The 144179-nt window shown below is 44.2% G+C and overlaps 3 protein-coding genes across 9 annotated transcripts; 1 reads left to right on the forward strand and 2 right to left on the reverse strand.

Moving 5' to 3' along the window:
- Positions 1–8041: 8041 nt before the first annotated feature.
- LOC146436448 (astacin-like metalloendopeptidase) lies at positions 8042–18956 on the reverse strand. 2 transcript variants are annotated; one of them, XM_085062607.1, is made up of 13 exons: positions 18039–18956; positions 17784–17808; positions 15686–15702; positions 15276–15300; positions 14356–14427; positions 13410–13544; positions 12659–12776; positions 11744–11922; positions 11534–11618; positions 11014–11141; positions 9918–10033; positions 9269–9494; positions 8042–8277 (listed from the first exon to the last, which is right to left on the reverse strand). In XM_085062607.1, exons 1-13 carry the CDS (start codon positions 18105–18107, stop codon positions 8243–8245), a joined length of 1230 nt encoding a protein of 409 aa, XP_084918733.1. In that variant the 5' UTR covers positions 18108–18956; the 3' UTR covers positions 8042–8242. The 2 variants fall into 2 exon arrangements, with proteins under 2 accessions (XP_084918733.1, XP_084918732.1); XM_085062606.1 differs by having other exon boundaries at positions 17784–17847.
- A 17069-nt stretch (positions 18957–36025) lies between these two features.
- SYT13 (synaptotagmin 13) lies at positions 36026–52149 on the forward strand. Of its 2 annotated transcripts, none has more exons than XM_085062604.1 (6): positions 36026–36594; positions 41673–41895; positions 43780–43920; positions 45463–45776; positions 49732–49861; positions 50653–52149. In XM_085062604.1, exons 1-6 carry the CDS (start codon positions 36412–36414, stop codon positions 50955–50957), a joined length of 1296 nt encoding a protein of 431 aa, XP_084918730.1. In that variant the 5' UTR covers positions 36026–36411; the 3' UTR covers positions 50958–52149. The 2 variants fall into 2 exon arrangements, with proteins under 2 accessions (XP_084918730.1, XP_084918731.1); XM_085062605.1 differs by having other exon boundaries at positions 36030–36594; positions 43786–43920.
- An 8559-nt stretch (positions 52150–60708) lies between these two features.
- On the reverse strand, positions 60709–110638 carry PRDM11 (PR/SET domain 11). Of its 5 annotated transcripts, none has more exons than XM_085062599.1 (8): positions 110257–110638; positions 91849–91967; positions 91364–91467; positions 90186–90448; positions 89322–89389; positions 74507–74694; positions 70770–71420; positions 60709–69944 (listed from the first exon to the last, which is right to left on the reverse strand). In XM_085062599.1, exons 2-8 carry the CDS (start codon positions 91962–91964, stop codon positions 67780–67782), a joined length of 3555 nt encoding a protein of 1184 aa, XP_084918725.1. In that variant the 5' UTR covers positions 91965–91967; positions 110257–110638; the 3' UTR covers positions 60709–67779. The 5 variants fall into 5 exon arrangements, with proteins under 5 accessions (XP_084918725.1, XP_084918724.1, XP_084918727.1 ...); XM_085062598.1 differs by lacking the exon at positions 110257–110638 and adding an exon at positions 109745–110114; XM_085062601.1 differs by lacking the exons at positions 70770–71420; positions 110257–110638 and adding an exon at positions 109745–110114.
- Between the last annotated feature and the right edge of the window lie 33541 nt (positions 110639–144179).

Genomic DNA, 144179 nt, shown 5'->3' on the forward strand with positions numbered 1-144179 from the left:
TGTCAGTTCTTCATACATTGTTTTTTTAGCTTCCTTATAATGCTGCTATAAAGAGCACTAGATGTAGGTACTTCAACAAATCTCTGAGGAGAAGTTGTGTGTAAATGATTGTTCCAGAATAGCTCACAATGAAAATCCTGACCCTCAGAAATGGCAGTAAAAATTCTTCCATATCCTTCTGTAAACACAGCTAAATAGTTTCTTTAAAGGGCTATGGAGATCCTCACCAAAAGAAACCCCATCTGTCTATGAGTGTATAGTTTGCTGTGGTGACTTCCATATTTACTATTCTGGGTACAGATGGCAGACCTATGATGAATTTTGTGATTCAATCACTATGGCAGGATTCTGCCCTTTAAAGCTGTCTGCTGTGTGAGACAATTCTCAGAGGCTAGGCTTTTAGACTGAGAGAAAAAGAGAGTGCTTCCTGGAGAACGTGGGTATGTTGGATAGTGTAAGTTCAGTTTTGCCCAAGTTGAGTTTTAGAGAGTTGCTCTTCCTCGCAGAATTGATCATTTTCAGACATTGTACAATCTCAGCAGTAAGATTGGTTCTGTCTCTGGAAAAAGAAGAGGTGGATCTCATCAACAAAAACCAGGATATTCTTACATGTTCAGGAGAAGAATACACAACTTCTGTACTTACAGAATATGTTGCAGAGAGAAATTGCTCCCACAGTCATGGAATAAATAATGAGCCAATTAAAAAAAGTGAAACTATGTACTTGTGTGGAGCTTGGCAACATGCCCAGCTCTGCTGTATAGATGTAAGATTCATAAACAGCTCTTTCATCAAACCGCCATAATCCCCCTAAATGACAAGAGACAGTTAATATGTCAGTTGAGATGTCAGAAGAAGAGATTTTGATCAAGGATTAAAAAAAACCATTCATCTACTCTACAATAGTACTGCTAGTACTCTGTGATATTTTTGCTGCCAAAATTTCCAAAGTGAAGTAATCAATAACTAAATCAAGTAATCAATCTCTCCAAATTGTATTATACAGGAAGAAAATTTATTTTCAGTTACTGGACAGTACTGTGTGTCCCAATATACTGCCTTCTCAACCTCTAATTCTTTCTCCCTCACAGCTGTGCTTTCACTACACCTTTCATTTAAAGTCCAACCACCAGATTCTGTCCCTGGTTCAGCATGCTGCTCCCATGCTGCTCCCATCACAGAAGGGTTGAGGTTGAGAGGAACCTCTGGGGATCATTGAGCCAATCCATCTGCTCAAGCAGACTGTGACTGTGACTAGCAGCCCAGGACTACATTCAGACAGCTCTTCCATATCTCCAAGGGTAGTGACTCCACTACCTCTTTGGGCAGCTTGTTCTCAGTCACCTTCACAGCAAATGAGTTACTGAGTAACCACAAATTCTTTTCTCTGCCTTCCCCAATGACTCTTTTCAGCACTGCCACAAGAACTTCAGGATATTGCTAATATCAGTTTCCCGCATTAAGGAGATGGTTTCTGAATTACATGGAAACAGATTAAAATAGCACTGGTGGCCAGCAATGAGGAATTCAGCCACCTAGGAATCTATATCTATATCTCTGAATCTATATCAGAGCAGTGGAAACCTGCTCTGATTCTGTATTTACTACCTAGAACCGTCAAGAATAAATGTGTTTTCAGACACAGGCAATATCTATATTTAATAGAAGTTTATTAAAACCTGTGAAAATTTATTATTATTCATAGAAATGCACCTGCCCATGGTCAGTATTTACAGAATCTGCTTTACACTTATGTAGCTACCTTTGTCTTGATTATCTCCGAGCATATGCAACTTTATGAACAGTTACTTTAGCCTCACAGCACCTTGTAATGAAAGAAATGTAGACTTTACAGCTAGGGAGAAAAGAAGACACAGTCATCCCGGAACTAAACGCCTAAGTATCACAACTTGAATTTGCATTTAATTTAATAAATGTTAAGTATGTGTGTAACTGTCACTGACTTTCAACTAAAACCAAAAATTTATAGAAATTTGAAAAAATATTTCTATTTTACTGTATAAATCCGTACATGCCTAATTTTAAACAATACATTCCTAGGTTAAGTAGAGGATGACTGTCATCTTTAAAAAGTATAGGGGAAAAGAAATCCTACGTTTTGGGGTACCAAAGGGCTTCACTGAATAAACAGATTTCACTGGAATTAAGATCCCTGCAGTGTACAGTGACAAATCCTTCCTAGCCCATAGGAACTTTTCCGAAGTCTGGAAGATGAAGTGAAGGGAAAAGGCTATACTCAACTGAAACTGCTGAAACTGCAGGGAAAATCTAGGTCAGCAAAATTCAATTACAAGAGCTGGGTAAGCAATGGCAAAAAACACACTAATATTCATTAGAGGAAAAAAAGACTTGCTTTAACTTTCAGAAATCAATTTAAATTTGAAATCTTAAATAGTCACAAAATATATGTTTGAATATGATTATTCACACTTTGAATTCTAAATGGGAAATGTGTTGGTAAGCTGCACAAGTGACAATTACAATGCAGAAACCATACTACTTAGGCACTGAATTAATGCTATAATTTGAATCATGAATATCCACAACAAATTGTTCATAAAATATTCACACAGGGAAAACGTTTACAAAATAAATTTACAAACTCATGCCATAAAGTTATTGTGAGGATTTTTCTGAGCATTTTGTGAACAGAAGAAAGAACATAATGTGCTGAATAACTTATCCTCCAGAAATAGCCTCTTATTTTGTGGTTACTGAGTAGATTGGCAAGAGCAACAAAAACTTTAATGGAACTGAGTATTAACATTTCATTGTACAATTTATTTAAATGGGACAATTTAAGGATTTTAAAACTGATGTAACTTGCAAGTCTATCTTATCTTACACAGTTGATTTGGACACATTACTACCACGCTGGAATAGCCCTGTCCTAAATATTGTTATAAAGAGAGGAATTGTATATTCTGTAAGGAAGGGGATGTTTTCTCTGCTTTGAAAACCACTTGAATGCTATTATCACTATTGGAATAGATTTTCTCACAGGTCAGTTGAGGTAAGGTATTGTGTGAAATCTATTGTGTGAAATAGGCCACCCTATCAGAAACTGGTATAAATAGAAGCAGGTAACAGACTTCAGACCAAAGCAAACTAATACATTTAGTTTTGCAAGGATATTTACTGACAGCTCCATTTCAATATGCAGACTATAACTTAAAAGATTTTGGGGTAATACCAAGATATTTGGGGTGTGAATTTAAGTAAACTGTTACCTTTGTTTCATTTACATTATTTTATAAACATTTATTCTCAAACTAAACAATGCTAGGTATCCATTTCCCATATATCTGTTGTATCATGCACACATCCTACACACACAGATTCTGGAAAGAAACATTACTAGCTGTTAGACTCTGGAACAATTTAAATTAGAGTGTTGTCCATCAGCTGAGGTCTTAGTATTGCTTAGGTACAGGAAACAACTCTGTATTGCTGTTATTTTTTTGGTTAAAAATAATAAAGTTGTCTTCTGGAACCAACACAAAAAGGAGTTTGAATCCTATTGTATCTAACACACGTTGTGTTATATCTGACAAAATATCTTGTAAATACCATGGAAAGAGGCAGGATTAAAACCAGAGCAGATTTGACAGGCTATTTATTTTGTTTCTAGAATAGACAAGTGATTATATTGCCTGTAAAAATTACAACTATGTTTCATTCAGAGAGGAATATTTTAAGCTCTCTTGCACAGCTGCATTCCTATGAACAGCTGGTTTAGTTCCAAGAGATTAAAAGGATTACATTTGGGAGTTTAGGTGTAACCACAGCATCCATTTATTTTTCCCTTTGGGGCATGCAACATTGCACTCCTGTGAATGATTCATCTTTCAGGTTCTAATAATATATCTCAAGCCTAACCTGTAATACATTACATGAATCAGGTTTTGGGGTCTTGTATAGCTTTTCATGTTCCTGTAAACAACCTCTCCTTTTGCTCCTCTCATACAACGTAACTCTGAGTTTGCAGTAAAAACATAGTGTTGATTGTGGGTTTCCACAAGCCAGGTCCATCAGTTGCCCCTAACTTAATACTTCTACTTCACAGTCCTATGGCCTCATGCCATTTTACTTTAAGTGGTGATTAATAAATGTGATAAATTACATCTAAATATATTAGGAAATATGATTAGCAACACTCATATTCATTTGAGATGTAGATCTATAAAAGGTAGTGAAGGCAAAGTGTAGGACAATGAAGAAGCATTGAGATTTAGAAGCTGAGGGCTTTGAGCCAGTTTTGGATTGCTTACTGCAAAAAAAAAATTACTTCATTACTTCAAAATAAGATGATCATGCATCTTCCTAAACTACATAAGATTCTTAGCTCCTTTTGGCTAAATCCAATAGAAAATTTTCTCCAAGCTTGCCATATACAAGAACAATTAGGTATATAGCAAATGAGATCTTAAAAGTCAACTGAAAATAATTGCAAACACGAATCTCCTTGTGTGAATGTTCTCTCTGATTATATTTCTTTCAATTTAAATTGATTATGCACAGACAAGACAACCAAATTCAATCATTACAATCTCATAACACAGTGATGTAAAAGGTAATAGCTTTAGATTAAAAGCATCTGAAAAGATGCTCTAGAAGACAACTATATGATGGAAGTACACATCCTGAAGATACACCAAGACAGAGGACTGGGAAAAAAAAGCAAAATATTCTGCCATCAAGTGGCTTGAGATAAGAGTCAAAACAAATAGGATTGATAGGGGCACAAACTGCCAGCAGGATAAGGCTGGCAGGATAAGCAAGACCATGGAAGAAACAGACATGGTCTATTGATGTTCACATATTAACTCTCAATACAGGTGGAGCACTCAGCTGTCATAAAAAATTACTCCTATCATCTAGTTGCTGCTTAAAACAAGGCCCCACGACCTTCTGCCTCCTCATGGAAAAGCCTCTCATGTTCAAACAACCTGTTTGTCATTGCTGAAAGTATGCATCTTTTTTCCTGCTGCGGCAATGGGAAAAAGGAATAGCACCTAGTAGCTGCAAACTGCTGGCACGTGAGTGCAGGATTTTCCACTAACAAGTCTTCTGTGCTGTTGCTGAATGGGGTATAGACCCTGTGGTCATGCCATAAACACTACATTCCTCCATGATCCTCCTGGGTGCTGTGTCATGGGAATTATGTCCTTTGTTATCAATACAGGCTGTTCTTGTAACCCTTGTTTGTCTGCTTCTTCCAGTGATTTCTCACAAATGCACATTTCCATCCCCACAGCATTCCTGGAAATCTTTGTATTTCATTCCACGAAGACTGGCCTGGCTGGATTGCTATAGATGTAGTTTGGGGGAAGAGATGGTGCCCTAAAAGAGGTGTTCTGCTGCATCCCTGGGAGGCTTTGCATACGTGAAGATTTCCACATTGCCAAAGTGGTTTTGGTTCAGAAGTCTTAGCTTCACATCTCTTGGGTAGCACTCCAGAAATACAAACCTACAGGAGAGATTCATAATGTGCCAGGTGCTCTGTGCTGCCACTATAACTTCCAGACTAGGGCTGTCTGAGGATGATGTCCACTGCTGTCCCAGAGGAGACTGAGCATATGTCTGCATATGGGTCCAGGACAATTCCCATTGTGATTTGTGATGCTGCTCTCCCTGCTGAAGTACTCTCCCACTCAGCAGTTGTTTTCTTCAGCAAGATGGTGTCTCTAAAGATGATGGTGCTGCATTATCTGATGTTTCTTCTGGAGATACTCAAGGACAAGGAAGAGCATGCAGGCAAAACTGTATGTTTGTGTGAGTAACAATGAATGTTTGGAGCGATCTGGACCCATTCAGTAACCAGCCTTGTGAAACCATACCTAGGCTGACACTCAGGTAGTCCTGCAGCCCTGTCTGTGGGGTAGTGCATGTCCCTAGAGCTGGGGAGAGACCCCCACCATTTGCTATAGGGCAATAGGTAGAGATACGATCCCACTGAGCAGGTTGGCTTCTACCCTCAGGTTGAAATTGGAGTGAGGGGCATATATGATCACAGCAAGGGGATGTCAAAGTCCTTAGGACAGAAATTGTTTCCAGGTACAAACAGACAGGCTGCCTAGCAGTGCTGTCCCTGTACACTCCACCTGATGGCCAGACACCCAGGTCAGGTAAAATCAGTGACTGTCCTGGGCTGCTCACAATATCCTGAGCTGCTGGTATCTCTAGAGAGTTGTCCTGGGGCAGCTGAGTGGTCTCATCCCCAGGCTGAACCTTGGCTCTGTCTCTGTGACCAGCATTAGCCCTGCCCTGTACAATAAGGATCAGCCCAACTCCACACACACCTGGACTTTGTTGACTGCCTCTTGGCAGGGAAGTGGCTCTTCCAGTGGACTTAAAAGGAGGAAACTGCAGGTTCTTAATGTCCACTGGGTTTAATTTCTTCTTGACACAGACTGCTTGGTTTCCCTATAAAGAAAACTTCTTAACTATTGTAGCAATTTTAGCAATACACGGATGATCACAACTTTACTAATTTCTCAGCCATTTCCAACAATATTTCAGAACTCTTACTGAAATCATTATTCCTCCTTCAAGAGTAAGTACCTAAATCACCCATTACTACCTTTTCATCACCGTGTGGAACACCTTAATCACACCTGAAATTCCTCTCAAAAAATAGTGCTAAGATGTTGGACCTCACCAACAAGCTTTCAGTATCATTTCCTCCATTTTGTTTTGTAAGGGCTTAGGAATCAATACTGGCAAAAAAATTTTTCTAGAACAGCATTTTTAACAGCATTTTAGAAGGACAACTCCTTTTATGATTTGTTCATAGCAACACTTGATTGCTCAGAGTAACTCAAACAATGCCTCAGAAGCTGAACCTGTCTTGCAATGATGTCTGAAGAGCTGAAGAAATGTCTCTTCTAAAGCAGACTCAAAATTGCTGCATTCAGAGGCATTTGCAGAGCCACTGTGGATAAGGAAGAAATCTTCAATGGAAATAAAACTTCTCTCAAAAGCTGACTGATTCTTCATCATATAGTATAAATACAGACAGGGCTTTGAGGAAATTCAAATTGTCTTTTTGGTGCCTCCTTTAACAAAATAAAAGAAATAAATAATTTTCCATTTTCCATGTAAATTTTACTCTGAGATTCAGATTAATTTCCCATTGTTCTTTTCTAGAAATGTATTTCTATGAGAAAAATTTCAAGGTTTCTAGTGTTGCAGGCTAAGAGGAAAAGCATTCCTTTTTTTCAGACTTAAAAATATAAGTATTAAATACCCAGGTTAGTCATATATTTAACTGTCTGTCTATGCTACAGATTAAAATAGCAGCCTATTTTGCTCTCAGGTCTTCTACAGTCTTGTTTTGGTCAGGAGAATGTAATTTTAAAAGTGTGATTGCAGGCAAAGGCTATAAAATGAACACTCCAGAAGCTGTGACACTCTTGCAGCTCTCTTATGAGATCAGAAGAGCTTAGCTGCCTTCCTGACAAAAAAAAAAATATTTTCTGAATATGTGCATGAACTCCGGCAGCATTATCTAGTCCATCTCTTGTCCCATGACAGGCTTAATCATCTCTGCAGAACCAAAAATTGCTGGTGGCTAAATAAGCACCCTTAGCTCTCCCCTGCCTACTGGAACTGTACATGGAAAACTACAATGGGAAATAACAGTACTTTACTGGTAATACATTTGTCTTGTCCACATTTTTTTGCAATTGAAGGATGTAACAGAATTGGGAAGAGAGTTGGTTTTGGAAGCTCAAGTATTAGGCTGGGGTAGGAATCTATCTAGGACCTTTTAATGCGCAAGACTATGAAGACTATAAAATGATTTTTTAAAGTTTGGAGCTGGTCTCTTCAGCCAGCTAACTAAACCCATGATGATGTCAGACTTAAGAGACATCCCTATGTCTGAATGAAAGGGGCTAAGAAGTCAGACCACATTGATAGTGTGTTTGGCTGGAAGTGACTACTGGAAAAGAGAAATGGAAACTTTTTTTTCTTAATGAAGGTTTTTATTCAATTGTTAAATAGAAAGAGGTAATAACTTAACTGTGCAGACAAAAGGAGGAGCACACCAGATGTATAGAATTTATACATTTTTATGGCTTGGGGAATAAACTTTTTCAGGAAGATGAAAACTTTGATTCTTAATAGAATTGAATTTCATACTGATCCAAGCCAGGATAGGAACAAAGTAGGAAACACATAATTTCAATATTCACAGAATAGGTTTTTCTTCATTTAGTCAGTTCCGGATGCTAGATCTTCTTTGGGTCCTCACTGTAAGTGAAATGAGAGAATACTGAGCTTTCAGAGGTCTCTGAACAAACTGTAGCATCTCTAAAATATGTATATTCTAAGTCATATTTTATCTGGCAGCTAAGGTTGCTTTGTATTTGTGGACACGTTAAGGTGGCACGGGGAGCTTTTTTATTTTTCTTTCCTTCCATAGCAACCATGGACAGAAATAGATACCACATAGAGACAATGGAAAAAATTGCTGGTTTGGTTTGGGTATATAGCCAAGTTAGTGCATTTCAGTGGATTCATACAAACTATGCATGCTTGTTCTTATCCCGTGGCAAACAAAAGGCTGCATGACACAGACAAGCTTCCTTTCACACCAAAACAAGCTGCAACTCTGTGCAGTTGCTGCAGGCTACAGTCACACACACAGATATTCCTTTATTCCAGCTGGTACAAGCTAACTCTCAAGCCTGTGATTGCTTTATTGTTTATTTGTGGCCTTAGTTCTTAATTAAATGGGACTGAAGAAAATGTGTTCTAGCTGGATAGGTTCCAGGAATCCTGATCAGGGAAATGCTGCCTGTCTTCTTGCCATGCGGCTGGGTGACCTCGTTCACCACAGATCTGTCTCACCCTCTGAACTGTGTGCTTAAAAACTGCATCTTTTCCAGTGAAACAATATATTCAAGTGCTGCATTATGATTTATTCCCTTTCTATAGTGTTAGTAACACTAGCAGTATCATTAAGTTGATTGCCCTTATTGGCACATGCTTTGGAATGGAAGATATCTGTGAGGGAAGGTGAACAGTGAATCGCCTGTCTAACCCCATTTATCCTGAGAGTGGCCCCATCTGCATGAATGAATAAATGGTGTCAGTGTAGAACTGATCCATTATGTGAAATGCAAGGCAGGAAGTGATGACCCTCATGGATAGCAGTTCCTCAATGTTTTCCCTGAGCAAACAGGAAGGTTGATTTGACATAGGCTGTTTTCCTTGCCATTCTCCTTGTTCTCAGACTTACCAGTAGTAAAGGTGGCTTGGAAACCTGAAGATGTATCAGCACCATCTGTGACGAACTCTATGAGCATAAGATTACTAGAAGCAATTATGTCATTGGGTATCTTTGATCCACAGGTCTTGTCCATTAAAACTGGAGAAGACTTGCTGGATCCATCATAAACTTTAACATAATCACCCTGACACCCTTTAGTTTGCTGCAGCTTAAAGGCTTGAAAGTGCAGGGATATCTGGAAAGGAAGAGAAAATCAGCTCTTAATTTACAAGTATACTTCTTTCATGGAGTGTCCTTTAAAACAGACAGAATCAAAGCTGTAGCCAAGCACAGACTCATAGACCAGAACTTGCCCAGCTTTTCGTCTTTTCCCCTGAGGTTTCAGGGTTCAGATCTAATCACTGAATGCTCCCATGCTCAGGGTGGTTTGTCTTGATTTTGCAAACCTGAAGCCAAATATATGGAGGTTTTTCAAAATCACAACTCTGCAGTTGTCTTTGCCTATACATGGCTTAAGCACATAAGAAATGGAGACTAGTCTGAAATTTCTCTCATTGAGAAGATCTCATCTGGCAACTGCTGAACACTCAAAGTACAAGATGCTTAACATATAAAGAAGTTCAGCCATTTATCAGGACCACTGTTAACATGAGATTACCCTTCTGGATTGAGTTCGGAGGAGCCAGACACAGTTGGTGTTATCTGAGTAATTCCTTGGGTGGTTGGCAGATCTCAGTGACCCAGAAGGTCCATCAAGGATAGTGCTGCAACGACCTGAGGAAAAAATGTTGCTTCAGCATCACGATTGCAGAAACTCTCAGTCATTTACAATTACAATCTCTTCAGAATTGACTGATCTCTGTTTTCTGATCTGTCAGCTTTCATTTCAGAGTACTGGTACATCTTGATTAATATGAGGAATCATGTTGTCCTAATTTTCATAAAATGTATCAAAGAGGAAAGTGCTTTGAAAAGCATTTATTTTTATTGATTATCTGTTGTTTAGAGAGAGAGATCTCTTTCTGCACCACTATGAAGTGTATGAGAGGTTTCAATTCACTGCAGTTGGTGCCACCATTTTTCACTGAGTAGAGGAAGTTAAGTGATGCCAGAAGAGTCAAACACAAATATGATTTAAGCATTTGCAATGCTTAAATTTTAAGCTTAGGAGGAGCACTTGGGCTGCAAGAGGGAATACATAATTCATCTATTTTTTTTTTCTCTTTGATTCTATAAATTTCTGTGATTGCATACAAAAAGTTGTTCTAGCAGAGGTTAAATATAAAGAGTTTAAACATTCAAACTTAGAATGACAAATATTTGAAAACTGGACAAGACAATATGAAACTATTGCAGTTCAAAGGAGCATACAACTGCTTTGGTTTGACTCAGGTCTTAAATACCAGTTGCCATGAGGAGCAGTGATATCTGGCACTTTTGGGATTTATAATTGTCTGCTGAACTGTAAGAAACCAAATTACTCCATTGAAGCTTACAATGTGGTACACAGTTAGTCCAGTTGCACAGCAGTCACTTATACCAATAGCAAATGTGTTTGATTTAATTAGGGGCAGAAACCATTTCCTCACTAATTACAATATGCCTCTAGCTTCACATTTGCATTCTCTCCCAGAGTAACCCTAGTGGGTACCAGGAATTCATGAGAATAGTCTCACAGTCTGAAGTTAAACTGCTTTCTCTGCAATGTGCCCAAATCTGAGTTGAAGATAAAAGGGTGGCTTTGAGATACTTACTGCAGTTGTAAAGTTTGTTGATTTTGGCCACATCCAAGTTGCTCATCCCCTGCCTCTGTCCAATATGTACTGATCCATCAGGAATTGGTACAATAGTTGCTTTCCCAGTGGTATTGCTGAATGTGTATCTGAAAAAAAATCCATGAGAAATTATGTACTCCAAGTACCATATCTTTCAGGATTCTGTGGCACATTTTGGAGGGAGAACAAGAATTGTACATAAGCCGTTCCTGTGACTAATAGTGCTGCTTAAATATGTCTCATTGAGTCATGTCCAGCAGTAATCAGAGTCAGTGTCCAGATGCCCTCCTTTGCACCCAAGCCCAGCAGTGAAGGGGTCCCTAATGGAAAGCTAAGGGATAATGAATTAATCCCAGTGAGCAGCTTGTCTGAACTGACTCACAGTGCTTTTCTCAGGAAGGGAATTGGAGAAACTGGTAGTTAGGAGAGAGGCATCATAGAAACTAATTCTAATGTAAGATTTGAGTTCTGAGAATAGTAATGCCATGCTGCTACTTACGGGCCATAGTGCATTACTGAGGAATAGTCGTACGGGAGACCCAGGTTATTGGAGTTTTCAAATTTCTTGAAGTCTGGTCTGTCAGCTGTAATATATGATACTGTACTTAGAGTATGCTTCCTACCTACTCCCATCAGGGAAGAAGGGAGAGCTGAGAGCAATAGGATGTGTCTACACCTCTTCCCACATTGAGGAGTTCAAAGTACTTACCTGGACTGATGTACTCCCACATGATCTTTACATGTTTATCTCTGTCACTTCGAGAGTGCTCATGCAAAAAGCCCAGAGCATGCTCCAGTTCATGCTGAATTACTCCTTTCCACATGCAGCCTCCTTTCATCACAGAGACAGTCTGTCCACCTCCTACTCTCCCATAGTTGGACCAGCAGCTGAGAGAGGCATTGAACAACAACAGAAGATTCATGGGATTTTGATTGTCAAGCAGACAATGAGGCAGAACAGAGAACTTTGCTCCACACATCTCTGGGAGTGGAAGGATTCCTTCCTCTCCGCTGTGATAGAGTATACAGTGGCAAAAGTGACCATGACATATAAAAGAACAAAGAGTATGATCATTGCTAAATCTTTCTGGAAGACTTTCATTAGCACAGAAGCTCCTGAATTCTGACATTGCCATGACTTTAACTCCCTTGAAATAATGATTTTTTTTTCAAAATACTAAAGACTGTATCAGAACTGGAGCTAAGATGAATAATACTTTCAAGCTAACAAGTGTTGAACAATTTTCTCATAGTTTTAATTCTGAGCTTTCAATTCTGATGGCCAACAGTATGATTCAGAGACCTGTTAATTTCATAAGTAAAAATCAGTCTATTTGTGTAAATAGGACCTACAGTAATCAATATATGTTGTCCTCAAGTGTGCATTATACCACACAGAAAACATGAGCTTAGATATTCTTTCCCCCTAAATGGTGTTTTTCCATGGTTTGCATTACAGTGAGCTCCTGATGGACCTGGTGAGCCCTTGCACTAGTAAGGTATCCGAGCAGGATACTTTGGCACTGTGGTAAAACAAAAGCCTCTCTGCCGTCATACAGAACCAGTGTAGAAAAGACTTGAAAAACAGTGTAGAAAAAACTTCTTGATTTATCATTCAACTCACCCATCAGCAGACTTAATACTGAGGTAGTCACGTTCTGTCTTGCGCTTCACAAAATTAATACAAGTCAGTGCTTCAAATTCTGCCATGGCATCATGAATCCCTTTCACATGGCCCTCCTCTGGGGAAGAAAGGGTTAATTTTAGGGGTCACAACAGGACATTAGCAGATGCCATTAAGATCTCACATGTTCTCAAAAACAGGATAAATGAAGGACAGAAACATTAGCCTAGGCTCTTTCTTGCTTTTTGCTCATTACTTAATTCATTTAAGATTTTAACAGCCTAGCACAAGATCATCTTTATCCAGATTTTTGTCCTAATGTATTCAGGTGCCTCTTTTTTTCAACCACTTGTTCTTAATTATAGTGCTGATTTTTGATACATCTTCTTATTTGACACTTGGAGACAACTATGGGAAGCTGTCCTGCTGATGAAAAGCAGATCACTGAAGCCCCACGGTCATAGGCATGAACCTTATAAAGGTAGGCATTCTGGCAGACACCATTAGAGGGAATGGTCATTCTTGTCTACAAGAAACCAGTCCCAAAGCATTATGGATGCAAAAATTCTCAACGAAATTTGATCTTTTTCTGGTTCAACTCCTTATAACTTAAAACTTATCTGTGCTTGCACAGCACAATAAATCCTTACAACTTATTTATTCACCTGTTTGTGTGCTCACTAGAAGTAAGTTTCTATCTGAAGCTTACTGGATAATATGCATTAAAAAAAATTTTGAAATTTTAACCCACCGTAAGCAGGATCTAACACATAGGGAATACGAACAATCCCATCACTGGACTGGGGCCAGTTGCAATGGCGACAGTTGATGGCACTGCGACCCCTTCGTGGAACTATGTCACCTTCCTGCAAGAGCTGAGAGCTGTCTGGTGGGAGAGAAAGGATGGAAACATCTGAGCCATGCATTGCTGGACACTTGCTAAGCACACTGGGAAAAGCAAGCTGTTGCAATAGTAGAAATGATGTTTCACTTTGGTACAATTTAATCATCCACCATATGACACTGAATGAATGGCATCAAATATCTCCCCAGGAAGCTGCTGGGCAAAAGAAGAAGGTGCCAATAAGGAACCCCAAGAAGGTGGGCGAGCCAAAAAGAAGAGTGCTGTCAGTAGAAAATTGTAGGAATGTTTGGTGTTGCTTTCTACAGACTATTTCAAGTAAAGCTACTTGAATGATTCTTGGAGGGGAAAATGTGAGAAAGACAAGCTAATAGATCAAAAAATGTCTGGAAGAATCAGGGAAGAGGAAGTCTGGAGCAGGGAGAAGGGAACTGAGTGCAGCTTGTCAAGGAATCTGTACTGAAAACCCATATGATGGCTGAATGCAAGTGATGCTTCATTCAAGAAAAAGGCAGTTAAATAACAAAGCATTCAAATAATTGGATGTCCAAAGAATGACAAAGATGTTGAAAACTAAAGCTGAAGAAACGGAATAGTTTTTGGTTCCCTCCACAGCTGGGAGCATCTTCAGTATTGACACAATAGTTTTGAGATGCTATAGGGCTTCAGCAGACCCAGCAGACCACACAGTAATTCCAGTGGTGTCTCTAACATGGTGGTGTGTAAGATGGCAAAAACATTTGCACAGATTGAGGTAAGACATTGTAACCTCCCACATCACCCCCAAAACCTAATAAAGACAGACCTCTTGCAAACAGGGATTTGGTGGCATTACCTTTGTTGACTTTCAGAATTTTGTTAAAAATGTCTTCGTCCTCATCATCAGTCTCTGTAGGCTCAGGAGATTCTGTGCAGAAATACCAGAGTATTACTTTCTCATTTCCAGGGAAAATATGAATCCTGATTTTTAACCTTATGATGCATAGTCTTTTCAGCAATGTGTGTAAAACTTACAGAGCCTATGTAGGGACTGGAGGGATGATCACTCCTATAGACATTCGTTCAGTGACAATATCTTGAAAACCTCCTGGGTGAGATTATTTTGGCATTAATCTAGTCCCAAGAGGCATTCCCATTTGATTATTTTGTTCTCGCCTTTTTTTTCCTCTAGCCATCATATTTTAAGGCCTCAGACAACACAGTTTTACTTCTTTATGCAGAACGCACACTCAAGTCCTCAACATAAGATACTGGAAGCAAAAATGGATGGAGAGCAGTCCTGCTGCTTCTTGCTGGACAGGATGACCTCTTGAAAAACCCTTGAAACCAATGAAACCGGAACTGCATTCCTGTTCCACGGGTTGGACTGATGTCCCCAGCTAAGCCCAGCATCAGGAACTCCTAGGCCTTGCTAGCAAAATCAGTAAACTCTGCACATTATTCAACAAGTCTTGCCATCAATAAAAAGCAGAAACATATGACCTCTGGGCTTCCTCTAACCTTTGGAAGTGACTTAATTCAGAATGTTACTTAAGCAGGGCTATTTTCAGCAAAACTAAGAGCTGAGGTGTTTAGCAAGGCCAAGCAATTAGCCAAAACCAAGAGCCTTTGCTTTGCATGAAACACTGTGGTGAGTGCATTCATTTAAAATTCCTCATAAAGGTTAATTTATGTTAAGCGTTTTCTGGAGTCACTGAGTAGATAAAAATCAGTATATACTCTCAAATATGTCCTTGTAGATGGAGTAATACATACCGTATATATTGTCTTGCGTAGTAACCTGAAAGAATTATATATTATTATTATCTCACACTTTATAATATAAAATTAAAAAATATAATATAACATATAAATTATCAAAAATATCCAGGCCACTACTGAAAGTATCTTTCACCAGTGCAGCTTTTATATATTGTGCCATGTATAAAGCAGTACCGTGGGGTGGTAGATATTCTTCATTGGTACCTTGGCAAATTGCGTAATTCCCCCAGAAAGGGACATGCAATCTGAAGTGTGGAATAAGTTTCAGACGCACTCTGATACACTGTTGAGTGGAGAAGACTTTACTGCACAGCTGTATATAGAGGAGGAGTACAAGACTCCTGACTTTCTTTTCCACAGTGTTGAACCCCAAAGTTCAGAAGAGCTGAATTAACATTCCTTACCTCAGTAGGTTCTGTTGCTGCAAAACAGAAATTAAAAAGATATTTAGGAAAACAGCTATGAAAATTTCTAGTAGATTATGCTGAGGGAAAGAATTCTGGTAATTTACCATCTAAGAATCAGCAAAGGATTTTATCAGCTTCAGTGTGGTAAATTATAAAAGAGACCAGACACAAAAAAATGCTTTGTCCCCAGATTTCTCTGCAACAGATGCAGGCTAACCAGCTCAACAATATCTTCTGGTTTCACAGTGTCAAAGAATAAAATTGTAACATGGGATGAAGGCTATAATTTAGCATGGGGAAAATAATCTCAGCTTCAGTATGTACCTGAGAGCAGTTTGGTACCATTCTGGGTCCTAAGGCACCTTTCTACTGTGACATCTTCTGGTTTTTACCAAATATTGATTTCCAGATACAAACTGGAAGTGAAAATCTGACCTGATGTATAAACTTTTGACTTCAATGTTCAATTGGAAGGACCTACAGAGGTCATTATCTGCCTTCCCTAAGGCAGAAACAGTTTTATCTATATTATTCCTGACCACAGTTTGTTTGACCTGTTCTTAAGTATGATGGATATGTTGCAAGCCTATCTGGCAACATCTTCCAGTTTGCCAACAATTGTAGTCTTCCTTGTCAAAATATGAATCAGTTTTGTTTTTTCTATTCAGCAGTGAAACAGAGAACACTTATGTAAACAGTTATAATTTCTAAGCCCATCTGTGCCCAAATTTTGACCATATTTTTTCAATGAAAGCTATGCCAAGTTCTATCATGCTTTGAAGCACCTTTCCCTTTTCATAATTATTGCTCAAACATACTGAGGGGACGTATTGATTTTCAGACTCTATCTAGCATCTGCAACAGAATTGCTTTTATTGAGTGAAAAATACTTCAGTCTGTGTTTCCAGACTGTTCCTTCAGTTGCATGGCAATGGAAAGCCACTGTAACGATGATGGTTCATTATAGAAAAGTTCAGTCAGTTCTCACCAGCTGCATAAGAGAGATCTATGGCATCTAAAAACATTCTGCAAGGAAGCTCATTTTTGAGATGGGTTGACCAGAATCAGAATTTATGCACCCGAGAGGCACTAGATTAATTGAGTAGTCAAAATCAGTGGAAATTAGACTCCAGATTCTTAGGTGCATAAAGCCTGCAACTTCTTTTTAAAAAACAAATGAAAAATGCCACCAGATGCCACCAGAAAAGACATCTGCCATCTCCTTGATGAAATGAACATCTGGTGTGATAGGGCTTTCAAAATTATACAGGTCACGTTTTCCCTTTCCTGCAAATACTGGAAGATGTCTCCAAAAACACAAAAAGCAGTAACAATGATAAATTAAAACTCACTGTGTGCATTTGTCCCAGTAAACTTGCAAATTTGAGTCTGAGCAACTCACTACATTGAACTTGAGCAAGTGTATCCCTTGGTCCCTTCTAAATATACTGAGCAGTACATCCCTTTTTTCCATGTCATAAATGACAGTTCAAAAGAAGAATTTGTTAATTTTCTTCTGTCACTTACTTGCTCTATGTCAAGCAAATTTTTCCAAGGTGTCTTCTTACACACATTGCACCCAGCCTTGCAGTTTCTTGCTGTAATTAAAGTCTGCCTACAGTTTTCCTTCCATTGACCTCTGAAGATCTGCAATTATCTCCTCGTATTTTGCAAGTTAACAAAAGCTGTTCAGCTAAGCCCATTCCAAACTAGAACAAAGCAAAGCTTTCTTTGATGCCTAACATCCCTTTCTCTCACAGATGCACTGAGGTAGGCAAGGAGGCAAATGATTAGCAGTCTTATTATAACATTCAACTTAGAGAAAAAGTATCAAGATGTCTAATGAAAATTTTATTTTCAAACTTGTGAAAGCGCATGTAAATTAACCTAATAAACCATACTCCAAAAGTCTGTGTAAAGCATGTCTTTGTGAAAACACATCTGCACTCAGCTCAATAACAAGTTATGAAACATGGCCTTATTCAAAAGGCCTGTGTCAGTGCTTTCACATGCTCTAAAAACAAGTCAAAACCAAGTATGTAATAAAAAGTCAAGAAATAAGTTGTTTTTAAAATACAGTATAAAGCCTACTTACTTGCTGTGCTGTTTTCATAGTTGTCCTGCAAAACCAACAGGTAAAAGGCATTATTCTTCCGTAGCTAACAAATGCAGCAACAATAGCATCAAAATCAGGATGAAGGGAGGAATTAAATTATTAGTTGCCTTTATTTAATATTATATTACTAATATTTTCTTGCAGGAAATTTATCAAAGTGTGCCTTCATGGCTTCACTCCAGGACGAACAGATCAGCTAGAAGATGGAGCACAATTGCACAGAGCTGCTCTCACCTGAATGGGGAAGCCCAGGGCAGCGTGAAGCAGAAATGCAGTGAAGACCAGGAACCTCTTCAGATCCATTGTGCAGTCGGGACAGACCAGGAGTGCGACTCCTTCTCTCTGCCCGCCCAGGAGTGCTGCCGCTAGATATACCAGCAGAGCCTGCTCTGCCCGGGCTGGAAAATCCTGCCCCAGCCAATGGGAATCTCAGCAGGAAGCAAACTTCTTTTGCTGCCTCAACAGCCAGTTTAGCCTCTGGGCATCTCCCGGTGCTGCGCTATCTGTCGCTGTCACCGTGATCTGAAGCATCCCTAGGGCTCGCACCGTCATTCATGCTGCTCTCTAGAGCTGGCTCAGCCTCATGCTTGTGCTGCCATGCACTTCCTCTGCTTCTTGGAGGATCTTTCCTGAAATGTTCAGTGTGACTGTTACCACTTAGGAAGCCCTTGTTCCTGGAAAACTTTCCAGGGTACTGGATTGTTAGGGTTTCAGAGGGTAGGTGACTTTTTCTTTATGTCACTGAAATTACAGAAGGCCATGACAGTATTTTGTTGCTTTGAAACATACAACACATGGCTATACAGTGAGCTTGTGATTGTGTCTTCCCTGAGAAGATACTCTTCATATTCTCAGCTTATGTTTCTATAAGTAGAAATTTTTGGTTTTTCCTGTGGGTTTCTTGATGTTTCCCCACATCAGGAATGTCTCCTGTGTTCCATTATTTCTGGCAGTCCAACAGTTACAGGTGCCCTTACAAGTTTTGTGACTAGCAATCAGGGAGGGGGAAGAGACAGCAGCAGCATAAGCAGCACTTACTCATTTTGAGAATGATTAACAGATTTGCTTTGCTGGATTGCACTTGTCCAGAAGTGGATGTAGGAAGCAGTGAGCAGATCTAGCAAGAAATGCTTGTAGGAGGCAAAACAGCAACCACTGAGCCTCTTCTCACAGCAACCTCTTCTCACAGCACAGCTCTGCTTAGTCAACCATTTGATGAAGCTGCTGTAGCTCAGGAAGCATCTGGTCTTTGGTACACTCTTAGTTTTGTGTCAGAGTACATCTTCCATGCATGGAAAAGGAAACTGAATTACAAAATGCACTGATTCCGTGTCTAGACCATGCTAGTGCTCAGATATCCTTGGAGTAAGTTTAAACCCACTCACACAGTTATTCCTTATTTCTGTATTGAATCAGATGTTCTAGAAATTCTCCATAGTGGAGAATGAATCAAGAAGCAGCAGAAGACTTTCCATCAATTTTTCCTCCAAATCATACTCAGTCAAGAGTAGGAGTTAGATGGAAATCTGGATTTTGTTGGAGGGGACTACTCTTTATTTTCGTGATCGAAATTTCACAGTAGACATTGTTGACTATTTTAAGGTAGTCTTAAGGATGGACCAAGTCCAGGGATAAACTTTTATCACCCCCACAGGGAGGCACATATGGGGATATCACTTTTCCCTTTCTGTCCCTGCACACTGTCTGAAGGAAGGTATGCCCTAGGCACTGGGTAGTGAACAGCAGAGTAGCACATGGTCCTTGTGACCAGGAAAGAGCACCAAGCAGCCACTGTCAGTGTGCTAATCCTGCTGACACAGGCAGTTTGTGTGTCCTTTGTGCACATAAATGTCCTCACTAAGCAATGATAAATGTCTGGTTTTGATATTTTTGTTTCAGATGGATGAAAATCTTCCTTGTGCTACTGCAAAGCTGTGCAGGCCTGATCTGCAGTGGAAGGATTGTTCTCCATGTTTCTCTCTCAACACAAGGACAAAACAAAAGTCCATGATGACAGATACCTTGGCATGCCAAAACCATACCAAAAAACCACACTGCAAAATGGGGCTTGCACATAATATTGTTTAAAATAGAGTTTAGGGTTTAAACTCTATTTTAAACAATAGAGTTTAGGGGGAAAAAAGGAAAGATCAGACCACTCTCAGGGAAAGCCAGTCCAGGAGCAAAAGGAAGGATCAGAGGTAGTGAGGATATAAAACAAACTTTAAAATCAAGTTAGGAAGTTTGGTAACCTTAGCACCTTCTTAGCGTGTTATTGGGAAAATACTACTCCTGAATGACTGATTAGCTGTGTGTGCTCAGGAAAGAGTGAGGGAACTGGGCTGGCACAAAGGATGCAGCACGCTTTATCCTGAACATGTTACTATACTCACATACTAAGCAGTTCATCAAATAGATTGCTGCATGCCATGTTTTCCATAAGCTAATAAATAGTGCTGATGGGGGAGATGGCTGTTGGGGATCAAGAATGTGGCTGGAGATGCTGCAGCTGGCAAAGTACACAGACCAGAGTAAGGGGGAGTGCTGGTACTCATGGCTCCTGCCAGTCCTGAAGATCTTACCACCTTTGGTTTGTGTTTGGTATTTAGATTCAATATTTAGTTATTTTCCAAAGTGTGGTATTCACGGGGGAAGAACTGTCAGCAGACCTGCTTTCACTAATCAAAAGACACTCTAATTTATTGAGATATTGCAAAAATAGGATGTAGTTTTGCTAGATATAATAAAGCTGGCACCTCTAGTAGAGAAAGTGCCACAGAAATTGTTTTGGACCCTTAGGAACCAAATAAGGACTTTGCAAATAGAAGCTGTCTTTGCATGTATATAAGAAAAGCACGTGGGAAATTTTGCCAGACCCAAGTTCTGCTGTCAGTATATCCCAGTTTCTGGTGGGAGCATGTTTTCCACAAATTTTGAACATGTGAACAGTTATTAGCAGATGTCCAAAAACAACAATAAAATGTCAAGAAGTACTTGGACAGTCTGCAAGAAGTCATCAGCAAAAATAGCACTGCTCCTAAATAACCACTACAAAACTTGGAGTTATGCCTGAGGACATAGGCTAGTTTGCAGAAATCTGTAGGCATAACCAAGAAAATAACACACAGACATGGCAATTAAAAAAAAAAATCATTTTCCCTTATGTTGGTATGGGAATTCACTTCAAGTACAAGTAGTCAAAATCAAAAAAAACAGATGCATTAAAGGTACAAAATTCTGTAGAAATCTTTCAAAATTTGTTGTCATATGTCATTTAGTCATATGTTTAGTACAGTTATTCTGTTTGAAGACTTTTCCTGTAAACAGTTCCCAAAATATAATGTAAATCGTCCAGATTTAATTATGAAAAGAAATTGCTCTAATTGCTATTAATTGCAGTGTCATAAAATGCAGGGGAAAATAATCCCAGGATTACTAGCAACCTTTATGTCAAACAGATTGTGGAAGTAATGTGATAGCTACCATAACTGATTCATGGTAAGATACTAACTAATCTTGAAAGTTTAAAATCATCTGGCTTAGCCAAAACCAGCCATTGAAGCAATGGTATGGACCACAACACATAACAGAAATTGCTGTGGATTGGCATTGAATGAATAAAAACCACACAATTACATTGCAGTCTGGGGTTAATGACAAATGTGAACCAGGAATATATTATTTTAGATATAATTGCTCAGTATAATTTCCCAGGAATGTCTGCTTTGTGCAGCATTTCAGTATTTTGGCTCACTGTCATTTGGAAAAGGAATTCTGGTTTCCACTGAGATCTGGGTTCATGAATTCTGAACCCCCGTCCTCTGGCTGGGAAGTCTGCTCCCATGCAGTGCTTCCAGCTCAGTGTTTTTGTCTCTTTCTCACTTATTCCAAGTGCCCTAATTACACAGAAATAGCTTCCTTTTCTGTGGTGTCTATATGATCAGACACTTTTCATATATAAATCAGTCATCACACAAGCTTCCTCTGTCCTGGCTTAAAGGACTTTCAGCCCTTTAGTCTAATAATTCCACTCTTCTTGGTTCTACAATTACATTTTAATTCCTTCCAAGTTGCCTTCACTTTTTTCACAGTGCAGTGATTAGGAGTGGATGATTTCAGTGGATTTCCTGTCAGCCAGTACTGCACTTTGCCTGTTGAAAGTATTATTGAAGTGCTGGCAATTCCTGAGGGTTTCACAAGTAACCAGCATAGACTGCAAGTCCCTATATTGAAGACTGATGTGTTATAAAAAAACAGCTCTGGACAACTCAAAGTGCAGTTAGAAGCTGTTTTGCAGTGCCCCAGACCATACTTGTTGCATCCATATATTTACTGGTTCTTCATGTTCCTCTCCACACTTCTTTGGATCCTACATCTCAGAGAATACCTGGAGTTGTTCAGGTTACTATTCCACTTTCTGTTATGCTTTCAGCTTTTGAGAACTTCCATGAATCCACATGGTGTGCAGGTTCTTTAGCAGAACACTGGCACATCCTCCATGATATTAATGACTAGCTCCAGCTGCAGTCCTAGCCCTGACTGTTTACTGAAAGAACTCAAACCTAAATGATGAACATTGGCTTGCTATTAGTTAGTCACTTTTCTATTCAAAGAGCCAAACCTAGGAACTTTGAACTTCCCTCTGTTATCAGAAAAAGGACAATGAAGAAAAAGATCCTTTTTTATGATGGATTCTTTTTTACAAAAGAAAAATACGTAGTTAGGAAAAAAAAGATAGTAAAGAATTTATTAGAAATAGTCAAAACACTGTAACTTCTAAAATAAAAGTTGAAAACAAGTTGATTTTAATTTCAAAATCTAATTTCAAGGCCAAATTTAGCAAAGCATAATTTAGCAATTAAACTAGCACTTGTAATGATGTGTGATCCAATGGTTATTTGGGCTGAGGGAAAGGGAATGGAAGTGATGAAACTGGAACTTTAATTTGGACATTTCCAGTAATGAACTTCTGAGTGTCTTGAAAAAAACAACAAATTCCTTTCTTTTATCAAGAGAAGCCATCTGATTTGTCTGCTGCCCTTAGGTGAAGAAAGGATGGATCAAAGGGTTTACATGATGTTTCCAGCCTGCAGAGCAATGTTATGCTGATTGCAAAGGAATCCATGTGATGGGGTAAGGTGCAAGCTGTCTGAGCTTTGCCCGGGGTCATTTTTGGGCTCTCTGCCCTCTGAAGGGAGACACACCATCACCCAGTGCTGCCCCAGCTGGGGAGATCTCCTTGTGACAGATTATGCAATGCCAGCCAACTTCCCTGCTTGGTTTGATCTCCTGCGAGCAAAAGCGTCCTTTTGCTTACATGGGACTTTTGCTTAAATTAACTGTGCTGTAAAAGTTACCCTTGAGAGTGTTTGCTTGGCAATTTAACTAAAGAAGGGGAAACCTCTCATGTCTGCCTCTCACATGAGTGCATGGGAGCTGCCTGTGTGAGCTGTAAGTGGAAAGCACATCTCTGCCTCTGCAGGGCACAGATCTGCCTGATAAAGAGTCCACTGGTGATTGGGCACTGTCCCTCACTCAAATACCATCAGCTAGCAGCACTGCATTGACTCCTTTTCCCTTTGTACCTCGTCATAAACGCTGTCTGTGCTGTCTGTCTGTGCTGCCCGTGTCAATACTTGTCTCAATACCACTGACTGTTATTCATGTATTGGCTTCCCAACTGTCCTCTAAGCAGGACTTTTTAATATTTCAGTGGGAGTCTCGAGAAGGCTGTTTCACACTTACTGTTCTTTTTTAATGCCAGTTCCCTGCGCAAAGTGAATTGCACCCATTCACCAGGTTAGCTTATGGCTTTGCTTCCTCTTTGGAGAGGAAAATTTGTAGCTGCTCTCATGCCTCCTGAGCAGGTGAATTTGGACACTGCTACTTCTGACTTTATCTGGATGCACAGAAAAGTACTTTAGGAAAAGTTAAAGCATAGCTCTTACAGCCCCTCTCTTGTTTTAAGCGACCTGCTATCCAGGCAGATACCAGTGGCTAAATATTAACATTGGAAAGATGACTTAATAATAATCTTCATAGTTACTAAAATAAAGAATCCGCTTGCATGTTCCAGGAGTCTTTTGCCAAAGAGAGCATTTGTCTCCAAAGAAGAAACCAAAGATCTCTGAAGCTTTGACCACAGCAATGGGTGCAGCGTGGGTTCCTGGGCATGCAGGACTGCCAGCAGTGTGCTTTGCTCAGTGCCTGCTGTGAGCACATAAACAAAACCTGGTGTTTCTCAGACAGCCACACTGGGGGGCATGGTCTGGCCTGGGGGCTGAGGGTCCAGACTGGACCAGCAGGGTCTGCCACCCCACCAGGCTGGACAGCAGCAGAGCTGGGGATAGCAAGGAGAGAGACTGGACAAGCAGGTTTGATGCAAGGGATGCAGGAGCAGCACCAGCAGAGGGTAGGGGAGGAAGGGTGGGAGGCTGAAGGCTTTCCTGCTTTGTGTTGTCAAACAGTCACTGAGGTGGTTTGCACAGCACAGCCTCAGCCTGGGCTAACCACCCCGTCACCTCTCTTTGCTGTAGTTTAGTTTTTACAAGGAAATAATTCACACTTTAAAATCTACAACTGCACCTCATGATTTAACCATTTAGCAGGAAAACCACCCTTCATCCTTTCTCAGTTTCTGAGGGCTACCCATTCCTCAAGGACCAAAGCATTTTCTCTTTCTTTGTGCTGAGCTAGAATGTTAGAAGCACATACAAACTGCACCATCATGGATTTACCCTTCCAGCAATTCCATCTGGAAAGAAAATAACTTTCTTCCCCATTTCACAGCAGGAGAAGGTGAATGTGTACATATGTGTCTGCACCCCTCTCCCCCTTCCATTGCTGATTTTATTCAGGTCACCAGAAATTTCAGGATTTTTCACCATGGGTTCTGGAAGGTTCCTGGAGGATGAGGTTGCCAGTCTGTTGCTTTCACTGTTCCTTTGGGAAAGAGTGAACCTAACAGGGAGCAGAGGATGGCTGCTACCCAACCTATGAATTATCCATCCATGATGCTTCCTCAGGGAGCTATGGCTACATTAACCTTGGCTTACAGTGGTGATTACATTAAAGAAAAAGCTTCCACAGGGGCCTTTCTTTTCCACTCATCTGCAGTGACTATGCCATTAGTTAGTGAACACATTAAAGGCACATTGACACATTATCTACAATTACAATTTCTCAAGCCCTTACCAGTGTTCCCTCTCTTGTTTAGTGAACACATCCCTCTCCTCAGAGTAGGTGCAGTTGAAATAAGAGAGGCTGCCTTGAGATCTTCTGCTGAAGAGAAAAGCCTATCTCTATGTTTTCATATTTAATTTATTTTAGATTTATCTAATTAGCTGATAGAAACATGCATGGCTGAACTTTAATCTGAGGGTTTTCAAGTCTTGCCTTTTGACTTCAGATTCATCTTAGCTTATAGTTTCAATTCTCCTCAGTGGTCTCAGATTTGGCTCTCAGTTCACAGGTTTCTGTGCAGGAAAACCATTTATTTGTAGTGGAAGATTTGGACTGCAGCTCTGTTTTCTTACTGGGATGGTTCTATTGCAAATATGCACATGATACAGTGTGAGTTCAGCAACAAATCAAGGTCAAGACACTCTGAGAAAATTACTTAGAGGTCTGCTCTCATCCTTTGCACATATATTTGCCCTCTATCTCTGATGAAAATGTTATAAACAGGTTCTGTTAAGATATTTGTATTCCTCCTTTAAAAAACTAAATTCTTTTTGTTGGAAATTGAATAAGTGGATGATGTGGAATATTTGAAGTGGTTCGTCCCTGCAAATGAGAGAAGGGTGGAGTATTTATTACTTTCTTTATTCTGATAATCTCTTCTGATCTTGAAGAGAGAGGCCCATGTGATACTCGTTTTGGACCATCATAAAAAGGAGAAGAGAATGTAGAGCTCATCTCTCCAAGAATTTATGAGGGCCATAGAGTTAGTCTCTGTGGCCTGCCATTAAATGAATTATGACTGTATCCTCGGACCATTGCAATTCCGATATCTCAAGATCTGTTGAAGAAACAAGTACTAAGGTACTGGTTTCTGCCATGACATAACTGAAAAGTAAAATGCAAATAGAAAAATAAATACATATACCAAATGTTCAAGTCAAACTTTTCGCCCAATAAACCAGAAAAACTGCTGGTGGTTAAGGGACTCCCTCACTTTTCCTCTCCTCTCCCAGGGTTTCTCCTACCCTATGGCATTGAGGTTGTCAAGAACTTGCAGCTCTTCTTCCTGGTGGCAGGAAAAGCAGCTGAGAATGAAGGTCTGAAGTACAAATGAAGTACATTTGGAGGCTATATATTTAGTCTTTTGATCACTCTAGTAGCTGAATTACTGATTTTGCCAGAGACAAAGATCGTTGCCATGACTGGAAGTAGTCCTGTTCTTGTGTCAATGAGGCAAAATGTTTTTCTCTTTTCTCATTACCTGGTTTAGAAAATAAAGCTACAAAATTTGTAGCTTTGGGTGCAGAGAGTCCATCTGAGCTCCTTCTCACCTCATCTACCCGGGCATTGCTGCAGAATCCAGCATTGCAATGTGTGTGTATGTGTCACCACATTTGGCAGAGACCGGGGTCTTGTGCCTTGTCTTTTCTCTGGCTGTGACATGACACAGAGCAGGTTCGGGAGTTTCCTCACAGGGTCATTAGCGTGATCCAGTAGGCACTGTGCATTCCAGTGCCTGGAACAAAGTTACCTGGATTTTCAGGATGTTTAGACCATCTCCATGGTTGTTATAAAGAAAGAAGAAAAGTATGAATCATAGTGTGGTTTCCGTGCCCCCATCATTTCCTGATCTGTGCAGAGCAAGCCAAACTGGGTAAGATGTTGTAGGCAGCCATCTCTCCTACACACCTGCCATGCAACTGCTGAAGATTACACAACTGTCCCTGTTCCAGAGACAGGGGCTGACCTTTCCTTCCCACTGTCTGGTACCAAGTGTGTCACAACTTTGAACAGAAATTTTGACACAAGATTCATGTACTTTTGCCACAATTTCGGTGAAATGCAAAATTTAAACTTTGTTGAAACAAACTCTCTTTTTCTCCTAAGGCATAGCTTTGGCATGATTTAAAGTTTATCACATATTTTTGTCTGATAATGTCATGAAACACCTTCAATGGCATTGGTACTTCAGAGGAATTAGGCTGTACAGACAAGAAGAGCCTGACAGTGGCCAAGACAGTGCAAACTGCTGCTGATGTGATCTGTGTATGTTATGCTGGGAACATCCGAGATATATGGGCTCAAGTGATGAGGGGTTTTGATATGTAGTGGTGTAGAAGGTGCTGGACACTGAAGGCAGCTTGGATGGGAAAATCACAGGTTTTAATATGACCATGTTAGACTTAAGCTCATTTGAAATCTCTTGGGAGAAGACAGTGTCAGCCTGAGATTTCCCATTATAAGAAAACAGATCAGTCAGATTTTGGTGTGGGATCTGTAGTCTATTTATGAAATATGACAGTGAGAATGGATCAGGAAAAGATTAAGTGGAGATAAGGTACAGAGAAAGGAGAATCATCTATCCTCTCAATAGATAGTGGATTCTCATATGGTAAGAGAAAGGGAAGACATACAAAAAGAACAAATAAAAGCAAGGAGAGAAAGTGGAGGGAAAGGTTTATGAAAGCAGAGGAAGGATATAACTGAGTTTTGAAAATCACAAGTGTGTCCAGGAACAAAAGTACAGAGTGAGCTGGCCAGTGTAAGCAGAGCAGTGCAGTAGACACTGTGGAAACCAGAGTGGAAACAACTGAGTCAAGTGAGGGAATTTGCACTACGGGTTTTACTCTTCACCAAAACTGTTTCAGGTTTCCTCCTACTGTACCCAGGGAGGAGCCTCTGACCCACTCTGCAGTTTGCAGCTCAAAGATAATTTACTCTGCAGTTTTAAGAGCAGCTAGGGAACAGCTGAGAACACAGGGCTTCAAGGCAGGGAGCCCTCTGGGGAGAAGACAGTCTTTTGAAGTGTAATTTGGGCAGTTGTGAAAATTAAGGAAGCAATTTCCTAGAGCTACTGAAAGGAGCACACATGGGAAGGCTCCTTTCAAATTTAGATGTAAATTTTTCAGTCTTGTGTTAGGGGAAGGTTTTGCCCCAACAATTTTGGAGATTGAAAGTTGTATACGCAGCAAGTACAGCCCTCTGGGGCAATCACAGCCAATGCCCCTGTGATTTCCACTGCAGAAGGGCCTGGATCCTGAAGGTGGTGGCTATCTCAAGATCATTTATATTAGGCCTCCCTGCAAAGCTGTCAATAATGGTGCTGGCAGTGGTGTAAAATATGAAAGACCTACTGCTCTATTTCTCACTGGACAACATCTATTCTGAGTAGCAATTACCTGTCACACTTGACCAGGATGAGGTCAGATCTCACTGCGATCTAAATCTGAAAAGCTAAACATAACATATATTTCTGCAAACAACAAAACCAATTCCCAGTCTCAGCTATTTCAAAGGAAGTCATGGAGTCCAGACAGATCACAGCAGTAGAGGAGTAAGGATATTGCAAGCTGGGACCCATGGCACTCTTGCACTTAACTCAGTGTCAGTAAACTCGGTGAAAGGCATCTATCCTGATAGCTGGAGGCTGTTTTCTGAAAAGGCTGTTTTTGTAGAGGGTGTTTTCCTCTCATCTGGAAGGTCTGGCTACATGATCTTATGTGCCAACTCATTTTATCAGAGTGCTGGCTGAAATGTGTATAAAAGCAGTGCCATGCAAAATGTTCCAAAGCCAGACAAGGTCTTGTGGGTTGCAAGGAATGGCTAGAGGAGAAAACGAACAGAATATAATTTCTTGAGCTGAGAACTAGAAGATGTGAATCTTTCTTGTCTTCAGTGATTTCCTGCTCTTTGTTCTCCGTCTATATGTCAAGGAGCGACATCATCTTAGGGAAAAACGTTCCTGTATTGTTCTTGACATTATAAGGACTAAAAGTGATTCACCATTAGATACTAAGGATTACCACTGCTGAGGTACTTGCAGCTTCTACTGATGGAAGTATCCAGGAAAAGACCCCAATAAACATGGTGACTGACTACATGGAGCAGATCAGCTCCCAGTCTGCTCTCTGTACCTCCCTGCCTGTGCCTCTTTGACAGAGGGAGGGGATACATGAAAACTTTGACTGAGACTCAAAGGAAATACAGAAAGAAACAATAAGAGACCAACAGCTGCTGACAAACTGCAACTTTACATGAGTCAGTGACTCAAAACAACATGTCAAAAAAACCAAGTTGATTCTCAGGCTTTTACCTAAAAGATGTAGAAAATATAATTTGTACCCCATGTGATGTCTGCTGGAGTAACCATAGGTCACTCTGACCCTGTGTCCTCTCTCTGGAATGGGCCAAAAGTGACTGCCTAGAAAAGCACATAAGAACAGGGCAGATAGATAATATATTTCCCCTTTGTTTTGAATGTGAGATCTACTTGAATCTTCCCTGTAGTTCTTACACTGGAATTGGGAAGTTGATCCCTAGCTAGTTTACCCATACACTCAGGATTTTAGAGATGTCTTTCTTCTCCCCTTGCAGTATCTCTTTTCCAGGATTAGGAGTTGTAATTTGGTCTTTCATTCCTTTACACAGAACCTGTTCCACACCTTGAATCATCTGTTCTGATCAATCTATGAACTTTTTTTTGTTAGGTGACATCCTATTTTAGACTGGAAAGGCAAGAGCTGCATATAATATCTAAGGGAAAAGCAATCTGCTCCAACACTGGAATTAACTGACACAGAAGCAGATGATCTTTGGCCATTTTGCCTCTAATTTGAATCTTGAACTGCAGTGAAGAACATGACAGCCTTTTTTGATGGGTCTTCCCTATCTTTCTCTGCAAGTTTTTTCTGCAGTGACAGTGATATCTGCAGTGTGAGAGGCAGTGGGATGAGGAACACAGCCAGGTGGAAGACACAGCCTCCAGGCTCTTCTGCAAGTCCAGAAGGACTGCTTGCCTGCTTGGTACCTCCTAAAGACCTGCTGTAGGTTTATTTTTTTCAGAATGCTTAATATCACATAGTGTTGCATATGCTCCAACTCAACGCCCATGACATTTTGCCACAGAAATGAGCACACAGCTCTTGTGTGAGTCAGGCCACAAATGCCAGGTTGGGTGTAAATTAAATGAAAAAAGCCCATCTAATTATTGTGTATATTTCCAGCTGCTTAAACTGTAATATCAGCCAGTAATTTGGAATCATATTTTTCTTTAGCAACTCCTTCTTTGGAGGGAGTCACATATAAAATCCAGATGCATTCAGTATATAAACCTGATTGATTATCAGAATGCATCTTATCAGCAAGCTATTCACTGGTCATTTGCAAATAAAATGGTGTTATCCTGTACTTAAAGGTTTAAAGACCAGGCTGACATGAAAGCAGATAGAGTTAAGGCTTTACAGGTAACCATAATTCTTGAATTTCCTGTCTTTGGTGCCTTAACATAGCTGGAGATATAATTTTAACTAAAAGTACAAGATCCCAAAGCTTCTCTCTGCAAAGTATCCTTTACAACCCTGGCGTTGCAAAAAGTTGAAATGCTGGCACGTTACCAGCTCTAAAGAGAAACTAAGAAAAACATTGTCACCTCTAGGAGGCAGCAGTTTATTGCAAATACGCAATGTGCATTCTAGTGTCTGGCACTTTGGAAGGTTTTGAAGTTTCTCAAATCTCCTGTGGTTATAAAAAAAATCTAGTGGAAATAAACGTAGTCTTGCAGTGGAACTCTGCTTCTCCAGTCAATCAAGAGCCAATTCTCAGATGAAACTGAGACAGTCAGGCACAAGATGAGCTCCATTTTCATGGATATTCAATCACAAATTAGCAGAGTTCAGTGGAGAAGTAGAATATCTGAGTTGTTATTTGTTCTCAGCAGGATACCATCCCCCATATAGGAAAGCATTTACTCATTTGCTTAACTTCACCTTCTAATTGGGGTCAAACTTAACCTTTCATCTGCCACTTTACTGAACAACACTCTCAGTTGCATTTGCAGTGATATATTTTTCTTCCCTTCACCTGGGTCTGTCCTGAACTGGAGCTGACATTTTCTTTTCTCCATTACTGAGGTGCTGAGACCTCACACTAAAGCAGTTCACTTGGTAAAGTACAGACATTGTTTTTCTGCTGGGCTTTGCTTTAAGATGGGACCTTCTAAAGACGCTTTTCTCTTTGCAGCTGGCCCTTTGATCCTCTCAGATGAATTGTGATTTTTTGAAAAGTTGCATGACACATTTATACTCTCTTCACATCCCAAGTGGGCCTCACATACACATGGAACAATACAGGACAGCACATCAATGGTGTCGTTGGTGGTTCAACACCAGTGTAGAATATAACTGAATAAAAAGAGTCCCATTAAAGCAATCTGCACAACACTAGTCTTGATTTCAAAACTACCCATGATGGATGACCTTTTACAATCTCTCAGAGATTGCCTCCACAGAAATGATGTCCATTACTGGAAATCTGCAACATGTTTCCACTCTATCTGGCATCAGCTTCTGCCATTATCTCCTAGAAATGCATTGTTTGCTCAACAGAAGAGAACCTCTACCGTCAAAGGTTTATTCCATACCTGTGTCCTTAAGGATTTTGACCAAGACACCCCTTAAGGCTTTTCATCAATAAAGAGACTGATCTTCTTGAGCAACTCTGATCCACTGCCTCACATCCCTTAATTCATTCATGTGGTGCTTTCCTGAACTCCCTCTAATTTTTCTAATTTTCTAATAGTGTAGCATCCTGCTAGAGCAGTCACACCAATGCCCAATTATCATGTTACAGACCCTTTCTACTCCTGCCCAATATTTTTTCTCTCACCCTCTTGTAAGTCACACAATCCTTCCTGACCATTTTTGCTTTTTGGCCCCTTCTCTTTTCTTCCTAGTATTGAATTTTCCACCTTCTGGCAGTATTCATCCATTGTTGCCACAAGGGATGGAAGAAATGTACCACAGTCAGGTTGACAGTGGTTGCTGGTGATAGGGGGTACACAGCAGCCTGATAAAACAGGTAGACAGTCATATTTTTTCCACAGATCTCCTGAATTCCACAGATCTTGATCTCAGGACAGTGCAGTGTCCCAGTACAGAGCCATTAACCACACACCCTACACTGCATGCATGCAACTAGCTGGACCCTTCCTGGCACTAAATCCTTGTCATCAACATGAGGGCAGAAATGTGGCAAAAGACTACACTCACAGCTGGCAGGTGCTCCTGTAAATCTGGGGGTTCCAGGAGTTTTATATCCATTAACACCATCTGAAGCACCACACCCTGAAGATAATTTTGTTGAGTTTGATCATTTTATGGCTTCCTTTTACAAACTGATTCTTTGTTCTTCCCTTAATTACTTCATTTACTTGATTTATATCTCTAGTTCTGTTTCAGCGACAGAAGGACCAAGCCCGCATTCTTCTCACAGACCTGCCTTCTTTATGTTCTCTTTGCATACAAATATTTAGAGACAACTGCTTTGTTTTAATAGTGCTGCAAAGGATTATTTCAGTGGTTTGTTAGTACTTCACCATCTGGTAGAAGAATACTTCACCACTTGGAAGTAGACAGAATCACCTTCTTAAAATTTTACAACCTGAGGCAACAGCATGCAAAAGCCTACAGAGCTAGATGTAGTCATTGCAAGCACAAGCCTTTTACCTTCACTTTTGTTTTCACAATGCTTCATTTAGTTATTAAACAAAATGCGTAACAGGCATATGTGGTCTTCTGTTACTCGCTGACTATTTCAGTGCCTGAAGCTGGATGATATAAACACCTTGCTATGATCTGGAAAGTGATTTTACACCAATGTTCTGTTCAAACTGTCCCATTTCTATAGCACAGAATCACATAACAAGTCATACAAGTGAAAACATGAGTTTACACCTTCAGGCTAAATCTGACTGTCACAAGGATTTCCCTGAAAAAAAAAAAAGAAGCCAAAACAACTTTCTTTCCCATTTCCATCTGTTGACTCACACTTCTGCCTGGTGAAATGCCTCAGTGAGAAACAGAGTATCTCTGATACCAGCCCCTAATGGAGTGGAGTAGGCTGAGTCAGGGAAAGTAGTCTGCAAACGTCTTTCATTCAGATGTATGTCAGCTTTTCCTTCTGGTAGTGATGGATTCTGTAACTTTAATTTGTGTCTTCAATTGTCAAAATAAAGGATGAAAATCCCACCTGCTCATTCAAGTGTTTGGCAATTATATTAAAGGGCTTTTCCTTTTCTCTTAAAGCATGAACTACAGCTTGGCAATACAAAAGTTCCTGTAATTCTCCGTGTGATCTGCACTACCAAGCCTTCATTCAGAGTAAGCCTCTTTTATACAGCCAATGAACCAGAAGGCCCAAAATATCAGCAGAAGAATTCGCAGCAGGAACAAAGAATCTATAGGCACCAAAGGTTGACTAGTACCTTATATTTTGTCATCACAGAGTATTCCTGTCTGAAATACCAGAAGCTGAAAACTGTGTATATGTTTTTGCCATTCTTATACATGTTTTCTATCAGAATCTAGAGAAAATATGTGGATAGGATGACTGTAAAACATGTTGTCAGGTCTGAACCTGCCCTTAAAGTCTGGATTGCAAAAACAGGCTTTCATCTTTCATCTTGGCAAGTCTCTTTCTACTGGCAGATGTGACAGATAAAAAAGCTATGTGTTTCTGGACAGTGTCAGTGTCAATGGCCAGTGAGAAAGGTCATTATCTGACCCCATTTTATCCTAAGCAATTTAATTATTGGGTGTTGAAACAAGCAAGTATAAAGATGACTTTGAAACATATTTATGGCCCATTTTTTTTTTAGATCAAGATGTGCTAAAAATAAGCAACCATGATAGATGGATGCAGTGGCAGTACATGCCAAAGCTACAGTTAAATTATGTGCTTATACGTGCATCAGTACACACACAAAATTCTGAAATCTTTGGCCTGTCACTTGTAGGAGCTCACATACTGTTAATATTCAATGTCTGGTGAGAGCTTCTTTGTTTTCCTAGCAATAGCAGCAAAAGGCTGCTGCCTGGCTGTTACTATTAAAATACGATATCTGACAATGATTCTCTACCCATTAAGTTTCACAGCAAACACAATTTCCAGCAAGGAAAACTTAATCTTCATATATAAGCAGGCAAAAAATATCTCAGAGAGTTTGCTATTAAATTATTGTCTTGCAGAGAAACTTTGGTGTGACCTTCCCTCTACAGCATGTTGTAAGTAATCTTTGTATAATTCTCAGAACAGCTTGTAGGAAACACATCAAGATTGCATCCCATAAATGGACTGAATGCCATCCCCACTCCAAATTTTTCTCACAGTATTCTACCCATAACAGAACCTTCTTCCTTTTCATGTGGTTTCCAAATCTCAGGGGTCTCTGACTTAGTTTTGTTAGATTTCATTAACACTTCTAGGTAGAATGCACCCTGTGGAGGAAATCAAAGGTATCTAGTCTGTCCATCCTTTCTGTCTGTCCATCCTTTCAGACTCTCCTCACTTCTGCTTCTCTTGAGTGGGGGCAGAAGTCCATAACAATATGGCTCATCCTTCAAACTCCAGATGAGACCTCATGGCACCATGATTACATGTTACCTGTTCAACTATGGGGTGACTGAAGCAGCTGTTAGCTAAGTCAGAAGATGTTTGAAACAGTCTGCTGGTGTCAGAGAAAATTCACATCAGAAGAGGTAAGCATAAGGATGCTGCTCAAGGCTTTGGAATCTCCTCAGCCACAATAAGCAAGAAGCAAAGGGATCATTTGGTCAGATTTCTCAGTCTCCTCTGTGTGATGTTCTTCCCACTGCTGAGCACAGGAAGAGGTGTGCCAGTGGTCCAGCCTGCTGTGCTCACCTTTAGTTCTTGCAAAGACAGAAGACAAAGATCAAGGTTTTCCTTCTGTGGGCTAAGCTGAAAGATCAGTTTCCAGGGGCTCAGCAGTTTATTAGGGAACTGTCTCTGCTTAAGGAGTCCATTGGGATCTGATTCTTGATGGGGGTCAGGGGACTTGGCTGTGGGGGATGACAAATGTCTGACAAGCCTAGTAGGGTGAGGAGGAGAGGAAGATGCATTGCAGCCATTAGGATGCTGCAGTGCTACAGAGGAATCTAACAATTAAAGTGAGGCTCGGATGTGTGAGGGAAGTTTTGTACCAGAGAGGTGAAAATGCACTCAAGGAACAAAGGCTGAGTGAGTTGTCACCAGTAAGATGTGAAACATCAAAGAAAAAAAGAAGTCAAGAAAAATCTATGTAGAACTTGAGCTACAGAAAGATCAAAACCCCTGAATTTCTAAATATTTCTCTGTACATAGTTTTGGGTTTTTTTCTTGATCCATGGGTATCAACTATATTCCAAAACAGAATGACAAAGAAACTCCCAGTAGAACTGGGTATTTTTTTCCAGAGTCTTATGGGGAATAATTTGCTTTTCACTTACTAGTTTCACTCTGGCCCTGAGATATAGTGACCAGAATTATAATCACCTTCTGGCCACTAGATTTTCCTTGTGAAGTACCCAGAAAAGGGTTGTACACATCATGAGAAACATATCATATGATAGCATTTATTATCCTCTTCCCCAGGCTGGGCATTCTGAGAAATAAGGCAAAAATAAATGAGTCAGAGAATGATAATCACTCCATCACCTCAAGAGAAAACTGGGACGGACATCTAGCTCTTCAAGTCTATTCATGCAGGTTCTTCTCCTGTGCTCACCAGCCCACTGCCTGCCACTAGTGTGCTAAGCAGTATGACTAATATCTAGCATATGTTGTTTGCTTTCTCATGCTCTACAGAGGAAGCAGCATATGCACCACAGTGTCTTCTTTGGTAGGATTTTCTGCTCTTTTTAAATATAGGTGCTGCTCTGCATTTATCCTACAGAAAGGTTCAGACCCTGTGCTTTGAGGGGAAGGTGATGAGGCATGGGACAGTGCTTAATTCTTGCCTGTGTTTGTTCTGCAGCCTCTGAAGAAAGTTTTGCCTGACTTATACAGAGGCTTTTCTGTGACTACAGAGCTATCGTGCAGTGATATCATAACAGGGCTTCTCAGGCCAGCAGCTTTTGGCAGTCACTATCTTTGCCTGAAGACAGAAAAATTCAACTTCTTGAGCATATCAGCAAGCCAGCCCTGAGAAATATTGCTGGAGAGATGATCAAACATTTGGATGCACTTTCTGTGAGTTAGCTAGCAAGGCCAGCCCCTTTTGCTGACGTCTTTCCTCTCTATCACACATCAGACTTTTCCCAGTGGAGCTGGGGAACAGGCTTCAATGAAAACTGCCTGTTTGCAGCTATATGGAGATTGCAGGCACCACAATCATTGTTTCCTCTACCTGACCTGGAGCAGCAACTCCATCATCAGGATAGAAAGGTAGCCTTGTTGCCTAGCAAAGGTGGGATGATTTATCTCTGTCTTTAGATTGGTCCCTTTTCTTTGCTGCACAAGAGAATTGCTTTCAGACTTCCAAGGAGAATGAAGCCAGGCTAGAAATCGGACTGGATGTGGGAGAGCTTCTCTCCCAGGGAGTAGAAAGAGTCACAGGTTCTCTGTGCTTTCTGTTCCTGTGCAGTGCAGGACAATGGTTTTGTCTGCTCCAGTTATAGCCCTGGGGGCTACCTTAGGGACTGCAACTAGCATCCTTGCCCTCTGCGGTCTCACCTGCTTCTGCAAATGCAAGCAACCTGGGAAAGGACTCTCAGAAAAGGACCAAGAGGAGGAGACGGAAAATACTAAGCCCAGTGTGCTTCAGCCAGTCCAGCAAGTAAGACACAGTCTCTAATTTACTTTGTGATTTTTCTTTAAATGCAGAGGGTGGGAGTGCAACTTCCCTGTTAGGCTACTCAGCATGTGATTTATGCTGCCTGTTTATCGGCTTGCTGTGCTCAGGATATAACAACATGCCAGTGGGAGGAGGAGTGAGGGAAAAACAGAGATGGGCTGGGTAACACAGAATTACCGGAGCAGGAGACAGCTGCCACAGAGCCAAAGAGAAAGCTGCTAATGGCAGAAACAGGGGATGAGGACTGGGAATGCTGCTTAGTTGTTAAGATAGATCAAAAGAGAAATAATTTCCTGAGAAGACTGGACTGTACCAGGTGGCACGCAGCATTGTGAAGAGGAGATGGCTCCTGCTGAGATCTCGTATAGCAGCTATTTAATTCTGTTCACAGTATCTCATCGTTCCTGCAGGATAGTTCCCTGTCAACACATGGTTTCTTGTGAAAACCTTCCCTCCTCCTCCCTCTGCTCCTGAAACTGGGGGGTTAATTATGTGTGAAGTTAAAACAAGGCATTGAATTCATAATAAAAAGCAAGCGAGAATCTAGACTATGATGACTGGACAATCTCATCACACTGTAAATTTCTTTTTCACTTTGTGTAAAAGCAATATGGAGCATGGATAGTGTCAGGCATCTCTGTGTGCTCTTTCGTTCTTGTTAGAATCCAAACAGCCTGATTTACTCCTGAGCTCAGTGCAAGAGAGAGCTAGGGGAATTATAGAATGCTTCTAATACACTTATTAATAGGAATCTCTTCTACAAAGGGAAATGTTTGATCATTTCCTTGGATGAATATGGTCCTTAGCATGAGACCATAGCACTGTCATTCTCTGAAAGTATTACCTGTTGGCTGTTGTTCCTGATATTTGTACGTGCCTGTGTCCTTTTCACTTTCACGTCGGCATTCCACTTAGTGTTATGCCATAGTAGGCAATTCCAAAGGCCTACTTTGTATGAGTCTTTATTTGCCTTTTAATTATTTGAGCTGACCATTATTTTCGTATTCTTTAAGAGTGTAGCAGGAGTCCTAATTGAACTTCTCTGTAATGCTTGTAATTAAATATTCAGTCTTTCTCTAGCTTCCCCTCTTAGGCTCTTAGCAGAAAAGAACCTTGGCATCCTCTTGCTCCTGTTGCAGTTTATTCTGAGCAAAGATGACCAAACCTACAAACTACAAAACCAGTAAAAACTGGTGCAGATACAGAGAATGGCATTAGCAGAGTTTGTGGTTGCTGGAGGGGGAGGGGAGATGTGGAAGGATGGCTCCACTGACCATGGATTAACATTTGCATGGCGTTTAGGACTTCTCAAGAGATTGCTGCTAATTCTGAGCCTTTCTCCATGAGAGTGGTAAATAACTCCTAGTACCTGTTTGCACTTTCCTAGGATGAATTTCACCTGCTATTCTGTCTGATAGCTCAGTCATATCCCTTTCAGGCTCCTTTCTTGTCTTTCCTACCCCATACAGGGGATTTGCCAGTGCCTGTGTATAAAAATGTACAATGATGTGGAGATTTTCCAAGTTTACTGTTAACGTGAATGAGAAATGTGTCACTTTGACAGCCATATCACTTTGCATAGCAATTTTTCTAACTGCTGTCTGGAGCAACACTACCAACAGATAACTTTACCATCAGGCTCTTTCTACAAGGGACTTTGTTTTTGTAATCTCTAAGCTCAGAAACATCTCACATCTTCATTTTAACTTCATCCTTGGACTGGGCTTTTTTCAATTTTATACAGCCTTTTGGGAAACATCTTGGGAAAGTGTTAATACATCCTTGATCTTGACCATGGGGGTGTTATCCTGTTTGCAGGACTGAAATTAGCACTAAGTCTCCATATTGTTCTGTTAAGCCTCCAGCACCCAGAACCTATTCAGTTATGGGCCTCAAAATATTTCTACATTCATCAAATTTTGCCATGGCTTAATCCAGTATTTGACCAACAGGGGATCAAATTATTCAACCTGCCCTAAATGTATAACTATTACCTGAGTGATTGCATTTTGTCTGCATTGTAGACTTTTTAATTTGAAGTATTATTTCCAATGTTACTGGCTCTAAGGTTTTTTTTGTTAAAGAAATCTGGCCAGATTATAGCAGCCGAGTGAACATTCTGTCACAGAAAGTGCAAAATGTTCTTAGTTTGCATATTCCATATGTTTAGCAATTCTTTCCAATTAAAATAATTTTCTTGCCAGGAACATGGTTTCTCCTGTGCTGTCACTGATTGAGAATCAGTCTCTATACCTTCAAGGAATGAATCTCAATTTGAGTTCTGAGCTTGTGAAATTTTATTATCTGTGTTTATAAGTTGTTCTGTTGGGACTTTTTTCTGACTACATTAGTACACAGTATGTCCTAGTCAGTGTTTGACACACTTAATTATTGAATCCTGTCAGGGCCACTGATTCTGATAAACACAGATGACAAAAGAAGATGTAGCAAATCTGCATTTTATTCACTTGGCATGTCTCCCATGACAGTGGTGCTTGTACTTGCTATAGACAGAGGCTCCTCATGGACATGCCCTGCATACCTGAGGAGGAAGAGTTCAATCACAAACACACATCTACAGAACAAGGAGAAACTGCTGTAAATTTGCAAAGTCTCAGCAAAGTCTGCGGAATGAAGATTCCTAAGCACGTCCAGAAATAGCAACAATCTGATGCTTTGAGTGACACGGGGCAGGGACACAGAAGGGTCACTTGCTGCTGCCTTGTTCCTTTTGGTTTATTTGCCTTCATGCATTTTTGCAGAGCTATCTGAACTCTCCTGCTCGTGTCTTTATTTAAGATACTACTGCTGAGTTGCAAAGGGAACTTCCATAGGACAATGATATGTAACTGGATTAGCAGACAGCACTTGGGAAAAGAGCTGGCAGCAAATAATAAACAGAGGCAGATGCAGTTGGAAGAGGGGGTGGGCTGGTCCCACTGTGCTTGCATATGTTTCTCATCTCTGATTCTGCAGAGCAGACAGATAAGAGGAATATTTAGACCCAATGGAGCTCTTAGTTGCTGTGTGCTGATGGATTTCCTGACTAAATGTCTGGCTTTTAGTAAGAGGAATAAAAGATTGTACTAACAATACCTCAAATTTGTGTGGTGTTTTTCATCCCAAAGGATGTTGAAGTGTTTTGTGTGCTGGCAGCACAGAGTGATGCAAGCAGGAGGCCTCAGTGTGATGGCCAGAGAGTGGTAGGACAGCAGCCTGACCCAGCAGCTCCAGGAGAGAGAACAGCAGAGACTGAGCACCACGTCAGGCACTGTGTGTGTGCTTGATGTGATGCCTCTGCACAATAAAAGCAACCTGCCTTTTCTAGCTGCTGTCCAGTGATTCCTCACGTATTTTGCTTGGTTGGTTCGCTTTAGTTTTAGAAAAATGGAAAACTGCATTTAAGGTTTGGATGAGCTACTTCACATTTCCTAGGTATTGTAGAACTGATGAGGCTCACATCTCTGAAAGTGGGATCTCACTTGCAGCTCCAAACTGTGTAACTTACATAATATCCAAACTCAGCTGAATGCTAGGTGAGGCTGGCACACAGTGATGTCTTTCTTTCTCAGCCCACTTCTCTTTCAAAGCCCTTAGAATTAAACAAGACAAAATGCTATGTTGCAAAGCAGACTTCCTAAACCCCAGTACACTGGCTGCCTTGAGAAGATGGAGTCACTGACCTAATTACTTCCCTATCCACTGCCAAGTCCATGTAACCAGGATCTCCATAAACAGAATATGACTAAGCTAACATCCAAGATGTTAGCTCTTCTTCAGCTCTGTTTCTTGAGAGATAGGCATGCTTGCTCTGGACATACAAGCTGGGACCAGGAAATCCCAACACAGACAAGAGCTTCAGGGTATCATCTACATTCATTATTAATGGAAAACAATAAAACTAATGAGAAGCTTTAATTACAGTTATGAACCTTTTCTGTTTTACCCTCAATCTTGACACAAAATAGGTTGACAGGCAGTAGGTTGGAGATAATCCCACTGCCCAATAATCAACCAAAACAGCTATTTTGTTTCTGCTTTTTGTCTTTCATGTTTTGGAAACATTAATAAAATCTGTTGCAAGGCTTGGGGTCATTTGCAAGTCAGCTTTTGTTCTTCCCCAGTGATGAAACCCAACATAAATGAATCAGGAATAATTCCAATTGTAAGAAGGAAGGATCCTTTCTTGGGACATACAGAAAAGAGGACTGTTCTATTCCACTAAAATATTTTTCTTTGTTTTGGGAGAACAGTAATGTCTTTTTTGCCAACCTTTGCTTGGACTGCCTGAGCATTGCCTCATCTTGCAGGTTCTTCTGCTCATTCAGTGTTGACAATTCAGCAGGTAAATGAAGTGTTAAGAACAAAATCAGGCATAAATCCAAAATTCAATCTCAGTATAATAAAGGGGAAATGTGTGTCTGAGGGTCAGATGGAGCTCTGGTCCACAGAACCAAGAGGCTGAGATGACAACTGAATCAACTACTCTTGGTTTGCCAGTCCAGGGCTCTTTTTTTCAACCAGTTCTCCTTATTGCAATATGGTCATTCTTTCTCCAGGTGACTATAGGATATATGTGTTTGCCTTCCTAATGCTAACTGCATACACACATAAAATATTCTAAAATCTGTGAGTGGCTGTAGCCTTTTGCTCTTGGATTTGACTTCAAACATCAAGGTAGAAATTGCCATGCCTCAATCATAGCAAAATTGCATTCATGGTTAATCTATTTGCTAAAATGAAAGGATTAACTTAGGAAAATATTACCTGGTACCAGAACAAAGGAAAAATTAAATTATAAAAATTTGTCTTTTTCTTGTGACAATCAAACATCCATAGAGGAATAAATCTGAAAAGACATGCATTGAGTAGAAAGTATCAGCTTTGGCAAGAAAGTCTCCAGACATCCAGGCAGGGGTTTCTACAAGCCAAGAAAGAATGATGGTAGGTCTGACCAGAGGCACAGCTTTTTCCTCTCTGTCTCAGCTAATTTAGCATTAAGAAAATTGGAGGAATTGGTGTAATTAGTTCAAAGTAATAAACAGGGCTTTATTTTTCAGTTCAACGTTAACAAAACCGCAGAGCCAGTCCAGCCTCGAGCACTTCTGAAGTTTCCCAACATTTATGGCCCCAAACCAGAAGTAACTTCACCTGAAATTGTTAACTACACACAGTACTCTCTGAAGACAACAGAAGAACCAGCAACTGGAAAACATACTGCTTTGGATGAGAATAGGATGAAGATACAAGTCAATGAAGAGCTGTTTGTTCTCCCTCAAAACGGTAGGAGCTTTTGGTCTTCAGACTAACAACTGCTTTTCTGGGTGGAGATCTGTAATACTTCTGAGCATAATGTGATTGTTGCTAGAGAAATAAATGTGAAAATGGAGACATGGGATGCTTTTCACTTTCTTATCATGAGCACTCTGAGTTCTGTTTCCAATACATTTGTTGAATAGAAAGTAGTCATGAAGTTCATCAGGACATTCTGATAACAGAGCTCTAGTTGTATCTTGTTGCAATTTTGTTTACCTAAACCTCTTTTGTGTTGAAGAATCTGGCTCACTGTTAGCAGATCATTTAGTGTAGTTTTACTAAGAGCCATAGCCAGAGTATATGTGAAATACCTGGACAAAATTAGGCAGAGTATGTCCTCCAGGTCAAATGCTAGCTGTCCAACAACTGTCCTTGTCCGGGACAGTGAGGGTTGAAGGTTCTAATTTTCTCTGCTCCTTTTTTCTGCTGGCTTGGTGAAATGTTCTTGGCTTATTGTAATGTGCAGTGAAACTGAAGACTGATACCTCAAACGTTTTTGCCAAACAGAATTTGTTTCCCAGCCAGCTCAAAGGGTAACACTCCGAATCCTGAAACATAAGATTTCTGGAGCCTGAGAGAAAATGCAATCTTAATTATATGCATCTGGCAGCATGTCTGGGTTTCTTCCATACTGATTTTTAACTTCACAGCTGTCTTTTAACAGGATAATTTGCTCTTATGGTTACCACATTAATAAAACCTTCCTGAAGATTCGCCAGAGAGACAACGCCATCTGTCATGATTTTTATTGAGTATTCTTTTTAGTTCTTTTTAATTGTTTGAGATTATATTTTTGCCCTTCTGGAAGGACAATTGCTACATTCACCCCTCCACCCTGAGACTTGTGAGTATGGAAAAGAAAGTACCATGGGAAGCAGCTGCATTGGAGGAAGAGACTGTCTGAGCCACATCCTTAGGTGTCAGGGAGAAGATTATAGGGTGGAAAGGATGAAAGATGATGGCTGCATTTAGGCTAAAGCTTTATATAAGTGTTGGTGTAAGAGCCTCTCTGCACTGCTAATGGCACGAGCAAATTTCCTTCCTGCTGTGCCTGATTTCATAGCTCAAGTGTTGCTAAAATTAAGCAAGAATTGTAACATTCTCCTTTTGATGCCACAGTGAACTGGTCTGAACTGTGGCTGAGATTTTTAGGAGGAAGTGTGCTGGTCCCACTATTGTTTTCTGTGTGAATCAGAACTGACCTTGCAGATAACAGCTTGGATAACAAAAATCTCTGGCTTCTCTTTTAGCCTTGCAACTTGCTTTCTTTTAGTACAAAATACAAACTCAGCTCCAAAATCACACATGGAGAAACTGCCTCATGGATTCCAAAGTTCATTGCCTTACCTTACACCTAGTCAGGTTTTATGGAAATAGACGCCTTTTGCATGACACAGACTTCATTGTTAAAATGTTAAAAAAAACCAAAACCAACCCAAAATGTTTAGAGAGGTCTGACTTAATGCAGAGTTGCACAGCGGTTCATTCTCATTGCAGAGAACATAAGATATAATTTAATAATGGCAGTTTAAAGAATATGAGAAAATGTAACAAGTAATGAGTGCCATTTAGACACCTTGGCCTAGTCATAAGGTAAAAGGAGCAAGTGTGTGAACCATCAGAGAGCACAAGGTGGTGGAGAGCAGAAGGCTTGTCCAAATGCTGTACAAAGAGCAGAAAGTGCAAGTAAACAGAGCAAAAAGGATGTGTGATGATGGAGGAAGAAGGAAAATAAATTATAGTCCCGTATACAAAGTACAGGAATAGTGAGACACTTAAAGTTAAGTCAAGAGAAGGTGGATTTGTTCTCTTGGTAAGGTGAAGACCTGCTTGCTAAAGGGGGTATTTCAGTTGCAGGTGTGGTAAAGGACGTGTGTGTCACAGAGCACCTGAAGCCCGAGGGGGCAGCCAGCAGCAGCCAGGCCCCCGAGCTGCACTACTCCCTGGTGCACGACCAGCAGCACGCCGAGCTGCGCGTGGCCCTTCTGGAAGGTAAGGGCACACATCTGCTGCACTGAATGGGGCAACACACCTGTTGATTATGCTTGCAGAAGGTTCTCCTCCTATCTTAAGACCAACATGTGCCGTCAGGGTCCCTGGGTGTTTCACTGGTTCTTGTAGAATAGAAACACTTGTCAATGTAACTGCTTGAAGGGAGCATGCAGGGCAAGGCTTGGGAAAAATTGTTTGCACAGCTTTGTTAGGAAGCAGGATGGGCTCCTCCAGTGCAAAACATGGTACAAAACAACCTCTTTTTTTTTTTCCTTTTGGGAGCAGGGGGAATGGGGTTACTATCTCCTTCCTCTCTATACCTTTCATTCTTCAACCTAATCTACTCCCTACTGCCTCTTCCTCAAGTCAAAGGCAGGAGATATCAGATTAATTTTGAGGAAAGTCCCCCTGGCAGTGCCTGGCCAGGCAGCCAGGCTCTCTGTCACTCTCTGACAACTGTTACAGCTTCTCCACTAAGGGCTGGATCATCATCAGTTCCTCTGGGACAGTAAAATAAGCTGACTGAATAATTCATGCACAGTGTAGATCTCTGTGGAAACCTAATCAAATCACACTCTCTGAGGCAAGAATTGAAAGGGTGCTGAATGGCAGCCACTGCTGGGGGCCTCCTGACAGCAGCAAGCCCACAGTTCCACTCCAGGGTGAGCACCCATGCCTGCTGGCTGCCACCCTGGCACTCCTGTGCACAGGACCTGGCTTTGCTGCCCAGTGCCATTCCCCTGAGAAGCCAGGAGAGCCCTGTGACCCATGGATCCTGCCAGCTCAGGAGCAGCTGTCCTTGGACTGGCTGGAGCAAGGACAGCAGTTTTTCCCTGAAAGCCATGATATTAAATGACCCCTTGGAAGAAGGTGTGTTCCTCTTGCTGTGGAGAAGGCAGCGCAATTCTGTCGATGCAACTGAAGAGGAGTGTGAAATGGCATTCTCACTCTAGGCTTTTCAACGTAAAAGGGATTTAAAATTAGAGATGAATGCCTCTTGATACAGGTCTTTTGGGCTGTGGGATGGCTTCTGATGGATTCATTTACCAGAGGTTGGACAAACAGAATGCAATAACCCTTAGACACATTCCACACTGGCCTGCATAGATGGATGTGTGCCAAAGGGAGGTCTATCCCATCTCTTATGTCTGTGACTGACCTTCCTGCTTTTAAAGTCATTGTAAGAAGCATTTTTTGTGTGCCAAGGTAAAAGTAAATAAGAACTGCCAATCCCTGTTTCATGCCGCCTCATTTCAGTGCTGTTCTGCATTTTTCAACAGAGTGTGTTTCCTTGAACTCAGCTGTTGCTCTCCCAAACACTGGCAGCACCCTTCTGCAGTGGCAGAAGGACAGGGACATTGTACAGCCTGAGGAAAACACCATGGCATGGGCTGACAGCTTAATCTGTCTTAATGCAGGCAGGAACAGGGGTCAATATTTATGCAGCTGTTTTATTTTATTACTAACTTGAAATAAGCAATTTAGTCAAAGGTATTTCAGGGTTGTCTTTTGTGAGATGTCCTTACAATCAACCTTTTCCAGCTATGCATGGCAGAATGAGTGGGGACCAAGATGCTGGCTGCCATTGCTACATACTGGGCACACTGGAGAGCAAAACTGGTATTGCTGAGGCCCAGACAGAGCTGAAGAAGAAGGTACTTCACACTGTTTGGGAGGAGGTCCTGCGATTCCCAGTAACAGAGGAGGAGACGCCAGGAGGGACACTGACTCTCACCCTGAGAAACTGCGACAAGTTCTCCAGGCACAGCATTGTGGGCGAACTCAAACTGAACCTTGCTGAAATGGAGGAATCCTTTGGGAAGGCCCAGTGGGAAAGGCTAAAGAGCCCAGAGAAGGTATGGATTCAGTCTGTGTCAGTTGTCTAGAAACCCTAATGATTAATAGTTCAGACAAGAGAAGCCCTTTTCCTAGATGGCTACATGTGGCTGTGTGGCTTTATTTGTTTGGAGCAGGTTTAGAGGGGTGATGTGTGATTGCAGAGATCATTCAGCACAGCTCCACGTTGGTCTGTAGCTCATAATTTCAGAAGCTCTTCCATCTATTGCTCCCAGCAGCTAATGTGACACAACTCCCTCAACTCCTCCCCAGTTACATGGTGATTTGACACTGATGTCTGTAATTCAGATGCTTTGTCTAGAAAAAGGTATGTGAGCTTCTGAGAACTGGTGATAATAGGACCAGAGTGAGAGGAGCTGAAATATCAGAGAGTGCCTACAGAGTGTGGTGGGGGCCTCTGCAAAGCTGGGTCTGGGTAGGGCATACAGTGGCACCCCAGGGAGCTTAAGCTAGGAGTGAAATATATTGTTGGGACTGAGATGTTGGGCCGAAGGACACTTGTTCTTACTGGAATCAGTCCAGTGCTATGTGTTCCAGGAGATGTCAAAATACCCTTCATTGCATTATGTTGGTTTCTTTAAACATCAGTAACTTCCTTTCCTTCCTTATCCACATTTTGCCAGCTGAACAGCCAGGGAAAATGGAGGGAAGGATTCCAATGGTTCTTGAAGTGGGTACAGGGGATGCTTCATGTGCACTAATTCCTTGCACATTTCCCCAGGAGCCTTTTCCCTGCCATGAACTAGGTTATTCTTCTAGCAGCAGTAATTCACTTAACACGGCAGCAGGGTCCTGCTGCTGCTGCTTGTTCATCACAACAACTGGTGCCTGTTGGACTCTGCTGTGGTATGGGGTGAGCAGTGCAGACAACACCAGCACTGGCACTAAGCATGGTGAAATGAATTACTGCCTGTCACCATCAGGGGTGAGGGCTCTCCACTGAGCTGGCCACAGACACAGAGTACAGAGTTAGCATTTCTGATTTCCAATAGTGCTGATTTATCTGATAACCATTTGAATACTAACAGGACAGTCCACACTAAAAAAAGTCTTTCAGCGACAGAGGCAGCAGAAACAAATGGGTGGTTTGAAGTTTGAAAAACTTTGAGCATGAGACTGAATATTTGTCTAATAGCTGTAACCCTCCCCCTCTCCCCCAATACTGAAGCATCTGCTTTTTTGGCAATACCCAAGCAACAGCCTGTTCACAGCAACAGTCAATTGTTACTCCAGTGCACCTGATGGAGTCCTGATATAGTGGGAATTCTGCCTTGGTCCAGCGTCACAAACACACTCAGGAACAGGGCAGCATTTTTTTTTTCTAGGCTGACAGCACAAGGTTAACACCAGCAGTTCTGCTGAACGGTGCCCCAGTTTGAGCTGAGGATGTGCAGTGAAAGCTGAATTTGCGTCATCTGGGACCTGAGAGAGCCAACCATTGCACAGATAGCTTATGTATACAGATCCTGAATCATTCATTGAGAACCAGAGAGGGAGGGAGTGAGGAAGAGCTGACCAAAAAAGAGGAGCTATTTTTGACAGCATTCATCCAGGAACAAAGTTACTGAGCTTTGTGTGGCATTTCCTTGAGATGACAGGAAGGGCAGAAATTTCATTCCAACCTTCCCAGTAATTCTCCCACACACAAGGGAAGGAGCTTACAGCTAACCAGGTAATGCAATTAGCACTCAGGAATTCATCGAGTCCTGGGAGCAATGCAAAGCGTAGATACTGTAGACTGATATCCTTATCTTGTCTTCCTTCCCTCCCACTGCTTTGCTAATGACAGTGATGATAGTGGGTTGATGATAGTGTGTCCTTGCATAGCAACTTCCCTTTTGTGATTTCATGGTGCCCTGCACGTAATTCATTGATGACCCCTAATGCTTTTTATCCATATTGCATAGAAAGACTGAAGCTCTGATGGTTGTGTGAATTTGCAGAATTGCAGCACAAAATGTAGGTTATAGATTTAATAGAAAAAAGAAAACAAAGAAAGCAAAGCCCAGAGGAGGAAGTAAAAGTACCTCTGGTTTGGTCTCTTCACACAAAACTCCAGCAGAGACCAACCACTGTAGGTTTTGTTTTCATGTATATCCAGGCTGGCCAAAGACTTGATCAGCACTCTAGGAGCTAGCAAGTCATAAGCACAAGATGTGATCTGAGTGCAGTGTGTGTGTTTGTGCATGCATGCACGTCTGCAGAGCCCCACCCCCTCCCAATCTCCTCCTCATCTGTCTGTGCCTGGAGCTACAGGAACCGAATTCTAGCCAAGAGCTATAGAATGGGACCTGCTGAGATGTAATGGGGGTAAATGAACAAAAGCAGCTTATGACATGCCTGAACTCTGGTTTTGCACTGAGGTGGTGTTTGGGTTTGTCCCTCGGAGTACAATTCTTTTGTAGTGGACATACAGGCATTTGAAAGTGCCTCTTTTTATGTGTGGTTTTTTCAAGGTCCACTTCAATTTAAGACAGGATTCATGTAAGTGAAATGCATATGAGCCCTTCATTGCTACCCGAGTGCATGAAAAAAAAGATTTACTTGGTCTGATTTAGGATTGAATTTCAGGCTTCCTTGCTAATGGCCTCCCACCTGATTTGTGCAGGAGAAACTAGTCATTTGAACCAGACAGCAGTGACAGCCATGTTTTCTGGAGAGTCAATCAGTGCATAGGGAGCATGCAGGGCCCTGTCCTTGCCTGTTTCGAGTAACTGGTTGAAAATTTAATCTGAAATATATATGGCTCACTTAGTAGCAACAGTGCAGAGCACAGAAATGGCCTGGAGAAGGGCTGTCTGTCCTCGAGGATGTAGAACACATGAAGGAGCCCAAAATGAGTCTCTTGAATTGACACTGGCTTTCTGAGACTCTTCTGGGTCATTAACCTCACACTAACCAGATTTCTGTCACAAACTCCTGCTCACTGAGAGAATAACTGCTCCCCTTCCATCCCTTGCCATGGGCTGTCAGCTCTGCACACAGTGGTGTGGGATTTCTTTCCTTCCCTGCTGGCTCCCACGGAGGAAACGGCATTACTCTCCTGGGGAGAGCAGTGGTGGTGTGACTGTGTCCCTAGGCTTTCCCTCCAAGGGCTGCTTGTCCAGGGCAAATGGAAGGAAGGGGAAAGGGGGAAGGGGGAAGGGGGAAGGGGGAAGGGGAAAGGGGGAAGGGGGAAGGGGAAAGGGGAAAGGGGAAAGGGGAAAGGGGAAAGGGGAAAGGGGAAAGGGGAAAGGGGAAAGGGGAAAGGGGAAAGGGGAAAGGGGAAAGGGAAGTCTCCCACAGGGGCAGCAGGGAAAGCTGCTCACAGTCCTGATGGAAGGCAGGTGGGAAGGAAGAGTAAAGTACTATGCCCAGCTCGTGGAGATTTCAGCTTGGGTGGGTTTTTTCTCATACCAAACAGCGTGTTAGAGAAGGTGTTACTCCAGCCCCAGGTCTGATTCAGCCCCAGGCATCACCTATGCTTTCCCAGGGAGCCCTACAATCCTGCTGGAGTGTGTGCTGGGGGCTGAGTCCAGTCAGAGCCTCCTGGGAAATGGAGTACCTGAAACCAAAAGTGAATTATTAAAAGCAGTAAAGGGGGTAGTGGACATAAATACAGGGCAGCTAAGTGGCCTCTCAAAATAGAATCTAACTATTTTCATTGTATGTCAGTCCCAAATCTTCCTATGACTAAATATTCCACCAAAAGTTGATGTCAGGAAGCAGTTACTTTTCAGAGACATAAGGGTTCAGTAACTCACATTACTGGAGTCTTATGAGTAGAGAAGCCTCTCAGGCATCTATGCCAGGTTTATTCTCATCCAGAGTAACTGGAAAGATCTCCTGTACAAACCCAGAGAGTCAACTTGGTTTGCCCATGACCTTCTACCCATCAGTCTTCTACTACTATTTTCCTAATGTTCTGGCCAAGATTCTACAAAAAATTAACTCTTTCTGTGTCTCCACTTCCAGGAGCCATCCACGGGCCATGGGGAGGTTCTGCTCTCTATTAGCTACCTGCCAGCAGCTAATCGCCTGCTGGTCGTGATCATTAAGGCTAAAAACCTCCATTCCAAGCAGCTGAAAGATCTCCTTGGCAGTGGTGAGTGAAATAGCAAGGAAACAGAGACTGTTGTTTCTGCTATTCTGTAAATCTAGAAAGAAAGTGGGATGGGTGATGTTTGGCAGAAGAAAAAATAGATGTCTGGTTTAGAAAGCCAAAGAGATTTGAATAATTTCTAAAAAATTAAAACCAAATGCTCCCCTGATCAGTATTTCTTTCATGCTCTCTCTCAGTTTGATGTCACCAGTGTAAATTCTCTTGCATTTTTTGGGTGTAGATTCAGGAATCACAATATTTAAAAAGCCATTAAGGTATTAGAGAATGTCCAAAGGAGGGCCATGAGAATGGTGAAGGATCTGGATGAGAAGCCATATGAGGACTGGCTGAGGTCACTTGGTCTACTCAGCTTGGAGAAGAGGAGGCTGAGGGGAAACCTCATTGTGGTCTCCAACATCCTCACAAGGGGAAGCAGAGAGGCAGACACTGATCTCTTCACTCTCATGACTGTGGATAGGGCTCGAGGAAACAGCATGAAGCTGAGCCAGGGCGGGTTAAGGTTGGATATCATGAAAATGTTTTTCACCCAGCGGGTGGTTGGACACCGGCACAGGCTCCCCAAAGAAGTGGTCACAGCACCAGCCTGACAGAGTTCAAGAAGTGTTTGGACAATGCTCTTGGGCATTGATTTTTCGGGTGTCCTGTGCAGGGCCAAGATTCAGACTCAATTATCCTGATAGGTCCATTCCAACTCAGCATATTCTAGTCCAGTCTAGTCTACTCTATTTGTCCCATACTCACTAATATGGTGTCTCTCTCCACTTCCTATACAGATGTTTCTGTCAAGGTGACACTGAGGCATCAGTCACTGAAGCTAAAGAAGAAGCAGACCAAACGTGCAAAACACAAGATCAACCCTGTGTGGAATGAGATGATCATGTTCGAGGTGCCTCATGAGCTCCTGCGTGCCTCCAGCGTGGAGCTGGAAATGCTGAGCCAGGATGGAGCTGGCCAGAGCCATGTGCTTGGCAAGTGCAGTCTGGGCTTACATGTCACAGGCACAGAGAGGAATCACTGGGAAGAAATGCTGAGGAACCCCAGGAGACAGATAGCTATGTGGCACCAGCTCCACATGTAGGTTCATCACGATTACTGACAGTGAGATTCTCACCAGGCCTCTGAGCCTGGGGGAATAAGCTGGATTTCATCTTCCCCTCCACAAAGTTGCTCAGCACAGCACTCTTACTGCACCACCCTTCTCTGATTTTCCTGCCCATCCTAGCCTAGAAAACTGTCTGGAAAATGTATTTAAAGGACAGTCTCTCACCTAATCAAATGGTTGTATCAAACAAGGAATTTGGCTGCCTGGATGGTTTGAATCAATTTTATTTGCCTGCCCACTGTCACTTCTGAGAAGTCCTTGTTTCTGTAGAGGAGCAGAGGGGAGCAAGGAAGACCAAAGTTATCATGCAAATGTAAGCCCTTAACTGGCATCTGGCACTGTCACCCAGGTCCCTTGATGAGTGTTGGCTCCATAATCACAAACATGCAAGTGTTTTACCAATCATTGCTTTTCATGATTCTCTACAAGACTGAGAAATGAAGATCGCAGAACTGACTGTCATGGCAGACACAAAGACTCAGTATGAAAGAGAGAGTAAAGCCAAAGTACAGTAAATAGACACCTAGGCAAATATACAGAACTAAGGGAGAGAACAGAGGAATAAGAAAGGGTGAAACAGTCAACACCCTCATCCTGTGCAGCCTTTGAAGCAAACACTGCCAACCAAGAATTTTACTTCCTTTCCTTTTCATTTCCTGGAGAGTTTGATAGCCTGTATTCAGGATTCAGGAAAACTGCTGAAAATAGGAGTGTTTCAGAACCCTTTAGCCGAATACCTGTATTTTCCATCTTCCCTGGTGTCATCCAGGAAGACCATAAATACAGACAAGAAGTTATTGCTGATGTTACCTCCAAAAACGTGGACCAAATCCTTCTGTTTACTGCCATCTTTTCTCTTTGGATATTTCTGAGCTAGAAAGTTCCAAACACACTAATTATATTCCATGCAACATCTAAAATTAGGCAAAAGAAGTGGGATCATTTCATACGTTAGCAGCTGATAGATGGTTTTGGTTTGACAGTTAACTAACTATTGCACTCAAATCCTCCTACCAGCATTACTCAAAGACAACACTTATTAACTGCCATGTATTTCATCACTTCCAGACAGAAGGAATTCACCAACCAGACAGTCTCTCTGGGGCTTGGCTTTTGTGTGCACTTTCAAGATTTGATGTGGCTTAAATGTTACTCGAGTGTCCTTTTTTTTTGTGTCCAGAAGGACTGAAAGTCCGGCACTGGCAGTGAGGATGTCATGACCCCATAAGCACACTGCTTGTCCTACTACTTTTCTTCAAGTAGTATACACAACTTTAAGGGACTTTCATGGGGACAAGGCATCCAAAAATCTGAAAACAGAACCATATGATTTGTGGCCCTGAAAATCTCAGAGAACATCATATTTGCAGGGGCAGATTGCCCCTTGTTTAAATCAAAATATTAAGCTAAGCTTTATCAAGTATCCCATCCCATTCTGATGGTGAAGTAAAATAAGTCTAGCAGGTTGCCAAGGGAAGGCTGCCATCCTGCTAGCAAAGGAAAAACACCAGAACCGGTGTCTGAACCCTGGCTGAAGCACCAGGCAAAATGGGTTATGAACAGGGAAAAGAAGTTCAGCTGGAAGTCAGTAACTGGTGGTGACTGGGGCTAGTCCTGAGACTGACACCGTTTAACACCTTCATGAATGACCTAGACAATGGCCCAGAGCATGGCCTTGGCAAGTTTGTTGATGATGAAAAACTGGGAGTTGTGATTGATACACATGGCAGTTGTGCTGACATTCAGAGGGGTGCTGAGAGGCTGGAAAAATGACCTAACAGGGACCTCCTGAAGTTCAACAAGAAGAAGTGGAAAGGCCTGGACCTGGGGAAGAACAATCCCACGCACCAGTGTAGGGGTGGGTGCTGACTGTCTGTAAAGGAGCTTTCCAGGAGAGGATCTCAGTGTCCTGGTGGACACCAAGTTGCACATGAGGCAGCAATGTGGTCTTGCAGCAGAGAAGGACAACAGGGCCTTGTGCTGCATTAATACAAACAATGCCAGCATATCAAACGGGGGAGATCCTTCCTTTCAAATCATGTGTGAGGGCACTTCTGGAATGCTGTGTCTAGTGCTGGGCTCCCCAGTGCAAGAAAGATACGGGGTTTCTGGAAGAGTGCAGCAAATGTCTGTGAAGGTGTTTAAGGGACCGGAGCGTCTTCTGTAGGAGAGGAGGCCGAGAGAGCTTGAACTGTTTAGATCAATGGGTACAGATACCTGACCTGAGGACAAAAGAAGATGTTGACACTCTTTTCACTGGTGTCCAGTGACAGGACAAGAGTTGAGGGCACAATTTGCAACATAGGAAATTCCATCTGAACACATGAAAAATGCCAAGGAAAAAAACCCCTTTTTTTTTTACTGTGAGGATAGTCAAACACTGGAACAAGTTGCCAGGAGAGGTTGTTGGGAGTCCCCATGTGATACAGTGTGAACAAACTGCTCCAGTTTATCCCATTTTGAGCAGGGGTGAGTTTGGACAATGTGATTCCCATAGGCCCCTCCTATCCTCAGCAGTGCTGTGATTCTGTGAAGACATTGACAAAGTTGATGAAAACTGTTATCTTTATACTACTATTCCCTATGTGGGTGGTGTAGCCAGGAGTTACAGGATCATTTTGAAGACAGCAATAAAACCAGCTTTGAGCAAACAGACAGACAGAAAAGCTAAGAATGCCCAGGAATCTTACACCCAATGTTTTAATCTCTGATATTGATCTATTGGCTAGAGGGGATGTAAACAAAAAGAAAATTGGTTTCTTGTTTCGCTCTATCGAGTTTTGTTTACTGACAAAAAGCCATAGGATACTGTGAGTAAACTGGACACAGGGGTCTAGTTGATAGTGTATTCTTAACGCTTACTGTGGTCCTGATTGCCTATCATGATATACCTATAGGTTTGGAATAATTATTTCCATTGAAGTGCAGAATTCATTGGAATGTTGGCCTAGATCATATATAGGTTCCAGGCAGCACTGTGATTTTGGGGGATAATGATAAGAAGGATAACTTCATGGTATGATGCTATTTGGCTGGCACTGGAAAGCCTGGAGGGCCAAATATTTGCCTTGCTGCCAACTCCTCTAGTTCTGCGTCCTGCTTGTTTCACTGATCCTTTTATAACATCTTGATGACTGATTGTAAACAGCATTATCTGCCTGTGCCCTGGCGATTCTGGCACACCCTGTAATAGATATCCATCCTATGGCATTTAAAAGCATATATCCTCAGAATCTGATTTAGCAATGACAAAACAATGTCCTCTTTTACAGCAGAAAAATCCGTGTATACACGCTACTTAACCACAAATCTGTCTTAGGAGCCAAGTGGTGCCATCAGTGTTAATGAACGGCATTGTTTCCTCCTTTGCTGAAATGGGATTGAATGGGAAAAAGAGAAAGAGGGAAAATGCATGCATCTTTCCCGGCTGGATTATTCTTGCTGTCTGGCATTTTAGCACCAAAAGAATGTACCTTCCCATCAGCACAGCCTGAACAAAGGGTGCCAGGTGTCCCAGGAAGGAGGCAGCCACTCGCAGGGGCTGACAGTGGGCACGTAACAGGATAAGGAATGCTGTGTACGTGTGGTACCCGAGGGGCAGGAACTCTGCTAACAAGAGCTGTGTGTCACCGCATTCCAGTCTGCCCTCATCCCTCCGAACATCCTGTGCAGCAAAACCTGTGTGTCCCTGAGCCTCAGCACCCCAAGGGCCGAGGGGATGAACTGGCCCAGCAGACAAATGGCTGGGAATGTTTGTGGTAGGTGACAATGTCATGAAGATAAATCCGAAGTATTTGGAAATGCCATTGTATCCAGCAGCTTCAGCAACTCAGGCTGTCCAAGTATCACTGAAGTGTGATAAGGACAGAGCCAGACAGACCCATGGTTTTCAGCTCCTGAGGCTGAGAATGCAGGAGCATCAGCAAGCAACACTCTGTATTAATTAAAGGATGCTGCTTATAAATTGTATTATTAGAGAAGAAGCAAAAAAAACCCCATTTATGGCAATTAATGTTCCTAAGATATGTGTGTGACCAAAAGCAGCCACTGGAGTCCCCAGGGGCTAATCAGTGGTTGGACTGATAATTTTGCCTGCTATAACCATTAACATGAAGAAGCTGGAAGTGAAGGGACCGTAGGGAGGAACGAAGGAAGGACAGAGGGAAAAGGGGAAAAAAAAATAAATAAAAGGACGGTGTGGGGCAGTCTACCTGGTCAGAATGAATGATCCTTTTCACTAAAGGCCAGAGGTGAGTTTGAGGACAGGGATTCAAAGTCCCTCATCCAGTGACAAAACCCAAACAACCTGAGAAATGCAGCTCCTGTATTGTACCCAGCTTTGCCTTGGAAAGGTGATCTCCTGATGTGGCCTCTGTTAAGAGGAGGGGATTGAGAGGCCAGAGGAAATGACCTGTGACTGCATTAAGCAGTTCCTTTTTTAAAATAGACTGTAGCCATACGTATTTTTGCCTCAACCTGCCCTCAGAGCTAGATCTTCGTCCCACAAAAGTATCGAGGTTAATTTTAAGCAATTTGTGCTAGAGTAGAAGGATTAATAAGCACAAATCATTAATAGTCACTAATATATCTCTGGGATGTTTTAGATTCATTACTACCCTCAGCACCCTTCCCGGTTGTAAAGGGAGTGGTTACAGCTGGTGCCCTGTAAGGGTAACATTTTTTCAGAGCAGAGTTTTCCCCTCAATTGTTGTCCCAAATACCCTTGCATGGTGATAAGAAACAGATTTGCTTTGCAAAGAGGTAATACATCAGAAAGTAATGGAAAATTCCCTTCAACAGGACTGGGAAAATTTTCAGGCTCAACTATTCTCCCAGGTACCAATGGGCTTTCAACACTTTGAACAGCTGTACCTTGCATTTTGCTAGCATCCATTGTCAGTATTATCTGGCAGTAGTGTCCAAAACCTCTCTTCTTTTTTCAAAATGAAGTAGGTTGTAATTTGGGCTCTAGAAATACAGCCCAAGGTTTGCCAAAATTTTTGTGATGTCTAAGATAACTACAATGACATTTAATAAGAGCTGGAAGCTAAAATGGCTTGGACCATGCTTCTTGCACTCTTTGGAAGGTCAGTCTGAAGTCACATTGAATTGAAGGACAGAGCTTTGACAGCATTTTTATGTGTTTCAGAATTTAACTAGGTATTAAAATGTATTTGATTCATTTGCTGAAAGATAAGCATGATGAGTAAATAGTAACACTTGACACAATATTATTTCTCTTGTTTTCAATATGCACAAGAATAGTAGCAAAGTGAAATAGTGATTTATGGCCTTCCAGCATGAGGGGGCTTTTCTGCTTACTTGGTCCTTTAGTGTCCCAGTGTGTTTATTGTACAGAAACAGATATTGTTTGTCAAGACTCTCTATTGTTCTCACAATCCAAAGCACAAAACCAGAGCGTGATGCTCAGCCATTGTGTCTAATATTACAGCACAACGTGTAAAACACTGCAAGTAAATAATTCCGAGCTGTACCAACACTGTGTCTGCATTGTTTACTCTATGGTAAATCCCTTCTGTTTGCAGCTCATGTCAGGGGCACAGAGTGCTGGGATGAGTCAACAGAAGATCCTCTGAAGGGTGTCATCAAGGGATGGGTTATAGATGAGAAGGGAACAGTCAGCAGTAGAGTCCTGGACGAGCACAGGAAATCTGTTGGCTTTTTCGGCAAGGTGGCAGCTAAACAAAGGTCTAAAGGCTTTCCAGCAGCTGCAAGGAGATTAGAGAATGGGATCTGGGAATCAGGTTCCTTCCAGATACTGGCTCCATCTCTGAAACAAAACTAACAGGTGAATTTAGATTTTTTTTTTTAATTTGTTTTTTGCCAATCTCACTACTTTCAAGTTGGTGCTGATGATACTCTGTAAACCATGCATCTGTAAGGAGGAAAACATACTTGTCTGACCTAATACCATCACCAGAATTAGCAGGTTCCTAACAAGATACAGAGATCAAAACCTGCACATAAAAGTAAAAGAAAACAGATTTTTGGATCAGGAGGAGGAAGTATTTACCTCATTGACAGTTTGGGGGCACTCTCTCACCCATCGTAGTCAGTGTTACAGCACAAGGAGGAAAAACAAAGCCAGTCTACAGAGCCCCAGGCTGTTGATGGCTTCGCAAAGAGGGGTGCCTGTCAGCTGCACAGCCAGGCTGATGGCACTGAAGAATTTGCTGTCGAGATGAAGGGAAAGGCTGTATTCTTGCTGCACAGGGGCCTGAACACGGGTGGTGCATTTACCAGGGATGATCCTTCCTGCCTCGGGAATTCATGCAGGGATACTCAGTAATTCCCAATCCAGCTTATTGAAAAGCAGCAATAGCTACCACAGAACCATTCTTCTCTTAACCCTGCTGTTCATTGTCACTGCAGAGTTATTATAAGCTTTTCTCCCCCTACAGTATTTAAAAATTAAACTGGGACTGTCCTGTAATCCTCTGTCTGCCGAGAGAGTAGCACCTAATCCAGCAGCTGTATCACAGCCATTGCCAGTGCTAGTCCTGAAGGTCTGCAGCTGCTTCCTCCACACCCCTGAACTCTTAGTGATCACTGAATGTGGAATAAACCCAGTGAGGACAGGGCTCCAGGATGCCCCTGAGAAATCAGGTCACACCTAAACCCAACAACCTAGCCAGTTCTCCAGACAGCTCTCCTGAGCACCACAAACTGCAGTGGTGCCCTGGAGCTCAGCTCTGCAACCCCTAACGCCCTGCTGCACGTGGCTCCCCATCCCAGCCCTGGCACCTCTGCAAGGCTCTCCCACCCCTGCATGCCTCCAGAGGTACCATCAATGTCCCCAGAAATAGGGTGTCTGGCAGCCATGCAGACAGCACACTTGTTTTTCTCCTTGATCAAAACAACTTCAAACAGGGAACTTCAGAGTCAAAAAGTCTAGCTAGCACATATGCTGTGCTGTGGGAGCCTTTGATTATCTTGCAGATATTTTTAGAGCCCGTTGTAAATGAGCTGTGGCTCCATCCGTGTGGCGTATGGTGACAGCTCTGCCAGAAACAGCCTCTGGTCCCCTGTGCCACCACAGAGATGGACCTGGCACTGCCCAGACACCTGCCCCTGCCCTCTGATTTAAACATCTTAGGGGGCACCTGTTTAAACCCACCCATGTGCTTTTCCTTCTGCCTCAGGAGAGTTAGATAAGGAAGACAGACCTCAAGAAGTACTGCAAACCCCCTCTGGTTATGCCTGCAAGCTCTTGGCATCATAGGCTCCACAGCTCCTGCTTCTAGGAAGAAACAACATGTTCAGATTTTTTGCTAAATCAAGTTTCTAGTGCCAGCTGCTAACAACAGCCATCTCCATGGACCATATCCAGGACACCAGCAGAGCTGGGGAAGTGCATATCAGGCTTTAATGCTATGACAACCATCACAGAGGAATTTTTCAATTTCCTTTTCACTCAAATTGACATGAGAATCAGTGGTCCTAAAAATGAAGGGCACCTGTAGCCCTAGTGCAAGCTTCCCTTCCTGACAAAAGCTCAGATCATGCACTTTGCTTGAAGGGATCTTGCTTTTAAGCTCTTGGTTTGAAGTTACCAGCAAGGAGGCTGATCACTGCCAAGGGTGACTAACAAGAGCCCACAGCACAAAATAGCCTGTAGGAAATGAATTACAATGCAGCAATGCATTTCACAAGCAGCTCAGAACCTTAACACATGGTTGAGCTGCTGAAAGTGAAGCACTGTCCTGCTTTCATGCTGTCAATTGACTAGCAAAGGCAAAAACCCAGAGATGAGGTTTTCACTGCTGACTGACAGGTGCCCAGAAAAACCCAACTGCAGCTAAGCCCTGACAACCACCAGGATTTTGCTGGGCTTGTTTACTGCTCAAAAATAAGCGATTTTAAATCACTACAATGAAAGCTGCCAGAAAATGACAAACTGAATGTAATATGTGGACTGCTTGATAAAGTGGACTTTGAGGAAATCACTAAAACAACCTTTCTTATTGGACCTAATGGATGACTAATTTGGGGCTTTTTTCACTTCCAGGCCCTGTGGCTACTCTCCATTAGAATTTGGAGACATTCACTCTGAAACCAACGCTTCTGCACAGCCTTCACCTGAGGGGATTGATTGATCTGCAATGCTTCCCCAGGCCCATATCTGTCTAAGCCCAGACCTCCCTCAAAGCTAGAATTTCCACCCAAATTTCCCTTCCTTTGCAAGGACCGGCAAGTGGTGTGGCACTGGCACCTTGCAACCCGAACACCCTCCAGAGCAACACGGCTAGGCATCAGGGTAAAGCCCAAAATTATGAGCATCCACGTAACTATGGAGCCCCAACAGGGAGCTAAACCCTTTTTATAATGTGTCCATTGCATTAAACCTTTTCTAGAGGGGTGCTCATCCACTTCATCTAACACCTGCTTATCCACTGGTATCCATTCCCAGGACCAATTGGAAAACTTGGATTCCTTCACACCTGATTAAAGAGCCAGTCTTGTTGACGCTTCCATCCCTACATACTGAAGCTCAGCAATACTATCAGTATCAGAACTCACAGTATGCAGCGCCACACACAGGATCCACATCATCAGCTGCACAGCTTGCTCCTGCGTTTTTTGCTTCCCTCCACTGCCACATGGACACATTTACAGCTGAGTGAGCTACTGGAATGGCTTTGTTTTCTGTTTATCTATAGCTGCCACCCAGTAGCAGGGATGGACTAAACCTTTGCAAGGCTGTCCCTGCTCGCACTGCCATGCAAACCTGACCTGCAGTGAAGGAAGGATGATCCATAGCACCTGTGGTGCCTTTGCTGTGGGGTATATCCCCAGCAGCAGCAAGACTCAGCCCACAAGAGGCAATGTTTTCAGCTGTTTGGTCAGCAAACACAGCCCACAGCCCAGAGCTAATCCATGGACACATGTACTCATTTCAGAGATTGGCTCTCTTGCCCACAATGATTTAGCAGAGAGAAGACTATCTATGTACAAAGCTACTCATTACATCGAACTGTTTTAAAAGTTGCACCTTTAGTTAATCCACTGCGAGCCCAGCCTCAAGCACAACTTCACGTCAAAGAAGAAGAATCCAAAGTTAAGCCAGCCCTCTCTTTTAAGGATAGAAAAAGCCCAGCTTCCCCTGGGTTTAGAGCATTTAGAGCTCAGGAAAAGTCTCTCCATCCTTCAAACCAAACCAGGCACACATATACAGTTTTGTCAATGCACATTACAAGCACAGCCCACCACAGCAAAACCAATGATAATGGCACTGTACCTGACTAGAATGGGAGTGCAGAGCCTCAAGGGCACCCGCTTTGCATCCCTACCCCAAAATAGCATGTGCTGACATAGCTGCGCCAGTGCTGACCCAGAGCAGCCTTGGGCTGCTGGCAGGTGCCCGCTCCAGGTCTGCCTGCTGCAGCCTTGGCACAGCACCAGGATAACCCAGCCCATGGGGAAATGATGCAGCTCCATCACAGGACATGCTGGACCTGCTCACCAAGGTGAGGATCTCGAGGGGCTGCAGTGACACTCAGCATGTCAGGGAGCCAGTCACCCAGGAGGGAGAACTGCCAGCACCCCAAGGGGCTACAACTGACCCTTCTGGATTAATCAGCACTGGATCTGCTCCTTACAGTCCCTGGCTGGGGGAAATGGGAGTGCATCACCTCAGATGCCCTTGGTCTGGGGGAAATGACATTAACCTCCAGGAAGAACTTAATGAACTAGCAACCCAGCTTGATAAATTTAAATGTTTTTTTTATTAACAATCATTTTACATTACAAGGATAATATGACAAAAGGAAAGTTCTCGTGTACATACTATGATATATCAACATAGCTCTATTCGTATCCAGTGTCCTAGGTCCTTTCACACAGGTACTATAAAGCATAGTCTGTAAAGTAATAACATTTTAATGTTCTCCAAAAGAGTGATATTAACATATTAATACATATGTAGTAATAGACGTCTAGATATTTTTCTCTCATTTCATAGGTGTGTGGTGAGTGAGTGGGTGGGTGAGAGATCGCTTGAAACAGTTCAGCAGGGCTGTGCTTGGATGTGGAGAGGTTTGAGACAAAACCTCATTTTCTGGAAGTAGAAATGCATTTTTGCTAACTGTCGGGTGAGTCTGTGAGGATGCCATGACTGGCAGAAAACTCCGTAGCCCTCCTGTAGCATTTGGGACATTACAGCATATGAGACATGGTTCCCCCGCGTAGCCCAGCGAGCTTATTCGACATGAGGTGCAGTGCATGGCAGCCCCTCGCCGGGCAGCAGCACCACCAGCAGGGCGGGTGGGAGGCCAGGCCGCGGGCTGAGCTTACGTGAGCGTCAGTGGCATCGGAAGGAGGGGGCTGGGAGTGAGAAAACTGTCTCTGAGGTTTGTGAGGAACAGGTGCCGAGAGCTCCCCGCCAGCGCCGTGCGGCTCAGGGGCTGCAGCAGAGCGGGGAGCCGCCGCCGGGCAGGGGCGGCTGAGGTGGATTACCAGTTGTGTGGAGGAGAGAGGCCTGGGAGAGGGCACTGAGGTGTGTGACAGGGCTTGGGGGGAGTTTGCACAGCATCTGCTCGTGCAATACCAGTGTAACGAGCCATTCGGATGTCGGAATTACAACTCACCCTCCTGACCAAAGCCAACAAATAATACAAACGGCAAGGAGTGCAGTGGTTGCCAGGCCTGATGCAGAGCTGCAAAGGCAAACCTCCATGTTTTCCCTCCAACTCCTGTGGGGGAGCAGCTCTCTGACTGACCACTTGCTGCCAGACCTGCCAGAGGCACCTCTCGGGTCCTCTCAGGTGTCAGCCGAAGGCTTCAGGATGCAGCAGGGCCAATGTCCTATGAGTGGCTGTGTGAAGGGAGGGATGGAGGGATGAGACAGCTGTCCATCCCACACGCATCAGCAGATACTCAGGGAGGGCTGATCCACTGCCCAGATCCACCCCCATCCAAGCACGGAAATGCTGGTCATGGGAAAACAGGTGTCTCTTTGCACAGGCAGAGTAAGAAGGCTGCACCCCTTGGTGCTTCAGCCTGGCAAGGTCCGTAGGCCGTGTGCTGGGGCCCAAAGGCACACGTGTGACACCGACCATGCCTTCCATACAAGCACATCATTCCCTTTCGTCCAGAACGCCTCCCCGGGCCCCTGGCCAGGCAGGCTGCTCACAGGCTGAGGAGTGGCTGTGAGACCTGAGGGAGCAGAGTGGCTTCTGCAGCAGAACAGCGGCCAGCCTGACCCAGCAGAGCTGAATGTGCATTCCCGGTGGGGATCGCACACTCTCATTCTTATCACTCCAACTTCACAGTTCCTTCTCATTTGCACTGCTCCAGCTCCATACACCATCCCTGCCACCTCCGACTGTGTGGGCACAACCCTTCCTCCCCTCGGTAATGCCTTTGCTGTCCTGCTGCCTCTATCCCAGCGCCACGGCTGTGGCACTGACCAATGCCCACAAGTGCACACATACTCCTGCTGGTGCTGTATGAGCAATGGCCAGTGCAGGCTCTCCCTGCTAGTGTGCTGGCAACTGCTGAGGAACACCGGGCAGAACAGCAAAAAGCCACTTTTCCATGGCACCAGTGCCCACAGCTGCCAACCGCATCCGTGCAGAGAGACAAAAGTGCATATGAGGGTGGGATATGTATCTGTCGAAGTGTAAACACATGGGATCTCAGCAAGAGGCTTTCTTGGGAGGACACTCAAGCATTTTCCCCTACCAAGACATTCTGCTATTAAACAAACCTTATTTATCACTTGGTTAACATGCCAGCAAGGAAACCCCTTGCCCTAAACACAGCCAAGCCCCTCTCACAGAGTAAATGTAGGCCTCAGTGTATGGCTAAAACCATCCCAAAGTCCAAAGTCTTCAGTGTTACATGCCTTGTGCTAGAACACAGGGCCAGCCTTACACAAGGGTGGTTGAGTCTATCTCTATATTATATCTTTATATCTATCGAAAACATAGAAATATATAAATATATAGGATTTCATTTATAGATATATAAGCACGTGATTTTAATCTTATGCACTGTGTGTATATGTACTGGGATGTGCGTATATACAATATATAGACCATATGCATATGTACTGTATACATACACTAGCTTACATGCACACACATCATATGTGTCTCCAAGGGAGACAGGAATTGCATAGGCATTACTGCATTGGATACAATGGCTGGGGGATTAACGTACCATTTCTCTGCTTTTAAGACCTCTTTTGACAGGGCTGAGAGGAGAATCTGCAAAAGCAGAGGCTGCTGCTGCTTATTTGCAAGCCAGCTGTCTAGGCACTGGTCAAACAAACAGCAATCCTCACGAGATAAGAAAAGAGGAGGACTCCAAAGACCCTATGGGCCATCTGGTTGAGTTTGTGCTGTGAGAAAGAGATGGACCGAGCCTGAATCACATCTGAGCAGTCATACCAGCAAAAGTGTGACCAGCATGGGGGACATCGCTGCAGTTGGCTCAGGACCCAAGGCAGACGACCCACAAGGACTCTGTCCACCGGGTCCCCTCACAGCCCCCCAAAACTTTCATGTGCTTTTGCTGGTATGGGAAGAGCTTTGGTCTCTTGTGAGGATTATCCCTGCTGAGGTCGGTCTCGTGGCTGGAGGGCCCAGACCCCTGCGGACACCGGCGAGTCCTGCAGAAGGACATGTCTAAATGTGCTTCACAGATTTCTGCCTCACAGCAGGGTAAAAGAGGCAAGGAGCCTGAGCAAAAAGAGGGGAAGGGAAATTGGCAACCAAAAATCCCACGGGCTAGAAATACAAACCCGAGGGTCTGGAGAAGTGTGCATTATTCACAGTCAGATGCCATAGCTCAGATGCAGGGGAAGGAGACAATAAAGAGCTCATTTGAGAAAAACGGAACCCTCTGTCTTTGCAGCCTAACCAGTTCAAGATGCTGTGAGCAACACGTTCAAAACAACTTCTCTCGCTCTCTCAGCACAGCAGGAAAGGCATTGATTAAACCCGACACATGGCAATCTTGGAGCCAAGGAGGCCTGCCTCAGCACCTCACTGAGCTCTCCTCATGCCTGCTGCTTCTTGGCCTCACTGCCACCAGGCTGGGCACAGGCAAACAGGGCACAGAAATGCACCTGCTCCTGGGAAAGGCTGGGGAGCACTGGGAAGCCAGGGGTGCTTTGCACTGATACTCCTCCCTCCTCCCTATCTTGCCTATGCTGGTAGTCACGTTTCCATCCAGAGACTATCCATGAAAGTAAGAGCTACAGATCTGAGATAAGCAGGTAAATCTGAAGAGAAAGATTGCAAAGCACCTGCATTACCCGAGGATAAAGGCCAGGTTTGTTTTCTGATATGCAGGTAACAGGGAATTGTGTTGGAGAAGCTGAGATGGGATGGGCTGGGCTGGGCCAGGTGCTCTGCCAAGCTCTTGTCTAACCCCATCACCAATGTAAGGGGTCTCTGACCCTTCCCATTGTGTGGGAAAGGGCACATGCACAACATCCAGTGACAGGGAATCACGGTTTGCAAACATATTTGCAATAGAAACAAGTTCTCTGACTCTGTCAGCTGGCTGCCTGGAGAAAAACCACAACATGCTGCACGTTTCACTACACTATTAGAAGTAAGAGCTGCCAGTGAAAGGTGTCACTGATGAGAGCAGGATTTGCAAGTGAACCAAAGAGAAGGAGTGACAAATTGGAAAAATCATTTCTAAACAGACCTCTGGCAGCTCTTACCGTGCCTTTTCCTCCCTAGTGGCAAGAGTTAGGAGGCTTGGATCAGGAGTTGTAAACTGGCCTCTCAGGCTGCTCAGCACAAGCTCTGGGGGAGCATTCCGCTCTCCAAAGGTCTGGAGACTGTCCCCAAATGTTCCTTCCCTCCATGTGGGGCCAGGCACTTTGATGGGCCTTTGTGCCAAGGAGCTTTTGCTGCTGTGAACAGAAAGGCAGATGATTTTTCCCCCTCCACCTGGAAAGAGCTATGGAGTTCTACAGATTCTATGATCTATGCTCACCTTGCCCATCACCAGTCAGAAACTAACATAGCAGCAATTTTTCTGTCTTTTTTATCTCTTCACATCTCCTCAAGTTTTAAAAAGGGAGAGAGCCTGCCACCTCCCTGGCAGGCAGCAGCTCCATGAGCTTTGTGGCAGCGCCTTGAACAGAGCCAATCCACCAGGCCTGGAGAGCTACAAGCACCGTGTATAGAGAGATCCCTACTTCATGGTCAGGCAAAACAACCACCCAAGTCTGCACAGCTGGCAGAGGGTTTCCAGTTTAATTTTTACTCCTCTGGATGAATGCGTCAATTTGATCGCATAATTTATAAGGAAAAACAGGAAAACACGAAAACAAAGCCATTTTTCATGCTTGCTAAGTGTGTCATATCAATGCCCCTGTGTGATGCTCTGACCTAGCTTGTGAGGTTTCCATGAGGACCACAAGGAAGAGCACCCAGTGCCTGCACCCCTGGTGGCACTTTGGCAGCAGGGTGGCCTTGGTGCAGGTGTCCTGTCCTGCCCGAGCCAGCCCCAGGCTGCACGTGCTGTCAGAAGTAAGGCAAGGGATAAGTGCTACAGAGGGTACTGACCAGCCCTCACTGCTACATTCACAGGGTCTGCTCTGCTCCACTCGGACCATCAGACTGAAAGGCCCCATTTTACAGCAGAGGGGCAGTGTCAGGACACAAGGACAGGCCACCATTAGTGCTTCGGGTGGGCTCAGTCCCTCCTCAGTCCTACAGGGACAGAGGCAAACACTTCCAAAACCCTGACCAACACCATTCTAGCAGTTCCTGTGGGGTCTGAAAGCTGAACCAGTCTGTAGTGGCTTGGCTGCACACCTCTGCCAGTGCTGGCTGTGAAGTTCTGCTGAAGGCAAAGGGGTTAGCAGGAGGTGAGTGAGACCTAGGTAGAAGTGTGTGTTTTCCTGGGGAAGACAGTGCGTGAACCCTGGCAGTGAAAGTGACTCAGAGAGATCGGTTCCAAACATGCTACATCTCCATTGAAAACAAAAAAAAAGTTTAAAAAATAAAATAATATTATATATATATATATATATTTATATAAATGAAAAGCTATCAACTAGCAGCAATGGTTCTAGAGATATCTTAGCACCAAGACCAAGGGCAGGGGGTTAACAGGAGAAAGGAAAGGTTCAGTGTTGCTGATACCACCATCATGTTTCTAAACAACACAGCTTGGCACAAAGCTCATCCCTCTGGGAAGTGAGAACATGTTGGCTTGGACACCTTTTGGACAACAGGTCTCACTCCCACGATGGTCTGGTAAGGTTGGTGCTGTCCATGCCACATCAGCAGGGCAAGGCACTAGCATCTGTGGAGTTTTTGCACCTTTTGTTTGTGTGGGTTTTTTTTGGTTGGTTGGTTGGGTTTTTTTGTGGTTTTTTTTTTCTTTTCTAACCTGAAGTGATATTGTGTGGATGCCTGGAGCTTGTTTACTTTAAAAGAATAAAACAAAGAAGAGCCCCAAGCCCACAAAACAATCTCTTTGTGATGGAAGGTGCAAGTCCCCCATTCACATTTCAGCTGGACTCCGTATTTCTTCAAGAAAGGAAGAAATATTTCACAGGAAGAGGCAGAGCATCCCTTCTTCCTGCTGTCATCAGTCTGCTGTGCTGTGGAACATGTTACCTTGGTCACAAGAGAATAAGTGAACCTCTGTAGGACATCACACATGAATATAATCCAAGATAATCTTGCATTGATAGCTCCTGCCACGAAACTGCAGCAGGTTTTTCTTTCAGTCATTCCAAACAAAACAAAACAAAACAAAACAAAAACCCCACAACAATCTAGGATTATAAAGACATAGTATAAATAATGTAAATTAGAATATAATTTTTTAAGCCTTTGAATCTCTGCCCAGAGGTGGCTGTCGACTCATTGGCTGTCTAGCTTCCACAGCAGCCCTGGTTTTGAATGAATAGTTGTATATATATATATATATTTATCTCATACAATATAAAAATATAAATGCAAAAATTTCCCCCTGCCTTCTCTATTTTGCTATTTTATAGTCTGCACATGACATCATGTTATAACATACGTATGATAGACTGGTACTATGGTTATCACAAAAGGAGCTGAAAGCCAAGTATTACTCTACAGCCCAAAGGTAGGGAGAACTGAGAAATGGGCATCACAGTTTAGTGGAGGCATTTGTTTCTAAATCAGAGTAACAACCCAAAATCATGCCCCAAGCCCTTCTCTCCTATCAGTAATCTCTTGAGTGAAGAAAGATTCCACTCAACTGAAGAGAACTGGGGAGCTGCGGACAACATAAACACATGGGATGCTCTGTCGGAAATCAGAAATCTGACGGTTGCTAATAAAAGGCTCGAACGGCTCAAAAACTGGACTGAACAATGGAAAGAGAGGCAGAGATTGAAACCAAGGGGAAAACAAATGAACAAACAAACAAACAACCCCAAAACAAAACAAAACAAAAAACAACCCAGCAAACTGACAACATACATACAAAGGAAACGGCCAGGAGGATGAGGCTGACAAAAGACCCGTTGTCTAGCTTATAGGTTTTTAGGTTCGAACATGTAGAGTATGGCCCCAGCACATGCTTCTAAAGAATGAAATGTTGCCACCTACATTGCAGCTGCCATGGTTGGAGACACCAGTAAATGTCTAAACATTGTCTCAATCTTTAAAATTCTGCTTAGCTTCTATCAGACGCACATCGTCTTAACTTTTAAATTTTCAGTGTGGGTTTTTCCTTAATATAGATAATATATATATTTTATATAATATATCAAAGTTTAGAGTATAGATTAAAAAAATTATCTGATTTGAGGCATTCCTTCCTAAATATCAGGGTAAAACTCAGAGCCATGGTCCATGCTCTGCAACATCGGCTTCTGATCAAGAGATGACATCCTGCTCAGCATTTCGGCTGAGAGCGCGTAACTATTGCCTGACTTCTCCTCGAACCAGCTATCAAGTGCCCTTTTGCAATCGAAGTTGGCAATGGGCGGCCCGTTAACAGCAATCGTCAACAGGTCACTGAGCTGCTCCAGCGTGAGCCGAGAGCGGTTGTTCTTGCGCACTCTCTGCAGGGCGGTGCGCCCCTTCTCACAGCAGGCCGAAGAGGTGGGAAGGACTTTGAGGATCTGAACTATTTTATTTAGGAGGGGAAATCTCTGTTTGTATTTACAAATGTGACTGAGCAAGTCTTTAAAACCATTTTTGGTATAATAATCCACCTTGAGTTCTCGCCACTCCATCAGCAGACTCCCTCGGGTGTCCATCCCCTCTCTGCAAACCTCTCTGGAAAATGATGGGACTGTCTCCAGGTGTTCAAATATTTGTACCATATCATCCTTCCCATAGCTCATGAGCTCATCAGTGCTTCTGGGCCAAGCTGCAAGGTCAAATACCTGACAGGCCTTCACAAATGTCCGGCTGCGGGAATCAAACCTTTGGGCTAGGATCACCTGGGTCTTCTGGCAGATCTTTTCTCGGATCGACTGGAATTTGGCTTCAGCCACCCGCAGGTTTTTCACAGCAATGCCATTAAAGCTTTCACGGAAGTTTTCCTCAAACTCCTGCAAGTACTCCCCAGGGGAGTCTGCTAGCCGGCTGATCTCCTGGATGGCCTCTTCTATTTTATCATCCACCTGCGACACAAGAAGGTACTCCCCTTGGAAGACGTAGGCAAGGCGTGAAAGCACAGCAATCACGTCCAGCAGGAAGTAGATGAGTTTAATTGACTGATAGTCCATCAGGAACTGCAGGAGGGCCAAGGCAATGGCAGAAGCATCTGCCCTTTGGGTCTGGCCGCTGACATCTTTGAGATGGGCCACAACCTCAAGGTAATCCTTGATTAGAGCATTAAGCACATTCTGCTCCCCAATGATCCACTTCACCGCTCGAATGTCCCCCAGGAACTCGGTCTCCTCACACAGAGTGGCAGCAGTGACCCTTAACTCACACATGAGTCGGGGAGAATAACGATAGAAACTGAGCAGCTGCTTCAAATTGTTTTCTAGCTCCTCCAGACATGGTAGTTCCTTCCCACTGATGGCATCCAGAATTTCCAGGTGGGGCCTATGCACCATAAAGGGAAGGCAGAGAAGCCAGGGCAAAGTCTTTCTGATTGTCATGAACAAGTTGGCTCTCAGGCTGGCAGTAATGTTAGCACCATCAACTCCCAAGCCAATAGTTGGCTTCTCATCCTGCAATCGTATTCCCAGGCTGGAAAAAGCCCGGTCTAATGCTTGGAGGTAACTGTCTGTTGTAGAAAAGCCAAGTTCCTGAAGAGACAGGAATTCAGTTGCTGGAGGCCCATCACTGCTCGTGTACTGCACATAGACCGCAACCGTATCTGCAAGCAAGTCGTCGCTCTGCCCATCCAGAATGATGCTGAGGAAGGGAGACTGCCGGATGCGTTCAACCAGGTCCTCTCGGAGAGCCCGGGCAATATGGTGAATTAAGATTTGGCAGTCTCCTTCATTCATGTACTGATCTACCACCTTGAGTTCACACTTTCTCAGTAGTTCTGCCAGAGGCCGAAAGTCATAGTAGGGCCTGCCCTCCAGGGCCAGGTGGTAGGCTGTATTGAAGAGCAGGGTCATATTTCGGCACATCTCTTCTGTCTTCTCTGGGTGCATCCTGAGCTTGTAAAGCTGCAGGCACTTCTTGTGGAGGTTGCTCTGGCTGTGCAGCTTTATCGTGTGTATCTTGAACTGCTTAGAGCCTATGATGAAGGCTGAAGTCCGAGAGGATTGCACTGTGTACTGCCTACAGACGTGGCACCACATCTCATTCAATGTTGGGGAGTATCGCAGAAACCAAAACTTTTTAAGCCACTCTTGCTTGAAGCGCCGTATCCTCCGGCCCGTTGCAGAAGACATCTTGGAAGGCTCATCTGTAGCAGCAATCATGTCATTGGAAACTGATTCATCAGCAGAATCCACCTCTTGGTCATCGTCCTCCATAATGGTGGGAACTGAGATGATGCTTTCTGAAGCTGTAACAAAAAAAATTAAAAAAAGAAAAAAATATGGTATTTACAAAGTGGCAGAGCTGGAGAAGCATCCTACTGGTGACAGTAGAGCATTGCCCAAAGAGCTGGCCACAACCTCCCCTCTCCTGCCCACACTACTTTATGAACAGAATTTGACTTTGAAAGGAAAAGAGATCAATATTTCTGCATAAGAACTTTGTCTCCAACATGCCACAATGAACAGCAAGAAAGGACACTACATCCTGGTCACTTGAACAATACATTGTGTGACCCAAATATTCCTTTTACTGAAGGCTCCTGGCTGCTTGACAGCATGTTCCTGGAGGAAATGAAATATATCTTCAGAGAGGCACACATGGTTGTGTTAAGGCAGTGTAGGAAACAGAGAGGGATTTCCAACAAGGGACACAGCAGGACATAATTTCATACACAAAGAGAGCACATTTCAGTGTTACCACAGTCATTCATACTTTCTTGGTAGCATGTGAGGCATTGTAGAGGGGCTTCCGCTGAAAGAGAAAGCATCAAAAATACAGCAAACAAACTGCAATGGAATGTCTTTTTTATTGGCAGTGCATTATCAGTTACAATGGCAACAAATAGAGCATATTGTCATACAGAGTGTTTCCCACACAGTGTTTTCCACTGTACTCACAGCACCAGCTCCTGGCCCACCCAGTCACAAAACCTGACAAAGAACCTTCCATGGAACCACGGGTTCACCTGAACACTTGGAGCAAAATGCTTTAGATGGGTACACAGCACACAGGCATCTCACTACTCTCCTTAGGCAGGGTTTGGAGAATGCTCTAACTCGGCAAGGCTTACCTGTGGGGTCTGAGAACTCTTGGAGCTCGGGTACCTGGGGCGGTAACACGGGTGCCTCGGGTAACTTCCCAGATCTCAGCATGTCTAACTCAGCCTGCAGCTCCCGGATTTTCTTCTTCAACCGGATGCAGTTGGGGCAGAAGGATGTGGTGGGGATTTCATGGGAGTTGCCTTGTGCAGAGGCCAGTGAGAACTCAGTTGGGCTGTCTGCTTTAAGTGACAGGGGCTCTTCTTCCTCATCTTCAAGGAAACCCATCTCCCTGGCTGAGATGAAAGAGGAACTGTGAGGGACCTTCCATTCACTCTCGCTCTGGTTTCTGCTGAGGCTCAGGGAGCTGTGCTGCATGGCACTGCCACACTGCTCAAAGATGTCTTCAGCCTGGTATTTAGATGTTCTTCTGATGGAAAGTGGTGTACTTGTTGCTAACTGGTTCTCTTCATACTTGGCAGACTCCAAAGAAGCCTCCAGAACATCTTTGAAAATGAGGTCAATCTTTTTTTTCTTTGTTTGGGGATGGGATTCCCCCTCATCACATCCACGCTTGTAGGGGCTCTTCCCCTGCTTTAAGGTGGTGAACTGGAGTACTCCCCTTGCATCCTCTTGATTTTCTACATTCTTTTCTGACTTTTCACTCTGTAACATTTTGTCTCCTAGAATGGAAAATGAGGGGTGGGGATTATCACTGGGAACCAAGCAACATCCCTCAAACTAAAACTCAAACAAAAAAGAACAAAAAGGCAGACTGAATCCCTGCAGGTCTGCATGTTATGTTACAAGCCAGGGAACTGACACAACTCAGTGGAAACCGAGGCTTGCAAGAGGAGAAGCCCTGCTAATGGGCATGTCTGCAAAAACAGAGACAGTCCTGGGTAGCCACAGCAGAGTAGAACCCACACACTTCAAAGAGGAGAGAAACTACAGGCAGCTTGTTTAACCTAAAGGTATAACCAACCTGCATTGGAAGAGGACTATGAGGTGAATGACTGATCATGGTGGAACCTATACCCAGAGCCTAAGTGCCATTTTGGCTGGCTGGAAGTCCTGTGCCTGTTTTGACTTGGTAAAAGGTATCAAGCGTACAGCAGTGCAGCGAGAGATTTACACCATTTCATGACAACCCCAGTGTCTGTGCACGCCATGGCACAAAGTTTGCAAGCTCCTTTACTCTCGTTCAGTTTGGAGACTGCTCCAGAAATGCAAAGGTAAAGGAGTAAAAACAACTTGCACACTTAAAACCTAAGGTACACATTGTCAACTGAGCTACAACGGGTAAATGCCCTCCAAGGATGGGACATTTAGCTTGTCCTGGTGGAGTCTGAGAGCATGACCATTCAGAAATCGAAACAAAAATATTAAAAGCAACCTGATACAAATTATTAATTGCTTAAAATAAAGGGAATAGCCAGATTTCCTTACCTGGAAATTCAAAAGACGATAGGTTTGGCTCAATTTCCATCACTCTTCTATCTTGTAAATACTTCAAGCATTGATGGCTTCCCAAACAAGACGCTGCTTTATGCTGATTTTTGGTTTTGTTTGCTTAAAGTGTATTCATGCTTTCATAAGAGTTATGGAGCAAAAGCTACCATTCCCTCTCTAAGGAGAGCAATTCTAAGAATGCAGGAAAGATGCAAGACTCGAAACAGTTAGAGTAAGGCACTGTAAAAAGGGCTGGCCTGAATGGATGGGATTTTGCACTGGGTTTGAACAGTGGCTGGGAAACCCAGACACTTCTTTAGTGGATCCATAACAACAGAACTCATTTTCAACACATTGATGAGAATTTCTATGGACAAAGCTTTCAGTCTCTCTCTTAGTATTTCCCCTGTTATGGAGGACAGCAACTACTGCGAGAGGTAGGGATTTAGAGAACTGGTTCTTCTTTCTTGGTGATTTTTCCCCCAACCAGCCGAGTGCTTCAGCCCTATGGAAAAGCTAGAAATCACAAGACGATCCCTCATATTATTGGTCTCAACTCCAATGATGAGGCAGGTCAGAAAGTATCAACAGAAACAAAACCCAGGAACCATGTTCTTTTTCTGTGAGTTAATAAAATGTGCCACTTCTCTTCATCTGCAGGGATTTGAAATCTTTTAAATAGAAAATGACTCAACAGATTTTTGTGCTGCTTCCTCATCCCCTCCCAGTGTCCTCCCACCTGAGGCTTTGATGTCTCTCGCAAGTCTAGCAATGGCCCAGGTGATGCTCCAATTTAACAACGTCTCTGCACCCTTTTGTGAAGGCAGGCTGAGCCCAGCTTGGAGCAGGATGAGCTCACCAAGATGCCAGGGTTTTTTTGGAATGGTCTCCACAGCCACATGGGTTTCTACCCCAGGGTGCATTGGGCAAGTTCTGGAGAGTCCTGCGGCAGATCTTCACCACACTTGTAGCACAGAGAAGGCTGGGAGTTACCATTTTGGCTCCCACAAGCCATGACAAACCAGGACTAGAGGCATGTCTGCATGGCAGGGCAATAGCTCGTAGCTTTGGTGCCCCTGCAGCAGCAAAGCAGCTGCTCCAAGGGCACAGACTGTCTCTTGCTGTACTTTCAGAAAGCACTGAGCCATCTGGATGACTAATGTGTGCATGTTATTGCAGCAAAATCACTTCAGCCTGTACCTAATCACTCACTGATGTTCATTAACATAAAAAACCAAATTCATACCAATGTCAATTCAGAAGTGGGAATTGCCCAAGTACAGCCACCAAGATGTAACACTGCAAGTGCATAACAACCCTAAGGTGATAAAGATAACCAGCTTTTTCAGGACATCTTGTCCACCCCATGACTGAAGAGGAGACACCTTTTACCAAGTCAAGGCAGCAACAGCAGCTGTGTAATAATACACTCAGGAATCATAATTACAAAGTTATATTTAGTGTGGCTGCCCCTCTGAGGCCCTGCCATTCTGCATCTAGCCTGGAAAGAAATGCTCCTAATTAACTTCAGGTATCAGCATTGTACAGATGAACAGATGCATTAAGAATTTTTGCTTTCCTCTGAAGCTTCCTATATTACTGACAATACGTGGGCCCAAAGGACTGCTGGATTTGTTTCAACATTGCTACTCTTTAGATAAGATAACAATTTTTATCCAAGGAAGAATCAGTCTGAAAAGTACAAAGCCTCCTGTACGTTGTATACACACTCTAAGGTTGTGAGACTAAGGAGTCTCTAGCTGATGTCGCGCTGATCCCAAATTATCTTTCTGAAGAAAGAGGAGATAAATTAAACGAGGAAAATGGACATACAAACACACCGAGGAAATCTCTTTCATATGCACACAAAACCATCCAGAGCTCCCTCAGACTGCTCACAGGAACCAGAGAGAGCAGCATGTTCAGAGGAAAAACCTAATGCTGTCTTGTAGCATCATCAGCTTGGCAATCTTCAGGCCAGAAATTCTTGTGACAGGGGTGCTCTGTGATCCCTGGGCATTGCATCAGGCCCTTGCAGCACACACACACAACGTGGCACAACACAACACATGACATGACACATCACAGCACAGATCTTTCTTTCATGATCTCTATGACTGGTTATCTTGTTCTCCTTGTACACCCATCCATCTATGCCAGGCAGAGCTGGAGGCTCTCACCCAGAGATGCTCTGCTTCTAGAAATGCATTTCTCCTCACACAGCCTGTGCAAAACCTACTTCACCCACCACACTTGGCCCAACTGTGGGGCAGCCCAAGGGGATCCAGGAGAGAGGATGGAAAGGGAAGGCACTCACCACTTGTGAAATTTCTGTTGATGGTTTCTTGGGACATACTGTGCAACCGCTTCATGTAATCCTCACTGTACCAGACCCGTAGCTTCTCCCCAGGGTGGATGTCACGGCAGGCACGGAAGTAAATCTTCTCACTGTGCTGAAAGGCCATCAGGTTCTGCTCCCTCTCCTCCCGGGAGATGACGACGTACCTGAGGGTGAGGGGACAAGGCAGGCATGAAGCACAAACTTCTCTCCTGTGGTCCCCCCTTGCATCAGAATGACAACCATGAGGAAGCCAGAATGACCTTCAGAGAGAGCCATCAACACAGCCAAGACTGGAAAGCATGGAGTTACAAGCAATGGTGTGCAAACAAGCATGGACACCCAGGGAACACTAAGCCAGTGGGGCCTTGTCTTGCTGGGGAAGAGATGACAAAAATGCACATCCAGCCTGAAGGGATGTCTGCCAGCAAGTGTGACACAGACTCTCCCGGGCATAAATATCTTTGCCTAGCAATGGAAATAAGGATTTCTGGACTCCCCACTGTCACTCCACATCCCTGGGCTTCCTCCCTTGTTCTCAAGAATATCTGAAATATTGCAGGGTTCCTCTGCCTATTTCCCCAAAACACTACCTTCTTTTTAGGTTGGTAACAGATTTGCTTGCTTCTCTCGTCTCAGGCATGCAGAACTGAGATTCTAAGGACACAAACATGGATACCTAATGTGCCTGGCAATATTTGCTGGTTGTCCAAGGACATGTCAGTATTGGAAGGTTTTGCACTTTGGAGTTCAGCAGGGTGTGGCATAAAAACACTATACAACTCTGCATGTGGAAAACCCAGCACCACATTGTGGGGATCTCCTGGCAGTGCTGACAGAAAGATCCCTTCCAGGGCATGAGATTTATTTTCCTGATTTAAAACAGCTACATTTCAGCTCAGCAGAAATGTATTTATTCCCACACCAAGCAACTGGCCCTCTGTGCAACTTGCTAAGACAGAGATCTACTGCTAGGGTCATATTATTTGCTCTCACACTCCTCCTGCTCTCACTAGAGGACATGAAAAAGGCTTGGTAATACTGATTCCAGCTGCCACCAGCATGAGCTTACAATACCTACCCAAGAAGGAAGCCCCATCATGGAATGTACAGACCCCAAAGCAGACCTGAACAGCTCATAGTTAAAGCTTATTCTCTTATGCTATTTGCCTGTTATTCAGCACTCCCTGCTGCAGCAACCTCAACAAAGGTGAGTGGCATATGGCTTCTCTGACATCTGCTGCTAATAGTCCTTGCCCAAGTTCCCTAATGTATATACAGGTATTTCTCTGGCTTAAGAAATCTGTCAAATTTTCCTTAAATATTCTTCCCTTCTCTAGCCATGTGAATGCACAGATAAAAACACAAGCCCACTTGCACATGATCACACTAACCCACACACATAAGGTCACAAACTTGGTGAAACGACCCATAAAACACAGAAAACAAGTCTGCAGTGGCAGTGTCTCAGACGGCCTGAGGCTCCAGCAATTCGGGTTTCAATGTTAAGCAATTGTACATGTGCCTGCAAGCAGTTGTATTTTTTCTAATGTGTGCTACCCAGGATTCTCTGCCATCTTGAGTAATTATTTAAGCAGGAGGCTCTGGTACTGCCAAAATTGGCTTTTATTAACCCTCATTTACTTCTGATAACAAAGCAAAGGAACTTTTAAAGTACCAGTTTGTGTATTTGAGAAGGAAGAAAGACCTGAGCCAAGGCAGTGGGAAGGAGGTACTGCAATAGCACACAGCTGCCAGGCTGATGATTTTGGGTGTTCGTGATCACTTCTCAAAAGGTGTATCAGGCATTCAGCCAGCCATGAGATACACAACCCTTGAGACAGACCAATGTGGTGTGGTCAGTCTGATGCCCTGCAGCACAGGAGATCCTAGAGGATGCTCTCTCCAGCCCACACAAAATGTCAGGATGCTTCCTAGCACCAGCTAAGGAGAAACCCTGCTCTGCATCCCACTGTCCACAACAGAGCAGTGAAAGGACCAGGCTGCCCCCATGAAGATTTACTACCCTAAAGTCACTCAGAGATCCTTAATACAACATACATGACCTATATGTCCACAGCCAGTGGCACCGAGGAATTCATAGAGCAGTGGCATGATGGTCTGGTGCATTCCCAGCAAACTGCATTTGACAGTGAAGTGTAGAAAATACAGCTTTAAATGGGGAGCCTTGTTAGAAATTCCCACAAGAGCTCACTTTTATTATGAAGTATTTTGTTAAGCATGAGCTTTTCCTGTTCGCTGCTCTGCCTCTACAGCCCTCCACATTTCTGCCCAAGAGCGTCCTCCAGCTCTGCTGCCCACATCCTGTGGCTCTGGCTACCTCCTGGAGCAGCAGGGAGCTGGGAGGGGAGTGCAGGCTGGAGGGCACAAGCCCAGCTGCTCATCCAGCCTCCTGAAGCCACCGGCAATGCCTATTTCATCAAGAGCCCTCAACAGTTTGTGGAATAATCCAGTCACAAACATGTTTCTTCACAGCCACTCCCAGCTAGCAAATGGTTTACACTCCTCGAGAGGAAGCTTTCCATCTGTGATACTTTCCTGAGGTAAGGTAAATGGGATGAGATCATGCACACAAACGAACCGATTTTGAACCAGTACTGCCCCAGCCCCAGGCTCGAGTATCCCAGAGGCACAAAAGACAGGTTACAAAGGACTGCACAAACCCCAGACTCCAACTGTTGGCCTGAGACACTTAGTGTCACTGCACACCACAGCTGAAAGGCAGATGCTTTCCAAGGATGCAGAAAAGTTGCTTCACAAAGGGCAGCCAGCTTGGTGAACCAGGGGCACAAGCTACCTGCTGAAAGACTGCATCATCTGCCTTCACTGACACACATCCCAAGGCCAAAGAGCTCACATCCTGAACAACTCAACCCTTCCTGCGAAGGCTGCAAAGTGCCCAGTCCCCCTCCCAATGCCAAATACTCCATTCAGATTGAAGCAAGGAAGCTGCCTTGGTTTGGACACCCAGGACAGGCATGGCTAGGCTGACCCAAGCACTGCACACTGATGGGCAAGGCCCTGCTTGCAGAGCAGGTTTCCCAAGGAACCGTGATCCCCAGAGGAGTAGAGTCAGCTGTGCCTGGTCCTGCAGAGAGACATTGCCACCAGCCACAAATCCATCATTTAATGTCCTGTCTAGTCCTTGGGACAGGCCAGCCCCCAGAACACCACAGATCCTGAGCAGGCTACGCAGGACCAGCCATTGCACCAATGGAGACCACTTATGACCCATCTGCAGCTATTGGGGCTTGGATCAACCCAACCCCATAGCTGTCAGAGGCACAGCTCCTTGCTCTGCAGGACCACCTGTCCCACGGACTCTCTAGCTAGCAGCAGGTAAATATTGTCTGCTTTTTCCTAAACCACAGCCCACTCAGGACACCAAATTCCCAAGTTTTGGGACGGCCAAGTGAGCATGCCCAGAAAAATGTCAAGGTAAGTTTTGGCAGCTGGGATCATTCCTCCCCCAGAGGTGAATAGAGCCTCTGGTGAGGACCCAGAAGAGACAGTGAAGAGGAAGGAGATCTCTGCAGCGGGAGGGAGGCTCAGGCTTCTCCCCTTCTCTGCTCCACTATCCCCCTGGACTTGCCTCATGCCTCCCTGCTGCCCACGCCATTGCTCACCTTCTGGCTGGCCTCGGGGATGCTCCAGTGACACCCTGCCAGGGCAGAGCACCACAGGGAAAAGGACAATGGCCTCTCCCAAAGCAACATCAGGTGCAGAGCCAGGGCAGGAGATCCTGTTCCAGAAAGCAGCCTCCTGCCAGGCTGATGCCATGGGATGCCATACATGCAAACCCTGCCTCAGTGCTCTGATGCCAAGTGTCTCCAGGTGAACCACATCTGTGACAGGCTTGTTACCAGCTCAGGCAAAAATTGTATGAGAGAAACAAACGACTCAACAGCAGCTGTGTTAAAAGTGTTATATATTTATTGCATTCTTAACAAAAATACTTTCAAAGAGAGGATTTTTTCAGCATGTACAAGACATGGAGATACTGGGGTTGAGCACAGCAGTTTGCTTTGACACAGACACTTACTTCAACAGCCAGTTAACATGATAGGTGCAGGAAGAAGTATCCTTTGCGAGCCAGTACAGAAAAGCCACTCCACCAAGGCGTCTACACAGGGCAGGAGATACGTCCCCAGGTCTGGGCCAATCTGTAATAGTCCACAGAGGAAACTGGGGGAGACATCAGGCAGTTTATAGTAAAAGAGGTCCTTTCTCCTGACCAGTGCCCAGCCTTTGCAGGTTTGCATTGAGGGCTGTGCATCCTGCACCAGGATTCTCTCTAAACACATCTGTGTGGGCAAACTGACAGCAGCAATGATGCTAACTCCCTCCAGTGCCCAGCACCTGCAGGAGTCTCCTCCTCTGCAGACCTGAGGGTTCCCAGAGGGGATCCCCCTGGACAACATCAGAGGAGCTAATCTTACCAGTATATCCATGGGAGAACACCAGTAGAGACCAAATATTATAAAAATAAAAAAATACTAATATTAATATATAGAAGCAGCATTATATTGACTCAGAAAATCTTTAATACATATCACCCTTTTTTCAGTTCTCTCTATTCATAAATTAGATCCACTTCTGCCATATTTCCCAATCTCCCCTTCATCTGAAGAGAGACTGTGACTTTTGCAGAATACAAATGCTGCAACAGAATTAAAAAGACATCCTCAGTGAAGGTGAGCAAGTTCTGCCCTGGTCTGGCATCAGCACTACAAAGAATGTCCTCTGCATGAAACCAGTGGGGTCATTCCTCAGAAAGGAGCCTTTTCTCCTTGCCAGACCACTACTTCCTTGAGCAACCTTTTACTGCACCACTAAAAATAAATTACGTGAATTAGAATTACAAAACATCTTAAAAAAAGAAAAGAAAAAAAGTAAAAGCATGTCAGGAACGCCTGACACAGCAGATATACAATGAACGTTTCAGGAAAGAAGCTAGGGCACCATACTTTCAAAGCAGAGGACAGACAGATTAAAGATAACCCTGAAGATCACACAAAACAAGCCATCCTTCTGCTACACTGTGCTGCCTGTGTTCAATTCCCACTGAAGCTTCTGTAACTTTTTTGCCAAGTCTGTAGCCCAGACATGGCATGATGATGAACTATTCCACTCATCAACTGGAATAGTTTCCTGCAACCAACCTCCAAATACAACACGGCAGCCTGGAGAGCAGGCTGTGCAGTGTGGTTAACACCTTGGCCCTTTTCCCTGCTGAAGCATATCATGATAATGGTCCAAGTTTTTCCAGAGACGGGGGCAGCATGCTAGATGCAGACGTGCAAATTAAGGAGAAAACAGACGTTAAAAAAGCTACCACATACATTATCACCACCTGAGGTGACACTTAAAGCCTAGGTTCAGAATCAGTGTTGTACATGGGAACCTCATGCAGCTCTAGAGCAGTTCAAATGTTGTAACACAGTTCTTTCTTGTGTCCATATGGGGAAAGAAAGCAGTACAAAATCAACATGTCTAAGATTTTAACCTATGTAGCTGTGAATTTAGACTGTAAACTCTGCATGCTATGAGAACATAATGCAGATCCCACCCTAAATAAAACTAAGTGCAAAGTAACTGGTCTGAAGCTAACAGAATTACGGTGAAACAAAACCAATCTGTGTTTGAGGTCAGAAGCAGGCCCTACATCTTTGCTGTTTCTGTACAGTCTTTTACATTTTGAAGGGGTGAGGTGGTTCAAAACTGAAGATTTGACAACATGCAAGAAAATAATATGATTCAATTCTCTTTAAATGTTGTCATATGATGAAATAGTTGTATTTTAACTACAGTTGTGATAGGTAGCTAGGGGTTTCAGACTGGAGCAAACAAAAGTTAAACTCTTTAACGTAACTGCAAGTGGCACTGCAGGATCCAGGCCTATACCATTGCTGCCCTTTTTCCACAGTCTAAAACCCCACAGTGCTCAGACTTGTCCTCAGAATTGTGCCTTTTTCCCTTCCCTGCACAAGCTCTGCTTTTGCATTCCTCTCCCTAAACCTGTGTGTAAGCCACAATAAACCCTGGACTGCCCACTATTGCTCAATGAAAGATTAAAGTAACAATCCATCAGAGTTTTTAGAGTCATAAGGCTGTATTTTTGCACATACTGAGTATACTGATATTCAGGAAGATGATGGGAATGCAGTAGTATGGTAAATTTGTGAGTTGATTGCAAAGGGATCTCTACAGCATGCTGTCTCAGTAAGTAATATTTTGCAGGCATGGGAAGAGATCCAGATTATGATTTCTATTGCGTCTCTTAGTTTATAGAGCATTTAAAGCATGGGAAAGCCAGTGAAAACTCCTAATCTCTATGAACCCAAAGATGTCCCACATTCCAAGCTCTACAATATTTGAGAATCCTCTTTGCCATTGCAGAGGGCCAGTCCTGCAATTAAATGCCACATTCATACTGCTCTGTTAGCCAGCAGGGGAATGGACGGGTTGGGTCAGCTGTTGACCTTCCTCACAGAATACTTATACACATGGAGAAGCCATGTGAGCATGCAGTAGCTCAGGAAGGGGCATCCTTCTTTACTTTATATGATACAGACTAAAAATGGTGTTTTCTTTTTCGTGTCCTGGTGGCCCGTGCAGGAGCTGTCTGTTTTAGAGAGTTTTGGTTAGACTCTGCAGTGGGCTCGGGGGGCTGCTTAGTGGAAGCTGCTTTCAGACAGGACTCTGGCATGACACTGGGATCTTGTATCCTATGGAAAGCCTGCACCCCATCACGTATTTCTGTCAATGTCTGGCACATCTGGCCAACCTGGCTGGAGAGGTCAGCCACGCTCTGACTGACAGCATGCATGCTATCTGCCATGTCCTTATGAATGGCCACCAGCTCCTGGCAGAACTGCCTGAACAGGTCTGTTTGCTGTGCATGGGAATGGAGAAGCTGGCGATCGAAGCTGGAGAGGGGTGGGCTCCTTGGGCAGGGCTGAGGGGGTCTGCAGGCTGAGGTGGCGCGTGGGGATGGACAGGGCAGTTCCTGCCTTTGGCTGGCAGCTTCTGAGTGCTCTGTCGAGGAAGAAGCGCGGAGGAAGGAGGGCCCGGAGAACTGACTGTCACTAGCACCAGCCCTCTGCAGCGAAGCGAAGTGGTGTTCCTGAGAAGTGCCCGGCATCTCTTCATCTTCCTCAGCTTAAACAGAAGAGAAAGCGTGGATTATTAATGTGAAATCCCTGTCAACTCTAGCCTCTGTTTCAGGACATCTCAAAGAATGTGGCCCTCCCCCATCCTGCCGGTTGAGACAACCCTGTAGCTTCTGATGTGTAACTAAACATGCAAGTGCTGCAATGTTAGTATCTGGGTAACAAGCTTAGCCATAAGAAGCCTGAACAGTGGGTGAACCCAAGCTATTGTGGTATTCTGTACACAGCGTTGTTCCTTACTAGAATATAAATCCATTTCAGACAATAGCAATGACTCCTCCTCCACAAACCCTTAAGTACCTGGCACAAATATTTTGGAGGGGCACAGACTTCTCATGAAAAATCCTGCTCCTTTGTCATTTCTTACATCCTCTGCACTGATAAGAACATAAATGTTGTATTTGCTGCTCTCAAAGTGTGTTCTGCAAAGCCACTCTGTAGCTTGGCATCACTAAGACAACCAGGAAGTCAGGCATAGCAGCAACAGGACCCTATGTTAATCAGGCAAGTACACTTGATGCAAAATCAAAACTAAAGCCAAATACCATGGGAAAATTTGTATTAGCCTGATAAATATCTAGTGATGTGCCAGTTCACAGGTACAGGCACAAGAAGAGTAAGAAGACAGAAGATTTCACCTGTTTCAGCTGCCCACTATTCCCTTGCATAACCAATATTCTTTTTACCACTGAAATAGTGCAACTGGCTTCCAAGATAGATGCAAAGAGTGGACGAAATCCCACTTTGTCAGTTCTGGAAGATTTTGTCCTTGCTTTCCCACTAACAACTTCAGATATGAGATCAGATCTAGTGTGGTAGGACAGGACCACCCATGAGGTGTTAGTTGACTTGCTTCCCAAGAAGTTCACCCATGAGGTGTTAGTTGACTCACTTCCCAAGAAGTTATCCCCCTCTTTTGCTCCTTTGTATCCCTAAAAGCTCACAAATATGAAGCTGCACCTCCACAAAGAAAACTGTGTGTACAGAACCATGCAAAGAACCTGCACAAAGCAGCTTGCAGTTTAACATTGCAAGGTGTCTGAGAATTGTGGTGTAAGAACATTAACTTCAAAAGCAGGGCCAGCCATTTCTTTAAAACCAGTGAAGAATGAGTTGTTACTGTCTACCTTTTTCACTGCATTTATGCTGATCCTTCAAACCTCTACTGAGAAATCATTAGTGGCCCAATCTCAGCAATGAACACCAGTGATCACTGAGACCCCCAAAGCTCTCTTGGAAGTGATCCATTGGTGACTGGCAGATGACTCTCAGTTTGATAGCATTGCTGTTTTATCACGGTGAAGATCTCCTAATCCTTTACAAGCACTTTTTCCACAAACAGGAAGCAGTCACGCTTCAACTACAGATGTTACCTCACTTGTAGGATTAGTTCATACTTATAATACATTATCTACCCCCAGAAGTATGTAAAAGAACTAGATAAACAGCTAAAGAAGATGATCTTAACTTGGAAACAGTTCATCTCAACACTCCACAACCACCAGAGCAGGGTGTCTTGAAACCAACCACAGCACAGGACTCGTCTTTACAGGCAATCCAGCATCTCACACAACACACAATGCTCTTCTGGTGTCAAACTGAGATATGCAAGCATAAGACAAAGAGGTGTTAAGGCAATGATACTTACAGCTCGTTGACAGGCTGTCAACCACGTCCAGATTGGCTCTGCGGAAGCCGTGCCTCTGGTGCGACGAACGCAGCGCCGACTCGATGGCTCTCTCATGGGCGGTGAGGACGATGGCCGAGGGCCGCCCCGCGCTGCCGGGGCTGGAGAGGGACCTCTGCATGAATGCCAGTTTGTCCTTGGTCCTTCTCTTCATGTCGTCCCATCTGTGTTTAATGTCTTTTACAGACCTGGGGACCTGGCTGACTGATGTGATTTGCCTGGCTATGGCTTCCCAGATCTTGTCCCTGTCAGCATGGGATAGACGCATTGTCTCCCTCCCAAACAGCATGGCTTCATTTCGAGTCACCTCAGTGACCAGAATGTCCAGTTCTTCCTTGGAAAACTTGGGCTTCCTCTTTCGTTCAGCCATGTTCCTTGGGTTGAACATCCCACAAAGCATAATTGGGTAAAAGGAAATCAGTGCAAAGCAGCCCCCTGCATCCAACCACTTAGCTAATGAAGTACTGGAGCAGAGGAGTTTGGTGGGATCCAGCTCCCCCCACCCACAACAACCTCTCAGTTCTCCCCAGCTGCACCAGGAAAAGGCAGCTGTTTTGTTTTTAAAAGACAATTTTCAAGCTTAAGGAAAAAAAACCCGAGCAACACTACTGCGAAGGAGCCTTCTCAGCTTTAAAGTTAAAATTAAATTTTACACATCATCTGATGACCTGACTTACATATGGGAATTTCAGTTCAGCCTCACATCACTTGCCACAGTTTGTACACAGAAAAAAGCATAAAAACTCGCAATCGCAGCGGGGAATTAGCTTCTAAGGTGACACTGCTTGAAACTTAGAAGAAATTTAGAGGCCTGAAACATGTCTTATTGTTCTACCTAGCACAAGATGCAACAGAAACTTTTTCACCACCCTTTCTGTTACTACTTGCAGGATGTCATGCAGAGGCTACATCAAGTTGGATTTTTTTTTAGGGTGGGGAGGTTTTGACTAGACTCATGGCTAACTTCTGCAACTCACTTTCCCTAAGGAAAGATCTTTTTTTCAGCATTGGGGTACTCCACATCCAGCATTTGTCTGCTTCACAGCAAGCTCTTGTTTCACCCAGAAATGGTTGCTGTTTCCCATTGTTCTCAAAAGGAATGAGGCCACCCACTTGTTTTTCCTGGCTAGGCTTTCTGTCACTGCCACTGACATGAGCCTGCACCCAATTTCTGGTGCTTCAAATTAAAAACTTGTAGCCTCAGCCCACTCAGAAAAAGAGGCAGCCATCCTGAGAACAAGCAGTTTAGTCCAAAGGAGGTGTGTGTTAATTTTTCCAGCCACAGACAAAGGGAACTTTAAAAATAAATAAAACATTAGTCCTAGCTATGTTGTTTTATTGGGGGAAAAAAATAGAAGGCAGCAGATCTATTCAACAAGGAAGGAGAAAACAGACTGTCTGAACCTACAGAAAGGTGCTGATCCTTATCATTCCAGTTTCTTCTTAGTACCAGTAACACTGTTGTTTAATCAATCTCACTGACGCTGCTGCCTGCCAGCAGAGCAAGTGTCAGTTTGGTTAAAGCAGGAAAACCAGCAGAAGAAGCTGCTCAAATCCAGGCCACATCAGGGAGAACTGGGACCTAAGTGCACAGATGCATTTCATGGGAACAAACATAAATGAATGCTGTTTCAGTGGAGTTTCATTTATAGAGGGAAAGAAGGAGCGTTTAGAGTAGATGATAATGAAATGATGGAGAGCCAGCAAAGCACCTGCTACCATGAACCTCAAAAAGCCCCAATAAAAAACCTCACCAAACCTAAAAGGAAAAAGGAGTTCTCCCAGCTGAACACAAGGAGAGAAAAGGCTACACAAAATGTTGAGCAAGGGAATATTTACAGCTTGATTTTTATCACATTCAGCAAAACTGGGCTTCGTGTATGCTCTCGTCAGGTATGAATGACTACACAGTATCACCAGTGCCTCCATGAGGTGGCAACAAACCTCCACTGACAAGCTGCTGGTGAAAAGGAGTAACAGCATTCTGCAAAATGCCCCTGGGCAGGGGTGAGCTTGCAGAACAGAACAGCTCTCTCTGGAGCTGCAGGGTCACAAAACCTGGTGCTCCCTCTTCTCTGCTGAACTCACAGCTGCTGTCACCAGCAAAGCTGCACCGATAGGGAATTAGAGCCATTTTTGCTCTTCCCAGACAGGATATCCCATCAAATGCACTCACAACAGCTTGTGGTAGGCCTGGATATTCAGATTTCAGTGTTTCCACTCGTTTGCTCCAGCACGACTTGGGGCAAAACAATCTAAAATAACTTACGTATTCCAACAGCAAACTTGCCACACAGCGAGTAATGAGCTCTGGCCAGTTTTAATCACAAATTCAATTAATGTCAGGTCCCTTGCAGGCACATTAACCTCCTCCTCATAAAAAATGCAGACAGTATTACTATCAGAGGGATCTTTTCCTTGTCTAGCATGCAGTATGTCCCTAGAGGCAGTCACTGATATTTAGAAGTACCTCTCTGGTGATGCCAAGAGGGTTTTAGCAAGCTCCAGAGCAGCCCCAGCCTTGAGGCTGTGAATTCACACCTCAGCCCAGGTCAATCTGAAAGTGCAACACAATACAGCTATTTCCTTAAAAACACATTGAAGTGGGCACTTAATAATCACCCCACAAAAATGTCAATCGACTTCACTTTTCTTGGCCTCTAAGAAACAAGCATGTAACTTTTCCCAGGGCTTTGCAGTGGTTTTTGGTTTTGGTTGTTTGGTTTGGTTTTTTTTGCAAGGATCACAGTCCTGCAGTACTTTAGGATCCCTTCGCTCTGCACAAATGTGACTCTGTAACAGATAAGAAGATTTGCTCCACTTGCCCCAAATTTATGAAGTTCAACAAAATTACTTCATAGACTGGTGGCTTTTACTCACCCTGAACACAAGGGCAGTTACAGTAACCGTGACTGTTTTTTAAATGCTTATTTTTAAAAGGTCCTGTAAAGTTGAAACAGCAGCTCAGTACTTTTAAAAGATCTACTAGTCAAAGTTGGTCCTGCTTTAAGAAGGCTGTTGGAGCACTTGGCCAGAGCTCTCTTACAAGCTCTATTATTGTATGAAAATCAAATCAGAGACACCTCCATTAAAAGGAGATATTGGAAGATTTACAGGACTGTCTGGCTCCCCATGACCTCTGTTACTATGTTTGGGGAGGAAAGGAGGCAGAAAGGAAGACAAAGGAGAAAGCAGTGAGAAAGTCTCGCTTCAGCCTTTTCACATTGGCTAAGACAAAGGATGAATTTAAACTGTGTCAAAAGCTTAAGAATTCAGGTACTCACATGTAAGATGGGCTACAGACTCAAAATGCCCAAAGTAGCCTGGAAATCCCAAACATGAGGCACTTGCACTTCAACAGTTCAGTAAGGCACCACCAGTTTGCTGGTACTTTCTATCCTACATCTCATTCTGGGCCAAGTGATACATACACAGAAGGATGGACTTTCCAGGACTTTCTGAATTGCTTCAATTTTTCTGTCAGATCCATTATTTTTAGAGGACACCAACAACTAACTAAGAGAATTTCCTTAGAAGCAACCAGGAAAATGGATGGCTCTCTGCAACCCTTCAGAAGCCCCCAGAACTGCCATCAGCAGCAATTTATGGTTTGTGTCCAAGAAAGCATTAATTTTGCTTGAGGTTTGCTACGACCCAGGGTAATCAGCCCCCAGAAAAATAAAAACAGAAGAAGATGTTTGCACATGTTGAAGCCATGGAGTTTCATACAGTATTGCAAACAGCAGCACTTTACAGATGAAGGGTGCACTAGCCTTGTGCCAGCAGACAGCTTAGGAGAACGTGCTCCCAGCAACAGGAGTTTGTCTTGACTGACTGACTGATGAGGGAAAGGGCAAGAGGATGTTACCATTGCTATGCCATCTGCTGCACTTTGTACTCCTTCCTCCCTGTCATCCACTGTCCTGGGTAAACAGGCACTTGAAATTCAACCAGCAAGTGCTGCAGTGTACATATTGTCCTCAGGCAACATGAAAATGGACTCAGATGTGGTATTCAAACAACAAAAACAACAGCCAGATCTACAAGAAGAGAGAGCAGTCAGCCCAAGCTGCCTTCCCCATGCCATACCCACCTACCCAGAAGGTGAGCAGATCTGCTTTGCAAAGCACTCCATCTGTGAGTGATAGCAAAGAGCAACATCTGAAAAAAACGAGAGCGCTGTCTACAGCGTCCTGAAGTCAAGTACGCTTTCTGTGTGTAGTCTCAGTGTCAGGTGATGTTCTAGCACAGAATATTGAGCACACCTCGGTATGAAAGATACTAACAAACAAAACGAAGGCTTTTGGAGGACTGCTATTGCCACTTGAACTGTCAGTCAGACTCTACGTAATACTACTGTTAGAAGCACTTTCCAAGAGTAAAATCAGAAAGGTCAGTTAAGACTGGTAAAGCCTGAACAGGTCCTTTGATACACCCTTCCCATGAAGGGTCGCAAACATCCTCCTTCCACAAAGCCATAACCTCCATGCCTTTCAAGGCCGTACAGAATGGCCCAGACCACACTCATTGAGATTGAACCATGGCAAATACAAGTTTAGGCAAGAACATTCTCTTCTTTGGTGTTAGGACCATGAGTAGCACCCATTTAAATCCAGACATAAAACTTATGTTCATGGCAGTAGGAAGAAGAGCTAATCACAGAGTTTTTGCTTTCCAAGACTGTGTTTTGCCCCAGCTTCACTGTCATGCAGATCACAAAGATCCAGATCTAAGCGGAAAATTCTCACTCTGATTTTGAACTTTGCATGCTTTACTTCTAGATATACGTCTGCCTACCTATCTCTTCACTGTACCACTGCTTATTTTCAAAGTGATGACTCCAGCCTCAGCCCAGGTCTAGTATTTTATCTCATACAGTAGTGAACAACTATAACAGTCAGAATTCTTACAGAAAAATAAAATCCTTTGCTGAACTTTATGAACAAAAATATCAGAACAGCTGCTATCCCTGTGAAGACTCAAATGGCCAAAAGTGGTGCAACCAGATATGACCAGTTAGGTCAATCTTGCATTTACCTGTACTTCATGCTTTTTATCCCCTTAATGAGTGACAACTGAAAATCCTAGACAACCAGGCCAACAAACCACACTGCTTTGCTCTAGTAGGAAATGCTTGCTCAACAATTCCCTGTGGAAGCAGGACTGGTCTGACTGGCCTCGCTACACAGCAAAGCCCCGTTCTGGTGACTCACCATCTATATGAGGCCTCAGTGACCTACGTTTTGCAGATATATGCCAGTACCCGAAACACTGCACCATGGTTACATTGCAGCAGTTCCCAAACCCGAGGTGTGGGGCCAGCAGAGGGAGCACAAGCACACACATCAGCTCTGCCTTTGGTTGCCCAGCTTGCCTTTCCCCTCGCACAGGACAGCTGACACTGCCAAATAACAGCCAGCACAGACAGCTGCTTCAAATGAAGCCCAGAAAGAAAACAAAAAAAAAAAACCCACCTCTTTTAGTATCTGTCAAATAGGTAGGGACAAAAAAATCCCCAAACGGAATCAAATGTTACCTTGGGGGCAATGCAAAGCATTTTGCAAATGTTTGAACACAACATGAAAAAAATGAATAAAAAAATGGAGTGAGACCTGTCAGTGCTTGTAAGAGTGGATAAATAGGATCATCTTTAACATTTATCCTCATTCCAGAAAAGAGTCAAAGAGCCATCCTCCATATACACATCCTTGTCTTGTTTTAGATCCTTTCTTTGAATCTGATGCTGAAGATACTCATTACAATAGATACTGAAAGAGCACAAGCACATCATTTGCAAAATGGGTGGTGACATTTTGGTTTGGTTTTCCAACACACAAAACAACAAGGAGGATTTGATGGCCTCTCTCTGGAAGACAGAGCCCCAGACGGGAAGGCAGAAGAGAACTGGACTCACCTCATCCAGTTTGCTTTGGTTTCATCCGTCCCATCAATGGATTTGTAGCGGTTGTTCTTATCAACAATCTGTGGAACAAGAGAATGGATGCAGCACATCAACCAGCTGGTCCAGGCAGGAAAAGGTCTATGAATCTCAAATCACTGCTTCAGGTCTAGCCTTAAGTCATGGTGTGAAACTGTGTTGTGAATCTCAGCTCTCCTGGAACTACAGGCTGCTGCCCTGGATGAGTGTGTAGAAGCTACTCTGAACTGACTGAGAGGCATTTTTCTAAGTACAAATATCCATAACAGAACTGTGGATGCAGCTGACAAAATTGTTAACAATTCTGGGACATAAAAGATTAACTTCCCTTTAGAGACAGGGCTGAGACACACGTTTATTTTACAGACAGAAAGGTGTGACGAGCATTTCATTTCACCAGCTCTCAATTTTCTTCCCCGTAAAAACTCAAATGCTACATTGCAATTCTCATAATAATTAACATCTGTTGATCCAGAGATCTCTCTGTCCCATATGCTAACAAAGTCCTGTAGTGTGAGAGGAAAAAAGTTTTGGTGCTGGAGTCTACATGTAGATCAGCTCCTGATAGACTGGATCTCTTTTCTGGCCTCTTGGCCACCTCCTGTGTTCAGGCAGGCTGGGAGGGTCCATGAGGAGCTCTGCAATCTCTGGATCATCCATCTATATCCTTAAGCTGCTAGTATTTATGGCAAGTTGATGCTGACACAGTGGCCACGTGGCCAGTGGAAGACTCTCAGAGAAGAGGAAAATGGCTAAGGTTTGGCTCCACAAGCCCATGACTCCCCCAGCTCTGAGCTGCATGGCTGAGGTGTCACTTAGTTGGGGAAACTTGTCACTCACCAGCCATGAGAAGAATCCTGCAGACCTGTCCTGGCTAGAGATCTGCCCCTCGTAGGGCCCAAAGATGTGACCTTTGGGGATCACCTCGTTCACACAGCGCACGTCATTCTCCCCACTGGGCTCTTTAACCACCTCCATTCCAGGCGGGATGGTCAGCGCTGCCCGGTCAGGAATGCCAACGGGCACTGGGGTGTCAGACACGAACACTGGGGGGCCGTGGTTGGGACACTCATCCACAAAGTACTCCTGGCAGGACTCACAGACTGCAGATGTGAAGGAAATGGGTGTTAGGTTGGGCAGACATGATGTACATGATGAACAGGCTCACAAAGTGCACAGGATGCACAGCACTCAGGACAGCTCCCTGTCCTTCCCCCGCCACAGCTAAGCCTTTCCCAAACTACAGCCTCCACACACACAGATGCTTCACTGGCTGCTTCCTTGTTCTGTCACACCCCAAAACAAGGGCTTCATCCCAACCCACACCTGCCCGACCAACATGTGCGTCTGGGTGAGCCCTGCTGCCCTGCACGTATTTGCCCCTCATGGCTAAACACACACAGAAAGGCCCCATCACAGTCTGAAGAGACAGAGGCTGAGGGCTCCCTGCAAATTCCTGCTTAGCAGCTCAGTCCTCCAGCCAAAAGGTTTGATTTCCCACACACCGGAAGGGAGCTAAAACGAACATCCCTGAAAACAAATACCTTCATCATGCAGCCTTCATTCTGTGCTTGGGAGAGAGAGAGCATCCACGGGCACCTGTCCTGTGTCCAGACAGGGACGCAGGTCTACCAGTTGATAAAGTGTAGGTATGCCAAAATAAATGGCACCAATTTTCTTTCCAGAATATGAGGGAAAGACTTGTCATCTACTCAATGCTCCCTTTGCAGTTTCTGAATTCAAGTCTTCGGGTTTTCCAGACTCTCAGGGTTTTCCAATATGCATTTTCATGTTTCCAGCTTGCTTTCCCCTTACCTCCCTACTTCTGCCTAGGCCCTTCATGGACAAGCTGCTTCTGCGCAATGATTTCCCTAACAAACATGCCAGTCTTTTCAGGTGAGAATGCAAATTTGTCCCTGGCTTTTTTTCTCCCCTGCTTCCTGCCCCAAACTGACAGGGAAAAACCAAATTCTACACAAGCAGCAGTGGTGCTTTTCCCTCACTCACAAGACACTTACACCAGAAATCCACTTGCTGAAAGCTCTTGGTCATGATTATATCCCGTTTCCCTTTCAGTTTCTTGGGTTCCATCTCCATGGACTGTGGGTCAGGCCTTCCAGAGCTGAGGAAGGAACAACAGAAGGATGATGCTAACCTAGCAAGATGCTGGGACTGCACACAGAGAGAAGATGAAGCAGTAGGGCCTGACCAACTCCTTTAGTCCCACAGCTGTAGCAGAGAAATAACTAAACTTGCCACCCAGCCTGCCAAAGGCTAGTATCTCAGATCCTTAAGGCTAAAGCCCACAGCAGGTAATGGCTTCAGATAGCGTAGGTGCACATGAATAGGTGACCACCCTGTCAAACACCCCAAGGCAGATCTCACAAGGAAGGGCTTTAATAATTTCAAGAAGCTCAAGTATATCCCTCAAAACCACCTTTAAGCTGGGAGGTAGGTGGAGAGAAGGGATTAAAGTACATCAGACCAAAGCTCAGCCACATACCAAAGCTGTCCATACTCCTGGTCCCGGTGTGGAGAGCAGGCCTCTGTTTTTATTGTCACCATCTCCCCTAAGGAAGCCTGGGTCTGGATCAAACAGTCCTTCAAGTTCTCACTCATGTTCTGAAAAAGAATGAAAGAAGGGAGGAGAAATATGAGTGGCCAAGAAACTACAACCTTGCCCCCCCAGGAACCACAGCCTTCCCCCCCAGGCCGGGGTGCAGCCAGCAGATGAGGCTCCCTGCTGGCACCAAGAGTCACCATCACACTCCAGAGCACCCACATCTGCATGTAGGTGAACTAAGGAGGGAAGAGCAGCTCAGCTGCAGCTCAGGTGAAGAGCGTGAGACACAACAGAGCAACCTGAGGCATGGAGAATCTGAAGTATGCTTCACGGAGCCCGTTAAAAACACACATGGCATTTCCAACTGCACATGGAATTTAAGAATGATGGGTGTGATATGCTATGGGAAGATGGAGCACCACTACCTCAGAGCAGGTCTTTGGGGACAGGACAAGTAAGAGGAATGCAGACTGGGGCACTGAACCAGGATCTGCCCACAAACGTAACATATGCCAGTCTCCATCTGGGAACAGTGTATTACACCCCTGAAGATGGAGCTCTCCATGTGCTCTGGACACCTCTGACAAACAGTTAAGAGCCTACAGCACCCTTTGGGACTCCACCAAGATTGCACAAATCATGCACTTAATCTTCCTCTCCTTTGCAGCAGCCAGAGCTGAGCCACCACCCCTCTTCTGGCACGCAATGCTGCTGTAGTGAAAATGCCTCTCCCTCTGCTCAAGAGCCAGGAGCCACTTCACAGAATCACAGAATCATCAATCACTTAATGATGTCTAAGGACAGCAAGCTCCAAAACAACAACACTTCCCTCCCCCTCCCATAATGGAGTGGCACTGAAGAGAAAATGCAGATATGTCAAGTGATAATGATTTGCAACGGGTTTAATTTAGATTTTTGGAAGGGCCACTAAGATTTAGAGTATACCAGTTTAAGAAAAGGAATAAATTACAGTGCTGCTCATCTCTTCAGTGCATTCATCTTAAGACTTCCTCGAAAGCACACAAACTGTCTGCTCTCAGGTACCACACCAGACCAGACAGATTTCACAGCTGCTCCCCCCAGATCCCCCATCATGCCCCCTCCATGTCCACTGCCCAATGACGTGCTCTGTCATGCTGCATAGTTGCAGTGCTGACGGAGCGGCTTCAGCAGCTAATCAGACCACTTCTGTCTGGGGAGCTGGTGAAAGAGCCCATCCCCATAATGATGCGGCTCGGGGCATTCCTGAATTCATGTTCTAATGTCACAAACCCTTGAAGACAGGACCTTTCATATTCCACACATGGTTGTATGGGCCTGAACACCATGGAAATCTGGTCTGCATTTCTGCCCTATTTACAGCAAGAAAGAATGCCATTCCCAACCTCTCTGGCTCCTCTTTGTGCCAGGGGACAAATGATTCATTTTTCCAGTCCAACTTCTCACATGCCAATGTGCAGCCTAAAAGACATTCAGCAAGTCTGTATCAAGGAGTGTAACTTAATACTCATATAGTGGTCTGAAAGCAAAGCCTCAGCGTAAGTACAGCTAGACGCATGCAAACACTTGCACTTTTAAGCCTTTAGAGGATGTCCAAAACAAGACACATTTTCTTTCAGAATTACCACAGCCATTTAGGAGGACAGAGATAGTAATGCCAAAGAGTAGCTCATTATTTTGGCAGTCTGAATCCCTTGTCTGCGCTCTCTGGAGCAAGAGGAAAGTTCTCCAGTCCTGTACCCATGCACCAGCCAGTGATGCAATCAGGGCCTACCTGCCCTTCTCAGAGTAGAAAAAGTCATTTCTGCAAAGTCTGCAGTAGAGCAGCTGAAGAGGGAGAAAGCTCAAGGAGCCAGAAAATGTTCAAAAAGAAGAGATAGGTGCTGGTCCAGAGCTGGTTATCTGTGGGGTCTGCACTGTCACAGGAAACGTGGCTACTGGTCGTGTGGCACATGCTGTCCGTGAGAACAACCACCCATTCTGGAAGCCTGGCAGACAAGACATCTGGAGTTAAAACACCCATGTTCCCCAATTATTCATTAGAAAGAGATGCATACATTGTCTCTGAAGATAAAATTACTTTTCCATTCCCACTCTTGCCCCATGGAGACTTACAGAGTGAGAGAAAAGAGAAACCCTGTGATGACACAGTCAGATCTCTTGCCAGGGAAGGTCACCGTGCTTCCTTCAGTTCTGGTTAAGCTACTGCATAACTCCAAATGAGAAAGGGGAAAAAAAGAAAGAAACACTGTGTTTACTTTACACATGAAGCTCTGTGTTTTACTGTATAGCACATGTTGCAAGCCCTACCCTCTCCTGGTCCTCCCTGAACTCCCTCCAACTTATCAGCAACATTCCTGTGCAGCACACTGGCGGAGCAGCACCTTGCACCGAGATAACACTCTCCCTGCCCCTGCTCGGGATTGCCATGTTTGTGTTCAAGTGCTGCATTTACTTTCTGGCCACTGTTGCCAGCTGGGGCTCTGTTTTCAGGGAACCGCTATGCTGCTGTAAGAGCCCTTGCTCCCAGGCCACCACATACCCTGCCAACCCTCCCACCAGCTCTGAGGGTAAATCACTGCTTTAGGGCTGTCACACGACTCCTTGCTGTCTCACACAGCACAAATGCAATCCCAAGTTCACCACTAACTCACCTCCTTTCACTCCTTGAGACTTGCCCAGATTTTATGTTGCCCACAAACACAATCCAAATTAACTTTGTGCTTTTTTTCCCAGGATACCAACAATCTTGGAATCAAGAGAATAATTTAGGCTGCAAATGACCTTCAAGATCATCATGTCCCACGTAAATCTAGCTCTGCCAAGTCCACCAGTAAATCAAAGAATCATTGAGGCTGGAAATGACCTCTAAAATCATCAAGTCCTACCATAAACTTAGCATTGCCAAGTCCACCACTAAACTAAATCCCTAAGTGCCACAGCTGCATGTCTTTTAAGTGCCTTCCAAGGCTGGAGACTCAACTACTTCCCTGGGCAATTTGTTCTAACGCTTGATAACTCTTTTGTAGTATCCAATCTAAAATTTCCCTGGTGCAACTTGAAGGCATTTCCTCTCATCCTATCACTTGTTAATACGGAGAAGAGACTGATTTCTGCCTCTTGATTAGTATTGAGCCAAAAAAATAATACCCAGCTGAGACTACTACACTACCAGCAATGGGGCTCCTTTTGTTGTCACACTGTGACCTTCATTTAGCCTTTACGCATTGAATTATAGAATGGCTTGGGTTGGAAGGGGCCTTAGAGATCATCTAGTTCCAATCTCACTGCAGGGACAGCTTCCACTAGACCGGGCTGTTCAAAGTACCATCCAATTTGGCCTTGAACATTTCCAGGGACGGGGCAGCCACAGCTCCTCTGGACAACGTGTTCCAATGCCACAACACCCTCACAGTAAAGAAATTTTTCCTAATACCTAACCTAAATTTATCCTCACGCAGTTTAAAGCCATTCCCCCTTGTCCTATTGCTACAGGCCTTGCTAAAAAGTCTGTTCCCAGCTTTCTTATAAGCTCCCTTCAAGTACTGAAAGGCAAGAATCAGGTCTTCCTGGAGCCTTCTCTTCTCCAGGCTGAACAATCCCAAGTCTCTCAGCCTGTCTTCACAGGAGAGGTGCTCCAGCCCTCTGATCATCTTCACGGCCCTCCCTCCTCTGGCCTCGCTCCAATAGTGCGTCTGTGACACACTGAATCATCCCATCTATTTATTCCCATGACTTGTTGCACAACTTCAGTGCATTAAACATGCTAGACTTACCAAGTTTTACCTTTATCAAGTAAAATTATAGCAACACCAGAAAATCATGCTATGTCAGAAAAGAATGTTTAAAAAGAACCTGCACAGACTATTACAATTAATACACCCTTAAATCATGACCAATCTGATCCATATCAGCTATGACGTTATTTTACTGGAAGCGAACATCAGACTGCAGGTAGCCTAGTTTAATTTGCCCAGTTAAACCTGAAATTGGCCTACTTGCTTATGAATAAGACACAAATTTTTTTTAAGTCTAACTCACTATGGTATGTTGTTTTTGTTTTTTTTTTAAATTAGCATTTATGGCCCAGAGTGCTACTCAGCCAGGCCTTTTAAAATCCCTGGGTGCAAATTAGCCAGAACAGCAAACTTTAAAATGTACTGCTGTAGTAGCTGCTATTTGGTAATTTCCCAAGCTACTGCTACCAACAGAGAGCATTACGCTGCTGCTGTAACTGGTACCACCTTCTAGCTTTTCTTCTAGAAAAGAAACCTATGACATTTCTCCAGTTCCAGACCTCAGCGGATGGCTGTGCTTTCAGGACTCTTTTAGCTTCTCATGTATTCAAAGCAGTGCTCAATTTTTCATAATTTCACTGCTCATAAGTTTCTTTCTTGCCATTTCTCCTCCCCCTTTAGCTTTCCACAGCTACATGAGTCTAATTCACGTTCTGCAGTTTTCACTCCCTCCACTTCGTTGTTTTGGGGTTTTACTGGCAATTTTTGTAATTGTGTTTGTTCTAGCACCTAAATATGAGGAGCCTCTGAAGATTTCAGATGATGTGGAGAAGCACCATGGAAGCATAAGCAGAGCAGGCTCCTTGGTTACTACTGAGGATATTCCTGGGGTACTTGGCCTCAAATGTGCATGTCCCTGTGCCCACCAGGACATTTAGCCCTCCCAATGTTCAGTGCGCACACAGCCTACTGCAGTGTCCTAGCAGCACATCAGTGAGGACAATCCTGCAGTGAGGGGGATGCTGTGATGATCCAGGTCATGTCTGCACACAACACCAAGTGCTTTGGACAGCAAAGGCAGCTGTGCACAGTGGTCCTCAGCAAACCCAGGACACCAGTGTGACTGCTACAAATCCCAGGAGGTATCCCTGGGTCATCCCTGGGTTCACAGGCAGTGCCACATAACCTCCCCTGTTTTCTTTACAAAGTAGGCAAGGATCTGTCACATTCCTGTATGAGATATGTTAAGAGCTCCAGTGGCTTTGCCATATTGCTCAAAATCAGGGAAGTAGAAAACACAAGAACATCTGAGCTGTTACTCTCTACTGCAGGAAAAAAACCTCTAAATGGGGTTAAAGCATGAGCAAACCTGTGAATTCCTGTCCTCAAGTATGCTGCCTTTATCACTGCGCCTCTTGTAGTTATTAGTTAACAGTCCCAGACTCTTATCTGCATGGATCAGCCTCCAAAACAGAGCTTTAATTTCACATTTTATTGGCAGGTTTCCCAGACTGGGACATTCTTTCATGTGAAACAACCATATAGGAATCCATCCCCTCCTCAGCCCACAGCTCCTTCACTCAGTTTCTCACTGCTGGCCTTCTGGAGGTCATCCCCTCTTCTTTTAAGACAGATCTTGTGTAGCTTGTACCAAATTTTAAAGTGCAGGCCACCGGTCAAAGATGGACATGAGTTCATATGCTCTTTCTACAGTTGCATATTATTACCAGAAATAGTAAACCAGAACAGGCAGCTACTGACAAGCTGAGAACAGAGAATAAAGCACAGCATTCAAGGCTCTGAGCTCACCCCACACAACCACAGAAGACCCAGGCTGACTGTTCTCCCTGAGGTAAATGCACTTACCAAGGTCCTTGGCCATGCCAACCACTTCAGGTCACTTAAGAAGTACCAGCTGGCTGTACAGCTCATGCCTGCAGCCAGTGCAAACTCTGAAAGAACCCACAAAGAGGGAGAACCAGTCTGCTCAGAGGAGGACTACTGTTCACAGTAAGATATAAGCCAATGCTCCACCAGGAATATTGGTTTTGCCTTGAGAGTTGCTACAGCACTGGTTTAACTTTTCCCCAAAGATGTTCCTGTGGGAGAAGCTGTCCTCCACCCAGGTGTACAGCAGAGCAGTGTCTCAGCACAGTAAGGCTCGTGGCGGCAGGGCAAGACCCCATGACCTGGCTCCCAGCCTGCTGCAAGGCCAGGGCTCTTGTCTGATGGCCATAGAGTGGGGCTGAATGCAGCCAGCACACCTGACAACAAGCTGAAGCAGTCACAAATTCAAATTTAATTAGTGAAAATTAAAGGTCATGCATGATCTAGGATTTGAGCAGCCATGGGCTCTGACCAGGACTTGTTTCACTCATTGTCAATTACCCCTCTACACTCAGGAGCAATAAATTCACCAGAAGTATGAAATATTTTCTTTGCGTTTCAAATTCTGAAAACACTGAAGATGGTCAGGACTACAAAAACAGATACCTGGAAACACCAGCAGGTTTTCTACAGCTTTCTGAAGAAGTTTGAAATCACAAGATTTAAACCTATTTTACAGCAGGGAGGGTTGAGAGCTCCCAGTGGTTTTAACTTGCCCAAGACCAGCAATTTACATGACAAATAGCATGGGGTGCCACAACACTAAATTCCCACTGCCATCCTGACTACAAACAAGCTGGGAACAGAGAAATTCCAGTTTGCCAACCTGGAACTCCTGCTGTAATCTCAAATGGATGCGAGATAAGTTCACACTGTCACTCTTACACGGTTCATTGTCAAAATATGTCATCAAAACCTTCTATGATCTGCTTCATGACAGACACATTTCAGAGGGGGAAGAAGACAGAAAACCTCTGAAATAATCCCTGAACCAGTCTTATGTTTGTTTTATGATGGCTTCTAGTGAAGTTGGAAAATAGTGATAACTTTACAAGATTTGTCACAGAATTCTGTATTATGGTCAGTTGGGAGCATCTGCCCTTTGTTGATCTCAGAGTAGGAAGAGGATCCATGTGCTGATCCACATGTTGCCATGGATCAGCACAAGCCTATGCAAAGCAGGTATTACCCGATGCAACTTCTCTATATTAAATATTGAGTAAGGACTCAAACAAGCAGGATGCTGCCAACATAAAGCTCCCATGCAGCCTAAAAGCCTCTGAAACACTGCAACATGCCACAGAACCAAGGCAGGCACTTAAACACAGCTGAAAGAATTATGTAAGTGACTTGTGGTTTTAAAACACATGGAAACTTCTCATTTTTGCTGTACTCAGCTCCCTGCATCAATCTCACAGATTTACATAGATTTAAGGGTAGAAAGGAGAATTAGGGCAACCTGACTGACCCCCTCCTTTACTTTTAGCTTGCAAACAGGACAAAACCTCCATCTGAGACTAGCAAGAGGAAGAGAAGCCAACATTTCATGAGAACTTCATCTCAGTTGTTAATCCCCATCACAGACAAGTCGTATGTGACTCTCTCTAGTTCTGGGCACCAGACAGCAGTTCTTTCAAAGGGCCCTGCAACCCAGCAGGAAAGGCTGAAATACCCAGCATGCTGGGACACTGCTTTGAGCAACTGGAAAGAATTGCTTCCCAGGTTAATGGCTGTAACAAACCTCACCATCTTTGGTCACAACTGCCAGTTGTACTTCGTTGCCTTTGGCTTCAACATAAATATATACCTACATTTATAAAGTTAAAACAAACAGACACAAAACCCCAGTACTAAAACAAGATCTTATTCCACCAACATTTTTTCCCTCAGGACAGAATAAGAGTACAACTAAGTGGCAGCTGTAAGCCTTCTTCCTTAAGGCACTACTGAAAGGTGTTTGGATAACAAAAGCAATAAGCACTGAATAAAACTACATACATAGCAGAGCCGCCTTGGATATGTATCCATGCAGTATTTTCTCAGCTTTCCACAATTTTCTTCATTCTTCTGTGTAACTCTTCCAATTTTCTCTACAGTACTTCAATATGCTGGCACTAGAAAGCCCCGCTGATGTAACACTGAGTCTGAAGTAAATAAAAGGTTTGCAGACATAAAACTATCTCTTCACCCTGATTCATTATCACCTTGTTCGTGTCCAAAATCATGGTTGTCTTTTCAGGCTAGGACTTGGCACAGAAAGCTCCCCAGAGCCGCCTGCCCATTCTGACCCCCATGTTCTCACATGGCACTGCTCAGGACACAGCCTCCCTTGCAGATCACGTTCAGGACATGCCTTTCCAGGTTCATAAATCTCTACTTGTCTGCATGAAAATAATTTGGTTTCAATAACCTCATTTACCAAACAAACTGCCTTACACCGTCCTGTCCCTATCAACAGCTACAATTCACTAAACATGTATCATCTACACATTTTGCCAGTGATGAGTCATGTCTTCTTCTGCATCACTGAGTAAGTGTCAGGCAGAACTCGCTTCTCCCTTCCCCTTATCTGAAGGGAAGGGTCATCAAATCTACTTCTTTGAAAACACAGCCTCCACATATCATGTTGCAGAGACTCTTCTGTAAAATGATCAAGCTCTATCTTAAAATAGCTGGATTATTTGCTCCCCTCGTCTAAGGTGGCAATGCCAGAACCATGATCTTTTGATGCTGAAAAGCTATTTTCTACGTTCATCTCAAAGTTAATCCTCAAATAGTTGATTTATTAGTGTGCTAGTACTGTCCTTTTGCTTAGAGTATCTTTCATCCTCCTTACTGTTTATATTGCCACTTCATTTTATTTATTGGATGCTGGATCTCTATCAATCACTACCTTCACTTCCTAAGCCACTTATATTTTATTGATATTCTCTGGCATTGAATATTAATTGGGTTCTCATGCACTGAGTTAACTGCCTTTTATATGTAAATATATCACACCTACAGATCTCTCTTTAAACCAATGGTAAGCTTCTGAAAGAACAAAATCAGACCTTTTTAAGAAGTACAAGATACTTTCTATGACACCAATTTCCATGCATAAATAACTTTATATTTACCCAGGATTGGTATCATGCTACCCAGCCTGTATTTTCCCAGCCCATCCACTTGGCCATTTTCAAAACTGTCCCAACACAATCACTGATTCAGTCTCCTGCATTTGCTGTAATCCACCAAGACTGATTAAAAGTAAACATGAACAAGCTGGAGACCTCTTCTCATTCATCTACAGCTCACTATATTCCAAGGGAATGTGCTTTTCTCCTTAGCACAGCTGCCAACAAAACTCTGCTTACCCACAGGACCCCACCCTACACAACTCCCATGTGGGTCCTTGGTTGCCTACTTGTAATACTCAACTTCTGGATATTGAACTTATCCTTTCCTTGCTGCTGGCCCAGATGTCAGCCTCAATGGCAATGAAGGGCACATAGCTCAACAAAGGGAAGCAGAGATCTGAATTTACTGCCCAAATGACCTTTTACTCTCATTCAGGGACAGACAAAAAGACTGAGTGAGAAAGTGTTTGGTTGGCACACAACAGGCTGGGCCACTGTCACACTCCTGCTCTTCTGCTGTGCTGGGAGAGGGAAAAGACACTGGAGTGCCTTTAATGTTTTATAAGGCACGTGCAGGAAATTCAAGATGCCCTGGTCAGGTCCTGCCAGCTTTGCTGTGCACCTGGGACCCTGCCACATAGCACTGAGCACCTGCCTGCCACCTCCACTGCCCACAGAGGAGTCACATGCAGCCAGAAGACCCCTGCACCTGTGCAGGCTGGTCAGCCGAAAAATTTTTGTGGGTGAGCAACACTAGTGATTCACGTATTTGAACAATGATGGAGGTAAAAAGGGAAAGGGAAGGGAAGGCGTGGGGGTGGGCAGGAAGCAAACCCCAGACACTAGTTTCTAAATAGCAGATGTGGCTATTCTGGCTAGCAAACTTCCACTTTAATTTCTAACCCACAGAGATGGGAAATGATTCATGAAAAATCAACAGGATAAAATTAGCTGGAAGGCAGAGAGATAATTCATGCAACCCAACCATCATGGGCTGAAGTGCCAACACTACCAGCACTGCCTGGCATTTCAGCCTCCGGTGCCCTTCAGTGACTGGCACCTGGCCAGCAATCAGCTCCACATATATTTCCTTAGTGTCAAAATTAGCCCCTTTGAAAGCACATCCATCTTCTAACAAGACAGCCTTTCACTCAGCAGTTTTCCAGAAGTTCCAGCTTTTCGCTTTTCCTTTCTTTCAAAAAGAAAGTTCACCTGCAGTATGCTTTTTCTTCCACTGGTGAATGTTTAGTGGTGTCAGAAGACTGAGCTGGACAGACAGGCTTGCACAGACATCTGTAAGCCATGGCCAAGCTATGCACTAAAATCAAACTGCCCCACTGTGTCAGAAAACTCAGTGCATTTCACCAGAGCTTCCCTTTCCTACACAAAGCAAACAACACACTCAACAGCAACAACCAAGTGATGGTCTGCCTTCACATACACCAGTGATTTTTTGTAAGACTGCTGCTAAATTCTGTCAGGAATCACGAAACACAATTTCACACTTGATACAGCCACATGACAGAAAGTTTCTTGAGCAGACCGTATTATTTACAGATCACAACCCAAAGCAAGATGAGAAACTTCCACTCCTCCAAGAGACCTCTGAACTTCCAGTAGGTACCCAGTCATTCAGCAATTTCCCTTCCTGCCACCCAATTCAAAAGCTTCAGGAATCAAATGTAAAATTGTAAAGCCTCTGGAGCACCAATACCTCTAGGCAGGCAGTCTCAGGTGCAGGGGAATCCCCATTCCAATGTGACCTATGGGTACAGGTGTAAAATAAAGCAAAAATCCTGCTTTGGCAACATTTATCCAGCTGGTGCCTGTTTCTGTGGAAGGATGTCACAGGACAGTTCCTCTATGCTTGTTACAGTGGTTTCACTCTACTTGGGACTTGCGGACATGGCAGGCAACTCCTTTCTTTTTACTTGTTAAGCAAAAAGGGAAGAGTATTTGGGAGAAAATGAGAAGGTAGGAGCAGATCTTACTTTCACTTGCTCCCAAAATTCTGACAAACTAGCTCCGTCCTTTAAAAGCACTGACAAACACAGCAGGGAAAATGAAAACACATCAACTGTTCCACAAAATGCAGAGGAAGCAAAAGCAAGAGCAGTATTTATTTCTCCTCATTTGTACCCTCTTGCAGGCCATTAGAAAGATAAGATCTCACAGCACAACAGACATTATTCAGAGCTGGTAAATCTGTCTGCAGGTTAGGGACTCATGTTACATGGCTTGGATGAGTAGTGGTTGAGCATGGGTCACACCGACCCGCTTTTCCTTGGGGCAGGCAGCAGTCCAGATACTCCCAGTGTTGGATCTGCCAAGAAATCAGATACCCGTGTGCTGAATTCACCACCACCACAATTTGATCTGCACATTCCCTTCCATACAGAGAGAGAGGGGTGTTCAGACCCTGTATATCCTAACAGAGCTAACTAGGAAAAAATAAATTCCAGCAAGGGCCAAACACTTCTGGTCCATACATGCAACCTCAAGTGCATCTTCTGCATAAAGGTATTGGGTTTCACAGAAATACCTGGTCCTTTACACTATGTATATTTTTAAAATACTGATTAGCAGAAGCATGAAAAGAGCCCAAGAACTCATTCAATTCCAGTCCAAAAAGCAGAGGGAGCATGTCAGAGTGACTTCACGTATACAAGTCACTGAGGGACTACAAATGTACACCAACTATCCTAGAAGAATTCAAAAGCAACATCTCAACACCTGACTAGCAATCAGACTTGGTTAAGAAAATCCAATCCACCCAGTCAATCACCCGTTAACTCCACTAGACCTAGACAGGATATCCTAGCATCTGATTTAGTTGGTGCTAGCTCTCAGCACATCCAGGACAGGCAATCAGTGGATCCACTGCTCTGGAGGTACCACCTTTGCAACAGCAATGCAGCATTTAGTTAGTGGGACTTTGTGCTAAGGGTCAGGTACTTCTACATCCACAGAGCAGACCTTCACTACTTGAGGTAGAATTTTCAAGGAACAAAGTGACTTACAAACATGCCATACATAAGAATGTTCTCTTTTGTATCATAAAGGGAAGAGAAAATTAGTAATTTAAAAACTTCTATTCTTCAAAAGCTGATTGAACTAATTTGATCTCAGAAAAGATGATTGGCAAGCCTAGGTGTGAAACGTGACAACTATAGAACACATTTTATTGTTCATAAAAGGATGTTCCTGTGTCGTCAGTACTGGCTTTTCCTTCAGTCAGTTTCCACGTGTTTTCATTAATTTCCCCTGAATTGATAAAAGGACTGGACCCTGCAAACTGTGGTGTATTTAGCATTCCCATTAGCATTTCCAAGCAAGAGGTCTCCAATTCAAAGAAAGCCACAGAACACATGAAGTACTCCAGCAGCATCAGGAGAAAAGCAATTTTAAAAATATGAACAGCAAACCCCCTTGATGTACGCAGACATGAGGAAGTCAAGGCTTATACAAATGAAAGGTATAAAGAGGAACATGCTGGCAGTGGAAAGGCAATTCCAGTCAAACTTAGGACATTTTTCAAGGAAGATGCTCTGAACACCTAGTTTGAGTCTGCAGCTGAAGGACCACATTAAACTCCACCCAGCATATTATGATGCAGTTTATACAATACATCTTCAAAATAAAGCTTCATTGTACTAAAAAATGAATGTCCTGGAAAATATTTCATATTGATTATCAGCCTGCAAATAACTGATGGGCCTGACCAATATCAGCTCCAATTACCAGCCTTTAACACTCTGAAACACCCTGAAAAGGTGTTAGTGAGACACCATTGGAGCTGTGGGCCCCAGATGCCCTGATCTATGGTCAGGAGCCTGAAGCCAATGCTCTGCAGCCTGCAGGGATGATCTGGCTTGGGGACCGGCACAGGATGCTCAGTGCCTCAGCTCACCACTGTGCAAGGCAGGAACACTGCTGGCTCTCAAGGAAGCTAATTACAGCAACCCTAGAGCTGCTGCATGAGATAATCCCCCACATCACCTCCCATGAACTTCTACCACTCTGTCCTTAGACGTGTCCCCCAGTACCCACTGCCAGGCTTCCACAGGCAGAAGCCAGCCCCAGCTGACAGCAGCACAGGCAGCAAGGTGAGTGCTGGGAGCAGCAGCCCCAGTAGGGCTTGATGCCAAGACTTTAGAACAGCAGTCCCTCCCGTGGGACAAGTCACTACAAGCGAAGGAAAACTAGCCTTGCTGAAAAGCCAAAGCCTAAGGAAGAGAGAAGAAAGGGGGCAGAGAAAGGAAGCTATTTATCAGAGCACATTCAAACTGGACAACTTGGCTTATGACAGACCCTTCTGATGGGCCCCTTACTGATGGCTGTCCATGAGCAAGAGACTGCACTGAAACAGTTCTGCAGTACGCATTACTGACTGACTGCTGGAGGCTGCCAGTTTCTGCAGCTTAAACCTTAAATTATATGTATAATGCTTTTACCTTCTGACTGCAGAGAAACTGCTCTGAGCCTAAGCACTGCCAGAGTACTGCCTCCCAGCCTTGCAGAGGGAAGCAGCCTTTGAGCAGCAGCTCTGACCCACAAATTGAGCAATGACCAAGATACAAAACAGCAAAGCTTTTAAGTGTCAATATTTTTAATTGCTTGACTATCTCTCTGCAGAAACATATGTTCTTGCACTTACGTGAAGAGCTTGGGATGGAAGAAGGAAAAATGTCTTAACTAGTACCATCTTCACTGACTCATGCTGAAGTCCAAAGCCTACGTGCTGAGGACAGTGACCAGACTTCTAAAAAAACACATGGAAAATGTGATTCTAGTTGCCAAGTCAAAATTTACTCCATCTCTGCTTTTTTGCTCTCAATTCTAACAGTCTCTTCTATCAGTACTGCCTCTCATGTGGTGGGCATTATTAAGAAAAAATTCTCTAACATGAGATACTTGTGTTGCCCTCCTCACCAGGTTTGAGGGCACCTTGGCTGCTCACACCTTTCAAAGATGCCACAGGACTGCTCTGTTTTCCATTGCTCTTTGGCCTCTTGTACCTGCAAATTCTTCCCTTTCCAAAGCACTTTTCCCCTCATCATTCCGAAGGTGCCATACAGGGCAACATGAACCTCTCACCTCATCCTCCGCTTTTCTTAGGGTGGTTGGACTTGCTACTGGAATCCACTTGCACAGACAAGTTTAACTAGCAGGAATTCCTGAAAAGCCACATTTTACTATGTAGCTTTAGAAGGAATATTGCTCTAGAGGTTTTATTTAAGAACAGCTTTTGTAGCACAGAAGAGGTCACAGGGAAACAGAAAACCCTGTGAAATTAAAGCTTTCTTTACTCCACTACTGCAGAGGGGTCAGTGCTAGAGGAGGCACTAAAACTGTCTACAGCTGCACAAGAGCTCTGGTCCAAGAAACTTCACCCACTACAAGAGAGCCTCAGGCAGGAGCACTGTACAGACGCGCTCAAAATGAAAAACACCACGAGCATGACAAGGGGCAAAGCGTGAAGCAGCAAAGCCAACATCTCACAGCAGGGCTGCCCAGTTGCAGGCCAGCAGGAATTCTGCCACTTGCTCAGTGCCAGTGGATATTGCACGTGCTGGCTCCACTTCATTGGCTATGCCTGTGCTTCGAGCAGCTCTCAGCCCCGCGGTCTGAAGGGTACAGATCAGACAATTCAGCACTAATGCAAGAAGATATATCAAGCAAACCCTGATGAGCATCCAGGTGACTCCAGATTTCTTAAAAGGCCAGAAAGCTGCAGTGCAAACTGGGAAATAAAAGTGATGTTTGCTTGTTTTGGCTTTACTTAGAAAAACCACGGGTCTCAGACACACATGTTCCCCATGCAAAGGAGACATCAGAAGTTTCCACCTGTACTTGCTCTACTGGGAACAACAGCCATTACTTCTCACTGCTACCCAGTTTTTATCTACATTTCAAGTTTTAGCAGCTTATTTCTTCCTTCTGAAGGTCTCCCTGTTAACCTACGATATTATTATTTAATTATCAAACAAAAACAAGTCCAAAACATTTTGTCTTTGGGACTACATTTAGTTTCTCTGTGCAGATTTTCACATATGTGCGACAAAACTGGATTAGCAATAATTATTTGAAATATGCTACTCCAAAATGTCACAAAAATTAGTCAGCATTTAAAGAACTCTGGAAATGGTTTAGCAGCTCTTACAGATGAACCAGCAAGAGATGGGCCCTACTAACAGAAACTTTAAGAAGAGCTAGGTAAAGGAACTTTAAAGAGCTAGGTAAAAGCATATACTTCTCTTGCATAAATGGACATGGGGCAAGAAAAGCTTAAAACCCCACAACTCCACTTGGGAATTAACCAGCATGAGGAAGGAGTTATGAAAGGAAAAAAGAATATTAAAAAAACACAGAAGGATGAAGTGTACATGGTACTCTATAAAAAGACCAAAGAGCTCTCCTGCCTGGCCTGGTTGTATTTCTCCTCAATATACATACTTCGATTCCTGACTCATGGCGTCAACTTCCACTCACCACAATGCCTGCATCCCCGCAATGCAAAACCAGCCTGCTGCAGTACAGAAGCCCCTCCTGCTTCAGGCTCCTCTTGCAGTGTTCACAACCTTTAGACTGCTTCTACCAATTTCAAGCAGTTCCATCACTTTCCAGCAAGGAATACATGCAATAACCTGCCCCCCTCCCATCCCAATAAGATGGACCTTGCATCAGTTCATAAAAAAATCAGAATTCAGATAAGTCCTTGCTTTTGCCCTCATTAATTAAAATCAGGTATTACCCTCACAATAATCCTCCCCTTTGATTGTTAAAAAAGTGTAACAGACTGCTATCAGCAACAAATAAGGCTCACAATGAGAATCCCCCACAATGAGAACTGCTCCAGAAAGCACCATGCCTCATGCATGGTCCACAAAGACGCTAGAGGAGCAACAGGCCAGTATCCCAAAACCAGAGAGCTCTGCACCAAAGCCAGCACTGAGTCAGGAGCCTCAGGACCTCCTTCATGCCCCACAAACAACTTGAAGCCACAGCAGCTTTTGACATGACTCCTGAGCAGGAGGGAACAACAACTTCCCCTGGTCCTGCTACTCCATGCTGCAGTGAGATTGGTCAATTCAGCATCCAGCCAAGAGCCAGGGCAAACTTCAGCATCTCCCACGGCTACCTCAAATCCTGCCTGGTGAGTGGCTCCAGCAGCCAACCCTTCTTTTGCTAATACAGTTCTTGGCCACACCAACAGCCCCGACACTTGAACTCTTTGCAGGCTGCATGTGATTCAAGAGCTCCACATCACTCATCCACATCTATTCCTTCTAGAGCAGGAGCACCTTTGGTCCAAGCACCCCTTGCAAGAAGCAAACACCCAACATCTCAATACTTTTGCTTCTAATTGCAGCTTGCACTCGAAAAGCAAAAGCGCGCCACCCTCATCAGGCGCGTTCGCCTGTTGTGGAGTTTATACACAATTCATTAGAAACTCAGGAGACTCATTTCCGTTTCCACTTTCACTGCTCATAATCTGGGTGATTAGACAAACGGAAATTTAGGGGACATGAAGCCCAACCCAGGCAGCAAGTTTGTGCTCCAGGGAGTCAGACTCACAGGCAGTTAAGCCTTGCTGGCAGGACCGGATCAAAGGAGCTGCTGGATATTTGGGGCTGGGGCTCCTTTGCTGCTCAACAAACTGCTGCACACACCTGCCGTGCTGGAAAACAATCCTATCTTACGGTTAGGTTGCTATTTTATTTAAGCTGGTTCTGCCAGTTCTCCTCCCATTAATGAGAGGCATTAATCACAGGAAAAAGAGGAAGCAACACTGAGCCAACAGTTTTGCCCACAGGCCAGGTTTTTTTTTTTCCAGGGATCTGAAAGGGGACTCGGGAGGCATCTTCCATTTTCCTCTGAAATACGACAAGTGATACAGGACCATTTGCAAAGGAACTTGCGAAATTTTATAACTTTAAAAAAAAACCCCAAACTTACAAAAACCCAAACTTACAAAGCGGGAGAAAGGCCCAAGAATACCCATCTGGAGTTTTTCTACGTGAGTTAAAGAGAGAATTCCGGCTGAGCGGCGCAAAGGCAGCTCTGCTCCGGCGCTGTGCACGGGGCGCGGACGATGCTGCAGGCGCGGTGCCCGTGTCCCGGGGGTGCCCGTGTCCCGGGGGTGCCCGTGTCCCGGGGGCGCCCGCGTCCTGGGGAGCGCCCGTGTCCCGGGGGTGCCCCTGTCCCGCGGGGTGCCCGTGTCCCGCGGGGTGCCCGTGTCCCCAGGGGTGCCCGTGTCCCCAAGACTGCCCGTGTCCCCAAGACTGCCCGTGTCCTCAGGGCTGCCCGTGTCCCCAGGACTGCCCGTGTCCCCAGGACTGCCCGTGTCCCCAAGACTGCCCGTGTCCCCGGGGCTGCCCGTGTCCCCGGGGCTGCCCGTGTCCCCAGCTGCCCGTGTCCCCGGGGCTGCCCGTGTCCCCAAGACTGCCCGTGTCCCCGGGGCTGCCCGTGTCCGGGAGTGCCCGTGTCCCCAAGACTGCCCGTGTCCCCGGGGCTGCCCGTGTCCGGGAGTGCCCGTGTCCCCAAGACTGCCCGTGTCCCCAGGCTGCCCGTGTCCGGGGGTGCCCGTGTCCCCAAGACTGCCCGTGTCCCCAAGACTGCCCGTGTCCGGGAGTGCCCGTGTCCCCAAGACTGCCCGTGTCCCCGGGGCTGCCCGTGTCCGGGAGTGCCGCCGCCGCCCCGGGAGCGCCCCGCGCCGCCCCGCCCCCGCGTTCCAATGTGGCGCGCGCCCGCCCACCCCCGCCGCCCATTGGCCGCCGGCCGCGTCAGTCCCGGCCCCGCTGGCGGCCGCGGGCGGGGCGGGGGGGCCGGGCGGGCGCAGCCGCGGCGCGGGCGGGAGAGGCGCGGCGGGAGCGGCGGGGACGGGCCGAGCCCCGCGCCGCCCGCCCCGAGGGGGGAAAAGCGGGGCGGGCGGGGAGGGGGGGCGATACTTGCGCCCGCGGGTCGCCGCCGCCGCCCCGCCCGCTGCGGGCACCCCTCGGCCGGACCTCCCCCCCGGGCTGGGACAGGTTCCCCCCCCGCGCTCCGCAGCCATTTTCGTGGCCACCTTGGCTACCAGCGAGGCTGACTCACCTCGGCACTGCGGGCGCGGGGAGCCCGCCTCGGCGTCGGGGGGCCCGCTCCGCCCGGGAGGGGCGGGGGGAGCCCGGCTGGCTGCGCCCTCCCACCCCGCCGGCCCCGCTGGCTAGTCCCAGGCGAGGACGGGTCCCGGGGCCGGGCCGGGCTCGGCGGAGGCGGCAGCGGCGGCTCCCTCCCTCCCGGCCGTGACCACCATCTTATTAGCACAGGAAATGACATGGAGAACGGAAGAGAGGGGCGTTCGGGGGCCGAGCCCGGGGACCCCCCGAACCGGGGGGAGGCGCCGCCGGCCCGCCCGGCCCGGCCCGGCCCGGCCCGCCGAGGCTCTCCCGGGGCCGCGGCGTTCCTGCTTTCCTTCCAAATACCCGCGGTGGGAAAAGAGGAGGGGAAAAAATAATAAAAAACAAACCCCGCACAAAGCGGAGGGGAAGGGGGGGAGGGAGGAAAACCACCAAAAAACAAACGCAGAAGAAGCCGAGCAAGCCCAAACCGCCCGCGGTTCCCACCTCCTGCTCCGGAGCCTGCCAGTTCCGCGCGGAGCCGCCGGCGATCAGCGCCCGCGGCCGGCCGGGGGCTCGCGGGGGCTCTGCAGGACGAAAGCCGCCCGGACGGCCCGCGGGCACCGCGCGGGGGGAGCCGCCGGCCGAGGGGGCCCGTCCCGGTGGAGCCGCCGGGCTCCCCCCCGCCGGGCTCCCCCCGGGCGCTGCCGCGGCCACCACCTGCCGCCGCCCGGCAGCCGCCGCGGCGCCCCGCGGAGGGGAACCCGGCCGCCCGCCCGCGCCCTCGGGGCCGCCCGCCTCCGGGGCACGGCAGCCAGGCGTGACCCCCGCCCGCCGCCGTGCCCCAGGGCTCCCCCGCCGGCCGGGGCCGGGGCCGGGGGCGGAGTTGCCCCGGGGCGGGCGCCTGTCCCACCGGCGGCACCCCGCGCCTCTGCCCGCCCGTCGGGAACCTCATGCTCTGCTGCGGGAAGACAGTGAATGGGAAGACGCGGTGTTTCCCTGGCGCTCGGAGCTCGATCGCATTTCAAATTACCCCCCAAAAAAGCAACCCACCCAAGAGCAACGGTAACAACAAACCCTACCCTCGGGCTCTGTGCAGAAATTGCGGGCAACATGACGGATGACAAAAAGTAGGCGCAATTTAATAAACAGAGGAAGCATGTCTCACCAATAAAACAAATTCTAAATAAAACCATCTGCAAGCATTAAATTTGAGACAATGCAAACTCTTCAGCTGCTTTGCCAAAAGAGGCACAACGGGGGGTAAAGAGAGGGATGGATAAATGGCCATAATTTTCCAGTTCCTTCGGCTGACAATGGACTTGTATGCAAACAAGGCTGTGATGACAATGTGCCGGCTTGGATCCTTGGAACTACTTCCCTTTTTCTCTAGCCCTGAGAAACACCATTTTCTGCAGTCCTGAGAAACAAATTCTTTCTTAATACACACCACCCTGTAGTGCCTACTTTACAAGGTTGCTGTAGAGAAGGGAAAAATCGAGTGAGGACAAAAAGTAAAAAAGTATATAGCCCAAGCAAAATAGAGGCCTGCTTCTGCCATCCTTGAGCTGTGTCCACTGCTCTCACTGAACATTGTGGGGTGGCAGAACTTCAGGTTTAGGTCTTGATGTACCACTTTAAATTAAATGATCTGGCAAAACCACAAGGAAGGTAATTAGCTCGGGTTCAAAACAAGCTCACTTTACAAAAGCAGCCAGTGTGGCACAGATGATTATTTGGAAGTTGAAATGAGTATCAGTAATCAGATCTCCAGCTGTAGTTTGCTTTTTGTTCCCCATTTCTAACCTCTGGGGAGAGGATTCCTTCTCAGAGGAAAAGCGTGCTGTGTAATTTTACCCCTTCCAGTAACTGCAGATAGATGGACTTTGAGGCACTTGCACTTGCCTTGGAAAGACCATAAGCTGTCAGCACCTTCAGACTCCTCGGAAATATTAGAGATCCTAACAGAGCTGCCCGAGTTTGCAGTTTCTGTCTGTGTGCTGAAATGTGTGAGAATGCTCAACTGGCAGTAAGTGCAACAATGAGTTTGTAAATATGATTGATTAATGAACTGAGAGAAAAAATAATAATTAAAAACCCAATAAAAATCATGGAAGTAATACAAATGCACACTGAATGCCAGGCTAATTTGGAGTAATAGTTTTGTTGTAGCTATTGTAGTCAAAGGCTGCAAGGGGAGGCTCAAAGGGAGGCATAAAGCTTTTATTTATAAAGAAAATTAAATATGTAAGTACAATATAAATAACAACTATTATGTCTTCTTGTAAACACAGGCATGCTAGTTTATTGAGAGGGAATTGCCTTGTCTAAATGTGTGCCAGTTGCCTTTATCTGTTTAATAGTCAGATGTGTTGGGTTTGTGTGGCAAGGTTTGGGTAGTGGGGAGGATACAGGGGTGTCTTCTGTGAGAAGCTACCAGAAGCTTCCCCTGTGTCCGACAGAGCCAACTCCAGCTGACTCCAGCAGGGGAAGAAGGTGAGCAGTCCTCCCGCTAAGGAGGAAGGAGCAAAAGAGAAAATGTGTGATGAACTGACCACAACCCCTGTTCCCTGTCCCCCTGTACTGCTTGGCCGGGGAGGAGTTAGAGAACTCAGGAGTAAAATTCAGCCCACGAAGAATGGAGGGGCAGAGGAAGGTGTTTTAATATTTGGGTTTTATTTCTCATTGTCTTTCTCTGATTTGATTGGTAATAAGCTAATTTTCACATGTTGGGTCAGTTTTGCCCTTGAGGGTAATTGGTGAGTCATCTTTCCCTGTCTTATCTCAACCCATGAGCTTTCAGTAGTTGTGTTTTCTCTCCACTGTCTGGTTGACGAGGGGAGTGATAGAGGGGCTCTTGTGGACACCTGGTGTCCAGCCAAGGTCAACCCACCACCTTTAAGGTAATAAAATAGGAGGAGGAGATAAAATCCCCATGGAGATTTTGCATCTTTTCTGTCTAGAAACTAATTAGGGAATGAAGACAGTGCAAATTTGTACTCTCTGTGCAAAAATGTTACCTTTGGGACTTGAAAAGGCTTCCCTTCTTCAACAAACTCCCTCCTCACTTATTAAGAAGACACAGGTTTTTTGGTTTTTTTTAATGAGTGCATTCAGCCCCCACTCCACCACCCACAGAAATTCTCCTCTGACAGGCTCTCAGAATAAAACTTTGCAAATGGCAACATCAGTTCAGAATGAAGTAATTGGGTGTTGACTGCCCAGTATTATACTATCTAATCTTCCTCCATGAAATTCTGGATAGCCTCTTGCAGAGGAAAAAAGTTCTTCTACTGACACAGAGTTTTTTACCCAATGGTATAAAAAATAATGCTTGCAAAACTAGATAAACTAAATCAAGCTTGTAAAAAAACACACTTTAATGGTCTTCAGAGCTGTGAGTGCTGGGAGTTGGCAGGTGCATCTGTCAGATGCAAAATCTGACCCCTGCACCAGAATAGTCTGGAAGTATGTTGTGGAATGAGTTTACCAGTCCCTAAAAACATCTAGGGGCTCACAAACAACATTGTAAAGAGGGTGGAAGTCAAGACCTGTGCTGGAGGTGATGTGGTGGGGGTTACCTGGCTGTCTGCAACAGGGTGCCTAAGGAAAGGTAGAAAAGCGTTTGGGTTTTTCTGCAAGCTGTAGCACACAGCAGCCTTGTCATTACTGAGTACTCTTGTTTAAGATTGTCAGCATCCTGTATAACCACATCAACACCAACAGGCTGGTATCTGCTTCCCAAGCTCCAAGAAACTAGTTACTTGGGGCTGAACTTCATCTTCCTCCAGGAAAGGTTGCTCAGTTGCAAGCAGAAAGGAAAATCTGACTGCTGTTACCCAGACAACATTTCTCCTGCACACAGAAAAGATTCTTATTTGCAGGACCACGGTGCTGATGCTCTCACTCAGTGTGTCATCTGTTAAACATCTTTTAGCATTAAAAACTCTGGTAATAAGCCACACCAAAATCAGGGACATTTCTCTTCCACATTGATAGGTTGTTGGATAGTGAAGCAGAATACAAACTTTTCTCTTTGAAAATCTGAAAATGGCCCACAAAAGGAAAGGAAATTGCATGACTGAGAAGGAAACTCGGCCAGAAGCCCATAGTTACAAATACTGTAGCAGGGTGGGACAGGCTCCGAATGAGGTGTGGGGGAAGAGCTCTTTGAAGAGCATGTAACTGTGCAGAGCCGCAGCTTGTGTTTTTATTTCTGCTGTACAATAGAAGCAGTGACGACCTTCACCCAGCAGTGCTGGGTGGTTTTCCTCATCATGCTACACAAGCCTTCCACTGTTACTGCTAGAAGAATATGAATTTTTTAGCAATGCAGTGCTCTCCTTGAAGTTATGAGTTTCACTGGATTAAGTCTAATGAACCATTCTCCAGGGAGGCAGAAGAATATTGCTGAGTTCAACCAGTAAGCAAGAAGCTTCTGAGTGCAACCTTCTACCTTTTACTCTCTTCTCCAGGCTTGGCAGTTGTGCCACTGCATCAAGGGATGAGGGTGCTCACCCTATGGCCACAGCAGCTCTGATGCTAACAGGAGAGCAGGAAAAGGCACTATTAGGGTCAGTGGGGAGGGAGGGATGATCCTGCCTGGGGTTTGGAATAGTGTACAGAGTCCTTCCCGGGAATGTTGTAGAGCTGTACAGGGAATTGAGGGTATGGTCTGATGATAAAGATGTAGTGATACAGCAGGTAGGTAGAGCCACGCCAGCAGTCACATCCCTGAGGCTGCACCCTCTGGGCTGGACACCAGACCTTTCCCTTGGCATCAACGAGCTGGGGAATCAACCTTGGCATGTGCACCTCCGAGGCAGTGCTGTTTTTCGGATTTCCTGCTCTGTGGCGAGTGGATGCTGCCATGGCCGCCCAGCTTTGTCTGTGCTGACAAGGCTGTTTACAGACCCTGAGCTTGAGAAGTAAGCTGAACTGGGTTAAAAATAATCCACCAGAAACCCAAGAAAGCTGCTTAGTTATCGTAGTATTGGTCCATGCAGGTGGACTGCCTTTTACCCAGGTCAATGCCCATGCTTCGGGCTGCAGGGATGGTAGCAGGAATAAGCAATCAAACTGTAGCCAGAAATGGAGAAATTAAATCACTTGCCCAAGACCAGTCCTGAAATCTTTTAGACTAGAGGAGGCACATACAAAGCCTCTTTCAAACACTAGGATCTGAGAACTTGCACTGGTATGTTTTTAATGAATAACCAGAACTGCTTTTCTATATGAAATGGTCCCTCTCTGGTTGGCCTGAAGACTGGAAAGCAAGGAATGTCTCTGCTCACAAGCACTTCAAAACTCAGTGGTTTGTTTCTAGGCATCCGTCACATGTTTTGGCAGTCCATAGGAATGTGCACTTCTGTATATCACAAGCAGCTACCCTGTCTTGAGCCAAATAATTTGTGCTTAACTCTAAAGCTGTCTTAAAGAAAGACACTGAGTTCTGATCTGCAGAAATCAAGAGACAAAGAATTTCTTTCCCATTGTCCTCACTCTCCTTATTATAAACATGGGCTTGGATTCTCTGTACGAATTTGGCAGCATCCACTTGCTAGCCACTGGTTCTTTTTATGCTTTCCTTTATGTTGAGATACATTCTTGGTATTTTCTTCCTGGGAGGATATTATCTATGCTGTCATCTAATCAATTCAAAATATTTCTTTCTGATACTTTAACGAATTCGTCTCTAAATCTCTCAATGAAAGATACTTTTACCAATCCTTATATTGTTCTCCTGGTTTTTTCTGTGAACCCTGCTCAGTTATTCAACATCCCTTTTAAAACATGGTTGTCTGAACTGCCCCTGGCAATATAGGATCCACTTAACCAAAAATACACAGATGTATTTATATACAAATATATTTACAGCTATGCTTTCAGTATCACCATAGTATGTTGTTGTGTCATGACACTAGAAATTCCTCATTAAACTGTCCTTTTACACTTTCCAGAGCTGCTGTTACCCAGAGGGTGTAAGCTCCTTGGGAATGGCCTGTGCTGCTTGGGAATGGCCTGTGCTCACAATGCCATACATGGCTCTACCCACAAAGTCCCTTTCTCTGAATGGCCCCTGTTTCTGACATCAAGCACTCTCAGATCAGATAGCATAACACCTTTTTTTCCCCTCATTTGCTAATCTTGATGTCACCTGTGAATTCTATCATCAGTCATTTTATATTGAACTTTCTCGTATGATACTGAACAGGTTGGACGTAAATACTTCTGAGAAAGTTTGTTCATTAGCAGTTGTTTATCTATTGCAGTACCTGGAGGCAGAGTTCCTGAGTAGAGGACATAATTTGAGAGAGGTTTTTGTCACTTCAGCCCAAGTTTTGCAGTTGACTCTGACTCTACATGTTGACTCTCTACCTGCTTTTCTTATGAGGGAGCTGTAGCTATTCCCTGCTGCTCTAGGGAAGGCTGGGCTAGGCTCTCATGATGCTTGCTGCATTTTGACAGGATGGTCCTCGTCAGGCAGCTCTTCCAGTTCGACTTTAAGACAACCATATGGAATGCCTCTTGCACACATCATTTATTACTATTTCGTTTTATCAGGAGGGCAGAAGTGCTGCTCTTCCAGAAACACTAACAGGGTATGTTACAGACAGTATGTGCAACAGTTCCCGGCTAGCTGATGTTATCCTTAGCAGGCTATTTTGTAAAATAAGTCAACAAGTCAACACAAATACATGACCAGAGCAGAGAGCTCCAAAGCAAATAGTTCCAGCAGATTTTCAAAGGCAGAGCCTCCGCCATTCACTGCTGTGCTGGCATATTATGATATGGGCACTACATCATGAGAACATGATCTGTAAATCTCAGGATTCTCTCTTCCAAATTAGAGACATGTAGATCAAATTGAATTCTGAATCAAAATTTTAATGGAATAACTACATTAATCTACATCAAATGAATACTTCCATGTGGTTTTGAAGTCCTAGAGGGAAAAAAAAAGGTTTTTATACCAAGTAAATTGTTGCTTGTTCTGTTACAGTCCAAACCATTTAATGTTGTTCTAATGCACTGGAGTCTGAAAATTATTGTGACTGGGAGCTAATAATAAACAAAATGTAAAATGACTGTCCAGACCTTGTGGTCTGTAAGAAGAAGAAAACTGAACGCAATTGTAAACCCTTGGTTTTGTATTTTTTTCTCTAATCTCAGCTGTTGATAATAGCATAATTGAAGATAATCAAATTGCTTTGTAAAAAGAACATTCACTTAATGGGCAACATACTGCACTTAACCATAGTATTGAAGAATGTAAGTGGAAAAGAGCCTTAAATTTTGCATCAAAAGCAGAATCTGAAGCAAAACAGTGGTAGAGAACTACAGTGTTGCCTACTCTCATGACACATGGTATTTTCTTTTAAGCCTCTGATTACATGGGTTTCTTGGCTTTCATTTTAAAATTAGTGCTTTCTTTTCCTCTGGCTAAGAGGCTGCAGAAAGCCTGAGCTTCTGGACAAAATATTTAAAGATACTTAAGCTAGAAGTAAATAAAAGGCAGCCACCTTTTTATTATTACTTTAAATGTCATGACTGTAAAGCTAATTCTGGCTGCTCAGTGGCTGGCTACCTTTCTTTTGTTGTTGTTTTGCTGTTGTTCCTGCAATCTTACAGTCTCAACATGTTCCATTAATACAAACAATAAAAGAACTAATACAAGTGACAACAATGACCATGGTGCAGGGTAGTTTCAAAGCAAACAAATTACTTTACCAAAAGTGTGAACACTAGAAGTGTTCAAAGTGGAGTAAACAATCAAAAAAGCCCCACTGAGCTGAAAACAATGTTTCCATGGGTACAACTGCATGGAAAAGGGATTTCAAATTTTTAAAAATTATTTTCTTTGCCTTTTTCTTTTTATCGTCAAAGTTTCATTTTTTAGGTGGAGGTAAAATATCATGTGTTTGCCCAGTGAAAGCTTTCGTTTCCCCCAAAGGCTGAATGCTGTTGTCCTTTAGTACCATTATTAATGACTTAAGCTTATGGAAGAAAAGGCTATTGTGTTAATACAAGGTGTCAAAAGTGTTTCTAAGAACAGTTTCAATAGAAGTAGATACAAACTGAAAAGGAAATCAGTAAAATCTCTAGATTTTTCTTTTCTACTCTGAAGATTAAAACAGATCCAACACTTAAAAAAATTTCACTGAAATGGATTTTCCTTGATCAGTTGTAAGAACGTTCAGGCAAAGGAATGCCTTAAAACATGGGGTAGATTCTATGGATTTTCGTGCTAAGAATGTATTTATTTTAAATATCCACCAACAGTTTCCTCCAGACTTGTCTGAATATCATTTGTGTAATGATCTCTTTTAGTAGGAGGAAAAAGAAAGTTGGAAGGTGTTTTTGTTGTGGTCTGGGGGAAGGTGTCCTCACCCATGGCAGTGGGATTGGAACTAGATGATCTTTAAGGTCTTTTCCAACCCAAGCCATTCTATGATTCTATGTTTTTATGATTCTATGAAAATTAGCCATTCATTTATACACGACCTAGATTAAAACCAATTTTGTTTTGGGCTGCTACAGAAATTTAAATGCCAATTCCCTCCAGGCCACTCAGTTGCCATCACTACGGATAAACAAAGCATAAAGGAGGTAATGAAGTGTTAGAAGATGAGTCCACTCACTTTATGCTCCATTAGGAACACATTTAATGTTTGCCAAATAATTAAAAACCTCCAATATTTTAAACAAAACTATTTTTCTTCAGATTTCCTGAAACTGATATTTCATCAGCTTTCATGGAGACTATGCAGGTGGAACAGAAGCTTAAGAATGGGAATCTTACAAGGCTTTCCATGGAGCTCCTTCTTCATGTGAGCACAGCATGCACATGAACCTCCCACAAAGGACAGCATTGTTTCTTTTACCTTTGATGAATCAGTAAGTGCAAATTGATTTCTGAGTAAAGTTGTGTCTCTAAATGTGGAATTTTCCATATTTCTCATACCAAAGGTAATTTTTAAGGAAGATAGCTCCCTGAGGATCAAAACCAAGCCAGAACAAGATGGAATTGTCAGGAAGGTATTTTGGGGCTGGAACAGCCTGTATCAGAGAAAGAACAATGTAGAGCGAAGGAGTGGCGAAAGAAAAGCTCTGGCTGGAAGCTGTGGGGTGTGGAAATACAAGTATCACCTCTCACAGTAATGCTGTGAAACCCCTGTCCACCCAGCACTACCAATCTCTAGAACCTCAAAGTCTTCTGGATGGCAGCCTCCGAGCTCCAACTGCCCACATGGGCATATGGCTCATGTAAATACAGCATTAACTTTTTCTACATAACTGAAGCAATCCAAAATCACTTCTTTTAAGTTCAGAGGATCATGGTGTCATACATAGTGTCGTCTTCTGGTCCAACCTTTCTTGGCAAAAGCATGATGTAGACAAGATGGCCCAGCACCCTGTCCCCCTGAAATTTTAAATGGTTCAGTATTGGGGAATCCAAAACTTTCCTGGGGAGATTATTCCAATGGCTGATTGTTTGCATCATCAAAAATTTGTCCTATTGTGTCCAGTCAGAACTTCCCCAGGAGTAACTTGTACCCATTACCCCTCATCCTTACCATGTGACTCCTTGTAAAAAGGCAGCTCCCATCCTTTTTGTACCCACCTTTTAAATACTGGAACATGGTGATAAACTCTCCCCTAAGCCTTATACTCTCAAGGCTGAACAAACCAAATTTTCTCAGTCTTTCCTCACATGGCAGGCTTCCCAGTCCTTTGATCATCTTCATAATGCTTCTCTGGACCATCTCCAGCCTGTTCACATCTCTTATGTGTAGTGGGAACCAAAACTGAACACAGTACTCCAGGTGTGGGCTGGCAAGCACTGAGTAGAGTGGGACAGTTTCTTTTTCTCTGCTGGTGATGCCCTTGTTGATGCAGCCTGTTTGTTTCTCTGCCACATCGTCAAACTGCTCACCCATTTTGAACTTGTTGTCAACCAGGATCCCCAGGTCCCATTCCACAGACCCCAGGTAGCTCTCAGCCAGTGCTGCACTCCACGATTGTGTTTTCCCAGGTGCAAGACCTTACACTCATCTTTTTTTAATTCGATTTGTTCTCTACTCTTCTTCTGCCTTTAACACGCTCTGTGCAAGAGCTGCTCAGAAGGTTTGGGTTTCTCCATGATGCAGTCACAGCACTACAGATGGTGCTGAGTGGAGGCTTCTGAACTAGCCTGGAGCTTGCTAACTTGAGCAATGGAAACAGCCTGTGGCAGTGCAAATCCCAGATTGGACCACTACATGGCTATCAGGATTGACGCTAGCTAATTATTTTGAAGTTATTTCCAGTACATTTATACTACAACACAGTCACTTCTGTGCCATCTTCCTCTATGCCATCTGAACATCTGTAATAATTTCTCACGTATCATAGCCTCTAAAGTGGTCATTCAGGTTTGAAAAACAGGAGAATGTGCACTGTATTGCATCAGATATATAGTGCCAGTATATATCAGGCCTGTGCTATCTTGCAGCTTAAGTTGTATGGTTTATTTGTTAACTTTTTACTAATGGAAATGAGTTTCAGGAAACTTCCTTATCCATGAGAATATAGATTCATGATGTATTTGGCTTTAATTCTCCCCTTTACTGGTTTCATTCTTTGTCAAGAGCTCTGTCATGGCACTGTTTCTCCAGCAAGGGGCATGGAAGATCTTTAGCTGAAACCTACTTCACTGTGACTTGCTGGCCTCTTGGCAAAACTATTTCTTCAAGTCCAGCAATGGCATGTTTCTGTGCATCTCTGAGCCACCTAGAAGGACTGAATCAAATGAATGCTCAAGATCTGCTGGCAGGCTGCTCTCTGATGCTACCCCCATGCAATAGTTTTCACCAGCTGGGATCAAAGAATGGCAGATTTGGAGTAGGTGTGACAATAAAATATTCCTCTTTCACTACTGTTTATGCATTTACAGGCTTCCTCAGTACCTGCAGGGGTACAACACATTCCATTTTGGAAGTGTGTATCTGAAAGCACAATTTCACAGACAGTGATACTGAAAGATGACTTCTTTCCTCTCATGTTCTGAGCAGCAAAGTGTCCCTTGCAGCCTCAAAGCAGCCTCAGTCCTTCTGAAGGTGGTGAGAACACGGCAAAAGCCCTGAACATTCCTACCCTGATCAACATGCCATGGGAAGTTTGTTTCAGTTTTTCCTTTCTTTGTGTCCTTCCAGCGGCCCAGTGACACACTTGTGCTGGAAAAAATCATCACCAAATCTGAGGACACAGGCCTGCATGTGTTACCTGCTTGCTGGAGGCACCATCAACAACAGCGTGTATATTTCAAACCTGGCTCCTGTGCAGGGGTGAGGAGTGACAAGAGAACTGTGAAAGGGTGAACCATCTCTGCTGAGCAGTTCAAAGCACCAGCCTGGGTGGCAGAGGACGGTACAGCCTCAACACGTGCAGTGAGTTGTGGTGTGGTGTTTCTGAGTGAGGGCTGACCCAGAACCTGATGAGTAAAGCAGAGCAAGGCTGTTAAACTTCTGCATTTCTGCTCCCATCTGTAGTATCCCAGACATGGTGTAAACATGTAAATGACTTCTGTAAGTCTGTGCACTGGAAAGTAGCTCAGCCAATGGCAGAGCTGACATGTCTGTAGCTGTGACTGATGTTATCACATTACAGGTCCTAGAGTAAATCTCACCAGCCCTGTTCCAACATGGGGGGAAATTTTCTGTTATGACGCTTTCTCATGAATACTATTCAAACTTGGATGGAGAAGCTGAACCTGCCCTTTGCAACACCTAAATCCTCTCTGAATTCATACTACTTTTCTCTTCCCCATTTAGTGAGATAGCTTGGTCCAACAGTCTGTTTTTCTCTAGCCCCAGAAAGGAGGACTTTCTGAGAAACTGCTGAGAGAGGAGAGACTGTGCAAATACTTCTGGCAACAATAAGAAATGCTGTGCCTGACTGAGCTTTGCTCCCCTTTGGGACCAGACAGATTGTCACAGTTAAGTGGGACCCATTTCTCATTCTATTGGTTGTGCCTCTGAAATGGAGGGATTTGCATTTACTGTGATTCATGTGTTGGGCACTGGCACTGCCTTAGGTTCAGCAACCACCTGCATTTAATCTTTCTGTCAAAAGCTGACAAAGCTTTTTCCCTAGGCCCATGTTTATCTCTCTACCTGGAGAAGCAGATGTAACAGGTAGATAAGTCATCCCTCTTACTCAGGAGGGAGAAGAGAAACTGCATTTAAATGGAAAAACCCCCTGTATTTGGAGCTTGACAAGAACAAGAATCAAAAGAAATGGGAAGTGTACACATACATGAAAGAGTGCAATGCATCTTCTTTTGCAGTGACACGCACATACACAAACACAGATTATTTCCTTGCACCATTCCCAGTGCTTAGGAGATTTGAGGTTTTATCTTTCCTGTGCAAGTGTATTAGCATAACTCTACATGCAGCCATTTCATCAGCAAAAGCTACTTCTGTTATCATGGAAAAACAAGGAGAGAACTCTATTTTTTTCATGTCTGAGTCCACTACTCTGCCTCTTCTGTGGCATATGCTACCTCAGAAACTTTGAGCAAGAAGAGGAGGTGGTAACTAGGGATTAACTCAAGCAGTGGGGTAGAGGCAGGCAAGGGTTAATCTCACTTGTCTGGAGCTGCAGGCTAAGCAGTGAAACTGCAGGTAATGGGTTTAGCTGTATTTATCTTTGGTTTAATCACTTGACCCAGGTCCAGACATTCCACTTTATGAGGGAATCTGCAGTCAGATACCTGTGATAAAGGTGACTGGAAGAAGAAAAGGATCATAGGGAAGTTTAAAGACCCCTGAGTGGCTTGAGAGACTGCCAGTTTCACTAGGCAGAGGAAGTCTTAATACTGAAGGAAGATGAGACACCGAATTTCTGGCAGTTCCCAGAGGTGCTTGTGCACAAGCTGCTCTGCCAGCAGAGACTGTGCACATTGACATGATCCACTTAGGCTCTGCTTGGTAAGAAACCCAAAATCCCAAGCTGTCACCATGCCCCTATCCTTCCAAGGACACAGACTGCTTCTTCTGCTGGCTCATATCACACACTTCTTAAAAAAAATCTGCCTTCTTCAAATTCTCTTCGCTAACATCTTGAAACAGGAAGAGCCTTTTGAAGAGCTGCTCAGGCAGAAAAAAATACCATCTTTTCAGCTGCCCACATTTTCTAGTTAATGCAGGTCTGGCCATTATCTTGCACAAACACATGCAGGATGACCCAGCAAGGGCACCTTTTTGTCAGGATCATTCCTGTATATCAAAGACTGTGCCTTTCCACTGGTCATAGCAGCACTCTGGAAGCCCATCGCTGTGCCTGTTCATGTTCTCACCATGCTGTTCACAAATGCTGCTGTCCAGAGCACAGTCTTTTCTCTGTCAGTGTAACCAGAATTTATGTGTGTAAATCTTCATTATTTACCAGCCTTCCAGGTAGTGAGAGCTGAGAGGTTTGCAGACATTAACTTAAAGTTCCTTTCTGGATTGCTGCTGGAATGTGGGAGAGCAGCAGGTCAGGAATGCACCTCCCTTGAAACCTCTTGAGATAGTGGACATCATGTTGACCCTCACTGGTTGGTGAAAAGGCTTTGAGGTCTATCAGTTAGCTGGTTTGCAATGCAAGAAATTATGGGGTATAATTTAGCCAGTTTAGTGATGGGAACTCTTCCAGGGCAAAAGCACATTTGTGATTCTCCCTCCTCCAAATGTCTTCAGACACAAAGTACTGTGCTCTGTGCAGCAATAACCCAGCCTCACATGCCTCTGCCTCGCATCCCTCTCCCCAGCTGTGGGCTAGTGGCCTAGGGGATAAGCTGGAGACAGCTTGCCTCTGCCTTTGCCTCTGTCTCTGCCCCCTCCATCTCCCTCTCTTCTTTGTGTCCCATTTATAATTTAAAAGTGCTAGTGGAATGGTGCTTTCCTTATAGTTTGCAGACAAATCTCAATTTTACTAAATTTGATTAAAAATTGACATTAGCTGTCTGGAGATGTCTTGAGAGAGTTTTAAAAAAACCTTTTGAATACTAAGTGCCCTGATTTAAAAATATTTATCTCTAGTAAAGTATGTTCAATAATTTTTATTGTCAGTGTAGAACAAAGTAGAATAATGCATTAGTCTCATAGTATACTAATATGCCACCTGGTTTTTTTTCAGAATACAGAAGATAAATATTTCTTAGATGTGGCTGGGGGGGCGGGACGTTGTGCAGTAATATTGGATGTATAATTATCTTCCTCTGATAAAAGATCTATAATGATTTTAGGATTTCTTTTATTCTTAGAACAAGCCACTGGTGCATCCCATAGGAGTGCAGCAATGCTTCCTGAAGGGTTGGGGGCAAGTCATGTGGGATGAGGAATAACTTTAACATTCCCAGTCACCGTGGTCATGGAGCCTGTGACACTCCCTGCATGTGCTGCTTCTTGTGGCCACCAGCAGCAGGCAGGCAGTGCTTTTATTGCTCTTTCTAAAGGTGGAGGAGTGAGTCACAGACAGACATACTGATGTGGCCAAAACCACAGAGGAAATCTGCAGCAGAATTTTTTCCCATTTCAGCTGAGTCCCCAGCCTTGGGCTGCATGAACATCCTTCCTAATGTGTGAGCAGATACGTGTACCTGTGGGCACCTGCCATTGCCCATCCTTCAAGGCAGCCAGAAATGCACAACTGCATCACAAGACTCAGGTTCCAGCAATTAAATAAAGTTCTCTTTTCACTCCAATGGCAAGAAGATCTGTGCTTTTTCTTCCTGTCAGTACCAAGCCTAGTGAATATGATAAAGTCTTGCGTGGCTGGTTTTGTTGTAAGGCAAAAATGTGGGATGCTTATTATCTTGTGAAGAGATGAGGAGGCCTAAAGATGGTGTCTGAATTATTCAGCTTTCTTTAATGTAAAGGGAGTCATTCTATTTTGCTTCACAGTCATCTACTGGAAATATTCTGGGATTAAAATGGACACAAATCGTGGCCTTTCCAGTCCCCTGTAAAGAGAAGCTCAGATACTCTGTGAGAAGGAGCTTGCTAATAGATGACACAAACAAACATTTGTTATTCCCTGGAATAGCTTCTGCCTGCAGGCATGTGGAAGACTATGATCTGCCCCTGTAGGATCCTTGAAAGAAACCAAATGTAAACTATGCCAGGGAAGTGCCTAAATTCTCTGTGTAACTCCACCCTGGCAACTGAAGATATGTAGGGGCCACACATGAGGACTGGTGGGAAAGTGCAAAACACAGTGTGGTAAACATTGAAGATTGGTCCACTCTTTGAGGATTTAAAGAGCTGTACGGATGAGCCAGTCTGCAGGGTGATACCATTTCCTTCTCAGGAATGGAGGGGAAGGTTATCTTTGATGTGATCCAATTTCATGAACAGTAAAGGGATTTAGAAGCACTTTCACTCTGCTCCTACCGAGTGAAATTCTTGCAGAAGGTAGAAGAAAGGGAAGAGGTTTATTGCTGACATTGGTTTGGAGACTAATAGAAGGGGTTGGGGCTCTAGCAGGAAGTAACTCGTAAAAATTCCTGCAGCACTATCAGCAATGCACTCTACTCCCTCCTGAGCAGTTTTCAGCCTGAAGAGGATCAGAGTCATCTGCTGAGCTGGGCTGAGCTGCATGAGCATCCCTGCCACAGTCAGGCAGTGGCTCTGATTTCAGGGGGAAAGGATGCCAGAACAAAGCCTTGGTATTCCGAAGGGAAAGGAGGAGATGCACCGGCACTGTGTCATCCTCTGCAGCTGAAGCGCATCACAGAGGCTGGCTAAAAATACTTGACAGAGGTCCAGAGCAGACCATGAGTTAGATCTCACCCATGGCTGATATGAGAAGTGGAATTAAAATGTGGTTTTTGATCTGGAATTCTCATCAGACAATCAATTCTTTTGGGAAATATAATAAGCCCTTTGATGACTCACTATTCCAGGCCTTTGTCGCAATATTCAAAGTGGTCCAAGGGATTTATCCACACAAACATCATTAAACCTGCTGCATAAAACACAATTGCAACTCCCAAGTTGCTTTGAATTTTTCAGGCCTTGTTTCATCCAAAAAATGAAAACCCCCTGTTGGGCAGCTGGCAGTGAGTAGGTGCTGTGGGAAGAGCCTTGCCAGCAGTGGTCCTCTCTTCATCCCACCTTGCTGTGCTTCGGGGCAACTCATCAAAGTTCTACTTCCACCTCCCTCCACTGTGCCAGTGGTTTTCTTCTCTCTCTTCCAGGCAGGAATGTGCTATCTCTTCTTGCTGCTATCTTAATATTTCCCTGATTACGTCTGCATCTCTGCATCCTTAGGAGCCTCTTGGCTCTACAAGCTGCAGTGCTCATTTAAGTCATTTTAACAGAGGTAATTAAGAGGCAGCACCCCAAGGGGAACTACACACACCTTCCTCAAACTGCAGGGAGGCTCTGGGCTGCTGCCCAAAGCAGCAGCTGCCTGTGTGCGCTGTGAGCATGAGGTGGTGACAAAGGAGTGATGTGTTTGCTGGATCCCATGGCACTGAACAGATCACACAAGCTAACAGAGAAGCCTTCAGTCCACAAAGGATTTCTTTCCCAGCTGATCCATCTTACCCATAATATCTTCAATTGTGGGGTTTGTTGGTTATGGGTTGTTAATCTGTCAGCCAGCAGCAGTCCCATTGCCTGGCTCCCAGCATGGCAGGGGTTCACGGGTGTCTGGCCAGAGTCTCCTCCTTGGACTTGCTCAGATTAAACCCTCTGGGCAGAGGTCACACTGGTGTGAGGAAAGGGAGAATGAGGGCTGCTACCCTCGTGCCAAGACATTTGGCACCAGAAGGATGCTGGCAACCAGGGCTCAGCCTAGAGAGCAGCTGAAAAGGCATTTCAGGCACAGACATACGAGGTGAGATGAAGACAAGCCAAGTTACAATGCTTGTGTAAACTATGGCTGAGCACCAGTATAGTATCCATCAGCTTATGGGACAGTAGGGGAGGAGGGAGAACATCTAGCTGAATTAAATGGGAATCTCCATCTGGAAATGACAGTACTAAAGCAGGGAAATACAGGGAAGACTTAAGGAGGAACATATGGGTGCTGGATGTGTGGTTGTGAGACAGTATCACAGGGATAAAGTGGGAAGCCAAGTTTCAAGTATAACTGAAATAGTGTCAGAAAATATGAGCTGGAAGAATTAATCTCTCTCTGTCTTTTCTGAGGGAAATGGCCCAGAAGGAACCTCCTAGGGCTGTTTCATTTTCACCCCCAGACAAAAGGAGATTGTACGCCAATGCAGTAGGTTTCCTCTGGGGAATCTAGATGGAGGTTTTTCCATTCCCAGTCAACACATAAAATATAATGGATCTATATTTAATATATATAATGGACTCTAAACCTCAGGGGTCCCAGGCAGATCTGACTGCCCTATCATCAGGAGCTGAATGCAGAGGAGGGCCTCATACAGGCTAGGACTTTGGAAAAAACATGTCCTCCAACCCACACTCACAATCCCATTGGCCTTGGGTACATGTAGGGACTGCTCTCCAATGCCCTTATGTCCCTCACCTCCCACTTCAGCTCAGAGGGAGGGAGTTTGGGATATACAGGCTCTGCTTTGCCTTGAATTTCTTTTTTGAAGTCAGTCAGTTTCCCCATAAGATCAGAGGTGAAGGCAATCCCATCTTACCATGTGGTGATTTCAGAAACAGATGTATGTGTTTTTAGCATCAGGCAGATAACCAAAATAAATCAAGCCTCGACAACCTTGTAGATTATATATTTATCCAGGAGCACTTAAAGCCACCACAAGGACCTTCTCTGTGTCTTACAACACCTCCCTGCATAAGGCTCCCTCTTGTCTGTGTGGTCTGGCATCCACTCCAGCACTTCCAGTGTCTGCACAATGTTTCCCTGGGGAAAAGGAAGTGGATGTAGTGGAGGGTGGCACATGGGGGCTGGGGAAAACGTCCTTTTTCCATGTTGCCAGTTGCCCTCCCTTGGCAAGTGCCAGCACCTCTGGGCAGAGGTACAACAAAACTTGCCTTTGTAACTTCTGGGCAAGGTAACAGCTTCTTCAGGGCCAGCACTGTTCCAAAGCAGCATCGGGGTGGTGGAGCTATAAATATGGCTGTCAGCACTTTGTACTCTTGTCTGGATGACAGTGGTTTGGGTTTTTTCTGTAGAGTTTTAGACTTAGTAAACAAACAGAAAACAGTTTAAAAATAAGTTGATCGTTACTAAAAATGCTAAGTATATAAGTGAGGAAAAGGGAAGAACAGAAAGACATTTATATTTAGCTCTGTTTTACCCCGAGAAGTTACAATTACTCTGTTAACTTTCCTCATGGTACCATCCAGATCTAACACGCTGTTCTGGCCCTTAACCCAGCAGTCTGCCTCTGCTGCAGGAATAGCTGCAGGGAACAGGCTAGAGGGAACAGGACATTTGGCCATGGACATGGGTAGCCTGGTGTCTTCTTTCCTGGTCCCTGAGGGCCACCCAGCAGTAACTCAGCAAAGGCCAGTGGTGGCATTGCCAAAAGAAGAGTGAGCAGACCCTGAATGCAAGAACTCGGTTGGGCCAGTAGTGTTGGACATCTCAGCACTGAGCTCAGCCCTTGTTTCTCTTTGAAAGAAGAGTGAGCAGCCATAGTGGGAGAAATTCTGGATGACCAAGAGGTACAGAGGGTGGAGGAGGAGATACAGAGGGAGGTGCTGCACCTCTCTGTGCTTTGAGGCTTGCACCCTTGCCCTGGGGAAAGGTGCATGGTTCCTCCATGTTCTCCTCAGGCACCCATCACTGGAGGAGGTGTGTGCAGCAGTGATGGTGCTGTGGGTCTTCTCCTCCTCACTGCTGCAGAAGGTCACTGTGAGAGGGTCTCCTCACTGCTGGGGCTGCAGGTCACTGTGAGAGGCTCTCCTCGCTCCCCCCAGCAGCAGCACTGACAGAGGGTGGTTTAAGGGGATGCGATGGGAACTGGGACAAGAGACAGATTTATACCCACAGAGGTGGGTGAAATGTGAAGGCTCTGCCTGCAAATTGACCTACTTTTGGTGTCTTTAGGGGCAGCTGATGCTCTTTTTGCCTGTTAGTAAAAATGTTGCTTTGGGAAATTCTGTAGTTTCCCCTTAAAGGCAAAGCTGCAGAAGCAAAGCTGGGAGCCAATGCCATATAGGATGAAACCTCATTCTGCTCCAGGATTTCAATGGGCTGCTGATGCTCCCCAGAGGCAGACCACCCCTTTCCTTGGCTCCCCACTCCCTGTAGTTGACACTGAATCCTGAAAACCCCAGTCCACCAGAAATGACACTTGATGTACAGAAAACTCAGCTCCCTTGCCCTATCATGTCTGCTTTCCTACATGGTTATACCACACATGGACCACTGCATGCAGACATGGACTACAGCCCCTGTGCCCACTGGCCTCTGCCCTGCCTCTTTGCACACAAGCATGCATGCACATGGAGAACAGCTTGTAAATTTATCTTTAAAATGCTACTAAAGGAGTTTATTTCCTCCAAAAAAATTCTAGATTTAGTTTGTGGAAATTGCATCCAACTTTGTGCATTAGATGCAGTGAGGAAATCTCCAAACCTGTTTTCCACCCAAACCCTACCTAATGAAACATGGACCCTTCGGAAGAAAACCCAGCAAACCAACAACTAAAACACTGCATCAAAACCCAAGCAATTCTATATTTGAGCATAATGTGATGACAATATTTAGAAACTCTTGGACTATATCTAGCACAAGTTACGTTTTGTCTGGAAGTTGATACCAGAGGCATGAGATCCAATATTCATCTTCTGCTTGTTATTACTCTTCAGTTTAAACATTTCAAGCATACAACCATCCTTGAAAGTTTATTCCCTTGCTTCACTCTCTGAGAATGTCAGAGACTGCTCTGTCCACACCTTTTAACATTCCCATTACCTTCAGTAATTGCCTGCTGGCCAATGGATATAATCCCTTAATCTAACCAGAGAACCTCTGAGCACAATAAAAACTGAAAAAAGAAGACTCTAGGAGCTCTCCTATTTCTTCTAACATGGAGATACAATGAGCTTATTGATGGAGTAGTTGGTGGGGTTTGGGCTCAATGGACTTTGCAGGACATGGCAGGGAGAGGAAAGAGAGGAGCTTGGTCAGCAGCACAGGGAAAGACAGGAAAACTCTCTTATCTGCTGATTTTGAGCTGCAAGAACACCCAAATACAAAAAAAAAAAAAAAAGGATTCTGGATAGAGACCTCATGTTTATTCCCTCAGTATGGGAACCCCTGTGAAGAAGAAAAGAACTTTATCTCAGGAACTGCTAGAAAAAGCCCTTGGGGCAGTACTTATGCAGCAGTAATATCTAGACCTTTACTGGAAGGGAAATACAATGCATTCAAATAAAAGTCTATGCCCAAAATTATTCCTTCCTGGACACAAAATAAAGGAGTATATGTGATGGTGAGCTGAAATGCTGAATGACGTTTCAGAAATCATTTGGAGGAGAGAGATGATGATTATTTACATTGATGCCTGCAATGTCACAAGTCCCAGGAGGCCAGCAGCCTGCAGCTGGGTTGTCTGCCTCAAAAATAAACCAAGTCACACTCAGGCAGAGACACAAGAAGGTTTCTTTACTCTTTCTGCATATGTGGATAACACTGAGCAACACAAGAATACGACATTCTTATATCCCAGGAAATGTCTGTGGATGTCAAGGGTCTAAATTATCAATATGTTCCATCTGAACTCTTCCACCTGAGGGCTTGGCATGTCTGACTATAGCTCTCTCAAGAAATGTGGTTTTGCCACTCCTCCCTGAAAGAACACAGAGGTTTTTTGCTATGGGGGTCCTTTTATTTTATTTTATTTTATTTTGGTTTATTTTATTTTATTTATTTGTTTTTATTTATTTTTTTTTATTATTTTTTTTATTTTATTTTGTGTTGTGTGCTCGGAGCAGTCCCTGAAGCCTTGGCTCAGAAGCAGCCATTTCTGCTGTTCAGTGTGCAAGTGGCACAGCAGAGGCTCTTTCTGCAGGAGCATTGATCTCACAGAGGTGTCCACACAGTGCTTGCTCCCAATCCCACCAGAGCTGAGAGGCTCTTTCCCTGTGGCTTTTTTCTGCAACACAGAGCAGAGTTGTTCTCCCTGCCCAACTCTTGGCTCCTGGGCTTGGCTGTAGGACACACCAGCCTGCTGCAGGTGATGTGAGGGACAGCACAAAAGGGAGGGCTGTGGACTCCTGTTTTGTAACTCAAAGCACAGTGGAGGCAGAATATGCTGGGAAGATGCAAGGCTGTCATTGGCACAGATGCATCCCCCAAACCTTGACAACCAAACAGGTTTGTAGGTGAAGTTGTGATGGAAGAGGATCGTCTACAGCATCTTCCAAATTAGTAAATCACCACAGTGAAAGATTTTCTGTCTGGCAGAATCTCTCTAGATTTGGTGTTTGTTGTTCTAAATTCAGTCTCTCATCCTTGGCTTTTAAAAACAAAATTGGATCTGCAGGAAATGAAGCTAGTATTTCATTTTATCTTCCAGCTTGTTCTACAAAACAATGTGTGAGAAGAATAAATGTGACTGGACCCTGACCTGCCTCGCAAAAAGTCTGACCTCTTGCTCCCCAAACACACACTTTGTGACATGTTTGTTTGGGGAAGAACATATACAAAGCCGGATGAGACCAGGCAAGAGAATTTGTTCGTGAGGAAGGAAAACAGCTAATATTCCCATTTCACCAGGGCTTTTGAATAAATAAATAGAGCAATTAATAATTAATAGATTTAAACTCAAACTCCTTACTCTAGGCAAAATTCCCCTTCAATGAGCTCCTTGCTCAAGCACAATATAGGTCAGAAATTCATGATCTGACGTGAAAAAGATTTTAATAAATAATAATTGTTGGCTGATTTTCTCCCCTCCCAAAAGAAACATTAACTGAAAGGGCCATGTGGAAAGTAGAAGTCTGTATTGTTCTCTGGATCTTGTTCAATGCTGGGAAAAGGAGGACGCTAATGTATGGTCTGTGTCTTTCTTACACATGTCTTTGGTTCAATAGGCAGCAATAAAGGTATCCAGGGAAGAACATCACAAGGCTTCCTGAGCCCTACTTTGTACAGGGCAGGGAGACAGCCTATAGGAGAGCTTCCTGAGTGGGGAAACCATAATATATCTGGACTCACCACTAATCCCATCTATAGACACAATCTACAAATTATCCACAGATATTTCTGTGCTCAGTGCTAAAAAGTGATGGCTAACTTCTGCAGACTAACAATTTGGCAGACCTGGAGCCTTCTCGTGAGAGAAATCAAAGCTACAACACATGAATGGTGTGATTCAGTAAATTTTGAAGGCCTCTTGCTCATTGCTACCTCCTTCTTTTGTGCTTTTCTTCAATTTTTACTCTGGAGAGGGGACACTACAGTCCTAGGAGAAAAAATATGCAAAACTGAGTCAGTAAGAGAGTTTGAACCATCAGTACTTGGATTTTTACTGGGATTTTTTGGTTTCTGTTTTTTTCCCTGCTGTTGTTAATTTCTCCTAGTTCTGTATTTTCCTCTGCCTGTCAGCTAAATTGCCATCCAAGCAACCTGTGCCTCTTCTGGCATTACTAATGTCTGCGTAATGCCTCTACCCAAATTCTCCAGCCATTCTTAGTCTCCCATCCTGTCCTGCTCTGCTGTCTGCTCCCTGTTTTGTTTCCCCAGGGCTTCAATGCTTCTGTTTATCCCACTTTGGCTGTATGTCCTTTTTCTGCCTAAACGCTTTGCTTGTCTGCTCCTTGCAGGTTTCCAGCTCTCCTGAGATATGTACACAACTGCTTTCCTGAGCTAAGCCAGGAGCCTTCATCTCTCCACAAAAGCCCCCCACAAATCACATTTCTTTCTGTTTGGAAAAAACAGCAAGTGAACAAAAAGACCAAACAACACACTGATGACAGATCTTTCTCTTTAGTCAGCAGAGATGAAAGGAGACTCACAGCAGCTTCTTGTAGAATCAGACAGGTAAATGGCAACAAAAGAAATTCAATGCTATTTTTTCTTTAAAGAGCCATTGCAGGAAGGCACTTCGATGTTTGTACACTGTGAAGGTTTCTACATTAGCTCTGTCAGATAGGAGAGACATGTATCATGGCAGAGAGTTCAAAAAGGCCTTTTTGACCTCAGCCAGCAAAGCTAACTCTTGTAAGCTGTGAGAGGAATGGAATAGATGCATGTTCTGTAACATTTCTGGGACATACATGCTGAGAGGCATATAGGCTGACATATATGTTTAAAGAATGACCCAGAAATTGCCCTAAGGGCATCCCAATTTGTATTCTTTAAAGAAGGCTGTAAAACTGCTTTCATTTCAAAATGAATGGGGTATGAAGTAGCTCTCTGGACTTCATAAATCCTATTAGAGAACTCAAGTAGGCTTTTTGCAGCAGGCACCTTCTCCATCCATTTCTTGTCCAGGAGGGAGCCTTCAGCACTGTTTTCTCACCAGCCATGGCTGGGGCAGAGGTGATGGCCAGAATGAGCAGGGAAAGGGGACTGAGTCCCCTGAACATGCTTCCTCCCTCCAGACCTGTCAGGTTTGGAGGGCTGGTCCTGCTCCATCGTGGGAATGACACACAAGTACCCTCAGACCAAGATATCAAGTGGCAAATGACGGCACAAGAGGAGAATATGCAATGGTGATATCTGTTTCTCCAGCAGAGTGACTCATTCAGCCATGGCTGGCAGCTGGGGCTCATTAATTGCTTTACCTATTGAGGAGGCAGAGTGATCTGTGATTTGCTGAGGAAATATTAATTGCATAAAAAGATAATTATGGAAAAGCAATTCACTTCATGAAATTAGTGCTTTGAGAAGGTGGCAGCTCTAGTGCCAGGGCAAGTGGATAATGCAGGAAGCTGCGGGTGTTACAGTACATTGAGCAATTAAACACACGCTCCTGGCTGAGCTGGATTCATCAACTGAGCAGCCTGTGAATCACTCGCCTCAAGCACGCTCGAGATGTCATCTCCATGACATATTCACTGCCACATAAACACAGCCTCCGACACTGGCCTGCATCGGTGGATAATTTGCCTTTCAAGCAGAGTGAGGGCTCCCCAGGGCAGCTCTGAGGACCTGCTGCTTTGAGATGGGCTTGGCCCCAGGCTGGGTGATCCCCCTGTGCCCTCAGCTGCAGAGGCACAGCCAGTGTCAGGCAGTGCAGCAGCTGCCAGGGCCTGGGTGGTGTCCTCCAGACATGTGTCCCCTCTGCTGCACACACAGTCACTTGCCACGGCTGTTTGCAGGCAAGCCCCACTGCTGGGATGGGCACTGCCAAGTGCCCAGTTGGGATGTGGCTGACCAGAAGGTTAGGATGGACCCTCGGTGGGGAGTGGCTCAGTGCCTGCAGATGGGGTCCCACCCTGCAGCAGGGTTTGGGCCCCATGGCTGATGTGATGCTCTGATGATGACAAGGAGAGGGTAACTAACACTGACTGCAGTGCAGCCAGGGCTTCTGCCTGCTTTGGCATTTGAGCCATAAGGCTCAATCTTTAGAGAGAGAAACAAGGCAGTTTTACCCACTGAGGCCTTCTGGAGAGCAGCAATGCTTTCCTGGGCAGTGAAACTGGTCATGGTAGTAACATCCCTATTCCAGAGGCCTTTGTGCCAGGAAGTCAGGGGTGACAAAGGGGCAGAATAACAAGGAAGTGAAGTGAATTCAGGGCGGCACAGCTGTTGGCTGGCTGCAAAATCCCAAGTCCTATTGTATTGCTTCAGCCTTTGTGTCACATGTGATCCACTTGGGTTTCATTAGTAACAATATTCTCCTTGCCCATGGAAGGCAGAGGCTGCTAAGCTGCAGAGGAGCTGATTCAGATGAGAATGTCCCAGCAGAACAATTGGTGCTATTTATAAAAAATGCACTCTTTGCAGTGTATAATTAGAAGCTTTGCCTTCCACACACAAATTTGAGATAATGGCTCTGAAAGAAAGTGAAGGAAATCCAAACAGAACAATTTCTGTCCTGAAACTCACTTGTAAAAAACACTTCAGCTTTCCACGACACTTTCATCTGGAGATCTCATCTCTCTGTGTCCCAGCTAAATGACAAGTGGTCTGGGGATGTGGAAGCACCACAGAATGTTATAAAGGTTTTCCAGCCAGAAAGGTAGCTCAGGCAGGTAGAAGTAAAACCTGTGGGTTTGTCACACACTCAGACTCACAGACCACTTTTGAAAGCCCCACGTGTTGATGACAGAGCTGTCTGGAACAGAGGAAGTTGCTATGGCTTCAACTTCCAAGTTGGAGCAAAATGTATTTTCAAAATTTATTGTGGAAAAGCAATGTCCAGCTGTTCCATTTTCTAACTGTAACTCAGAAATAACTTTATTGATAGGTACATTCTAAAATTTAAAAATACCATGTCTCCATAATGTTAACACATAGCATAGTATGGATTGAAAACATGACATTCATTCTTAACAAACTTTCATGTGTTGCTATAAGTGCACACAATTAAAGTAAATTACCAACTAAAACTTTTTTAAAAGATAGCAAGGTAGTTTGCAAAAATCAAAACATAATGAAATCAGAAAGTTGCTCATGAAACCCTTCTCCATCCACATTTTTCTTAAAACTGGTACAAAGTATTCCCACAAGATATCTCAGCTTTCATGAGGCAGCATCCTCTGATGCTGTGCTGTCAACCCTGCTTATCCATCCCCATCTCAGCAGCAAGCCCAGCCAGCGCTGCCAGCCCTGCTGCAAGGGAGGAACCTTGTCTGGTGTTTGGGGACATGGCCTGGGACCAAGGGAGGTAGGGGAGCCAAACATCTGATCAGCGAGCTCTCCCACCAGCACTGTGGCATGGGCTGATGCTGGCAGTGGGGACACAGCCACCCTGATGTGTAGAAGCAGATTTTAATTAAATCCTGTCATATGGCAAAACACTTGGAGTCCAAACACCAGCTACTCCATCTAGGCAGAGAGCAGCACATCAAAGTATGTGAGATCTCAAGTGCAGGTGTGGGGATTGCTGAGTGAATTTGCTTGCCATATGAGCTCTCTCTTTACAAATTATAAATTGATGATAATTATTTCCATATATATATGATTGTTTAAAAATTTGCTTTAGAAGCAGTAAAGGGAATATTCACAGTCCCCTTACAGGGCAGCTCTTTTTTACTCCTGTCTTGCAGAGAGATAAAATGAAGTGGCGTGGATCAGCATAAGTGTCTGGTTTGGAGATCAGACAAATCGCTAGATGCAGAGCTAGAAATAGAAACCAGGAAATTTGTTTTTTACTCTGTGCACAACAGTATCATCCATTCTCCTCACATGGGAAAGGGAAATAATGAAATTATCATAGGGGTGCTGAGAGTATTTGGAAGGCTGGAAATAAAACATTTCCTTCCCCACACTCAGCTCTGTGTTAGCTTACCTTCTCTGCCGACCACAGTGAGCAGTAACAGACTCTCTAGTCTTGTGTCCTAAGGAAATGTGCCATTTGCATTTCTGGCACTTAGTGAGTGCCACTAACTCCTCCCAGCTACAAGGCTCCCCTTGCTGAGCCTTCCAAGCATCTTTTGGGTGGGAGATGGGAGTTCTGGTTGCTCACCAGCTGGGGACAGTGTATTGAGCCAAGCAGTGGCACTCCCTCTTGCAGTAGCTTTCTCTGAAATCAGAGCATACACCACTTTGGAGATGTGTTCACTCCTGACCCCTCAACTACAGCATCACAGCAAATATTGTTACCACAAGATCTTGAAAACTCTTCTAATTCTTACTGTTTTTTAGAAAAACAGTCTTACCTAGTTGCTTGACACGATTCAGAAGACATGATTTTCTGTGCTCTGAATTTTGTTGCCAATAATTGTTCCTTAAATTTTATTCCTTCCACCTCTGTTTGCTAAGCTCACAAGAACTTGCTTAGGATCAAGTGATAACTATTTAAAAAGTGCTTCCAACAGCATGGACTGAAATTTGGCAGGCTAAGTCCTGTCCAGGATAGATATAGGCTGAAATGGCAGGACAGTTTGGATATGGATCAGTCTTACCCAAGCAGAAGGCACCAACATTGCAGCCTTCTCCTGCCTAGGATGTAGCGAGCAACCTGTAGCAGGATGATGATGACAGTGTAGCCTCTGTGTCTGCAGATGGGCTGCTCCTGCAGCCTGGCACCTCTTCTTCAGCATGCTCGTTTGACCAGAAGGAAGAAGCTGTGGATAGGGCTGGGGAGTCACCCATAACCTTCAGCATGACTTTACTAGTTTGATTTAGTGTGGATAATTCCTTAGGCATCTGGGGATCAATGGGACCTGATTGCAGCTGGGCCCCTAATGCTGTTCACTTTTTCAAAGAAATGCAGTAATGGAGAAGAACAGGCAGTAATGAAACTCTGAAGGACTCCAAAGTAGAGCTTCTTTTTCTCTCCCTTTAATTGCAAGGCTAATGTTCCACATAAATATCTAGCAGCTGGTTATTTGTGTATGTTACTTTGAAAGCCTGGCTAAAGAACAAGAGAGAGTACAGCTGGGAGTCAAAAAAGCTTTCAGAGGAGATAAGGCACTTTGCCACCAGCACTTCATGGGAGGGGCATTCAGACAGTGACATGATTTTGAAAGATTAGGTGCAGAGAGTATTAAGTTCATATAGAATTTAAATATTTAGTAAACATATGTACCAGAGGCAGCCACAAAGAACCAGGTTTAAGAGAACTCCTGAGCTAAAAGGTAAATATGCCTGGTATATGATGCTCTCTGGTTCCATGAGGAGAAATCAGTCAGTCACTTCCAAATGAAAAAAAAAGCATAAACCTCTGAAATGATATGAGCAGTAATTGCCTAATGCCAAAAAGACAAAGCACAGAGTTCTTTCTGCTATTCTTTTTATTATTCATAATTAACTTTTTGCTCAAACCTGCAGCCATAACTGCTCTGGGTTCAGAGTCACCCTCTGGGAAGCTACCGGAGGCTGACATTTTAAAGGCAGAAGGGATGTGAGTTAGTCCCTGAAAAGCAGGGTCTCTGCCTCTGTAGACAGTTCCTCTGATTTCTCATGCAAATGTATGGATAAATATCCAATTATCTGTATCTGACAGACAGGCATGTCTGTATGAATAGAAACATGCAGCTGTGTGCTCATCTCAGACTCAGTGTTTAAAGACTGTCTGCTGCCTCAAGTCAGTTGGCATTCAAGAGGAGAGATGTGTTAACCCCCAGACACTATCTGAAAAGCCATGGAAGTTCACATGAGCCACCTCCAGCAGAATTAGCTTCTATGGACATAGGTGAGTAGAAGATTAGCTAATGGTCCAAGAGCACAGCATGCTGAGGAGCAGAGGGCAACACACAGCACATGTGGCACAGCAAGTTCATGTGCTGGACTGCTGGGAATCACTGCAAATGGAGGCTTTGTGGCTCAGGAGTGAAAATAAGAAAGAAAAGTGAAAATCACAAGTGAAAAGGAATCCTTGCTAAAGAAGAAAGTCTTGGTTAAATTCAGAAATCAGGTTTTAGAAAGGGGTCAACCACTGCAGATGAAAACCTCTGCAGGGACATCTGTCAGAGGAGCTCAGCCTTAATGTGAGACCTTTTTTTTATGGTCTTAAGCAATAACACTAAATTTTGAACTCTGGATGATCTAATTAAGTATGTTCCTGTCATCTTACCTTAGCCTAAGTAATGTGAAGAGTATGTCTTTTAGTACTTGCCAGCAAGCTGGATCTTTTGACATTTCTTTCATGGAAAATCTTAACTCATCTCTTTCTCTCACCTCCAATATTTGTCCATTACTGAAATCCCACTTCACTTAACTAAAGCAAGGATGGCATAAGATGACTGTTATAGTTACTCATTCCTGGTAAACCACTACTCCTATTAATATCATGTTCTATTTCTAGTGACTATAAACAATTTCGTCTGTAGTACAGGGCTGTTTGACTGTTTATAGACAGAGCTAAAATTATCAAAGGGCCAACACTTGAGAGACAGGACATGATCAATTACCAGCACCAGTGCCAGGGCAAAGAAAAATCTATGAGAAGATAGCTTGAAGAGGTGATATTGAATGGAGGGAGTTTCCTAACAGCCATTTCCAAACAGAGTTTTGCTTTTCAGGTGCAAACCCCTGGCACAGCTGCTCCTTCGTGCCACAGGACTTCCTTTCTCAGTCTTCAGAGAGGTGGCTTTGAGGCTTGCTCTGAAGTATAAGTGCTGCTGCCTTTATTCCTTGTGCAGGGCTTCACTGTCAGGATGACTGTATTCACCCCTTTCCTGTCAAGTCCATCTCCTTTAAGTTATCTCCAAAATGGAGAAATTCCTAGGCATTTCCTAGCCCTCTGGTGTCATAAACTCAGAAAGCTGAACAGACTTAGAGCAGCCTAAGCTAATTTACAAGATCCATTTTCTGTCAGGATTTAGTTTCCTTCTGGATTTTTGAAACACCAAAAAATTTTAAAAGCTGTATTTGCCCTGTTTTTAAATGTTTGCCAAATAGATCCTGCAAACACATTGACACGGACGCTTTCAACACGGACAGTCTCTAACTGTGCAATTAATGACTTTCAAATATTTGCACTGTGGGAATGTGGGAGTGCTATTGTTTTTCTTCCCAGGCAAGCATGATGTCCACATCACTCAACACCCCCTTCCAAGGTTTTTGGAATAGCTGTGAGAATGTGCCCTGCACAAATAGCTGCATGACATTTTTATCTAGACCAGATTTTCTTTATGTGCTTGCTTCAAATATTTGAGGGAAATAGATAAATGCATCAGGAATGTATGGTAGGGAATCAACTCTTTTCAGAGGAAAACAGTGTCACAGAGACACTGCAGCTCTTTCTCCGATTCTTTCTGCTCCAACCTGCCCCACTCACCTCTGCAGCTCATCTCTGGGTTTTAAATGGTCTTGGGCAAGGCCCCAGAATTCAGGGGACCTTGAAAATTTTCAATGAAAAATGAGGTGGGGACCACACACATCCCCCAGAAAAGCTGTCTTCCTCCAGTCTGGGGTTTTTCTGTGACTGTGTGTGGCCTGCCAAACATTTTAATTTTGCTTCCTCACCAGTGCAAACGCAGGGCAGTCTGACAGTCATCACCAGGGCTAACAGTGCTGGGACCTCTCACCTTTCCACGTTCTTCCCTTTTTAGGGATCTTGAAAGGTGGAAGTCTCCACAAGATCACCATGAGGAAATGGGCATAGCATTGTCCCACTTCCATTTCCAGTGACAGGGAAGGACATGCAGGTTGCCTGTGCAAAGGCCTTTCATGCATGCTGAGAAGCTCAAGGAAAGATGGATTTATTTTTTCAACATTTAAAGGTATAAAGTTGAAAAGCCTAAAAATCAGAACTCATTTTTCCCAGTGAGCAGGGATGCACCCAAGAAGAAGCAATACCTGCATCTCTACCACACTTTTGCCCATGTTGGCACAACTTCCACATTTCTGGAAAAACAAGTAAGGGATAGAACTGCCTAAAGGCCTTTTAATCTCTGATCTTTCTTCTGAGTGACCTTCTAGGCTATTTTTGACTCAAGGGGTGCTATAAACTGGGAAGTCCTCCTCCTGATATAATGAAAGAGGTAATGAAAGAACTGTTTGGGCCAAACAGTACCAAACTGACTGCACTGAACAACCCAGAAACTTCTCTGTGAAACTGGCAACCTGTGGGTGAAAAGTATTGACATCTGACTTTTTTATTTTCTGTCATAGTTGGCTTTCCAAAGGTCAGTGCCATTCAATTTTCCAGCAGTAGCACCACTCTGCTAGAAACTACACTGGAATATTTATTGAGACAGTAAAAGCTCAGAACAGAAAACAAAAATCCTTCAATCTGCATCATGGTTTCATCCAGCCTTGGGAACAGCCAGGAAGGTTTCACAGTCAGAGTTCATCTGACACATTTTTTGGATGCATCTAAAGTCCAGCTTGAATTTGAGTTTTGCTTTCCAAAAAAGGGTTGTGTTCAACAATGTGCCTGTTTGAGTAGCCTCTGTAGACAGGATGTGAGAAGCTCACAGGTAAATGTCACATAAAGCCCAAAGCCCTCTTTGCACCGCTATTCTTAGCAGAGATTTTATTGACTCAACATCATCTGTATTGCTTAAGATGCCAGTTCTGGTAAAAAGTGCTAGACTGGCAACTGTGGGGACTTGAGGTTTGTTTACTCACTGAACCAAGAGAAGGAAAAATCCACCAGCAGGGAATACTTCCTTTCAAGCACTCCCTGCCAACTTTATTCTTTTTACCTAACTTTTGTACTGCAGCAGTTTTTAGGAGCTCCAACCAGCAACTCCTGCTGCTGAGCACTGTAAAAGTAGATAACCTCTTCCATTCCAGCAAGCAAGACCAGGACAGTTAAGCACTTTTCACTCCCATGAAACTTCCAATGTAATGGCAGCTACATTCTGTGGATTTTCACTGTCCTGACCAAGACCTGCCAACTCATTTTATACAGGGAACAGTGTGAACACCTGACATCACCTAATCACTCACAATCCCTTTAAGCTGCCATCAAAATCCTGTTTTAGGTGGATCCTAACATAAAGCTGTAACATGTTTTTGTGTAATACACGTTTAAGTCAAAAGAAAAGGAGCAGCAGAAGGAAAACTTAGAGAAGGAGGCAGTTAGTAGAAACAGTGCATTACTGAGACAGCTGTTTGCCACAGGGGCAACAGAACAAGGCAAACCTGTGAAAATTGCCTTCAATGGTCAGGGTTAAAGCTGGGGAACCTGACAATATCTCAGTTTGGGGGGGACCCCAGTGAAATACGATGGCATCCTCATTTGGAATCCATTCAGCTCAGCACCCAGCGACAAGTGCAGCTCTCCAGCAGAGATCACTCTAATTGCATCCTATTTATAGTGTAATTACCCTATAAACAGACACACACATAGAGCATAAGATAATTTGGATTTGTATTATATGCAATTAGCAACATTCATTGCTCCCTGCTCTACTTATCCCTAATGAATGGCCTGTGCAAACAGCAGGCTTGCTACTGGGACAAATTTAAGTGTGGCATGGGCAAGGATAGTGCCAGAGATCAGCACCATTTGTCACAGAGTGAGGAAATGGAGTTGTATCAATGTCTGGCATGAGCAATGAGCAGATGCCCAAAGCCTGGGAAGGGGTCAGAGGAACAGTGCATGACCAAAGCATTCAAAGGACCCAGGCTCTGCTTTTGACCTGGCAGTGTGGTTTCAGGAAAATAATTTGGATATCTTTATGCATCCATTTCAGCACCCACATGACATGGCTGACCTCCTCATTTCGTTGAAATTTAGATGGGACACAAAGAAAATTTTTATGAAAGAGCTGAGATATTCTGTTATTTTAACAATCCACAAGGGATCCTCATGTATTAAAGTCCAGTAAATGCTTTGAAATCTTAGTGGATGCAAAAAAATTAGAGATATATAACTAAAAGGTGTTATCACTGCACCTGATGAGAGAAGCACTGGCTGAAGAGGCTGAAGAACTTCCCCAATGTCAGAAATTTTAGGACCATACAAAACCAGATGTCTAAGGTGTTGTCAGCAGACCATAGGGAAACAAGGACATCCTCATCACCTCAAGCTTATGAAACAAAGCAATTCACTGTTGGGAAACTATATCCTTTGTAGCAGAAGAAGCTCTTTTGGGCCTGACAGATGGAGAAACTGAGTTTTCTGTCCCTAGAAGCTACAGTTCTGGGAAACAGAGCTGGGCCCTGAGTGAATCAAAGCTGTCTGTGAGGCTCTCCAGAAGATCTGTCATTTGCTAAACAGTGATGATAATGGTGAAAAAATATCCATGTGCTAAAAAAATCTACTGCAAAGGGAAACCACCCAGCTGGGCTTCCACTCTGTGTGAATTCAGGCTGTGGTATTATCTGTGAGGATGCCTTCTTGCTGGCAAATGTTAGCCAGTACCTGCTGGAAGAGAAAAAAAAGCAAAACATTTTTTGTGGTCCAGCTGTCCTGGGAAGGTGTATCCTTGCAGGAGTGATTCAGCAGCTAAGCTTGGAATTGCTCTTTTGCTGCCCTCCTTTTTTTCCTTGCATTCCAAGGAATGCAGGTCATTTATTTTGGCCTCCCTAAGTCAAATCTTTGCAGTGTTTGTTCTCTTCCCCTCCCAGAGGACTATGTTCCCCTCTGGAATTCCCAGGGGCAGAGGCTATGCAGCCAGGCTGCCCGGGATGGCCGTGCTGCTGCTTCCCCAGAGGGACAGCACTCAGCTTTGGTGCTTCTGCACCGACAAGGTGCCTCATGCAGGAGGCAGAAAAATCCCATATGTGCCATTTGTTTTGAGGAACTAAATCTCTAGGAATTAAACATGAATTTCTGCTCTCTCTTGTTTGATTAAGGTTCGAAAATATCATCTTGGTGAGGCTGGCATCCCTTCCCACACGCAGCCTCTGGCAGCTGAGGCTTCTCTTCTTTTGTACTTAGTGGCTTAGTGCCCTTCCTGCTGGCTGCCCTGATCCAAGAGAACTTGTTTAATGAAATCTCCCATCTAATGGCAAAGTTCCCTGACAGAGAACCTCACTAGGCCCCAGGAAATTTAAGAAAAAGCAGAGGAATTTTTCCACCCACGCCGAGCAGAGTGTGAGCCATGGGTGGGTGGGCAGCAGACTTGGCCTTGGGGGCTTTGGAAGAGAGTAATGCATCTTCCTGGAAAAAGGCAACTCCGACCTACCCTGGGGAGCCCATCCTCCCACTCCCTTTGAAAAAACATTAACAGAGACTGCTGCTGGTTCCTCTCCTTTCTGGAATGTGCTTGTCTTGTTGGACCCCTATTTCCATGGGATTGCCTGCATTTTTCTGTGCTGTACAGAGAAGGTTTCATTCAGGTGTCAACCTTACCCTCCCATCAAACTGCTCTTCTTCACATTTCTGCTCTCTTAAACCAGGAGAAAATGTCCTCTGCTGCTGCCCTGGATCATCCCACCAGGCTGCCCAGTCCCACAGATGACAGCATCACAGCAAGCCAGGCTCCCTGGTGCAGTCCTGGCAACACAGCTCTCCCTGTGCCAGAAGCCCTGCTCAGGGAGGCATCAGCCAGGCACAAACCTATTGACCTGGAGCAGTGCAATGCTGGCCCTGCTTCAGCTGGAGAGCTCAGCAGGGCTTGGCTCTGGATAATCACAGCAACCTAGGCACAGCCTCCGGGCTCAGCAAATGCTGTATTTAATGTGAATAAAATAATTACAGGAATGGAACTCGCTGTAGTTAGAAAGAAAAAGACTGCCTGCACCTTCAGTGTGTGTTACCACTAAGGAGCACTGTTTTCTTTAGATTATTAATTTAAATTTTCTTTAAATTCTTTTTCCTGCCCTGGAGCATTTGAGAGCTTTGGAGAACTAGCAATGGCAGGAAAGAAGAGGGGAAGAACTTTAAACAAATTCTGTGCTAGGCTCCAGCAGCACTCTGGGCCCAGATCCCTCTCCTTACCCCTCCAGCAGCCTAACATCTGTTTGGGCCCAGAAGGAGCATGAAGAAG

The sequence above is a fragment of the Lichenostomus cassidix genome, chromosome 5, assembly GCF_008360975.1.
Source record: "Lichenostomus cassidix isolate B80296 chromosome 5, HeHo_3.0, whole genome shotgun sequence".
Lineage (NCBI taxonomy): Eukaryota > Metazoa > Chordata > Aves > Passeriformes > Meliphagidae > Lichenostomus > Lichenostomus cassidix.

Coding starts and splice junctions, on each gene's coding strand:
- PRDM11 (XM_085062598.1), bottom strand. CDS start 109,969: ATGTCATTTCCTGTGCTAATAAGATGGTGGTCACGGCCGGGAGGGAGG. Junction 89,390..90,185: donor CAGGATTCTTCTCATGGCTG/GTGAGTGACAAG, acceptor CTTGTTCCACAG/ATTGTTGATAAGAACAACCG. Junction 74,695..89,321: donor ACCAAAGCAAACTGGATGAG/GTGAGTCCAGTT, acceptor CCTCACCCTCAG/GTACGTCGTCATCTCCCGGG.
- SYT13 (XM_085062604.1), top strand. CDS start 36,412: ATGGTTTTGTCTGCTCCAGTTATAGCCCTGGGGGCTACCTTAGGGACT. Junction 43,921..45,462: donor GCGCGTGGCCCTTCTGGAAG/GTAAGGGCACAC, acceptor AACCTTTTCCAG/CTATGCATGGCAGAATGAGT. Junction 45,777..49,731: donor GGCTAAAGAGCCCAGAGAAG/GTATGGATTCAG, acceptor CTCCACTTCCAG/GAGCCATCCACGGGCCATGG.
- LOC146436448 (XM_085062606.1), bottom strand. CDS start 18,107: ATGGATCTGAAGAGGTTCCTGGTCTTCACTGCATTTCTGCTTCACGCT. Junction 11,142..11,533: donor TCAGTAATGCACTATGGCCC/GTAAGTAGCAGC, acceptor ATTTTTTTTCAG/ATACACATTCAGCAATACCA. Junction 10,034..11,013: donor CAACAAACTTTACAACTGCA/GTAAGTATCTCA, acceptor TTTTTTCCTCAG/GTCGTTGCAGCACTATCCTT.